The sequence below is a fragment of the Pomacea canaliculata genome, linkage group LG9 (assembly GCF_003073045.1).
Source record: "Pomacea canaliculata isolate SZHN2017 linkage group LG9, ASM307304v1, whole genome shotgun sequence".
NCBI classification, from domain to species: Eukaryota; Metazoa; Mollusca; class Gastropoda; order Architaenioglossa; family Ampullariidae; genus Pomacea; species Pomacea canaliculata.
The window spans coordinates 3870380-3985410 of record NC_037598.1 but is presented as its reverse complement, the minus strand read 5'-3'; the positions used below and the strand labels follow the sequence as shown (position 1 = coordinate 3985410).

The 115031-nt window shown below is 38.6% G+C and overlaps 7 protein-coding genes across 14 annotated transcripts in view; 5 read left to right on the top strand and 2 right to left on the bottom strand.

Moving 5' to 3' along the window:
- The first annotated feature begins 2214 nt into the window (after window positions 1-2214).
- Window positions 2215-10885, top strand: LOC112572905 (L-threonine dehydratase catabolic TdcB-like). Of its 3 annotated transcripts, XM_025252894.1 has the most exons (8): window positions 2215-3272; window positions 3847-3939; window positions 4407-4574; window positions 5394-5590; window positions 5948-6078; window positions 6982-7130; window positions 8586-8678; window positions 8826-10885. In XM_025252894.1, exons 3-8 carry the CDS (start codon window positions 4415-4417, stop codon window positions 9068-9070), a joined length of 975 nt encoding a protein of 324 aa, XP_025108679.1. In that variant the 5' UTR covers window positions 2215-3272; window positions 3847-3939; window positions 4407-4414; the 3' UTR covers window positions 9071-10885. The 3 variants fall into 3 exon arrangements, with proteins under 3 accessions (XP_025108679.1, XP_025108677.1, XP_025108678.1); XM_025252892.1 differs by lacking the exon at window positions 3847-3939 and having other exon boundaries at window positions 2216-3272; XM_025252893.1 differs by lacking the exons at window positions 2215-3272; window positions 3847-3939 and adding an exon at window positions 3276-3405.
- Window positions 10886-16227: 5342 nt separating this feature from the next.
- On the bottom strand, window positions 16228-34772 carry LOC112572903 (dual serine/threonine and tyrosine protein kinase-like). The gene is given in 15 exon segments (XM_025252886.1): window positions 16228-16552; window positions 16555-16617; window positions 17366-17581; window positions 17584-17614; window positions 17870-17960; window positions 18403-18558; window positions 19145-19301; window positions 19516-19724; window positions 20002-20099; window positions 20286-20369; window positions 23338-23423; window positions 25588-25734; window positions 25940-26657; window positions 33241-33767; window positions 34509-34772. Coding segments are annotated over 15 exon segments (2892 nt in total). The 5' UTR covers window positions 34633-34772; the 3' UTR covers window positions 16228-16367.
- Window positions 34773-36016: 1244 nt separating this feature from the next.
- On the top strand, window positions 36017-42014 carry LOC112572907 (ADP-ribosylation factor 1). Its single transcript, XM_025252895.1, has 6 exons — window positions 36017-36246; window positions 36704-36784; window positions 37239-37348; window positions 37595-37666; window positions 38749-38874; window positions 39320-42014. The coding sequence occupies exons 1-6, from the start codon at window positions 36180-36182 to the stop codon at window positions 39404-39406; spliced, it is 543 nt and encodes a 180-aa protein (XP_025108680.1). The 5' UTR covers window positions 36017-36179; the 3' UTR covers window positions 39407-42014.
- Window positions 42015-42719: 705 nt separating this feature from the next.
- LOC112572904 lies at window positions 42720-62305 on the top strand. 5 transcript variants are annotated; one of them, XM_025252888.1, is made up of 16 exons: window positions 42721-43128; window positions 43527-43606; window positions 44132-44332; window positions 44862-45004; window positions 45483-45612; window positions 46105-46254; window positions 46719-46921; window positions 47816-47918; window positions 48950-50009; window positions 50852-50965; window positions 51449-51568; window positions 51956-52033; window positions 52247-52368; window positions 53183-53385; window positions 54362-54579; window positions 55442-62305. In XM_025252888.1, exons 1-13 carry the CDS (start codon window positions 43017-43019, stop codon window positions 52357-52359), a joined length of 2607 nt encoding a protein of 868 aa, XP_025108673.1. In that variant the 5' UTR covers window positions 42721-43016; the 3' UTR covers window positions 52360-52368; window positions 53183-53385; window positions 54362-54579; window positions 55442-62305. The 5 variants fall into 5 exon arrangements, with proteins under 5 accessions (XP_025108676.1, XP_025108673.1, XP_025108674.1 ...); XM_025252889.1 differs by lacking the exon at window positions 52247-52368 and adding an exon at window positions 52470-52538 and having other exon boundaries at window positions 45471-45612; XM_025252890.1 differs by lacking the exon at window positions 52247-52368 and adding an exon at window positions 52437-52538 and having other exon boundaries at window positions 45471-45612.
- On the bottom strand, window positions 60249-70073 carry LOC112572095 (chorion peroxidase-like). Its single transcript, XM_025251625.1, has 13 exons — window positions 69914-70073; window positions 69529-69647; window positions 68730-68853; window positions 68356-68526; window positions 68056-68113; window positions 67778-67878; window positions 67226-67432; window positions 66255-66603; window positions 65723-65862; window positions 65298-65502; window positions 64151-64320; window positions 63118-63220; window positions 60249-62686 (listed from the first exon to the last, which is right to left on the bottom strand). The coding sequence occupies exons 1-13, from the start codon at window positions 69984-69986 to the stop codon at window positions 62620-62622; spliced, it is 1887 nt and encodes a 628-aa protein (XP_025107410.1). The 5' UTR covers window positions 69987-70073; the 3' UTR covers window positions 60249-62619.
- Window positions 70074-75748: 5675 nt separating this feature from the next.
- On the top strand, window positions 75749-84179 carry LOC112572628 (U3 small nucleolar RNA-interacting protein 2-like). 2 transcript variants are annotated; one of them, XM_025252389.1, is made up of 14 exons: window positions 75749-75899; window positions 76447-76553; window positions 77123-77247; window positions 77589-77656; window positions 79245-79286; window positions 79937-80063; window positions 80767-80891; window positions 81178-81270; window positions 81611-81711; window positions 82078-82212; window positions 82331-82393; window positions 82752-82903; window positions 83165-83244; window positions 83463-84179. In XM_025252389.1, exons 1-14 carry the CDS (start codon window positions 75846-75848, stop codon window positions 83616-83618), a joined length of 1428 nt encoding a protein of 475 aa, XP_025108174.1. In that variant the 5' UTR covers window positions 75749-75845; the 3' UTR covers window positions 83619-84179. The 2 variants fall into 2 exon arrangements, with proteins under 2 accessions (XP_025108174.1, XP_025108173.1); XM_025252388.1 differs by having other exon boundaries at window positions 83162-83244.
- Window positions 84180-107155: 22976 nt separating this feature from the next.
- Window positions 107156-115031, top strand: part of LOC112572432 (cell death abnormality protein 1-like) — an 8898-nt gene continuing 1022 nt past the window's right edge. The window contains exons 1-7 of the mRNA XM_025252109.1: window positions 107156-107421; window positions 107872-107982; window positions 109060-109182; window positions 110133-110261; window positions 111058-111213; window positions 112439-112591; window positions 112924-113076. Of these exons, the coding sequence (XP_025107894.1) occupies window positions 107370-107421; window positions 107872-107982; window positions 109060-109182; window positions 110133-110261; window positions 111058-111213; window positions 112439-112591; window positions 112924-113076 (877 nt within the window). The 5' untranslated portion in view covers window positions 107156-107369. The remainder of the gene's footprint in view (window positions 107422-107871; window positions 107983-109059; window positions 109183-110132; window positions 110262-111057; window positions 111214-112438; window positions 112592-112923; window positions 113077-115031) is intronic.

The following is a 115031-nucleotide window of genomic DNA, read 5'->3' as shown; positions in this document are numbered from 1 at the left end:
CTATTCCAAGAAATCCAATTCAGCGTGAAGTCTGTTGTCACGTGGTGTGAAAGTTACAGTGAAATCTTTTTTCATTGCCTACTCTCTCAGTGGGGTAGGAATCGGGGTGCAGGGGAGAGACTTGCAAGGGAAGCAGTCAACCCATCAAAAAGATACTGAGGAGGCAACAATGTTAAGGCCGTTCACTGTCAGCATGAAGTTTGCCACCCAAAAGCCAAGTATCTTCCTAAGCCACTGTCTCTTTCCCGACTTTCTCTCTCCATTTGTGAATGTGTATGATAGGATCTGGCATAGCCATAAGATAAGGCTCACTACCAAGTACAAGCTGTACAAATCCCTGGTAGTGCCGATCCCGCTCTAAGGATGTGACACGTGGAAAGGAGAATCCAGATATTCGAGAACAAGTGCCTGTGGACGATGTTCCGGATCTCATACAGAGAGCATAGAACCAACGACTTTGTACGAAACAAGATGGCTACACTCGATGGACAACAGGAACATCCACTTTCAACAGTCAAGCGAAGAAGTTGGTCTTCTTTGGTCATGTGACCCGGCACGACACCCTGTCGAAGACTGTACTTCAAGGTACCTTGAAGAGTGGCCGACACCGCGGTGGTCAGAGGAAGAACTGACTTACAAAGGTCAAAGACTGGAGGTCGTCCTGTACAGGACCTGCTGACTATCGCCCACGATAGACAAGTGTGGTGGACCGTCAGCTGCAGCGTCTATCCTTGTGATTCCCTCAACCACAGGTGTCAGTCAACTGACTGAGCTCCTTTACTCGTTTTTACTTTGTCCATTTTTTTCAGGACCAGTTAAAATAGACCTAAACAAAATGTTTCCAAAGACTTACCTGTTAAACAAAATTGCAAGGTGATAACCGTTGTTAGTAGTTAATGATTCATTTTCATTTCTAGCTCCTATTACCCTTGGTGTTGGCTTCAGGAAAATGGACTTGATGTCCACTTATCTACCTGTCTTCTTAGCAACAGAATAGATAAGTATATATCACGACCTCAGTGTATTTAAATACAACTTCCCTTTATGTCCTGTAGCTCATTATCAAACATTTTGATAAGCAGCAGGACTTAGCCGCTTACCAAACAAGTTCGCTCAAGCTAAATACTCCTCCGTCCAACCATTTTAACCACAATGGTTTTTCCTGAGGCTAGTAATTTTGTCATTTGTCCTTGTCAATTTGCTGCTTGTGCCCAAGGGAACCTACATGTACATGTTCATGGACTACCGATCAGAAGACAAAACAGATTTTTGAGACTGATCTACCAGTTAATTCGTGTGGCCATGTACAGTTAGCTACAGTTCAATTTCTCAGTAAATATTTTCAAAGAGTCTTGTGTTCTCACAAGTGGCAAATTATGGGCGCACCACATCGCTGCTTGTATATTTTATTACAAGAGGGTCAGACTTTATTACTGTGATGATCCTTCGAAGTATGCATGTCTGCAAGAAAGGGTTAATCTCAATTTGATGATGTTTGGTTATAATTATGTTAAAAATGATCATGCACTGTACTTTTAAACTGAGGTGGCGGTTTCTCCTAACGCGCTAGAGAAGAAAGGAGTCCACCTTAGTTAAATTAATAAGCAATTAAAAAAAACTAAGTTCATTAAGAAACTGTTTATTCGAGACACAGTAAACATATGTGAACGTATGAGGCTATAGCGATAATGGTGTAAATGACGTCATCACTTTATTTATTTTGACAACAATGTTGCATCACAACATCACCTGGACTCGTCACCACAATTCTGTAGTTGTAGCTGCACGCCTCAATATAAGATTCCTAAAATAACATATTTTAGTGCAAACTTTAAAAAATAAATTTTTATTCTTTTACTCTCTCAAGAGAAAGTGATTATTTCGAGTGGACATTATACCTTTGTATCGTTTACGTCAGGTCGTCGACCTTTATTTCTGATAAAGAAAGTCATGGTTACAGTGCCTCAGCAGATGCTAGTGATGTGAAAGACTTCCTCTCACGATTGTGTTTCTTCGCCTAGAGAGCTCTTACCGAGAGCTCAAGTTATCTCCCTTATGCCACATCAGACATGAGCACGTTACAAAAATTTTATACCTCCGTGGACATAATCTTCTTTGCTTGCAGACGACCAAAAAAAAAAAAAAAAAAAACAAAAAAAAAAAAAACAACAACAAAAACCCAACAAAACAAAAAATTGCGAACAACACGAAATGAGATCGATTTTTTGTTTGCTTTCTTTTAATTTCAAAAGATCTGTATTTTTTTTGGGTGGTGGGATCGATGGTACTGTATGGATGTCACGTTCAGTACGAGTTGGGAACTGTTATCTACAATTTTTTCTATTTTTAATTCTTATTTCAGGTTCAGATGGGTATAAAATATTCATTATCTCCGTCACGACAATATGAATTTTACTCGTAACCTTTTCAGGTCGTTGGGTGTTAGAGACCTCGCTTATCTCAGGGCCAGCTTTTAAATGGGGCGCCAAGAGGGGATTTTTATGTAAATTTTATATATATATACACAGCTATACAATGCATTTTATACTTATAGAATTCATTCTATAGCTATACAATTCATTCTACAAGTATATAATATTTTAATTCTATAAGCGTAGATAGAATTCATTTTATAGCATATACATTTCATTCTATAACTACATATAATGAATTATATATATACAATTCCATTCTATAAGCGTAGATAGAATTCATTCTATAGTTATTCATTTTGTTCTATACTTATATATACAATATATACAACAATCAAAATGACGTGGACCTTATGTTAAAATAACAATGCATGCGATTGTGTAGCCTATGGCCCAGTCGTTGCTTGTGAGGTTTGCGATAATCGTGAAAATTAGCCATGGCAGAGCTTATATGGTACTACTTATACACGCCTCCACTGCCATATTTGTTTCAAATCTTGTTACATATATATATATCCTGATACCTGACTTCTTTTATCACACATCCTATATATAATCATCACCACCATAAACCTTCACCTCCTCGACGACTGGTTTCTGATACAGTTTCGAGAAAGCTGTGTCCATTATTGCGACCAGCCAGCCAGACAGCGGGCAGGTGAGGACGGGGTAGGGGCGACGTTAGAGGATGGGGAAGGGGATGGTCGAGGGGCGAAATGTTTTTCTGCAAGTGTTTACAGAGGAAAAAAACTTCGGGCCTGTTCGGTACTGTCCGGCAGATTGCGGGCGCTGTATTCGTCCTACTTCTGCCAGCAAACAGTTGGGATTCACAAATGCAATGTATGTCGTTTTGGATCTTTTAGATGAATTTTATAAAAGCTTTATATACATTTTTATTTGATATACATGAAGTGTGTAAATTTCATGGAAGTGCAGAAAAAGAGAAACGGTGGGAACGTTTTAAGATTCAAAGGTTGGTCTGACCAATTTAACCGATATTTTGGTGTGCGTGTCAGGTAAACATCATGCCCGCAATCACGACATTATATATCATGACAGTAAATTTTGTATCAAAATCTAAGCAAAAGTCATATATAATAATCTCATGATGTCGCTTATTTTGAATGAAAGTCTTTCTTCAGTCCGTCTCACATAAAGTCAGCCTTTTCATTTAATTTCCCGTTAAATTATAATTTAATATTTTATGTCCACAACCAACCTGGAGCAATAAATCAGTTTAGTCCAATACAGAATTTGATATAGTCGTGTGTGTGTGTGTAACATGGTGGTCATCTGGTACAGTCGGAAAGTGTTTAATTCCACCTAGAGGTGATTTTGCACTATGAGGGGAGAGGTAGGGAGGAGGTAACTGAAGTAGCTGGAGAAAACCCTTAATGGCCAAACCTGCAAACAGGTGTGACATACAAATAATGCCCCAAGACCAGATCGGAATCCCGGACCTCTCACTGCAATGGTGACAAGCGAGTGTTTTAACACTACATAACAGGTGCCCCAAACTTCACCAATAATTTTTAATTTCTTTTTACTGTGGTAGGCTTTGAAGGGTAGTATAGTATGTGATGAGATTAGTTTAGGTTGAGTTAGGATAAGGATTAGTTTTAGCGATTACAAAGGGAAGGGAGCATGTTCGCAGACCTAAACAAATCTGTTTGCTGGTATTTGTAGGGAGGCCAGAAAACAGACTTTGGAGTTTTGGAACTAAATTGGGATGTCTCTGCAAATTTTCTAAATGATCTAAACTGAGACAGTGATTGATTTGATGGCATCATCATGACTATTATAATTGATATGGCAGTTGTAACCCTTAGCTTACAATCTTGTGAACCAATTTAATGGTCAATAGATATGAAACAGACATTTTTATATTTAATTTGTATTTGTTATAGAACTCCACTTTTGAAACCCATATGCTTGCTTGAAATTAAAGAAAATCTCTCCTAATAAATTTTCTAGATGAAAACATGGAGTTGGTGACACTGCGACAGATACAGGAAGCACAGAGATGTCTTCTTGACAGTGGATTGGTAATTCAAACTCCTCTTCTAAAAGATTCACAAGCAATGTTTCCAGGCCTTGGTCACCTTCATTTGCACCTGAAACTTGAAAATATGCAAACAACAGGTTGGCTGTATTGATGTCAGTATTGAGTTGTGTATTGAAAGTGTGGGCCTGGTTGTTTTAAATATGAGAGGAGGGGCTTGAGGGGAAGAGTAGGGGTCTCTGTTGCTGCGTACCTACTTCACCCAGTTGTGAAATGGATGGTTAGCAGTTTAATTGAGGCCCTCTTGGTATAGCGGTGGAAAACTCCATCTATACCTGCAGTAGCTTTCTGTCAGAACTGAGTACCTAATTTATTAGGGAAATCAAGGTAGAGAAGCCTTTGTCTTGGTTTTCTGGATAAGAAGAACCATTATATTCACTGCCCCTACATCAATGTGACAAATGACAAATCTTTATTGACAAGGGTAACAGAATTAGCAAAGTTATGCTTTTTTAGATCTAGCCCTCAACCTGAGAAAAGATTATTATAATTGATGTAGCAGTTGTAACCCTTAGCCCATGATCTTGTGAACCGATTTAGTGGTTGATAAATAACAATAGATAGTAATAATGTTGCATAAGATCTTTACCGTTTATCATTTTTAAAAATAGGTAAAAATAATAAAACAAAAAAGATAGATGTATTTATGTAATGTTTTATGGTGTATTAATCAGTCTGTTAATAATGCCTGGTAAATTAATGTAACCAAAGGAAGGGCCATGGTGGGGAAAAATAAAGGTAGGTAAAAAAAGCACATATGCAACAGATAAATGCCATTGCATTCTTGAAGTTGTTAGTTTGGCAAATATCTACCTTTAGAACCAATGATCAAATTGAAATGTTGAGCTCATGTTTACACTTTAGAATGCCTGTATATTTAGCACCTTGTTTCTTGGCAGGCTCATTTAAGATCCGTGGAGTGATTAACCAGCTTGAAAGCATCCTACACAGTGGAGAACTCAATCACAAACAGCTAGTCACCATTTCTGCAGGAAATTATGGAAAAGCCTTTGCATATTATTTGCAGAAAGCAGGGCTTGTTGGTACCTGCATTGTACCACTAACAGCAGCAGAAAGTAATGTTCTGCTGTTGAAGGTAGGTACACAGTTTAGACTGATCTTTATACTTGTGGTCTTTTTTCCCTTCATTGTTCTCCTCTGGTTTCTTTTCACTCTTTGGTATCTGAATATTCACAGCATGTTGGTATCATATTGTATCTTAAGAAAAGCTTCATGGTACAATTAATAGACTTGGAAAGTTCCTAGAGTTTACTATTTTTGTTATCTTGAAATTTAAAAAAATGGTTGCTGTTAAATTTTTATACTTAAATTTAAAACTTTGTTATGCATGTACAATCTTCACTCCCTTTTCCTCCAACAGACATGCATGCACACACAAATACCCCACTTCACCCACATACCTTCCATATTTTGTGTGTGTACATGTACATAGGATATGGGGATAAATGTGGAGCAGACTCCGACATGGGAAATGCAGGCAACATTGGATCATCACATTTTAGAAGAGGGAGATATTTTTTGCCACCCTTTTGATGATCTTCAGTTGATCGCCGGCTTTGGAACGTGGGTACAGCTTTATGTTTATCTTTCTATGCACCATTTTTATGTCCGTTTTTGTCATTTATTCATGTTGCATAGAATAACCAAATCCTGGGTATGCTTGCTAATGATATTATTTTGGGTTATATTTGTTAGAAAAATGTGTCACAAATACAAAATAAATATTCATAATTATATTTTTATTTCTTTTTGAAAAAAATAGTTTATAATAATAATGATAATAAGCATTTATATAGCACTTTTCCAATGATTTAATCAAAGCGCTTTACAGAAATGATATACAGAAATAACCTGAATCATCAACAATCATTTACCTACATTCAATATAACAGACATGCTCACTTCTGCTACACAAAATAAATACAGACACATATTAGGCATACTCATGTTGAGGATAGAGTCACAGTAAAGTTGCTGTTCTGAAAAGATGCATCTTAAGACTTAAAGGTGGTAAGAGAATCAGAACGACATTGAAAAACATTAGGACAAAATTAGTTGGCAGCTGGAACAAAACGATAGCTTAAAGTCCAAATGTAAATGGGGAAAAAAAGCTAGAGGCTGAGAAAAGGTAATCTCATTGCTAAAAGCATAATTGGCTATTGATTCTTTACTAGATGTATACACTTTTTAATTTTATAGAGTAGTTGTATACACAGTTACTATAAGTTATATCTTGTACCAATAAAATATATTTAGTGATAAACTACACATTTAAAATTAATAATTATAGATAAAGGTTAACCTGACTCCAACACTCTAGCCTTCAAGTCATATACAGAAATATGGAATTGTGGTGCTGGAACTCTTGGCAGAAAGGTCCGATTTTGCAAGGGCTGTGAGACCTCCATGATCAACATTTAATGACTGATCAGCTGATGTTTTTGGTTGTCTGTTTTGTTGCTGCAGGTGTGCACTGGAGGTTTTAGATGCTGGTATTGAGCCTGACGTGGTACTTGTGTCTTGTGGCAGTGGTGGACTGGTGGCAGGCGTGGCTGCTGCACTTCAGCTGGTTTCCCGAAAACCAGTATTGGTGTATGCAGTTGAGCCAGAAGGATGTAAGCACTAAGTGTCAAGACTAAACAAAAGTTCACACTAATATGAACTTTCTAGGGCAACACTTCAATCCAAAAAAAAAAAAAAAAAACCCCAAAAAACCCACCAAACAAAATGGTTATCAACAGGTAGAAATTTTACAGAACAGTAAGTGAATTAACATTGTCCACAGTGCCTTCACACATAAACTGCAAAGCAATGGACTTGTTTGCTGTCACAAACATGTTCCTAAAAAAATGCAGTGTAAAGAATGATTTACAGCAAAGATTGCAGAGAAAATAGTAGTTCAGAAAACTACTGCATTATTCTAGGCATTAGAGCAGGGATGGGGAACCTTTTTCACTCCAAGGAACCATTTTGATATTGATGACACCATTTATGGTCCATGCAAAATTATCTGCTTAAAATTAGCCTGCACTATTTGGTCAAGCTGTAGTTTCATTGCAATGTGTGCAATTCCAGCCTGTCGGACACTGCTGTTCTCTGTCACCACAATCTGCATTTTTGTAATTAGATGTGCAAAAACTATGGTCTGCCATTATAAAAAGCACAGCAGAACATCTAGCAGTTTGGAGTTTGTAAAATATATATTTTTACAATTTTAAGTTCCTAAAGGGGACAGAGTATACAGTAACATCCTTTTATCCTAATGCACAATTTTCTGTTTGTAGTCGTGCAATGAAAGTACATAAATAATAATGACTGTTATTTAGTACAAACATAACTTTTCCTTAAAGAGGAGTTCATGGCATTACGAGGTGTCTACATCACACAGACATGGCTTGCATATGCACAAATATAGCCAAACAAATTTTTACTAGCCAAAACTTTTTCGTTTGTTCATCCTTTGGAAATCCATGAAAGGATTATGTTAAAAACTTATAGGCCTGAACTGTACACTAAGGTACACAGCAATGTCAGTGATCAATTTTTTTATAAACAGCCAACATCAAACTGTAAATGTCTATCCTTGGCTTGGGGTGAAAGTCTCATGCATACATAATTCTCTAAAATCATCCACATACGCTGTGGCCAGCTAGTGAAAAGAATATGCATCCCGTCATGTATGTGTCCTGTCTATCCTAATTGACATTCCTTGCTTGTCCCTCAAAATTTGTTATTATTATCCAATTAATACACATTTACGCTGCTATGAAAAAATGCTTATACATTTACTGAAATCTACAATTGCCTTGGCAGGCTGGATCAAATGACATTCCCACCCCTGCAAAAGAGGGTGTCTTGATTAGTGATCAAACAAATTGTTACAAGTACCCAGGTTAGAGTGAGGCACTACACTCCTTATAACACCAGAAGACTTGATTTTGGTGGCTTTGCTTTACATTTTCACAAGTTTCAGTCACGTTAAGAGATGAATAGTAACATAGTAAGGCCATCATTAGCTGCATAATTACTTTTCCATATTGAAAAATCTTTCTTAAAAATTTAATTTTCAGCCAACACAATGTGGGAGAGCATGAGAGTAAGACATGCAGTGACAAAGCCATCTGTACAATCTGTAGCCAGTGCACTCTCACCACCTTGTACAGGTATGACATTTTATTTTAATCACATCGAACTCAAGCAAGAACATTTAACCAATGTTTTGAAATAGTCTAAAAACTGTTTTGAAATCCTAGCACACATCTAGAAATATTGTGCACATACAATCGTACATTTAGAAATTGTAATTACAGGTAAGCTGTGCTATGCTCACTGCAAGAGGTATGTGGAAGATGTCATCCTTGTCTCAGACAAGGAAATCATTGATTGCATGAAGATTCTTCTTGATCGAGGCATCAAAGCAGAACCCTCTGGATGTGCAGCCTTAGCGGCCATACTGAACCACAGAGTACCAGATGTGGAAGGAAAAGATGTGTTGGTTCTCATCTCAGGTGGCAATATTTCTGTGGAAGAGCTGCATTTCCTTATTCCCAAATGATCTGCATGGTTGCTGAGTTTCAAAGTGACTACCTGCCAGAAGCTCAAGCAGACAGCTGGCTGGTGAAACAGATAAAAAATTATCTCATCACCAGAGAAAAAGTAACTGCCGCTAAGAAAATATTTTTTTCTTTTAAACTGTAAATGTTTGATGCTGCTCACAGTAAACAATTTTGATAGTGTTACCCAAAAGTGTAAGGGAAGTGATTTATGAGAATAACAGCCTCCCGCCAAATTTCTTTTGCATTTTTTCATTGCTTAGAGCCCTCTGGTATAGAGGATTTTATTATCATGAATTGATGTCACATTTATTAATCATGAATTTTGTCATTTGTTGATTAAAATTCATAGATTTGTTCTAGTTTTATTGGTTTTTCCTTGTATTTTTAATGCCATATATTCATCACAGGTTTTTTTTTTGTTTTGTATATTTAATGTACTAATGACTATTGCAACTGATGTTTTGTGATACATCAATCAAAATATGTGATACATTTTTTTTTTCTTTTAAATGACGTTAAAGACAGAAGTTTTCTCTTAAATAACTTCCTGAAAGTCTTTAACAGGTATGGTCCAGCAGAAGTCCAAGAAATATGATATGTGCATATTTATTGTTTGTTATTATTTCCAAATTTTAACTATTGCTATAGTCAGTGGTCGGGTGGGGTGCATGGTTTCCTTCCTTTTGTTTGCACTGGCTATTTGATGACTGGTTGAAGGATACTGGGTGCGTATGTTTGTCTAATGGCATCCCAGGTTGTATGTCGTGTGTGTGTGAATGCACGAAGGGAACAAGAACTTATCGGGCATGATCTCAAGACGAACAGAACACTTGTTCAACTGACAACAGTCGACACGTCTCCGGCTTCAAGGCCACAAACGGGAACATTCTTTAAGACCGAGACATGAATCAGGAGAGCAATGTTTGGGAGAGTCGTGACACTTGGGTTAGAGACCATTGCTGTAAGGGGTCTGTGACAACGGAACGTCGATCGGTACTGCAAAGGATTACTCGACCTCATTTGGGGCTACCTGTGAGAAGTTCCAAGGCTGGCAGAAACTGCCTTTCTCAGAGATGAGGGCAGCTTCAAAGCATTGGGATGAGAAGGATTATATTGCAACATTGCGGTGTTCCTTCGGCGACTGTATATAGCATTTTGTTCATCCCAAAGTGTACTACTGTGTGCTGTAAACAGTGTAGTTGGGTAGTTAGCTGTTGTTGTCGTCAAAGAAGCTACAGGTACATCACTATAGCTGTGTCGTCAGTTGTTGCTCTCTGGGGTGGTTGGCAGACAAAGTGGAGAAGTGATGACGCGGACAGATGGGGCACTACAAGTGGAGTCACTGGCGTGCTGCGACAGTTGGCTTGGCCTGCAACTTATCACCCCAAGTACAAGTAAAGCTATGACAACTGCCAGAGCTAAGCTGTGCATATTTATGCAAGGGTGTGTAGTGGTTATAATGGGAGTCATTTACAGCACTCTAGATTATAAGTACAGATAGTGTTGCGACCCCTTTTAAATGAGCCCAATTGTCGCACGTATTTTGCATGGTTAATAAATCTTGTGATTTGGTTCACACATCATTAAGTCTGTTGTTCGAGGAAGAGCATCAGTGTGGCTCGTCAATTCTGTGATGAGATTTTAAGTTACTGACACCTTTGTGCCACTCCCAGGGGCCATTGTAAAGGCAGGAACATTGTAACCATATGGAGCTTCTTAAAAGCTATGCATCTATTTGTTTAAAATAAGGTCAGTAATAACTAAAGATGTGCCTGAATTGTAAGAACCTAATAATAAACATGGTACAGAAAGTCTAAACACATTTTTGAAGCTAGCTTTTATTACAGGACTCAAGCAAAATGATATGTTTAGAATAATGCATATTTTACAAGTGTGTGTGTTCTTGCCAGTAATGTTTGTGCATGTGTTCTTGTTTTGAAGCTAAACCTGTAGCTCTAATGTTTGACATCATGCAATAAGCCAAAGATATAAATAACTGAACTTGAAGTAGTTTTTCTCCTAAATGCATACCCACATGACTTGCACATATAGAACAGCTAATTACAGTGTCATAATCATCATTAACCATGTTTAATAAAATATAAACTGAGACTGCCTGTAGATGAACAATCACTGTATAAGAAATAGAGGTAATAGGGTATGTGTAGTAATCAACAGGAGTGTACCAGCAGGATAAGTACTACAACACTACCAAGAAAACAAACCATACACGATGATAGAGGAATAAAAAAACAAAAGCTATTCTGAAAACCAAGCAACTGCTGCAGAACTGTTACACCTGGCTGATGGTTATGAAAATTTGTGACACTTGGAAATTGTAAAATAAAGCAATTCACAACCCTATACCAAAACCATTAAAGCTGAGTACTGCTAAGCAAGTCTATTCCTAATGTATGACAATAGGGGTTGGCATTGGAACACTAACTGTGGGCTTTTATTGCAGAACTTAGTATCCCCTCTTGCTGCCAAGATAAGATACTGCACTACAACAGAGACTAAACAACTAAAATGAATTAATATTTCCAAGCTCTACTAAAACCTGCATTTCTGTGAATGTAGGTCTGTGCCTAAAACATTAATGTATCTGTACTACACTGTGCATCCATCATTAACTTGAATAAAATCCTGCTACATAATTTAGTTTCAGTGAAACAATTCATCATTGATTACATCCCGCATGACCTAACAGTAAGCTGCTGAAGACTTCTGAAAAACTGTTTTGTGACTTTAGACATTATTTGTTATCTACATTTTTATAAATTTACAAAACACATGCTGATATATTGCCTGTTTCTCCACATAGCATGTAGAGAAATATAAATATACCTACATGCTTCCCTAACTTGTGCTCAAGCACACACAGGCACAGCTATCACAGAAGCATACATATTTATAATATAAATATATTATGATACAAATGAACATCCACATCCTCTTGTGCATTCCCATGTAAGCATGATGTACACAATTGTCCAAAAGTCAAAATTTCCTTTCACCTACATTAACTATTTTACTTTTTTGTATTTTTAAATTTTATTTCTTCAACATATTGTCCATCTTTTTTCTCACTAACACTCTCTACCTGAGTTATAATTTAAATTCTTTCATTAAAAAGTGATCTGCAACCATCACACCCATTTAAAGAAGCTAAGCTTGGATAGTGAGTACAAGGTACTCTATGGCGAGTACAATGATCTGGGAGATAATCAGCAGAAATTTCTGGAAACAGAAGGAGCTATAATGCACCAACACAAATTTACTGGATACAAAACTAAAAGATGCTTGACATCTGTTACCTTGTTTGTTCAGTTCCTCCACGACAAAGTAAAGACATTTAGTCTGTTTTCAAAAACTAGCTTATAAATAAACACTAGCAAAAAATCCTCATGCTAAATATGTTAAAAATATCAAACACATTTCCAATCATCTCATTTAAAGTGGAACAGCATGCACATATGCACATGGTTATTGCACATAATCGTGATCTAGATTTTTTTATGGTCTTGTATCATGTGGTAAAAGGTACAGGTTATCTCCTTTTTTGGTCATTTGGGAGTGCACTTTTCTTGGGGCCAACATTTTGTGATGGTAAGCCAGTTTTCTAACCCTTTGATGAATCCACTTCCCCTTAATCACATGACTTCAAAACCAAATACATGCTCTTTGATACAACAGTATGGCTGATAGTGGATCTAGTGTTACCTTATTTACCTGCAAGTCTACAGGATCATAATTTGTCAAGAGAAAGTGTTCATCCACACATAATTCTCAACCAAAAAATATGATGCAGACTAATCACCCATGTAATATGTGCTTAATAGACACAGACCACCTACTGAGCTAGTCATGATTATGACCAAAGCAAAGAAATTGATTTTTTAAACTAAAATAACAGTAAACAATAAGACCAAAGCTTCCCTTTGTTTTCACACACATAAGGACAGATTCTGATCAAAGTAATTCATCAACAGGTCTGGACAATCTAACCTTGCCCATTATGCTTCAACAAGAGGCAGTAAGAGGCTTCTTTGTCACCTAATGTGATTAGGAAATTTACTGACTTTTACATAAGAATGATTTGTTTGGGGAGGTGGGGGGGGCAAACTTAAAATGTTAAAACTCTCTATAAATGAGAAATACCTCTAGTCAAATTTTTTTTTAAATGTACCCCCACTCCCAACACACAAAATGTTCATTTAGGAAGCTTTTGATTATTTATTTAACTGCTTGCATGTTGCCAGCAGAACACAAACTTTTTAACATCATTTCTTCTATTTAATTCCTAACATTTATTGGTAGATACTGAGGTACAATATAAAGTGCTTGTCACCAAGACCCTGAAAGGGGGAGGGGTGTTTTACATTAAGCCAGCAGGTAAGGCTAAATCATGGCAAAGAAGTCAGCCCAGTAAAAAGATGCCACATGCAGGGTATGAATGCGCTTGAGAGGAGATTTAATTGTTTATGTTTAATACCAGCAACTAGGGCTATATCATGGGCAAGCTCAAGAGGAAATCGAATCCAGGACACCAAGATCCTGAGGAATGGGAGTCATGGGTTCAGATCTCTCCTCATGCAAAATTTCTCTCTTAATCTGGCCATAGTGCTATAATACTTGGTGCAACAAAATCTTAGCTACTAAATCAGCTGAAATTACAATTACCCTAACAAATATGTTTCGAGCATGCTACCCTACTGAAGTTTGCTGATGTTGCCATTCTGTGACATCTAACAACCCCAAATAACCTGAGAGATTGACTTTTGCCAGTTGCATTTGCAGACTGTTCACGTACTCATTTTTTTTATTATTACAATGAGAAAAAAAATCCAAATGCTTGAGTAAAACGACATATTTTGAAAATAAAACTAGGTTACAACAAAATCAACAAATATCCTTCTAATATAATCAACAAATTTCTTTTCTAACATGATGAATATAGCATAAGGACTCAATATCAAGCTCCTCTGCTACACAGGGAAAATAGGAAATTATGTAGTAAAACATCTAGTAATGAAGACATGATATCTGATATGTCTGATGTCAGATACATAACAAAAGGACCACAATTTTCCCCAACACTTGAAAATATTTTGTTACCTAGTATCCATGCTGATTACCTAACCATCTAGCCTTAGCAGTTTTGTCAGTTTAGGTCTTTTCAACACTATGCAACTATTAGCATTTTTTATTCATGAGTGGCTCAGAACTGAGGTTTAAAGGTTTCACTAACCATGTATTTCATTTTAATGACCACTAAGGTAACTATATTTTTACATTAATTCATGAAAGCAAGTTATAATAACAGGCCCATCAACATAATTGTTTGAAAAATACACAAACTGTTTTTGTTCTTATAAGAAAATGGGGATGGATGATAAATTTAGTAGTTGGGGTCTATGAGCAAAGATTCGCTGTAAACAGGGGATTGGTGTTTGTATTCAATGGGAGAGTGGAATCATGCCTATACTACTTTCCACTCTTATTGTCTGTAACACTCTCTTTTTCACATACATGTTAATGATTTAACACCTATGTCACAATAAAACAAAGACCAAAAGATAGCAATATTGATATCCTCCCAGACTAAATCATTTTCCACTCAATGGAATGGTCTTCAAAAATAAATTGATATCCTGAACACTTCTGGCTGAAAATAACTTTGATTCAATAGCCATCAAGTTGCTTGACACCATACCCATTAGTTCAACAGCCATGACAGACCTGATTTCTGAAAAACATATGCCTCCAATCAGAGTAAAAGAAAAGCTGGAATAAAGTATATGAATTGATGAAATGGTTCAATGCAAACAGGGAATGGCTTCAAATGGAAAAGAATAAAAAAAAATGGCAGAGAAAATAGGAAAAATCTGGATTCTAAGTTTAAAATATAATAATCTTAAAGAGACAAGATCTTTATCAATCATAAGATACAAATGACAAAAGATGTCTAATTCAACTATATTCTGAGAAGCAGAATTCTGATTTCTGAGAAATATCCAGGTTTACACATTAAGAAATATCTCCACTTCGGGAAATGATGCAAAATACTTCAAAGTGGACAATCTCTTTAAATCCAAGCATTTCACAACAAAGAATATCCATGATGATCAGGAAAAAGCCCACGATTCATACCAAATATCAGTACTATAATTATGGCCTCAAGATCTGTTATAATATACCCTGTGCTGAAAGGATAGCTTTCAGCCTAGTGGACTTATTTTCAATCACCTTATCGTCACTTAAGCATGTAATATAAAATAATGAAAAAATTATAAATGGCACAAATGAATAACAAACTAAGCAGGGGAAAAAAATTCATTCACAAAAAACTCCCAAATAATCCAAAGTCAGTAGTAGAAATTAAAACATGATAACTTACAGCAATTAGCTGCACCGAGGTTTACTACATCTCGTGCATGACGTGTAATAGGCAAAACCCAATTTTTACCTTCAGATGCCATTTATCTTTTCTGATAAATCAAATACTGATCATTGCTGAGTAGGCCAATTACAGGACTGAGCTGGCACCAAACCAGCAACTAACTGTGGCAGAGCCAAGCCAGCTAACCATAAAGCTACAAAGCCCTCCCAATTAATATAACAAATTTTAAAATTTGTTAATCTGTTATCTATTTTTCGTGGTTCTTTTATTTAAAGAAACAAAAATAAAATCAGCTATTTATAGTTCAGTTGGTTATTCACTGTCAAAAAAGCTATATTATTCTAGGGTAGAACAAGAAACTGAACCTTAATGAGTTATGCTAATGGTTTTTGCTCTTAATTTATATATATAATTATATGCATATAACATATACAAACACCATATACATTAATATTCTATTGATTCCACCTCTCATGTTATGACTTTAGCAACATGAAAAAGCTGAAACTCAGTACATAAAAGACAATATCCTTTTAAACCCTTGTTAGCCTTCCCAATGTGGAATAGCATCACTAAAGAATCTTCAATTTGTTACAGGAACTAACATAAAGGTTTGCTTGAAAGGGAATCCTCTGATATGCTACTATTACATCTAATTTTTACTAAAAAAAAAAACGTTACAAAAAGGGAGGGTTAAACAAGAGACAGGTCAAAGGATGCTGCTAGTCAAACCCTGGCACAACCAATGTTAATTTGTTAATTAGATACAGATGCTTAATGCTGTAAATATACTGAAACAGTTACTAAGAAGTGGTTGCCATGACTTTAATGAATTCTCTATGAGTCTGCAAATTCTGTTGACAAGAACACTGGTGACAAGGAGGAGTTGTGCATTATCTGTTGTTGTGCCGATGAGAAATGTTCCTGGATGGTGAGGTCCGTGAGTTCTTTCCCTTGCCAGTAGCAGCAGTATTTCCCCCATTACCATTATCGCTCCCTTTCCTTTTGGTCTTTTCCAGGATGCTCTGGAGCTGTGCTTCAACATCTCCAAAGTATGGTCGTCTTGCTGGCTCACCTCCCAGCAGTTCTGCATCAGCTGCCAGCATGGTTCACTGAAGACAGGCAACTTTTCCGGTCGCAACCCTTGTCAACAGAATGTGCCACTTGTTTGATTAACTAAGCCATCTAGATTTAGAAAAGCAATTAATGACATCTTGCAAAGAGATCAAGAATTTTATAATGAATATGACATCTCAAGCCATGTAAAACAATATTACAAAACTATGACAAAATGACTCTTTCCTTTCTGCATTTCAACATCATTTTTACAACTGATTCAAGTGCTGAGTACTTAAGTCAAATGTAAAATGGAATGTGAAATTTGTATACTAAGTTGAAGGTATGCTAATTATATTTTTCCAGAAAAACAAAATTATAGAAATTATGGTAAAACAACCGATGCCTATGCCATATTCTGGGAATAAGATGGCCTGAACAGATCTCCAACAGCAGCCTGCATAAAAGAACCAACCAGAATGCCACTAGCCAAGACACCAAAAAGCGCAAATGGGGCAAATAGCACAAACCAGCGTACACCATTGCCAGGCAGGCACTTGACTGAGACCCTCAGGGGAAGAGAGTTGGAAGAACAAAGCAGACTTGGAAAAGAACAGTAGAGAGCAAGGCAAAGGACGTCAGAACCACATGGAAAAACAAACAATTAACATGCTAAAACACTGCATTGTTTTGAATAATAAAAAAAACAAAAACAAAAAAAAAAAAAAAACCCGAAAACCAGCAACTCAAGCAAGTTCATAGCACTAGTTCTGAACCAGTGTTTCAATAACAACCAAGGTGCAGGTATTTAGACACAAATGATGAGATCCCATACCTTTCTTTACTGACTGCCAGAGCTGATCTTTATTGGCACACTGCTCAAAGGCTGATGGCAGATGCACATGGCCTGAACACACATACCAGAACAGGATACCAAATGCATACACATCAACACTGTTGTCATAGCGGCCGGTGAACAGCTCTGGTGCCATGTGGATGGGTGTTCCTACAATGCTGCCGCTCATCATGGCTTCTGGCTTGCAGAATCCCAGTCTGTAATCTTGCCTCGATTGTCTTTGTCCAGCTTCAGGTAAATAATGGAGATTGTGAAGATAAAGGCAAAATATTATATAGTCTCTAGTTTTCAAATGGTTTCAAACAGGTAATATTCCAGAAAAAAATTCAAACATCATCCACTTCCCGTTCCTTTGTGTCTATGAAAAAAAAACAAAAACAACTCCTAGGACAATTCAAGTAAAGTAAGTAGCTTTCACTCTGATACTTTATTTGCAGAACTACACTTCCAAATCTTTACTCTGCTTGAAGAGTGGAGACTTACCAGCACATTTTTCAGCTTGACATCACGATGCACTAGTCCCTGACTATGCAGAAATCGAAGTCCATCTACCACATCAATTGCCACTTGCAATCTGCAATAAATACATCTGAGTGAACTTCCTATCGAGGAATGAAAGTTCTTATCTTTTAAATGCACTACGTTATTCATTAAAGAAAGTTTATTAAAAAGAGATAAACGAAAGTATAGCATGTGATAACACAAGAACAGTATAATAGAAACAAGTCTAATATAAAAAAAAAAAAAAATGCCAGGCACTATGTGTGAATATATTTGTACAGTCTGTAATATGAAGGTGAGAGTACACATTCACAAGCTAACTGGTACTTGCTAACAAAAGTTTTAAATATAAAATGGCATAGCTTACTAAGAAAATTCAAACATTACCATAAATTGACGAACTGAAACAGTGAAATATTTTGCCTTAACACCATCATCAATTGCTCTTAAAATCATCAGAACATTTGAAAACTGTTTCTGCATTACTCTCTTGAAGGTCAGGTGCCCTCTCTTACCTGTTATACCAGTCCAGACCCATTTTGATGGCTGTGTAAAGATCCTTCTGCAATCTATCCATTATGAGAAGCACAGCAGGAGAGATGCCCCCTCCATACATATAGTCAATCACTGATCCTCGGAGTGCCACAATCCGCTTATGCTCTGGTATGTTCCTGTTTATCACAAATAAAAGTAAAATGCAAGAAAAGTGCTCTTCCTGAATTACACAAAACTGATAAAGCATTAAAAAAAAGGTATTAAGACTATACTAGACCTGTTTACCCTTTATAGGTTTCCATCATTATTTTATGAAATCCTCAGAATAAAGAAGTTGTGGGAATCACAACTAGGGTCAAAAGGTTCTTTAATCTACGACTGACTGAAAACACTGAATCAAGATGACAAGTTTTTCGTTGGAATTGCATGCTTATTCTTGAAAAATTACAGGCTGGTCATCCAAAATAAACAGGTCTGTACAATGGATTTTTGCTGAATGTTGTCCAGCTTGCCAAATTGCTGTATTTTTGTTTTCTTAATGATTTGAAATGTTACATTCCTTATCCACAATTGTCAATTTACTTTTGATCTATACAAGCACTGTTAAGCGTATGGTAAGCACACTTGCATACACACTGTGATCCTTCATGCCTAACCTTAAATCATGATTTTTGAAACCACTTCCTTTCCTCTTCCCGAATAACAAAACTTTTAATGATGTCACAATAAAGAACATATAAGAAGAAACTCTCTTCTACATACTTGGTGTAAAAGAACTCCAATGCAAGATCATTCCAATGTTTTTCATCTGGTGGAACCACTGACTTGATAGCCACCGGAGAATATGTAGACCACTTATCACAAGAATACACCACTCCATACTGACCTCGTCCAATCTCCCGGCCCATTTGTGGCATACCTAAACAAAATTGAGCATAAAACTGTCCAGCACAAAATTCTACAGATTCTGATTCTGTTTCTTTTCAAACAAAAATGGACTATACTCCAAAACAATCTACAGAAAGAATGAAAACAAAATCAAATTTGTCAACTTTCCTCTTTCCTTTATAAATTGAAATGCTTGCCACATATTTTAACTGCTTTATTTTATAATGCGTCATCCTCTTCCATACCATATAAAATGGTATCTCGCAAAGATGTTGATTCCAATGCAAGTTTTGCAACTCTGGGGGCGTGCACCTTCCGCATCTTCAGCCTCTGCTCTTCAATGCGGTCTAACCTCCCAGTGTGTCGTGCTTCAAGCTGCTTTAATGCTGCAGCAAAAGCTTCATGGGAACGATTCAGTCTTTCTCTGATCTGACTGGCAATGCTTTTAGCAAGTCTGAAAACAAATTCATAGATAATATAGTCTTTAATTATAAAAATCAGATGTAATACCATAATGGTCAAACAAGGAAATAAAAATTGCAAACAACAGTCTTAGAAACAACTATCTACCATTGTGTTATCAGAGCGTATGATGGCATGCCAATTTCAACCATAATCCTTCATGCTGTTTCTTATTGGCAAAGATTCCAGAGTGAACAGGTACAATTATACAATTTATCCTTCGATGCAGGTGCAGTCCCTTTGATAATAAAGATATCTGAGTTACTTGCCTTGCTTCACTAAGACTGTTGAGCATTTCAGCTGCAACCCTCCTTTTCCATTCACTGTCTACCATGGGGGGACTCTTCCAGGGCATGGATTGCATTAGCTGTGAAAATACTGAATGCATTAGTCCCTTGAAGCTTTCACTTACAGAAGTTCAACTGTAGTCTTTAGTAGATGCGTCTTGCTGTGATTTTTTTTTTTACAATACTGAACTTGCATTGTGAGAAATGTTTTAAATTATCATTAATATTATTATTTTGCTGTTGTTGTACATTAGACCACAACATACCTGTTTCATTTTCTCTAAAAGGGATTTGAGGAAGGATGAACTGGAACGGACAGTGATCTCAACTTGGTAAGCAGCATTTAAGATCTGTGCAAGACATTTGAAACACATAAGTGCATGCACACACAGGCACATGCATATACACACACATACAAACATAAATAAGTGGCAAATTCCCCAATCTTTGCACAAATGTACTTTTACAAATGCTTGTAACTCTGTTAAAAAGATAATTTTGCAGTGATTCTACAATGAATCTACAATTTTATGCACATGTGTGTGTGTGTGTAAGATGGACACATGCATATGCACATGAATGTATGCAGGAGACAATAAGAGAGACAAAAAGTGATTCAGGTAGCAAAAAGTCCTCTGGGACTAGGCTATCCTCAGCTTGGTAGCCTGACAACCATTCCCAAAACAGCTCATCTCCAGATGGCAGATAGGAGAATGGTCCCCAGATATGGAGGGTAGCTGTGAAATAGGCCTGGTTCTTCCTGGACATATAGTAGCTGCAGACCAACTGGTGGTGCTCTTACCAGGATGAAGCACGGTAACAGGTGGTACTGCTGCCCAAAGTAGAAAATACCCCAAGTATTCAATGACAGGTCCTTCACGGGATAAAGAGCTAAGCTATAAACTCTGGCCCTGGAGCTGGATCCCAGCCAAAACTCCCTAGTGCTCTTAGGGCAGGCTGTACAGACCATGAGCTAAGGGTAATCCTGAAAAAAAACCTTGGGGTGCTGAAGTCAGAGGTGTTGGGCCACATGATTCCCTCTAATCAACCACAACACCATGCAACCACAGCCTAATGACACTTGGACACAGAATCAACAGACATAGTGCTCACCCTGTAAAGATCCTCCAGGCAGGCGCAGTGCTTGGCTCTGTGCCTCAAAGAAGCCTATCCTCAGCAACTGGAGGTCCCTTTAACCCAACCTTTGGAGCCAGATGATGGGGAAAGAGAGCAACTGGCCAACATATACTGGAATGCAGAAGGGGTTTCTAGTAAAAAAACTGAACTACAGCAGTATCTACAACAAAACAGCATAGCATCGGCTGCATCCAAGAAACATATCTGCATGAGGGAAAGTCATTCAAGATCAGAGGGTATCAGGCTTTGTGGAGTAATCAACAAGCCAGGTAGAAAGGTGGAGAGATGACCTTAGTCAGAAACAACCTGAATGTCCATGAAAATTGCAGACACATGAACGAAACAGAGTACATCAAAGTCAAGGTAATCATGCAACAGATGCCCTGTCTATCCTACAAGCCGTTCACAATAACCAGCTACCTAAGCTGACAGCAGCACTGAGAAAATTTCAGTTGCCTTAAAACAGCACTGTAGCAGATACCCTCACACTGTGGTACTGAAGGCCGACATACAGTGGTACCTCGACATACGAGTGCCCTAAGATACGAGTGTTTTGAGATACGAGCCGCCGAGCGAGCAATATTTTGCTTTGAGATGAGAGCAAGATTTGAGATACGAGGAATCGCACACTGCACCGCTGCACACAACCCCAACATGCGGGGTCTAACAGTTTCTCCCACCTCAGACTAGACCTCAGTCTGTGTGCTTGTTTCCCTCGTGGTCGAAGCATTTTTAAAAAGTTGGGTTCGCGTTTTTTGCTTTTTGTACATTTACAAAACATTATCGCGAAATATTAAATATTATCAATAAACATTAAAAATTATAGAAATGGAGGTTATCTCTACAAGAGATATAAAGGAGATCTTGGGAATGTGGAAAAAAGTTGTAGAGTTCGTAAATAAAAATCAGCCCGAAAAGTTGCAACTGGTCGTGCATCGGAGTTGTTCAACGAAACTTGCTTTATTTCCGCAATATCCTGAAAGGAAGAAACAAACCTCCTTGGACAGTTTTTTTTAAACAATCTGAAGGTGAAAATGAGCAAAGCGTGACGAAAAAAGCGAAGACCAGTGACGAAAATTAAGCGCTTCCGTAAGCACTTCACTTTTTCTTTTATTATGTTTTTATAGAATATGTATTTGTTATTGATAAATAAATGTTTCTTCTTGTAAATACATTTTTCTTATTCAAAAACACTTAACAAAAAAACAACTGAGGTGGTGTTTTGGGAGCTGGAACGGATTAATGGCCTTTCAATTAATTTCAATGGGGAAAATTGCTTTGAGATACGAGCAATTTGACATACGAGCAGGGTTACGGAACGAATTAAACTCGTATGTCGAGGTACCACTGTAATGGCAAAATAAGGAGCTGAAGCTAGGAAGAATGAAAACAAAGTCAGCCTGGCAGAGATGAAGACCATAATCAAGGCTTTGCACAGACTACCCAAACCATCAGACAGCTACCATTATCTGTCCAGATCAGACTAGGTGATAATTTTCCACCTCAAGACAGGGCAAAACAGACTAAAGGACCACCTTTACCGCAAGCTCTACCTGGTGCCATCCTTATGTGCTCCTCTGGAGATGCAGAACAAATCACAGAGCACATCATCCAGGATTGTAGGCCTCTCCAGGAACTGAGGGCAGAGATCTGGCCATCATCAATGCCTCTTTACACCAAGCTGTATGGACCTGTGGATGCTTTGCAGATGACTGCCAGTTTTATCTCAAAAGCTGGCCTCCCAAGTGTGATAGAAATAGGTGAACAAGAACAAAAAACAAAAACTTCTGGAGCTTAATATTGTCAAGGCTTCCTTATTATGTACATGTGTAGGTGTGTAAGTATGCACATGCGCATAAGAGATAAAACGAGAGTAAGAGACAGACACAGAGGAGGAGAGAAAGACAAAAAGTGATTTAGACAGCACAAAATCTGGGGAATGAGGCTATTCAATGTTTCCTCACATTTCACACTGCATATGACATTTACACTGTTCAAAAGGCCACTATATGAATCTGACAAAAGCCATATTGCTTTTGTCTATTGTTCTCTGGCACATCCATTAACTTGTAGACATGCCCATATGTACATTCACAATGCTCACCTTTAAATTTACCTCATTTACAAGTAAGATAACTTTTCAGAAATTTAGGCATACACTGAACAACTGGGACTACAAACCTGTTTCAATGCATCAGTGGTCTTAGAGTCTTCTAGACTGTCATGTGTTGATCCTTCTAAACTTTCCAAACATCTGGTTAGAGTACCTGTCACATACCCATAACATTCAATGGTACAGTGGAACCTCGGTTAACGAACTTAATCTGTTCTGGAAAGCTGTTCGTTATCCGAAACAATTTTTTCCATAACAAATAAAGGAAATAGATTTAATTGGTTCCCAGCCCCTGCTGACTCACTAATATTTGAAAGTTACAGGATATATAGGTAGGTTTTAATGAGAACAGTTATAATGCAATATAAATAAACATAAAAACATTAACAAAAGCATTTAAACATCAGAAAACTTGCCGTTTTGACGGCGTGGTTGGAAGCAGGTGTGGGGAGGAAGGGGTGGAATTACTGCTTTGATCCCCCCTCCATCAGCACACGCGACATTATAAAATCGGGGATAACTTCCTTTTTCTGAAGCTTTGAGGTTAAAGGAAAAAACTTGTCCAGTGTCTGTTGCTTCTGCCTTTTTTGTAAAACCCTTCGGTAATACGACATCACATATCCGACAGACGCATGCCAACTTCATACTTTGAAATAATTTCCTCTTTCAATTCAATTGTTGGCCGCTTCCTTGTCATTACCTCACTACTATTGCTCTTAATCTTCTTTGGAGCCATTATTGGGGATTATCTTATTAAAATAAAGCACAAAAATCACTAAATAAGAAGGATGTGCATAGATAAGGAACGACTGATCATAACTGTGTCTCAAGCGCGAATGATGACATGCTGGTCGGTCACGTGTGGTTCACGTGGCTGTTCGTTATCCGAAATTTTGTTCGCTATCCGAGACAAATTTTTGACGAAATTTTTGTTCGTTATCCGAAAAATTCGCTATCCGAGGCGTTCGCTAACCGAGGTTCCACTGTATTTCCAAACATATTACTTGCTCACCAAATTAGTATTTCATTCAGTTACTGTTGTCAAAGTGCTAATATACAAGCACCCATAAAGATCAAAATGCTAAGTGCACATGTTGACATGCATAAGAATACAAACACACAAAACACACACACAGACCGATGTACCTTCCAACTTTTATCTTTTATTTATGGTCTCCCACCCATGTACCACTTAATAAAAATTATAAATGCAAAATTTGTAAAGCGCATACTCACACTCCTAAGGAGTATACTCTTCCAGCCTAAGAACAAGAACGAGACATGGACAGTATACGAGGGACAGGAAAACAAATGAATAGCACATGAACTACGAAAGAATAAACAACAGGTGAATAATGATGAATAAAAACAAATACAAAAGGAAGACGAGCAGGGAAGGGTGTGAAAAAGGACTAGCATGATGGGAAATGTTATTAGGAGTAATGTTTACGGAAGAGGTGTGTTTATAATGCACGTTTTAAGGATTCAATAGCGGGTAGATGGTGGTATGGAAAGGGAGAGAGTTCCATGGTTTTGCTGCACAATAATCCTGTCACCAAATGTTGTTTTTCTGGTGACATGAAAAGTAAGGGTAAACAGGCATAGTCTCTCTCCAATCCACCACTAGCAGGTGAAACAGTTTGGAAATTATACATCATTAACAATGTATTGCAGTAATAGTAAGAATTTTAGTGAGCAGGAACTATTATCTAATTGTTCACACCTCCCTACCACCAAACCTCCAAATGTGATCGCATTGTCATGTCTGCCAAAAACAAAACTGCATGCAACTAAAGCAGTGTCAGAAGATGATGGACACAAATATTTCAACGAAGATTTAACACTGTAAAACACTCATTAACAAAAAATATTGTGCTCTGCTTGGAGAAAAACAGAAATTATTTACATTTATCTTAATTTTAATATTTATAGTAGTGCATATTTCATGTCTAGATTAGTGAATTATGTTTACTGTTTAAAGGGCAAAGACGTATTGGAGCACCATTCACCATTGCTCCAAAAGGTGTCAACTTCTTTGTATTTGTAGTGTGATTCCAAACAGTCAGATATGAAAGAAAAAGGTTTTAATTTTCTATAATAAACCCCAACATCGTTATTACTTACCTGAAATAAACACTACGATATACAATTTAAGAAGAAGAAATATATAATCTTTTACAAGATGAAATAATGTGATTGTTGTTAGCTGTCACAATTTTAGGTTTAACTAAGATGGTTGCTGGTGTTTTGAGGCCAAGTATGATTAAAGAAAGAAAACATTGATGATGCCGAATAAGAACTGAAATTATTACACTCACCAGTGTATGAATCCCTTAGAATGTTCACAGAACTCACAAGCTTGCCTGCAATGCTACTGTTCAATCGCATGAGAACCATTTCTCGGATCAACGTTGTGCAAAGTTTCAAATCTCGAGAAGTTATCTTGCCTTCATCAAACTGCACACCTGATGAGAGAGATGTGAAAAAACCCTAAATGTGTTGTGTCTAGCATAGAGATTATGAAAGTGAGGAAAAGGAATAACTGTGCAACTCCACATGGATGCATACTGTGTCTTAGAATATCTATTAACTGAGATTGTGTGAACACATGCTCACTAATGTTTATCAACTGTGTGTGTGACAGACAGAAAGACAGATAGCTACACCCACCTAAAGGCCCAAAGTCATATTTTGAGGCTGCATCTTTCAGGTCTTCTGAAATGTCAAGAATGGTCTCTGAGATAATCAATCGAATTTCATCAATTTTGGACACGGCAATAGACAGCAGGGATTTGTACAACTCATCCTCTTTCTCTCGTGCAAACTCTAGCTTCTTGGGCGTGATCAGCATGTCCCTTGCCATATCAAATGCAGATAGAATAAACATTTTTAGACAACGAGTGTGTGAATTATTAAGAACAGTAGCAGCATTCACTAGGTAGCTCTGAAAGTTTTGGCGTGTGAATCTAGAGAAAGTCACATGAAACTCATTGAAACGGGCCACAAACACACTCTCCACAGTGAAATAATCCTGGGCCAGAACTTTGCGAAGTTCTGCCTCATCCTCCGATCCTGGCAGGAAACCAAGGCGCCGGAGCTGCTGACAGAGATCTTGTGTTGGATGAACGTCAGTGGCCTTGGAAAATGACACAGAAACTGAGGAGCTGCTGTTGACGCCCACAGCTGATACCCTGGACTGTGCAGCATCCACACTTTTTGCTGGTCTTTGTGCGCCCTCTCCACAGATTCCAGGTGTGATAGCTAAGATTTCTGGGGCACCATCTGGAGGGTCAGTGTCAACTGTGTTGGACCCTGGTGGTGGCACACGGACAAAGCAGACAGATTGGAAAGCAGTAACTTTTCCAATCTCCCCCAAGTTCTGCACATCCTGCAAAGCAAAGCTTTTGCTTTAGAAAAGTGTTTAAATGAGATTTATCAAACATGTCTGTCACACAACTGGATAATAATCTACAAGTATCATGCCCAACAACAAAATAAAATGCTAACTATGGACTGGTGAGGAAGACGTTAAAAGATAAAACCAGTTTTTGGCTCAATGTTTGAAAAAGACTGAATAAAACTAACTCAGACAGCAAAGGTTAATCATGTTTCTTTAAAGTTGCCAAAAACAGACTGTTTAGTACATCCTATTTACATGCAAAGGTTTAGTGTATATATCTTGTTCATGAAATCAAATGCCAAACAACGCATTCCTCTTTGGTTTTCTTTTTAACATTTGCACCACTTAAATAATGATGTACTCTGAATACAGGCTTCAGCTATCAAAATGTTACCAGCAACAATTGTCTTTTTTCTCTTCATTCACAAACTTTTGATTAGTGTTGGTGTTGTATAATGAAACAATGAAGCTGTTAATTGAAGTTGCTCCTTCCACTTAAGAATTCTGTTACTGATTTTTTGTTGTTGTGACTTGTACTGACTAAGACATTCAAAGATATGAAGGTTAGGATACTTGAAAGATCAGAGAAACCACAGTTGATTGGAACAACTGACTCTGACAAAGTAAACAGAAGTAGTTCGATTTCTTTACATCCAACCTCCTCCTCTTTTTTCTCCTTTCCTCCAAGTGAATATCAATCAACTAAATGCTTTTTACAGACATTTTTTTAGAACCTATCAAGGTAATGTACTCATCATCATGATCATCATGATGATGATCATGATGATCATAAACACAGCAATAATAATAATAATGATGATGATCATCATGCAAAACAGACTCTCACAGACACACACATACATTTGAACAAGAAGGACAACACAAAACACTACTGGCAAAATCTGCCAATACAGTAAGAAAAGAAAGGGCACAGTCTGGAAGAAGAGAAATAGGGATGAAATTTCTAAAACAAATAAGTCTTCGGTGCATATTTTTTAAATGGCTGATGCAAGCCTGCTAAATGGTCATATTTTGACTAATAGTACTGCTATATTATTGCTTAGCTGAAATGTCAATACCAATGGTGTGTTGTACTTTATGGCATGTGGTTACACACTGTAATATGCTTTATAACACTGGTCAAAATTTTTTTTTTACAAAACTCATGTTACTGAAATAAAATTAGTCATTTCTTATACATTTTTATGTGCTCAACACAAATATGACAATCTAAATTAAAAATTGGCTCTAGTTTTTTTGTAATCTGCAATAATTATTGTGTACATCACAAAATAATAAAAACTGACCTATGGCTAAAACCTGTCAAAAATCAAGTCATAGACTAAGTCTTAGATGTCTTTGTCTGTCTCTTGTATAGCTGTTCTCGAGCATCTCTGGGGAGTGTCCAGCAATAGTCAGCCAGTATGGTATTTTACATGGTATCTATTTTCCACTTTTACAATATCTTGATGAAAAACTTGGCCATGTTCATCACTAATCATACCACAGTTGCCAGGAAAGAAATCCAGATGGGAACGAAGGAAGTTGATCTTTAGAGACATATTGCAGCCAAGTTTCTCATACTGCATCAGTTTCTAATACTGTCTTCTACTAGCTCCTTGTAGTTTTCTGCCCTAACATTCCTGAGAAAATTTGTAGACACTAGGTTGAAAAGCATTCCATATGAAGTAATTGTGACATATTCTAGAAGATTCTGTCATTGGAGTCTTGAGCCTAGCAATTCTGCCTTGTTCTTGGATAAGTACAAATCACAAATCAGGCTGATTAGTTCTTCCTGTGTTATTCTGTGTGGGGTTGATGATGTACCACAGTAAAAATCTGGATCACTGCATGCTGACTGACCAGGAGAAAAACAGGTAGGCTCACCCTTGTCCTCATCAGATGAATCAAAATAACATTCTATTGGAGGTTCTGGAATAGGATGTCTCTCACCATGTGGAACTGATCTCAATGCAGACTAAATATTGGGGTAGACTGTTCTCGACTTTTTTTGCTTCTTATCCTACTGGAAAGAGGAGGAACCAAGCAGAAGTAACAAGTTATTTGTGCGCTTGCTTGGCTCTCTCCACACCATGGGGACTGCAAACAGCATTGATGGTCTTTTGCCACTGACCCACTGTGAAAGCTGTGTTGTACACGCTGCACAGCATAGATGCGGGGCCCAAGGCTTGTCTTGATCACCAGTCTTGCATCCAAAGTAAAGATGATGTGCCTTCTTCACCTGAAAAGTGATACTTTTGTTCTGGTTGGCAAATATCACTTCAGGACAAATATAGCAAAAATTGTCCACGAAATTAACGCACTTTTGAGGCATTAGTGTTCTCTATTGTAACTAAATGAATAAAATAATAACAGTTTTATGTAACAATAAACTGTATTCCACGAAGTCTGAAATATTTTAAATGCTAAACCTTTCTGACTGGGCTTTATATAGTACACTGCTAACGTCAGCTTACTTCAGAAGCTGCCTGGCAGTAGTACTGCATTACATCAGAAAAGATGCAATAAACCCTTGATGACCAGAACCTGATGGTATGCAATATTACATCATTCTAGACTTATTTAAGATATTGTTACAGCCCTAATGGATAAATTTACACAGTGAAGCATAGAAAATGAACTATATCAAATATCTTCAAAAAGAGAGCCAATAACATTTTTTCATGTTCATATGTGTTCTGTGTTCAGAACACCAAGAAACTACAGATTAGGACCTTTTTAAGTCAGTAATTATTTCAGTGTTGACCAGTGTAATTGTTTAACGTGAATAAAAAATCAAAGCATTATCTGAACAACATATAGTCTGCAACAATGAGATTATTGTTTGTTTCTGTTTTCTCCATCACAAAGACACAAGTGGTGTAAGTAAGCTTGCATACTTTCACATTTAAACAGCCATATATACAATGAATAAATGTGCACAATCATGTGTATGCTCCACACACACACACACACACGCACTAATATTTTACCTCCCACCAAACAATAGGTAGATTTATCATTACATCTAGCAGCTTTACAAACTCTCCAAAGAAACAGTTTCTGAAGAAGAACATGTTTATATCGGTCTAGCAAAAGATTCCTAGTTTTTTTCCTGACATCTAACAGATGGTATAAGTTTCTTTGCAGTCAAATCTAGTCCATGTGCCCCTCCATCCTGCAGCCATTCAATACACATACACACACTTACACACGCTTGTTTGCTGCATTTGTATAACCTTGCCTTGATCCAATCTTATTTTCACTGGCAGTCTACCCATTTTTCTTCCATTTTTGTCCTGCTGTGCAAATTAACAATAACCCTATTCACTTCTTTAGTAAATGTTTAGCATGGTTTGGTACATGGCAGATGTTGTCAAAAGAAACAGCTTATAAAAGAAATAAAATTCACCAGGAACATATGCCTCTAGCACAAATGCTTCAAGATAGACATCTAGCTTCTATGTTCAAGCTCAAAAGACCTTTAAAAACTGCATCCTCATCAGGAAAGCCTTCTTTTCAGTGAAATGTCCAAACGACCACAGAACAGGTCATAAGTGCAGGCTCAGGTTAGGTGCCATGCAATAAACTACTCTTAAATAAGAAATAATAATGTTTTGAAATTAAAAAAATTAAATGTTTTAAATAGCATATTCAAAAATAGGTGTAGGATAACAATTGAATCATAAGACATTAAGCGTAGGTTTTTCAGGCCATTTTGTTTCATGAGTTTCTCAAAACATGAAATGACTGCATAAACAATTTGCCATCAGATGCTTTGCATTCATATTGATAATCAAACACATGCATGTAACACACACATACAAAATGCCTACTTGCTCACCTGACATTGAAAATGCAGGATTCTTACGAACTGCTTTTGAACTGACCAGGAACAGAAAAATTCAAGGAAACAAATAAGGATATCAAAATCCGATTTTCACTTATTGCTGTTTTAAATTACTACTTCCACTAAGGATGCCTCCACAATAATTTTACTCATGTTGTCCCCCTCAAAAAAAAAAAAACTTTTATTTTTCATGATCTGACCATATCTGCTCCTTTAACTTAAGTATTTTTATTCTTTAAAAGTGTTTCTTTTAAAAGTATTTGTTTACAAGCTTCTTCAGGATCTAATGCTGAATGCAAACTTATGATCATTTTCTTAAACCAGCATTATGAATTTTTACAAACATCATACAAGCATATTATTGCTCATAAACTGTCAGGATAAGAAAAATAAAGTTGTAATCTTATCAAAGTTATAACGCTCATAAATACATTAGTGTATTTTATAGTAATCATTACAAATACTCTACGACCTCAAACTAAACTTATTTTCTCTAAGAATGCATTTACATAAATAAGATGACGCAGTTTTTTGTTTAAGAGCTTCCTGATACACAGGCAAAATTATCAGTTAGAGGACATTACTTGTCAGCTGTTTTTGGTGTCACTGATATCAGGATACAACTAAGCAGAAATTATCATCTTAAAGGACTAGTGGTGTTTTTCTGATAATTGGAGAAAACTCAGTGCAAGATACTACAGTGCTGCACATGAAAAACCAGCTCCTTCCCCAAGGCCAGTGCAAACGTACACTTTAAACTCTGCACAACAACAATCTACTCACAAATGTTTGAAAGACCAATAGTACACACATTTTGCCTTGTCTGTCTGCATCATGTTTTGGAAAAATTATTCTGTAGGGCTTCATCTGGGGAATGTGCAACACACATTTAAAAGACGTGCAAAATGTATGCTTGTTATGAATGTTTATATGTCGACTTAACAAGACTTTTGGTCATTCATGCTGAATATTCATCATGACAGCAGGTGTAAGAACGGATAGGGCTTGATTCTCTTTCATGTTTGCAACTGATCGTGTTGTATGTTCACTTCTTCACCAAATCTTGTATGCTGGTAGTTTAACGTCAGGAAAATGTCCTGCATTTTCTTAATGGAACCAACACACACAGATATGCTTCTACTATTGCAACTTTTGTTGCAGATAATACAACTTTCAGAGCTCCTTCAAACACAGCTCTAGCCACTGCCTCATGTACTGACACGGGCTTTTGGGTAGTCTTCTAGACCATATGCGCTCATAGCATGCCATTGGTTTTTCATGTGTCACCCTGTATTTCCTAAAATCTGCTTAATGCCTCCCAACTTTCTGTTTTTGAGATATACATTTACAAATATCACGTGCATAGAAAAAGGTTTGCAATACAGATCTCAGGATTGTACACCATGGTTAAAATATGATGTAAAGGCTTCAGCCAATAAGTGAGCTGATTTATTAATTAGGCAAGTTGTGATGTCATGATTTTGATCTCTTTTTGTACATTGTGATGTTTGTAGGCATAGCTCTTAGGAATTAAAGATTAGTATTCACCCAGATTTGGGAAAATAGTATCTTGAACTGCATTTTACTCAAACATCAGAAAAATAAATTCACCCTACTAGTCCTTTAAAAAGTGTGTTGTTACTGACATACAATCTGTCTCTGACATGTCCAAAATTAAAACTTGATAAAACATTTTCCTGTTTATGAAAAGTTAATGTCAGTGCATTAATATCAGATGTCGTTTCTTTTTCTCCTTTGCTTTTGTTATTTTATAAGCCATAATACTGTAGCCAATTAAATCTTTGACACATTAATGTGATCCATCAAAAGTGATAAAATTTGCTTGTGTTAATTAGATATTCATAAAGTTCTCCATCTACACACCCCCTTCTCTTCTCCCTCCAAGACCAATGAAAAGTTACTGGGAAAAAATTCAGTTTAAGCCCTTTTGGCTTGTACCAAAAGTTCTTTCTGCATCAAATGTTCTGCTAATTGACAGTTATTTTATTGTGTCTTCATCAAGTCAACTGAGCTCATCCTCTGCAATTAAGATATCTATGTTTACTCACTATCCATATTTGATTTTATCACAGTGGTCAATTTGTGTAACACAATTGCTCATCATTTCTGTAAATAACTATCTGTATTTGAGTTCACATGCCTGGGTCTTATCAGGGCAAGCAGCTGTATGGCTGGTGACTCAGTACTATAGTGAGGCTTAAAAAAATCCTTTTAACTATCAGTCTGTTATGTCAAGAAATAAAAATCCAAAATCTGAGCTGTAACAAAAGCAACATCAAGCTGGTGGCTCTTCCAAACATTTACTGCCTTTTCTAAGGGACTAACTCTTCCATCTTTGTCCTTTTGTGGTGTTGTGTATTTATTTGTAAGTGTGTGTGCAAGTATGTGCAAGTACATAGTTGAGTATACAGGCATGTAACAATTTGAGTTTGTGTGTGTGTCCATCCATGTAAAAGGGAAGTATTTTGCTTATAAGCCCATAAAGCCTGCTGTGAAGTTGGTAGATGTGTTACACAAATGTAGCAATGGTAGTGATGGTAGCAGCAGTCTAAGTGTTGTGTAAAAAATGTATAGTGTTCTTCAACCAACCTAAAAAAAAACTGTCATAACCAATACAGTTTAACAAAATTAAAGAAAAAAAAAACAAATAAAAATACAAACTTACTGACCTAACCAAAGAAATGAAATATATATACAAACCCTGTCAAGAAGTTGGTCACAAGAAAAACCATAAATAAGAATGGCAGGTGTATGCTCTACACATTTTCTGACTACTTCTTCCGTAAGTCCATTGGGCATTGATGGTGCCACGACAACACTGGTGCCACACCGCAGCAGCGGATGGTTCTGCGTAACCTCAAGGTATGCCACACCCAATGCAGTGTCTACATTCTGACTCTGCTCAGTGTCTGCCACCAGTAGGTCTTTGTGGGGAACAGTGTGCCAAGGGCCACAGTCTGCTTCCAAAGTTTCAACAAGATCAAAGTCTTCTGGTAAGGTCAGAGAAACTGTAGGAGTTTCACCATGCTTGAAGCGCACCAACCGCAGACGACCCACCTCATCTTCATTTTCCAAGGATGGCAAGACATTTTTGCTAAATAGTTCATTCACAATACGATATCGTGCATATGGTGTCTGACCGAAAACCACAATTGTAGGTGGACTTGTGATTATTTGTTCAATCTCTGCTTCTTCTTCTTTCAACAGCTCAGCATGAACAATCTGGGCTGTAAAATAAAGAAAACTTAGGTAATGATAGCAAAAATGATGGAATAACTTAATTTACTTAAAAGTTGCATAGTCACAAAATACAGTATACTTATAAGCCCTTTTTCAGAACTTGTATTGTGAGAACTGTTACAAATTGTTGCACTTTCCATGTAAATCAGTGAGCAGTACAAGGAAAAGATCTCACTTGTCTCTCATTGTAAGAGCTATAACTGCTATTTTCTACTGGAAGGGAGGATGGAAGGTGGCACTCATCATACTAACAGCCTCACAGTAGGAATAACGTTTGATCTGAGGACCGGCCTAAACTATGAAACATTTGAAAATTATCTAAAATTATTGCTTTATTATTGGTGGTAGTGCCAAATTAATGGAAGAGTTTTAAGGAAGTTATGCTACATTTGGTATTCTGCTGTGCAAAATGAATGAAACGTTCAACAAATAAATAAAATAAGTTATATGCTGTACTTTCATTGCCCAATCACTGCTGTTTTCGGAAACGAGTACCTTGATGATGCGATATGATTCTGGAAAAAATCAATATGTTCTTTTTTGTTTGTTTGTTTGTTTTTTGTTCAAAACCCGGGTGTCCCAAACTTAATGTACCTTTTACGAGCATGTGTTTTTTAAATAAGGGATTCGTTTAATGCTCCATTAAGTATGTATGCTGATTACGCCTAGCTGCTGCATATGATTTTCACTGATGACCAATGACTGGAACAAAAATGTACGCAACTTACTTCCATCAAAGTTGCCCGACGCGTTTATGTCATCGAAACATTTTTTAGTATCCTCAAATATCTGACGCAGTCGCTGAGAATAGCTCCAGAATTTGTGTATGTCGCTTGTGAGGTTGACCGTCATGATCTAATTTGTTAACGACAGATAACAGTCTCATACTTCATGTACGACGAAAACAGCCACATCCAAAGTCGAAGTACGCTAGTCCTTTACACCTCTTAAGACTCCACAGGCTGTAGTGTTCAACGCGAGTTGTCCTGACATGCGCACTAATCGAAACGAGCAGACGATGTAACCGCGAATACACACGTCCTTTATATACCTTGGGTGGATGCGCATAAACTTTGGAGTCGGGAACACAGATTTAGATTAAATGAGCATGGCTTGCGATCTCAGCCTGTGGCCCTGGATTACTTGCTATGCACTTAAAAAAAGATCGATCATTGTTCTCACAGTGACCGAATTTATACATAATTGTTAATGTACTCGACACTCTCTCTTTCCATTTCCGCCAGCTACCCACTATTGAATCCTTCAAACGAGCACTGAAAATGCACCTCCTCCGTAAACATTACTCCTAACACCCTTTCCCGTAATGCAAGTCCTTTTGACTTTTTCACACCCTTTTGCAATATCATGCTACTCTCAGCTCTAGAGCTTTGGTTCCTGTTTGTGTTTTCTATATTTGATTTTATTCTTTGTTTAGTCAGAGACTTTAAATATTGGGAATTGGTGTTTTACGTTGCACCAGCTAAGGCTATATCACGGCAATAAGGCAGCGCCAGCCCTGTTAACAGACCCCACGCAGAGAAAGAACAGCGAACCCGAGACGAGAGCTGAACCTAGGACAGTCAACCTTCACTACGGTTGCTAGCTATAGAGGATGAACCAAAATTGCTTCAATTTACTTGCACTTTGCGTTTATATCGTACGCCTAAAAATTTAAAATGCATTGTACAATTCACGATGAGGGGTAATGTACAGAAGCGTATCGTCTGATTATCATTTGTGATATTTAAGTCGTCTCGTACACGTACTTATATGCAACATGCTTCTAAGTAAAAATTCTCAAAACCATTCGACTTGTAATTAATTTGCTTATATTTATATTTCTCTTTAAGTTCTGGAGTTCTTATTCCAGTTGTGATCACAGTATTAGTACATTTCAAAGACTAAATATCTACAACCGGAGATTTCTGAAAACAAATTGTGCAGCACGCGTGATCGAAATGCAGATTTGAGGGGTTGGTCCGTTGACGATCTCGAAAAAGCGCAGTACTGAAATGTTAAAAACAAGAAATGGCATTTAGACGGTGGAACTCCATTGTTTTTATAAGATAATGTTATACTTTTTTTACAAACTCTTCAAAGCAAAAAAGCATTTATTCTAATATGCATATTGTTCTTCTATGTTTGTTTAACTATAATATCTGTACCACTTTTGATTTATTTTATTTGTCTCTATTTATTAAAATCTATAATTTATAGCGAACAAGGATAGAGAGTTGCACGCGAGTTTGTTTCTGACGTCACGCAAAGCAGAAGCTGGCGAAACTGACGTGGCAGCTACACAAAAACCAGAAAATTGGTCTGAGATCGTCGGTATTCTCGAGCTGCACCTTGCTGTAACATTGTTAGACGTCTGTGATAACTTAATATTTGCATAAAGAATGGGCTTGACAATATCTAGCCTTTTTACTCGATTGTTCGGCAAAAAGCAGATGAGAATTCTTATGGGTAAGCACTACTTCCTGTCTGTTCGTTCTGTTTTTCAGTCCTGTTGTTTTCCGTTAACAACAATTGCTTTTACTTTGTTAATCATCACTGCACATTTTTTAACTGTTTTAACTGTTTGACATGTTTATTAAAGCATTGTCTAATTGTTACTAGATATGTTTCTCTCGGAAACGTATTTTAGGTGGTTTTCATTGTTGCTCTTGTGAATTGAGCCACTAGTCGCCAGTCAATAGCTCCAGATCACATAATCAAAACAAGAAAATGTGATATTTCATGCAATAAACTTATAAACCAAAAATAAATAATTTGTGTATGACGATCGTTTGAATTATATATAAATGATTTTAAGTTAGGTAAAAGTGCTTCTCTTAAATCTCACTTCTTCTCTTCTTCTAGCTAAAACATTGATCAATTTTACCATGTTATTATTTATTATTGTTATTATTATTTTTTCCAGTTGGGCTGGATGCTGCTGGAAAGACCACAATTTTATACAAACTTAAATTGGGAGAGATTGTTACAACCATTCCAACCATTGGTATGTTTGCATTTAAAGTAATACAGAAAAGAGAGCTTGGGATTTTGTAGAGGTCATTTATTATTGACAATGACAATTTCTATATTTGGCAGGCTCATGCCCATAACAGATGTTGGGGGAATTGGTGGGGGAATCAAGTACAATTTAAAATTGTAGAGAGAGCAGCATAATACCTTAGATTTTCTTTTTTACACCTGATGAGGCAATGGAGACTTTCTATCTATTATTTCTACAAGCTAAAAGTAAGTTACTGAAGATCACTTCCTCACCCCAACAAGGTGATTCAAAAAAGTATTTGTGTAAATGTGTCCATATGCCCAGTAGCATCAACCTTTAATTGGATTTACATAGAACAATTTCAAGGACACAGTTTTTCGTGACATGTAATTCATTGAAAACCCTAATGGGGCCAGTATTTAACCCATGATGAGGGTTTTTTGTATTTTCTGTGAAGGTTTCAATGTGGAGACTGTAGAGTACAAGAACATCAGTTTCACAGTGTGGGATGTTGGTGGACAAGATAAAATTCGCCCACTCTGGCGACACTATTTTCAAAATACACAAGTAAGTGATAATGTTCTATTCAAATTGTTAACACTCCTGTTTTGTGTTTGTTTTTGTTTTTGTTTTTTTTTTTTTAGTACTATTTGTTTACTACTATTTTTGCTTTTAATTTCCTTATAAAAAACTACAATGTTTTAATTTTTCATTAATATCTTACATGCATGAAGGTCAAATGATATTTTCATTAAGAATATGACCTTTGGTAAAAGAAATGTGTGATTAAATAGTAAATATATTTTTTTGTAGGGCCTGATTTTTGTTGTGGACAGCAATGATAGAGAAAGAGTTGGAGAGGCTCGTGAAGAACTACACAAAATGGTAAGATGCCAGCTAAGATCTGTCACTTACAGGAAACAGCTTTTTAAGTTTTAAGCAGCCTTAATGCATCTCAGTCTCTGCAGCTCTATGAAAAATTTAGAGAAGATTGATGCTGATAAGAAGCGGTGTGAAGAGTTTGGGGTTTTTTGTTTGTTTTTTTTTAACCTTAAATGTGAAAAGTTATACAAAAGTAGAGTAACTGCTGGTTTATGGTGCTGATAGCACATACTGTTTTTACAGCCATTGGTTTACTGAAGTGTGCAGATCTTGAACCTAGACAGACTAAGGAGAGCATGAGAACACCATTTTTGACATGTTTAATCATACTGAGAGGTGTTTAAGAGCACTAAATCTCATTATTAAGGTTAAGCATCTTGTCAGTGATCATTGTACTCCTGGAAAAGTTGATGAATAATAGAAACATTCATCATGAAGAAAACTGGTTTTTTAATATCTTATTGTCGGGACACGGATGAGTGCTTCAATAAGAAAAACAACAGAAATAAAATGCTAATATGACTTAGATGCATAGTGAAAGTTATTGCCCTTTATGGCTGACTGTTTATCTTTAGTTGCTTCAGCTTAATGTCATTGTCAGTGACTGTAATGCTGTCCGATATAGTCTGCTTTTCCTAGGAGACTTGTCGGTCAATAATGAAGCCTTTGATAGGATTAATATCTCTAACAATTGGATTTGTTGCTGGTCTTTTCTTAGAGCAGTAGTTCTTAACCGGGTTCAATCGAACCCTAGGGGTTTGGTGAGTCGGTCTCAGGGGTTCGGCGGAGCCTCCGCCATGGAGGTCAAGACACACCTGCAATTCGTGATGACACTAAAGAAGGGTTCAGTTAATGGGCATATATGAAACTTGTGGGTTCGGTACCTCAAACAAGGTTAAGAACCACTGTATTAGAGTTATATTGATTGTGACAGGATATGTCAAATATTTTCTTGGCCACAAATGATGTTTTTTTGGGTTTTTTCAGCCTGAATGGGTTTGTTATTGCCATAATAATCACATAAATTCTATTGGGCTGCAGTAGATCAATCCTTTTTAACAAAAATTTGAATTAAACCTATGCAGCTACAAGAAGATGAATTGCGAGATGCTGTGTTGCTGGTGTTTGCCAACAAACAAGACTTGCCAAATGCTATGTCTGCAGCAGAGATCACAGATAAACTTGGATTGCATAGCAGTGCCAGAAGACAGGTCAGTTCTTGTAAAAAAAAATTTTTTTTTTTATTGAATTATTAGTAACAGCTACTAAATATTAAGTAATGATGAAAACAGGAAATGCCAATTTTTAGAAAGATGATTTGTTTGCTATTTATATCAAGTTGTTTCTTTTTTAACAGTGGCTGTTCACCTTTTTGTGTGGTCTTCATATTGTTAATATTCTAAAAATTATCAAACACTTTTGCGCAAGTCACACTTAGTGAAATGAAAGCAATGGCATGGTGTAAATGTCTGGTACAGTGTGACCATTCTTGTAAGCCATATAGTCATTTGATATAAATGTTTTGTAGTTTTAGTTATCACTAATTTGTACATTTAAACAACATAGAGAAGTTTCTAAATCAGCCATTGCATAAGATATAATTTTGCGTGAGACAAAAGATTAGTATGGTAGTTATTTGTCTTGTGAATTTTACAGTGGTACATTCAGAGCACCTGTGCAACCCAGGGACAAGGGCTGTATGAAGGACTTGATTGGCTGTCCAATCAGCTGGCTAAATCTTGATGAGCTAATATCTTGACACATCCTGCAAATGAAAAGGAAAACATATTCACCCATCATCTGTTTGATTTGTTAAAAAAAAATTCTAAATTTAACAAGTTCCTTAGTAATTATTTTATGGGACTAAAGTTAAAAAAAAAACCTAAATGGCATTGGGAACAGTTTTAACATTTCCAAGAATGCAATGGCTTACTGATACATATAAGACAGACTGCTGCTTAAGTTGCATGGAACCTTATTTTCTAATATTTGTGTCTGCCGTACCAGTACATTAATATTTTGGACCAGCCAATAAGTGAACATTAAAATATAAGCACACGATAATCTCTTGGCGTTTGATGATTAATTTATTTTTGACTTTCAGTCATCAAATCTGTTGTGCAATGATGAGCACATGGGCGTATTGTATGTTAGTGTTACATTGGTTTGCCCTCTTTGCCTAGCATTCTTGAGACATAGATCAGCCAAGGACTCCAAAAGAAACGCTTTCAACTTAGCTTTTTTCTCATTAATTTAATTTCGTATGCAGCAGTGTTTTATTTTGATGTAAGAGAAATGCGAAAATGTTTTAAATCTTACGGCTCTAAGTGAGAGCATAAATGCTTATTTTTCATGATATAATTATATATCTGTGGTTGTAATTAATCAGTTTGAAGTGAAAGCAACCGTAGTGAGAACATTAAAGCAGTGTGGTGTAGTTCTGAATAGAAACTCTGCATCAATAAGGATTCCTTCCTCGTTTCTGTACATTGCTTTTTCTCTTTAAGGCAATTTTTGTTTGTGTTTTGAATGTTTGTCCTTACAGATACATGCATGTACATTGTCATTAGATGTCTGCACTACTGTTCTACTTCAATTCCTTTCAATTCTTTATCATAAGAAAAATGTTTTTCTGTGAATATGAAATGATCAATCATTCCATGAAAAATATTACTTCATCATGAATCATCTGGTCTTTGTTAAGGGAAATTTTGTATAGGATGCTTTTTATATAAAAATATTGTGTGTGTGTAGAAGTGTTAAGAGTGAATGCTTCACATTTAAATGTCCTTTGCTTAGTTTAAGGGCATTCTCAGATATATTAAAAAAACTGCATGTGAACTCAAAAGACACTGGCAATGAAATAAAATGAGGACTAGGAACCTGCAAGAAATCTCAAACTTTCACCAGTATTTTAAAAAAATTTAACAAACACTCTGATGTATGGAAAATTTTCGTTAAATTTAAGACCAGTGTGTTCACAGAGCAGTGGAAGGGAATAAATGATGTTACACAATTTGATTGAAAAGTAAATTTGTCTGAATACATGGCTTTTGACTTTTCTGATGATCTGTACCAGCTTGAGATGCCTTGAATGATCTGGGCAAAAAAATAGTTTAAACATGCATCTTTGGATAAAGCTGTTTAGATACCAGTGAATGTTATAAAGAATTTTATTTTTCTTGTTTGGTTTTCCACCCAAAGAAATTCATATCAGATGCTCTCAGAATATCATGATTGTATGTGAACAACCAATTACAAATTTATAAAAGATGCTGTCCTACATTTTCCTTTAAAACTACTGTGTACGAGCATTCCAAGGAGTTCAATGAACTCAGATGAATGCAGTCTTGTTGAGTTTTCAATAACTTTTGTCTTTCAATCAGATACGCAGTAAACTTATTGCCAGATCAGAAGTTGGATGAAAAGAGTTTAATGTACAATGAGACTGTTGAAAACAGTTTGTGGAGACAAGTAGTATGCTTTCTTTGGTATGTCATAAAATGCTGAGCATCACTTTATTATGAAAATGTGTGGAAATCCATCAGTTTGCTTTATGTGTGCATGAATGCTCTTAAATCACAAACCAGCAATCTGAAGCAAAAATTGTGGGTTTGACTCGACAAGTTGGTTGATGTATTGGTTTTTGTAAATAGCTTTTGTTAGGCTCAAGGTTCTTTTCTTGCTCTAGCTGGTGCATTCAGATTCATGCAGGTGCAAGCACACGTTTTAAATATTTAGTTAAGATCTTGAAAATTTGTGTGTGATGATAATAGCAGTTTTGGTTTGAGGTACATGCTAGGGGTTGTGTGTCCTACAGTAGTCTACATCAAAATGTAAGGTAAGAGGTGGGTCATGCCCGAACAGTAGAGAGCTTCCAAAGTTTTATTGAAAAATACTTGTTTGCATTTGTATGATTAATTATTCGCTTGCTTTTTGAGTGGACATACAATTGCCATTCCTTTTCAAAAAAAAAAAAGAAACATGATCATTAAATGTACTCGAAAAGAGTATTCCTAATTGGATTTAGAATATCACCAGAAAAGCTGAGTTATTACCTGTTAGTAGTGTCGTAAGAACAGTTTAAATTGTTTTAGTATACAGTTAGACAACAAACACCATTTTCTTGCTTTTTTCTTAACTTTTTCCCTTTGTAAAGTGCTTAGTGCATTAAATGTTGTTGGCATGCATGCGGGATCAGATTCAGGATTGCATTGTGTATATCCAGCTCACCTGTCATTTACTCTCTCAGGTCAAGTGCAGTGAAGGCATTTGTTGGCACCATGATATCTGTAGAGAGATGTACAAATAAAGCAACAATACCCAAGTGGGTTATGCATGTACTTATTAACTAATCTTTTTTTGTGTCATGCTAGGATGTGTGTTCAGAATCTGCCAGTATTCTTGATGCAGTGACATTTCCCATCTTAGAGCACTCCATCCCACTTGGAGCGTTAAAATTAGTAATTTATGTGGTGCTTAGAGGAATAAGCTGGCAAGACTTCGGTGATGAGAAAATATACATAAACACCATGAGCGATATCAGAAAATGTGTTCCGCTAATGCTCACAAAGGAATGGTCAGGAAGAAGTTTTAAGCTTATTTGATTTCTGCATGCATGGAGGTATTGTAATTTATTGAATATTTAGAATATGTCAGTGGAATAGTTCTGACTTGCCTTTATTTTATTTTTAAATCCTTAAGCAAAGTACAGGGCATCAACAGCTTTCATTAGGACACCAGTGAGCTGCCTTTTTTTAATTTGTAAACTATAATAAATTGATTTGATGGTGAAGCACTTACCTATTCACGTATGTAGTTATAACCATATGTAAAAATGCTGAAAAGAAAATAGTATTACAGTATTGGTAATATTGTAATACTATATCTTGCTCTAAATTTAGTTCACAACTAGGTGCTTTGAAAGACTTGGCGTACTGCACAGGAAAACCGTTGTCTTTACACCCCCGACCAGCTCGGCTTGGTGACAGAGCAAACGTCTGAGTTACCTCCCTTTGCATTGAATCTTGTGCGCGCGTTCTTTAAGTTTCTGACGTCACTGAAATACGTCATCACAAGATGGTGACTGGCTGGATACGGCTGTGTAGCCAGCGGTCACCACAGCGCTTCTCGCTATCGACTGCACTGATTTCTAGCCAACTCTCCAGGGTAACGACATTTTCTGCTGCACATGGTCGGTAGCCATAGGACTGCTGGGTGTTCAGGAGAATGGACGTTTCCTGGCGGGAGAAATGTTGTGATAACGTGAGGCGGACGCTGGGTAGGCATATGCTTAGCGCGGGAGGAAGGGAAACGCCAAGCGACTTCGTGAGGTGAAGTAGAGTGCACCACAATGCCTGGGAAAACGAGAGGCCTTCCAGACAGTTTCTCGTGTCCATGTTCCGTAAAGGACCAATGCATGGATATTCCAGAACCCTGGATGGAAAGGCTTTTGCCTTATACAGGTGTTGAGATCTTGCTCGCGGTCTCTCTCTCTCTCTTTCTGTCATTTATAAATATATTGCTCTTACACATGCACACAAAACATCTGCTTTTGAAGTCCTCATGGATATAATTCACCGTGGTCGTAAGGACCCCTAAGAAACCAAAGTTTTCCATTAACACCTCTGACATTTATCTTTAGTGTGCTCACTGTATAAAATAATAAAATCAACACCTACTGCACTACCAACCACTCCGTACCCGTTTCATGTTTTACCTGTAATCCCCGCTCCCCACAGTGGAAATACTTTTCCTCCAAACAGAAAATTTCTTTACCTCTGCACATTCATACCAGGACCTGCACTTACAGGACACGATACTGTCCTGGCGTAAGAACTGTGACGATCATTTTCTCCTGCAGACTTGCTTAAAGGCGTCGAGTGGCAAGATTCCAATGGCCGTGTTTTCTTCCTGGATGACCACGGCGTGTTTAGGCCTTTTGTAAGTAATATTTTAGCCATAGAATAATTTGGCAGCATCATCTGGTGGTGTGTACTTAATGAAAAGAACCTTCTTATCCTGACAGGTATTGTCAAAGCTTGACAATGAGTTTGTTATATGTATATACATTTTTTGTTTTTGCATGACGGCCATAGAAATAATTGAAACATGCATAACTTTAAATGAGTGTCATATAAATAATTTATCATGGTCACCTATCCCACCAAATCCAGTAAAAAAAAAAGCCGCTTTATTTATTCGGGTTTTCTTTGCCTCATATATTTAGCTTTTATTGTTTGAAAAAGTGCGTCCCCTAAAGAGATATTTATTATATGTGAACGTCACAATGAAAAATGCGAAATATTGTTTATGAGTAAACTCCAAAATGAAAAGTCTTTTTTTTTTTTGCGTAGACGCATATTTTTTGTTGGCTCGTGCAATTTTTCCAAGGACCAATAAAATAAAGTCATTGTCATTTTTCGATTAACTTACCCTTCTTGTTCCCTTTTTTTTTTTTACATCTAGAGCTGGGACAGGCTGGCTAGTGGAGAGATGTGCGATTGGAGAGAGCTGGAAGGGTTGCCCTACAATATTGGGGAGATCCTGCAGCAGTTCACATCCATGCCCCTGGACCGCATTCACCATTATGCTTACATGGGGGAGTACCTGCGAGTCCTATACGATGAGAAGAAGCTTTTGGATGTGCTTATTCATGTTGGCAACAAGGTCTTATTTTATTTCTGTGCATCAATGCAATGCTCAGCAATGTTAGTAAAAAGCTTCACTTTCTTTCCTTGAAGCAATGTCCGATCTCTTGCAAAAGGTCATCTAGCAGAGGAGTGGAACATTCTCAGGTGCCACTGTAAAATGACTTCCTTGGCCTCTTTGTGACAGCAGGTAGTCTAAGACTGTTGGTTGTCTAAACCCTCGTCCCTGATGATTTAATGATTTGGCGATTCCCGTAACATGTGGCTACGAAAAGAGCTTCTAAGTGAATATATTTCATGGAGATCTGTCACTGTTTTTAGTTTCCCGTGATCATGTATGTGGTTGCTGGGGTAGGAACATGGGTTGTTACTTGTCGTGATCTTCTTTGTTTGTCTCTTCAATGTTTGTGAGAGAGAGAGTGCAAAATTATCCGCATGAGAGTTAAAAGTCCCGAAGAATGATTCACTGAGTACAAGTCAACGCAGGCGAAGAGATGCGTGCAAAAGGCGACTTCAAAGCTTTGTTGTTTTTCTTTTTCGCTCCATAGGTATTTGCCGCACATCGAATCGCCTTAGCGTGTCACAGCATATACTTTTCACGAGCCTTCATACTGACCCACCACCACGACAACAAACTCTCTGAAGTGATTCTTAACGGAATTGACCCTGCTGCCTTTCAGACAATTCTAAGGTTTGCAGTTGGCATTAATCGTACTGAGCTAAGGTGCTTTACTTTTGAACAAGAGTCTAAAATAGCGATCCCTTTGACAACATTCATACCTCCTTTTTTTTGACACGTTGGACCTACTTCTGTTACAGCTCTTTTTCCATATTCCGTTGCAATTTCTAGCTATTCTGATTTCTTGAACCTTATTTTTCTATGTTTTCTGATGCATTACTGTTTCACATACCTTTTAATTAATATGGACTGCCATGTCGACACCTGCTATATGCCTACTGCTATATTTTTAATGTATAATTACATAATCTTTTTGTGATGCACATCTTTTATCCTCTGCTTACCGCGGTTTGTTATCATCTGCTTAGCACAGTCTGTTATTTTGCGTTCGCTGATCATTCTGCATTTGTAGTTCATTTGTAGTTGCATTTGTAGCTCAATGAATGCATTCTGTAACAGCATGCACACACATACCCAGTTTTGTTCCTAGGTTTATCTACTCGGGTATTCTTTACGTCAACGACTGCAATGTCCAAAGCCTCTTGGCGGTGGCAGGGACGCTACAGATCCCGGCAGTGTATTTTCGATGCCGAGATTTTCTTGGCACACTAACTTTGGAGGTAGGTCAGCACGGGCAACTACTCTTCCCTTCTTCTGGTACAATTTAAGTGGGAGATAACCATCTTTATTGTCGCTGAAAAATGTGCTACGTAGACATGAATGGCATTAGCTGCATGTTTAACATTTCTTTTTCGTCTGCGGAAGAATATAAGTCATGACATTGTCTACTTTCTTTCTTTCTTACATTCTTCATTGATCTGATTTGCTTACTTGCATTCTTTCTTGTTTCCTTTCCTATAATTTGAGGACACAAAGTACACAAACAAGAACAGCATCGCGCTTGTGGAAAAAAAAATGACCATAAAATATTTAGAGAAAAGTTAAAGCAGTTATTCCTCGAGTAACTATGCACGCACGAGAGCGCGCGCGCGCACACACACGCACACACAGACACACGCGCGCGCACACGCACGCACACACTCGCGCGCGCGCGCGCGCCTTTTAGCTGAGAAGACATGACAACCTGACATTGAGCATGTCGAGCTCAACAGCCCAGTCCCCTGAGGGAAGTAAACCCCAACGCCATACGAATGAAGTACAGTCATATAATCGACAACTTCGGGTACGCTGCCACCATGGATGTCTTTTATGCCCTTCCGGTGGATACTGTGGAGGTCATCCTTGGGGATGATAACATAAAGGTCAGTTGCTATCCGCATTTCGTCATATGATGATGTAATTGGTCACGTGACTTGGCATGCTTATGTTGCTGGTCCCCATGTTTTCCCTCCATAAGTAGTGTAGCTGACCACGCTTTTAAGTTAGGGACTTTACTATTTTCGAGCAAGACAACTAAAACAATGTAAGTCATCAAGCAAATAAAAAAACAGACATCAATAAAGCTCGCATAAAGCTGCCAGTACTTGTCCAGCAGGAATGATTTCACACCGAAAAGTTTACTGATTTTCGCACAACACATAAGTAAATATAGGGGAGGACCAAACTGTCGCGGCACATCTGCAGCTTTTCAGACCTCCACAAAGAGAACACACGTTCGGGCTGGCGCGAATGACAGTGGGAAACTTCCATAGATGGGGTTATGGTGCAAAGACTAGGGCATCACAATTGGTAGCAGGTTTGATAAAAAGCTTGCCTGATGCTGAAGGTGTCCAGCGAGATGGAGGTGTTTGATGCGGTGATGAACTGGATCGGCTATGAGCCGGGGCTGCGACGCAGGCACATGGACCGCCTGATGCAGAAAGTGCGCTTCCCTTGCATGTCGTGCGAAGAGGTCATCCAGTGCTCCCAGGCCAACGATCAGGTCTCCTACTCCCCTGCACTTAAGAACAAGATAATGGAAGCTACCTGGTGAGTTGCCCACGTCTTTGTGTGTGTATATATATATATCTGTGTGTTAGAGAGGGTGTGTATTACTAGTGCTTACTAATAATAAAGCATTGGTTTGGCAAATGATAATTACCAATAATATAAAAAAGTTAGAGGATTACAATAACCATCTACACGTTATAATGACAAGTAAGCTTAATTTATGAGACTTGCAGAACGGACTGAACAATTGAAATAGTTCAAGACCCTATGGAGTTGCTGAAAGTCATTCAATAGGTTCTGCGTAAAAAAAAAAACATCAAAAAAAAAACAACCATAAACAAACAAACAACAACAAACAAACAAACTTGGTAACTAAAAGTAACCAAATTGGTTGCAAGGATTAAAATTGAGTGCTTAATTATTCCTACATCGTATTTGACTGTAGAATTTAGTTCATTATTAAATAATATATATATTTTTAATCTCTACGAATGTGTTCCCTTCCTTCCCAGCTCAGACCATTAATTTATATTAAAAAAATCCTTGATTACTGAGATCTTTTGACAGAGAATACATCATCATTTCTGTTTGATCGATAAGATTTACATGAAAGTCTTGGATTGTACTTGGGTTCTACCTCACCTGTGTGGTTATAAGTCTAGGTCACACCACTGCAACTTATCGCTAGCGGGAGATAGAACCTATTAAAATAGACAAGAGTACATTTTCGTGGCAAAATAACAACCTTTCCAACGCTACCAGTGATTTTGCTTTCGAGCTTCTTGTTTGGTGGGTGTGCACAAAAAAAGAAAGAATAAAACACAAAAAAGTGTATGACACGTCATGGATTGTCTGATGTATTACCTTACCGATGTCTCTTTCATCGTCATCGCCATCACCTTGCCATGCTGATCGCCAATGATTGTCACTTAGGATCCTCACTCTCAGGAAGGTCAACTCTTACGATCCTTTTCATCTTCCATGTCCTCATCCTCGAAAATGCTTCAGCGAAGGGCTGTACTCTTCGTCAAGCAAAGTAAGAGAGCGGTTGATTAATTAACTAACTATAGTAAACTAGCTAATTACTTAATATAATTATTGTAGTTAATCTAACCCACCTTTTATAAACTGTATTTGGTGTCTTTTTTAAAATTATTTTGTCCTTGTCATTAGGCTGCGTATTTGTTAGCGAGTCACTCTAATCTGGAAAGGGTTGGTTGGCCTAGAATACGGGGGAAATCCTGCCTACACGGGGGAGTACCTTCGAACCCTATACGATGAGAAGAAACTTGTGGGTGTGCTACGCCAGGGTTCAACAAGGTCACATTCCCCTCGTGCGCATGGAAATCAAACAATTTCGAAAAATCATAAAAAAACAACTATAAGAGATAGAAAGAATTTAAACTGATAATAAGAGATCAAACTATGTGAAACAAAAATGTTTCTATCTGAATCCTGCATGAACAGTCACTTATTAGGTAATCCAAAGCAAATCAGGTTGGTGTAATTGAATTTATAAAAAAATTCACACAGGGTTGCACAGGATATATCATGCTGGCACAGCTTACACCTCTAGGAATCACACTTTAATAACTGCATATAAACTTGAAATGAATTAACATTGTTCGTGTAGGAAAAAAAATCAGATTGATGCATTTAATAATATTTTTATCGGTTCACTACGAAGGTACAGAGCCGCGCGAAACCATTCACTACGAAGCACTGAGTGCTTACGAAGCAAATTTTCACCGGTGTTTAAAAAAATTATATCTGTTAACCTACAATAAAGACAACTATTGTGATACACCGTTTAAAAGAGCATTTAAAAACATTTGCATGGTGTTAATTTTAAGAATTGTAGGTTCTGATTTCTTGTAGTAAGCTCACATCAAAGATTGTAACTGTATGTGGCAGAGAATTCAGAAATCGAGCCAAAGGTCAAAAGTCAGAAATTAAGATTTTTTTTTATACATAATATATACAAACATAAAGTACCAAACAAGATCAAATTTTATAAGAATATAAATATTACTTACTGTTTTCTTCTCATTTCTTCTCATTCCTAAGATTGTCATCTCCGCTGTCAAATCCCAGTACAGTGTTGGGGGCATGCACGCCGAATGTACTCTCTTTAGCAAGGCGGACGAAGAAAACATCGTGTTCGCACCTCCTCTCTGTTCAACCTTTCGCGAGCCTTCTGGTCGCGACTTTACCGTTCCATCTACACCTGTTACTGGCCCCAGTCTATACCACCCCCCGCAGAGTCCTGTCAAGTCCGCACCCGAGATAGTCGGGAACTATGTAGAGAATTCCGTAGCCCCACCGCTCTTGCAGAAGTCCTCCAGCAGTGGTGCACCGGCATATTTACAGTTTAAGGCTTCAGAACTCGTCTTAGAAACTCAACAGCAGGAGACACTTACTCCCAGCAGCAGTACTCCCAGCGTCATGTCTGTTGCCAATGAGGGAAAAAGTCGCAGAGATAAAAGTCGCACAAAAGGCCAAACATCCAAAGCTTCCGGCATCTTTTCAAGAGCCGAGAGTAACCCCGAGATTACAGTGGAACTACAGATACAGGGAGAGAACAGCAAACTTCAGGGGATTTCAGCCGGACTGACGATCAGTCCCCCCGACAAAAGCATTAACCGCGACAAGAAGAAGACGGATTCCACACTGATGCCTGGGGGCAGCTTGGACAACCGAAGAAGCCCTGGGCACTCGCCGGCAGGAGGCGAGACTTCGTCCAAATCACCCCTGAACAAGACTGAGAGAGCGAGTTCTAGGAGTCGTGCCAAGGCCAAGAAAACCTCTACCAACTCGGGGTCACAGTCTCGGTTCCCAGGGCCGATGTCCAAAGAAGGCGCCACCTCGCAGATTTCCGAGAAGTTTTCCTCTGAGGTCTTTCAATTTTCACAAGCCTCGAAGACTGACTCTGTGTTGCGAGGTTCTTCATCTACGAGCTCTTCGCAAGACTTTCACCCAAATCTCTTGCCACTAACTGTGGAGTCATCTTCATCTTCCACCCTGCCTCCCACTTCCCCTTTTTCTACCCCGTCGCCAACAGTGATCCAGTTAAAGGAAGTGCCGCAGCCTTACTTGAAGTTCTACATCAACGACGAGCAGGGTGAAGGTGAGAAGTTATATCATCTGACTCTCAATGTCTATTTGCAGTCTCCAACTCGAGAACTTATTCTGTGATGTTACCGTCGTATCACTATATCGTTGAGCGCAAAGACAGGTGCACCTGTTCGAAGATTGGATTGTTGTGTCACTGTACCGCTGTGATATGCGCAATTTTTGAGTGAAAAGTTATGCTTCCTCTTATCCTTGCTCTGATTTCTCTGGGTCTCTATAATTATAAACAGTCTTTTTATGTATGTAAGTAATAAATTCCATACTCATTCTTTGACAAAATTTATAAATTATTTGCATCTCAGTCTTTTTTCTAGTTAATTAATCTATGTAACCCCGTTCGTTCTGTTTTTTTTGGTCACCCATATTTTTGTCTTTTTCCTTCATTCTCTTTTCTTTCTTAGTATTTCGTTAATTCATTCGTTCATTCATCCAGTTATTCCTCACTTTTAAGACATTGCATTGTGATTTTACACCTTGTCAGAATTATTCAGTATACTGTTGGCATCAACAAACAAAAGAATTGTGAAAACTTGTCATAATATCTTTCTTTATGCATTTAAAGCCAAAAATAATCTTGTTGATATAGACTGATTTAATATTTGATTAAAAATGTATAACTGCACTTATACTTCCCTGCTCAGTCATATTTCCGTTACTTTTGATTATAACATTGCTTTATCCCTTTTTTGGACAATGACATTGGAATACATTGATAAATCAATCATTTATTCTCTTCTTGTTTAGTTTTCAATACTTCATTTCTTTTATGATCTCGTTTTTATTTCTTTCTTTTGTAGTAAATTTCCTTGTAAGTGTAATTTTTAACCATGTTCACAGGACGAATAACTGTAGTCAAAAGTAATTCGAGTAGTACGTCTACGGTCAGCCTCCCTCCTGGGGTAGGAGACATACTGGCAGTCGGCGGCTTCATGGAAACAGATGATAATGAGAGTGAGTTCACCTCTTCATCCAGGCATGCCCTGCGCAGGTTTTCTCTTAGACGTTTTTGCTTCCACGAACCGTTTCTTGGACTAAATAGATTTCAGATATTAAATTCCTATGTTGATATATCCCAAGGGGCATTTTTTTGTTTTTGTTTATTTATTTGTTTGCATATTTATTTCGCACTATTCGTCATCGACTGTTTCTCAATATCAGCTATGGGCAAGGTTCAATGAATGTTTGTAATGGATAAAATCATAGTATAAGGAATTGTTGACATTTTTTGGAAACTGTTGCAGTAATAGCTGTACCTTGATGGCTCCGGCCCAACACAAGTTCACGTATCGGACTTATTATTCCCTCTACGCGTACTCAAATCTCTTATTGCAACTACGATGCTGTCCACATCTTCATTTCTGTCTCCTGCAGTTCTTTTCGTACAGATTTAGTTCTGTGTCCTGCACATGATTAGTTCTCTGATTTTGTCGACAGGCGCAAGCCAGACTAGTCTATACAATGGAGACAATCGAAATTGGCATAGGTTTTCCAACATGCCCGAGACCAGAATCAACTTCGCAGCTGCCTTTCTCAACGACGTGCTTTACGTCATTGGTACGTTATTAGTACGTTACCAGAGGAAACCGTGGAATTTTCTTCCCGGGGAAAGACAGTTTTTTTTCTTGTCAGTTTATGAAAATCTTTGCGTAACTGTGAAATGCTTTGGAACTCACCCTCTTCTCAGGATAAGGACGTGCACTCTGTTTGGCTTATTGCGTGAACTAATGGGGTGTATAATTAGGTTTCTACTTTACTGTACTTTATTACGACGATGTACGAAATACTTGGGATGTTCCTGACTCGCCCTCTTTCCGATGAGAGGCAACGAGCTTTCTGCATTAGGTGAGGAAGGGGATCAGCAGGGTTCTAGAAATCTGAGGACTTGTCGCATTAATGTTGTAGAGAAGGAGGTTGGAATTTTCATTGTTTTTAATTCTGCAGGCGGCTACGACCCGCATGACATGGACTGCATGTGCCGTGCTGCTAGAGATGTGTTCACTTTGACCTTAAGACTCAGAGGTAAGGTCAGCTGCACCTCATATTCCTCTCACCACTCATTCTCCCCTTTCTTCCTATGTAATGAGCAAGTACTCGCACAGATTCTTTTGCTTTCTTTGACGCTTGCGTGTTTGTATTCTTGAAGAAGTATTTATGAAACGCTTTCAAGGGCTGAAGGCGGTTGTAGGTAGGTTCAAAGGGAGAAAGATACTGATATTTTGGAGTGTTTGGCAGTTTCAGCAAGCCCGGCTAACCTAAAACAACAAAGAACATTTGGAGAACTACGATTCTATGGTACAGAATGTGAAAGACTACCGACAACAGCTTTCGTATTTCGCTCTATATAATGCTAGGCCGTAAGTGAATAGTCAGAATAATGGCTAATTTAATTTTTTTTTCTTAATATAACCATGTTTACGTAAAGGTGGGATAAAGTCGGAGATTTGAACCATCCTAGATCCTTTCTGGCGGCGTGTGCGTTAAACGGCAAACTGTACGCCATGGGAGGGCAGGACGACCGCGAAAAGTGAGTAGCTAGGCTCATCATCTTCTTGATCCTCTCCTCTATGTGATCATTTATGTTGTATCTTGAAATCTGGCCGCCTTCGCTGTCTGATAAAAGCTTTAAATCATCGAATCTCACGTTGTTGGTAGGAATACCAGACGCTTTGAAGAAGCCAGACTATGGCTGTTGTTTATTTTTTAATCATGACGTGTTACATTAGCAAAGTGACTGATTAATATAATATTTGTCGTTAGACAACAGCACCGTCGCTATAAACTGGTAAATGATTAAAATTTCAAGTTGAAAGGGAACTGAGCTGTACCGAGAGAGAACTGTTACACCGAAAGGGTGCAACTACAATTCAATACAATGGCTCCGAGAAAGAATTGTTTGCTTCCGGTACCAAAGTGGAAGGTGTTGATTGTCCTTCAGTAAACTTTTGATTTAAGCTGAATTGGGGCATTGAAGATTGAGAGGCATGTCCAATATTCCTTTATGTAATAGGGGCGAGAGAGGGAGAGGTGACACATTCACACAGATATCTTCGTGACTTAAAGAACTGAAGAGTTTACCTGTGCGATAGAAACCAAGCACTTACCTTTGTGATAAGGAGAGCTGACGGTTGCTTGTGTGATAGAGAGTTCAAGGCGGTTTTTCCATTGCAGTGTGCTGGAGACTGCCGAGGTGTACGACCGGCTACAGGAAAGTGGTCCTTCATCGCCCCTATGACCTGCGCCAGGGTCAGCGCCTGTGCCGTGGGGTACGAGGGCAAGGTCATAGTGGTCGGAGGGTATGGAAGGGCGGACAACGATTCGACTCCCTGCCCCGTGTTGGCGTCAACAGAGTTCTACGATCCAAAGACCAATTTGTATGTCATTTTTAGACTGTGGTTAGTGGGAAATGTGCAACTGTTGGCTATAAAGTATGAATCTTGGGTTGAAAGGAATACGGTGTATAAAGCGGAAGATGCAGTGGTGGGGGATGTATAGCAGGTACTTGGTAATGTAGGGTATGGGACACAGAAAAGGTAGGAACATGTGATAAATTGTCTTCTTGTCTCTATTGAATGGGTGTTGATGCATGGATAATTTGGGGATTTTAGAACTATTTTTCTAGACTTTAATTGCTGCCTTCTCCGTGTGCAAATGTAAGTGATCAATTTGTAAGTGTAAGTGATCAATTTGTAGTGAGTTGTGATCAGTCCTACATTTTTATAACGCGTGCACTGAGCTTTTTACCTGCTCACTATTTAGTTTCAGCTAACTTCAGCTGAGCTTTTTCTTGTTTGTTTCGTTTCGCTTTGCGCCTTTGTTGCGGAAGCACGCTACTGTAAAACTAAGCAGCAATGTTTTAAGGGTAGGGACCACTACATTTATCTTAAAAAAAAATATGATAGAAATAGTTATTATAACTGAAAACAGCAGTAATTTAAGGCAACGAGCAGCTACAGTAAAGCTAACTACAGATTTCAAGAACAGAAACCAGTTTTGTCATACCCAAACATAAGTTTTGCAAATTTCCCTGCGTGCTCAAGAGCAAAGTGCATTGTCAAAACTTTTATGTGTTGTCTTCGAGACAGAATATAGTGGATGAGTACTTTTTGAAAAGATTTCAGATGATGCTTGGAGATTCTTCGGTTCAAAACATGGTACACTACGCCTGTATGTGTCAGACCCTAAAGCACTCTCACTATGGGGAGAATGTGTGTTACAAACCACAATTGTGAGACTTCATGTTGCAGAAAATAGTCGACGAGACTGCATGTTGCAGACCGTTATGACGATGCGTGTTGCAAGATTGTAGGGGTAGAGGGGCGGGGTATGTGATATACGTTGAATATGCAGGTGGCAGAGTATGGGCCCCCTGCGGATGCCGCGGGCCCAAGCGAGCATGGTGCAGATGAACCGGAAGCTCTTCCTGTGTGGTGGGGCGGCGCACGATCCGTCCACTGGCAAGCTCAGCAGCATTAAATCCGTCGACATCTACGACCCCGCTTCCGGCGTCTGGTCGCACCTGTCCGACCTCAAAACTGCGCGACATAACGCCGGGGCAACGGTGATAGGTAAGCTATCCGTGAGTGGCTGATAAATGTGACGTGCGTTTATTTGTTGTCTTTGTAAAGCACTTACAGCTAGCCGTATACTTCCAGTTATCTTTAGTATTACCACCGTCCTAAGATAGCCGTTTTATGTGAAGAGAAAGCTTCACTCCTGTAGTATGCTGCTGTGTTTCAGTGTTGCTGTGTGTAACAATTCAGCCAGTAGTTACTTCATAACTTATTTCTAACTGCCCACTATTAAAGAGACCGCTCACGGCAAAATATCACATTTGAAAGAACATTGTTAAACATTACCTAACAGATATTATTAGTACAGTAAATTACAAAGCACGTTAAAAACGGCGTTTTTGCCCTATTTTAAGGTCTAGTACTGTGCAAGCTTTTTTTCCCCTTAAATCACTGGGTTGAACCCAGCACAATTTCCCAAAGCGTGAGGGAATAACTCTCCACTGTTTTAGAGATATATATGTAAAAATATTGGCATGCTCAGAAAGATGTCAAATTCTACGTCCCGACTTTTCCCATTATTTTAAAAAGACTTAAAAGGAATACTAACTCTGTCCAGTCATTACAATAATATTTTGTACTGAAGTAGACCTTTAAGTATCAAGTCTTTCACTCCACTTTCACTGTATGTTTGATGTGGTAATGCAAGGACAGCAAGTAATTAGAATACATGCTTAACGGGTTTATTGTGTGTTTTTTAAAAAAAATACTTTCAGACTATCAACATGCTTTTCAACGGTCACAAAGAATCAGTTTCTTTCTATGTTAATTAAGCAGACAATATACAACTGAAAAAATATTTATTTCTTTAAGAACGATTAAAATTAATCTTTGTTTATCATACACCTATATTTTGTAGGTCACAAGATTTACGTGGTGGGGGGTATATCTGCCCACAACAATGAAATCCTCCGTTCAGTCGAGTGCTTTGATACGGAAACAAATACTTGGATTACGTCAGTTCCAGACCTGCCATTGGGAGCGAAATCTTTGTCCTGCATCGTGGTACCAGAAATGATGAATTATGCACATTAATTTAGCTCCAAGAATGAAATGTTCGTCCAACCAAGAATTAATGACATTATCTTTCTGGTGTAGTATGCACTTTTATTTGTGCTCTTGTTTACTTCTCTTTCATAACAAATAATCTATCGCCTGATGCATAGGACGTATGTGATGGTTAATGTCTAGAAGTCATTTCGTTTGAGTATGAAATACTGGCATTTTACCTGACTGCTTGGCGTTAAAGCTCTAGTGGGGGAAGTGAGGTGCGCTACACGGGTGTCGAACCAGTAACCATCTGTTCGGACACCAGTGCTCTAAGCGCTCGGCTATCCACTTCCGCACTATCAGCCAAGGTTTGCAGTAGCTGACGAGACATTCTGTAACTAACAGCACATCATGTAACTGGTAACACTTTCTGTAACGTATACTATGTCCTGTAATTAATATGACTTACTGTAAATGACAAGACGTTCATTAACTGAAAACTCACGTCAGTAATTAACAACTCTGCCTTCCCCTCCTCCTGCCCATAGCCCCCACACTTTCTCCGCTCTCTAGTACGTGTGTGTAAGTGTGCGCGTACGTACAGGTAGCCTCATATATCGTTCACCTGGCAGTCTTGAGGACACCGGGTGCACCAAACCATCGATCAGGCAGGGGAGGGGTTGCGACACTCGTATACATACTCCTCCGTCGTAGAAGCAACTTTGCGTGTTTGTCGTCTGCTCTGGGCCCGTTGTCGTTGTCACCATGCACTGTCTGCCAGGCAATCAAGTGGTACCCGGAGCGAGGGTGTGCGCAAAGCTCCCGCGAGCTGTCTGGGTCACGTGACCATACCCACGCGACTAACTGGATTGGGACAGTTAACCTCCCACAGAGCTGCCTAGGCCGTGTCGTCAGTACTCGTTGTAACTCCAATCTGGCTCTAAGTCCGGTTTTTTTTTTTTTTTCATTTTTGTTTTTCCCTTTTAAGACTCATTGATTTGTAGAAACCGTTTGCTTGCTATGAATAGCACGGCTATAAATATATGTAATAATTTGTTATTGCCTCTACAACGTCCTTTCTGGCGGTTGTTTCATTATTCAAGCTGACATAATACCCAAATCTCTCTATAATCACATTGCATAATCGTTTTTTCATGTTCCAGGAAAACATTACAAATATATATATATTATTCACCTTCGAAATTTCTTCCAGAGGCTATGAAGGATTGTGGCAATGCTGCCTCAAGAAATGCTTTTCTTGTATCAAATGAGCTCTGAATATAAAAACAGTCGGTGCTGAAGACACGATCGGTAATTCAAACCTACGATGCCCCCACCCCACCACATTGTCCTCGTCCTGCTTCAGTGAGTGATTGAATAAAAGGAGCGACTTGTATTAGGGGCTTATGATCTCAGGTGGCGCACACAATGTACTAAGCGCAATGCTTCGTTTCCTATTCTCTGTCTGACCTGGTGTTTCTTCATACCTCTCTTCTTTATAGTCAGGCAGTCCGCCTTAATGGATTTTCGACAATGTGTAGAGCTGCAGGCTTACAAGCACCGGTAATCTGTCGGTCGAAGATTTCACACTACGGAGTCGCTTGACAACATGTCACCCACGGTCTTCAAAAACATTTCTTCAGACGAATGTTTAAGGCAGTATCTAACTTAATTGTCAAGACAATACTAAAAAATAAAAATTGGAAGCTATTTAAGCAACTGTAGGGAACAATAATTAAGATAACTTCTAATTCTGCTTTGCAGTGTTTTGACACGCTATTTTATCCATACTTTATTGGCAACCATAAGGTGTTGCCTCTGTCCAGTTGTTCCCCCATCCGCTTTATCAGAAGCCATAATCAATGGTAAAAGGAATAAACAAGATTTTTTTGAATTATTACATACAGAAGTGTGCAAAAATATAATTAATTAGTAAATGATTAATAGACAGTCCGAATGTATTGCATACGCATGATGAGTATGTTTGTTGCACAGATGTAAACTTGATGACTGCGTAGTTCTGCTGGCAACAAGGCGCATCATCGGTAAACAAAAACTGCATGAGAACTGCTGTAATCTAAGTATGATGCTGCCTCTTTGCTCTTAGCAACACCTCACGACGTACCTGCAGTTACAACGCCGTAGTGTGCCAACCGTTCGATTAGTTCTGACCACGTTAACGGCGCTGCTGCTGTCTTTCGGCAAAGCAGGTGACCTAGAGTAAAGTGGGAGATACCTAGCCAGCTGGGGGGATATGGGAGGACAAGAGAGGGGTACAAGTGTGCGTGCCTAGGAACACCTCTGTCGGCGTCTTCAGGTGTGGGCTAGCGTGCACGCGTTCCTTGAAGATCCTCGTTGGCGCGCGCAGTCTAGATGACATGTTGTAGTCACTAGTATCTTTGCTACTATCCTGTTCCAACACCCTCCTTCAGCTACCAACAACTGCACCGTCGTCAAAGCTGTAGGAACAGTTTTCTAGAGAATTGAAACAAGTCCTGCCGCGGAAAGGGATGGGGGAGAGCCGTTCCGCCATTCGTGTGTACCTTGATCGTTATCTGCAGCGTCGCAAGGCTGAACAAAATGGAAAATCGAAGCAGCGATTTATGTCGAGGTGTGGATATTCTGTTTACTCTCCTTGTAACACCTTGATATGCTGAGGAATGACTGAATGGGTCACTGTGACTCGGCGACATGTTTATGCAAACACGGACAATCACTTTAGTTCTTTATTGGCGTTTTCTGTTTAAACTGTTTTTTGAGGATCTACTGATCAAAAAGAAAAGTATTAGTAGACCTGTTCTGCGGGTGGTTACTTCAGACGTTCCGAGCCAAAGGTGAGCGAGAAACCTTGACGTCAGGTGAGAAACCTCAGTTCTACGCAAACAAGAGAATACCATCCGGACTATTCACCTGTCGCCCCACAGGGATCCGCTACGTGTTCAATCGACAATAGAACGCGTTAGTCATAGAAGGCTGGCTAGAGTGTGCCTACAGTTGTGCCTGACAGTCTTTCATTGCTCTGTGAACAGTCTTCTGGGTGACATTAAAGTACAAAATGAAAGGATTTCCAACACAAAAATGAAGACGTCTTCAAAGAAAATGACAGAGTTTTGTTGATGATTTGTTTAATGATGGCGTAGCAGAACTTGTACCAAAATCAAAGTGAGTGCGGAATCGTGTTAGCAGACCTGAGTCTCCCCATCTCTAAAGCACAAACTGTTTTGATCTTCAAAACGGCAGTAATGGGGCTGAAGGATGTGCTTGAAACAGCAAAGCCGTCTGTTTCACAAAGACTAGAATCTCCAAAGCAGGCGCAAAGAAAATCACCTCCTTCACGAAGGAGGCAAGGAACAGCAACTTTGTTGAGGGACGTGGTCAATGGCGAGCACGTAGAAGAGTGGGAGGAGGGGATCAACAGTCCCCAGATGCGGGGTGATAGCCGCTCTGCTCCAGGAGGCGGCGTTTCTGTGACGGTCTTAACCCTGGACGGCAATTTCTCTCTTCCAGCCCCCGGTGACCACGACAGCCATCAGAATAGGAACCTGGACCATGAAGAAGATCTTGTCGAGCTGAAACTGGTGAAGGATTTTTACACCCGTCGAAAGTACGGGCGCCGTTACGGTCTGACGGACAGGTCCACGGAGAACAAGACTGTCCTAAGCCTAAGTCTGTTTGGCACGAAGTATTTCAACAGCAACGACTCACCTTTTGAGGGCGTTCCCGGCAACAAAACCGCGTCCACGATGAAAGCTGCTAACAAAGATTCGATCGGCAATGCCTCTTCACATCCTGGTCTGAAACAATCGCTTCTCAAAACAGTCGACTGCGGCGTGTCAGGAGAGTCCAAGTTCAGCAGTTATCTGTCTACGTCACTTCCTGGACTTACTTCCTTGCCTCGCAGTGGACGGATACGGTCCGATGATCTGCTCCAGTTGACGCGGTTTGCTGGTTCACCCTCCCTCTTGCTGGGTGACTTTGGTTTTAACACGGCGCGCACGGACCATCTCTCCGGCTACAAGCGGCTTACAGGGTCTTTGGAGAAAGAAGGGGTCGGGGACTTGCAGCTGCTGAAGGTCCTCCAACAGCATGCTCAGCGTCAGATCGTGGCCTGTCAAAACACTGGGTACTTCCACCGAGGAAGTCGCGCCGCTCAAAACGTGCTCAATCTTCGCCAGACTTTCTTCCCCCGGGCTGACTCCTACCTCACGCGTTTCCTCCCCATCGAAGGGAAGGGAGGTTGCCGAGAGAGGATGGGAACCCCACCTGTGGTAGTTCTTGGCGAGGAAGAGCGGCGAAGACGATTGGTTCATCCTGGGCCCGGAGCGAGGCTGAGCGCGCCGAAGATACCCGACAGGCAGCAGCAGGCTTCCCATAGAGCTGCACTTCCGGCCATCAGCGGAAGTTCATTGACAGTCATGCTTGCAGAAGGTCATGGCGAATGAGAGACTTGACAACTTCTCTGTGGTGGAAAAGTTTGAGGTTTATCACACAGGAACTCCATATTGAGGGACTGTAACTCCAGGCGGTATTGAGGAAACGATGCTCTGACCGACGAAGACAGAGCTTTCGTGAAAAAAGAAGTGAACTGAAATAAATATTGAGTGAAGAAAAGTGTAATACTGCGGGACAGAAAGTGACTGCGTTTTTTGTGCTTGTTTTTTTTTTTTTTTTTTTTAACCGTGAAAATAAGTCAAAATCATGACAGAGTGTTGAAGGTATGTTTCAAGAATCTTTGAACCGCGAACATGCAGCATGCTTTCGAGTTGCCGATATCACACATCGGCAGGTAAGGTAAAAGAAATCATGCTATTGTTTTAAACAGTTTAATTTATTGTAGACTTTTGATATTTATCGTAATTACTGAACATATTGAAAGACATGAAATGAACAGGTTCAACAAGCTTAATACTTAGCAAACTGTAGACAAACGAGCTCTTCAGTTGTCATGGAAATCTCAGTGTTTTACATCAAGCTCTGTGTCTTACTTGGATTCAGCTGCTCTGAACACAGATACCTTCAAATGTTGTAATGCCAATTGTCTCACCCTTTCTATCACTTTTTTGCCTATTGATTTGTTGTTAATAGTTGTGATAATACTTGTTCACCTGTTTGTCTTCCTTTGCAGACTTATGACATTCTCCATCCGTCCTCTTTGTTCCCCGATTCCTCTTTGCGCCTTCTATGTTTATTGCTATTACTTGTCTGCAAGGCTGTTTCTCCTTCCGTCAATTGTATTCTGTCCATGTCTCCTTGTCTCAAGCAATAAAAGCCTTCTCCTTCGTGAATAAATCACATGTTTATTATTTATTATTGTAATAAAACGTAAGTCTTGATGCTCTCTTGGAAGGTTTTTATCATTCTCATAACTGTAATGTTTATTTCTACCACATGGAGTACACGTTTTGTAAAGATTTCCTAATCATTTCGAAAAGACTCATTATGTGTGGCTTTAAATGGCTTGCAGCATGAAATATCGGTTTCTAAAGTCATGTTTGTAAAGCTTCTGATTATGTGTCAGTTTATGTGGACTTTGTCCCTTATTTGATGGGTGTTTGATGGTAGTGGTGGTGGTGGGGTGTAGTGTGTGCAGCTATCTGTAATTCCAAATGCCTTTCATAGACTTTGATGCTGTGCTCCGTTCTGTATAACTATAGCGTGTGTCTGTAAATAAAAGAAAATATTCAAATAGGATTTCAAGAGTTTTTTTTTCATATTTGTTCCAAAAATAGACTAACATAGTTTGAGAAAGTATATGTATCTTTAGGTTATGGCTTCTTTCTGTTTCTTAATCTGTCTGTGTAGATCATTCACTGTCTTGTTTTTCCGATGTCCACAGGGCTAGCAATTCAAAATGTGGAAATGCTTTTCACGCCACAGTTATATAAAATCTTTTACATCACGGGTGTATACTATGTTTGCCTCATTTGCTCAAATGTCGACCCATAGTTGTACAAAAAAGGCCTACAGTTAATCTACAGACACATAACACTTGATTACCCCAAAGCACACCTGGTTTGCACCTCGCGAAAAACTTGCTAACGGGTCATAGTATGTTATGTAATGATCTGATGTTCAGGTGTCACCGACATGTTTCGTTAACAACAAAAGAGATTTTACTATTTGTGTTCCAACAGCGACTAAAGGGGACTAAACTTTCTCAGCAATGTTACGATGTTGGAATAGAGGTATCGTGTACAATCCCATAATATGAGTACAGTAAACACGATGGGGTGTAAAGGTGTGTTCTGTTGAGAAAATACTGTAATGAACCGGTTAAAATTATGTCTGGCAGGTAAGGCTGTTGGCTTCGCGTGCTAACCAGCACCTATCAACGGACATGTTCGTAGAACGTTTCTATTACCACTTACGAATAAAAATGGTTCTCTGTTTTAAAGTGTACATCCAAGTGCTTTGCTGTGTGTGTGTGTGTTTTATTCTTGCTCCGGGCGGTCCGGTGGCGCAACGTCATCAGCGCCTGTCATCAATACAGTCGAGGTTGGCTGTCCTGGGTTCAGCTCTCGTCTAAGGCACGCGGTTATTTCTCTGCATGTGGCATCCGTTTACAGGGCTGGCCGTCTTGTCGTGATTTAGCTTTACTTGCTGGCTTGACATAAAACACCAGTTCCCCTCCCCTTACACTCGAATGATGTGTTACTGAGCGGCCATTTAATTGGATGAGAGAAAGACATGGGAAACAACTCTCGAGAAAACTAAAGCGTAGCGTAACTTCCCCGCCCCCCAACACACACACAAAACAAAAACAAACGGCATGCGCTCAAGCAAGAGGGTGCTGGGGAAAGACGAAAAGAGAGAAAGTATATGCACACTTCCCTAATATGAATAAGCATGCGATTCTTACTTTCAAATCACATTTTTATCAGTGTTTGAAAAATAATTTCCTTAACAATGTGACAAAATAGAATGTACACGTAGGCAGGCAAAATTTCCTTACAGATTCTATATATCAAAATACCCATGTGAAAATATTTCCTTCTCCTATAATTGTAAGCTTTGAAAGCCACCATGTGCCGGCGAAAGTGATAGTTGTTACTTGAAGAGCCTCAGGTCAATGAAGCTATGCCTCAGTTCAGAACAATCCACTTCCGGGTTCGTTCTGAAAATAAAGACAAGAATAGTATAAAAACAACAAAATAACGAGGATATCAACTAATCTTGTGACTAGACACTGGGATGCTATTTACAATGACTAGAGTACTTCAAAACATGGACAGCAGAACTACAAAGGGTTGGTGTATAAATAATTTAATTATTTCTACGAAATTAAAAAGATCATTTTGAGTGAAGATGGGAGTGAGTAACCATCACCCCCTACACCAATCCTATCATCCTATCAGGGTCAGGACACACTCACACACACAATTATGGAATTTACATCGTGGAGAATTTGCAGAAGAGTACGTAAAAAAAATTTTATACATCACAATTAGTTTTAAGGTCATGGATGTAAACACAAAGAATAAAAATAGGAAAAGAGGGATTAGATATTGTTATCGTATAACGGGGCACGAGGATGGTAATACTCACATTTCGTTAAAAACTTCGAAAGCTTTTAGCTGGACACTGTTCACTCGCCTGGACATGCAGATCACATGGGCCAGAGTAACATATCGGATAGCTCTCAGCTGGTCTGGAAATTAAGTAACAGTTATGACAGTGAATTGTAGACAATAATAATTATGTGTGTGTGTTATCAGTGATGACTGAAATGAAGTAAACAGCGATGTGTAAAATGATGTTCAGTTATGTCACAGAAATAACATTTTGCTTCACATGAGTATGTCATTGTCTTGAAATAAATGGGTTTATTTCATCAAAGCATTTCTTTTCTTTGTCGTCAAATTTTAAAGCTTGATACGGTTAGTATTTTTTTTTTCTTGACATGAGCATCAGTAGTTTACAGTTATTCGGTCTAATGTCATACATTTTCGGAAGGAAACTTTTTGTTATAACTACAAGACATGGACAATATAATATAAAATGAAACTCATCCTGCTGCATCGCTGTTACATATAAACCACGTCTTTCTTCTATTATTGTCAGAATATCTTAAGGCATGTGACAATGTCTGAAATTCCAAATCGAAGTAGCACCACTGCACTTCTAGTGAATCTATTAATATCTAAATTGAAATACATCTCCCTGTGTGTAACAGATCATAATTACATATGAAACTAAATCTCTAACTGCTATTGATGATATAATTCCATTCTTACCTATGACAATCATTTATCATTCGTTTAAAACATTTAACATCAAATTAAATGAAAAAACAGTTAAAATAGAATGTGTGTGCATATGATTGTATTATATTGCAAGATATTGTAATTTCTATTTCATGTATCTGTGAGACAAAATAAATGTTATATATAAAAAAAAAAAAAAAAAAAAAAAAAAAAGAATGTGTGTGTGTGTCGCTCTTGCGATTTATATGTTATGTATAAAATATTATTATTATTTATTATAATACTTTCGACTTGTTTTTATCAGACGAGTAGAATAAGGTGTGATATAAATCTCTGTGGAAATTTTCGTGACATAAAAGACCGTTTGAACTCACCATTGGTAAATCCCTCGAGCTCACTGACGGTCTCGAAGTAGAAGCGGTCGCCAAATTTGAGACTGTGGAACTGGATGCCAAGCAGACACCCAAGGGTGGGGCCGACGAGTCCACCTGCCAGAGGTTTCTCGGACATGAGTCCAGTGAAAAGGTCTATGTCGTCAACGTTGCTGTAGGCAGAAACGACGATAAAATATTTAAGGCATCAGCAAGTAAAGAAAAGATTTAAAAGAAACACAATGACGATGATAAAGGTTTTAAAGGAAGCGGGGGGGGGGAGAGTGGTATTGCACTGAGCCAGCAACAAAGGCAGCCAGCCCTGTACACAGATGCCACATACAGAGAAAGCATAGCTTGCCCGAGACGAGAGCTGAACCCAGGACAACCAACCTTCGCTGTATTGGTGACAGGCGCTAACCGTTGCACCAACGGACCGGGTTTTTAAAGGGATGTTGACATAGTTTACACATATAATAAAATACAAGGATGCTGTAGTTTTTTGAAAGAAAGACTTGTGCTGTAACTAATTTATGAAAACTTTGTTTTGCCCCAGAATAGGCTGGTTTCGTCGTAACATGCAATTCTTCTGGGTAAAAGTTTTCGTCTGTTGTGTGGTGTCTCGAAAAATCTCACATACATGCGCAGTAGTTGATGACAAAAAGGTAGGTCAGCCAGGCAGAGTTCATGATGGAGTAGAAGACGATAGAGATGACAGCTTAACAAATATCTGGATCATGTAATTTTTACCACTAATTTTCAAAATTAGACCTAATTCCACTAATTAATGAGTTTCAACGAGAGATCAAAAGAAATCGTGTAAAGGGTATACTGTACACCTTTTTTTTTCTTCTTGAAGAGCATGAATTCTTTCTAAATGTCTAATTCTTTACAGTGTAGCATTTTTCAATTAACATTCTTGGCAGGTAAAGGAAAACATTTTGCCTAAAATACAAAGTGATATAGTGCTCCTGAACAGATTCACAGAAAATAACTAAATAAATATGAATAGAAGCAGACAAATGGTTTACCTGGTACTGAAAAATGTAAACCTTTCAGAACTTTAAGAAACGAGAACTAGTGATTGCAATTAAGGATTTTAAAAAGGTTCAGCTTGAGAAGGGGAGGTAGTTTGTACATAGGTGCTTACTCATAAACAGTTGCCAGCTTGAGGCCCACTGCCGAAGGGACGAACTGTGAGAACGATGTCAACTTTTTCAAGCCGCAAATTTCTCGGTAGTTGTTGTACGAGGGCAAACCATGGTCTCGACCTCGCTGAAGATTCAACGCAATCAGGTCCAGACCGCGGCTGCGCGCAGGTGCTGGTGGCTGGGTTCTAGGTTCAAAAAGGTGACCTGGGAAATTGGAGAAGAATAGTACGGTCTCCAAAATGTTCACTAGAAAATGAACATCGGTGTTACAGGACGTTAGAATCAACTATCGAATGTTTAGGGAGAAAAATATCCCACAGAACAAGCTTAAACACCGTTGTGTAAAAGAAATGTCTCACAGCTCAGAGGACTTACTCAAAGATGATGATTGATGATTGATGATGATTAATAGTAGTAGTGGTACCTGTAATTTCTTCTGTAAAAAATCTGTCAAATGCACGAGCGCCGTTGGTAAACAGCGGGCTAACAAGAGACAAAAGCACGCCTTTGAAATCCTCGAAGATAATGTCGGGCTTGTTAAACAGCTGCCGAAGCGGAATTACCCTGAAAAAAAAGACAACTCGAGATAAAGCTGAGGTTTGTTCTGGCAACGATAGAAATAAGGGAAAAAAATCAGTCTGTAATGGACCTCTTCACCTGCTATGTCAACCGAATGTAAACGGTATTTTAAAAAGGTGTGCAAAACTGAGTTAAAGGACCTTGGTTAATGAGATGTTAGAGACCCACACTTATCTCTCTAGGCCAGCCTTTTGGTGAGGGATGCCCACATTTCGTCTAGTCGCTCCTTAATCTTCCTCAACTCTCTAAGCTTCGAGGTGCCTTGTTTATAGCTAGTCAGCTGGGATGCTCCGCCACCCGGGTATCGAAGCACTAGAGTCCTCCTCCGATCCCGAACGCCTGTCTAACTACTCTGCCTTATTAATAACACATCTTACCTGCCACTGACATTGAAGAAGGCAGGGATCAAAGTGTGACCCATTCGAAAGACGGCAGTTGCAAAGGCGTTGTAGATGGAGGGATCGACTGTCGGCAGGTACCTGGTCCTGCTGCCAGTGAGCAGGCTGAACTGTGAGAGGATGCTTTTCGGAAGGAAGATAGGCAACCACTCGCTGTACTGGATGTTCTGCACGATGGCGCCGACAATCTTGCGAGTGAGCTGGAAGATCTCCTCGTGCGAGTCGTAAGGGCGGAGAGTGGCGAGGTCTCGTGCGATCTTGTTGTGCAGCTGCAGGAAGAGCGTGTGCACGACAGTCAATCCCGGCTGTTCGCTCACACGATCGTCTCCTGCAACATACCCATTGGTTAAAGCACTCGTGGGGTGCATTTTTTCCCAAGTATTGGATAAAGCGGGGATAAACTAATTCCTCAAGTCTTGGTGATTACCTCCCTTACGTGTTTTTGATACACACCTATAAACATAATCATGCACAGAAAGGTCAATAACACATGTCATTGTACATGAATACTCTAAGTTGTCGAGCTCTTAGCCAATAGGAGAACCGGTACCATAAGCTAATAAGGCTTATTTAGAGTGTTCTAAACAACACGTGATTGGAGGGAAGGAGAGGAAGCACATCTGTACGATAAAAGAAGGGAAAGTGAATTGTGCGAAAAGGTACTGAGCTCCACTGGTCATTGGTCAGTTTGATAAGAGAGCTGAGGAAAGGCATGTGAATCTCTTTGTGGCATTGTCATTCATTGATTCCCTCTTACCCTAGTTTCTTTTTCTGTAATTTTCACTGGACTGTTTAACTTTCCTGTCCACTGATTGTGAATGTTATGTCTGTAAAGTAATCCGACTATAAAATTCTTCCATTGCCAGTGACAAGCGAGAGCGACACACTAATTACTCTTTATTTTGTTCTTAGTTCGACAGAACTCAGTCATTGGTTTATCAGTTGCCCACCTGCCAAAAAGCAAAATCGGCCTGGACTGTGAATACAGTTGTCTTGTGGTCTGCGAGGAAGTAACTCTCCAGACTCCGAGCGTAGCAGATGACTAGGTTCTCCTGAAGAAAGCTTCTCTCTAAGGTTAAGCTGAACCTCCTGACTGCTACCGTACACCATCGACGCATCAATAAAAGAGGTGGCTGTGTTTATTTGCTGTCTCGGGCCTGCAACGACAAACAACAATAATAGTAATAAACGATGACATCATCATCATTGTCGTCGTCATGTCATAGTCATTAATGACAACAGTAGCAGTAGATGCATAGTCATTGTCCCTGTCTTTTTTGGTTTTGCTGTTTACAGGCGCCGAGAAATACAAGAAATAAGAGGATGAGGTTTGGCGATAATGGCTAGACTTTCAAATATATTGGCATAACTATACAAGTATTTTTAATGTGAAAAGGCCAGTTAACGATTAAAAAAAAAAAACACTCCCAACTGAAACAAAGTAAAAGACTGGACTTTCTGCTTGATATGTAAGTGAAACCAGAAGAGATGTCGTACTTAGCCTGGTGCCATTTTCGTCCGTGCCGCGAGGGAGCGCGAGAACTCCAAGCAGGACGATTCAAAGCGCGGATCATTATCTGACTTGATCATCGGGAAGCAGTCACTGCGGAGTAATTGTTTGATTACTAAATTACTGATACACAAATCCCTTGTTCAGATTGTAATGTTCACATTTTAGCTAACTGTCCTGACTATAATAAACAAAAATGCATGTAATAATTAAAGTGGCTGGTAGTATAAGCCTGGTCTGATGCGAAAAAAGGCTGCAAGTATAACTTACGGATTGGGAACTGGATTCACCGTGCCGTTGACACAACAGGCAATGGAACCATTTTGTCCTGAGCAAAAGAAATAATACGTCGTACAACAGAATACGACAAGTTAAGGCGATACAGAAAAGAAACGGCCATAAAGGGGTGGGGAAAAATAAAAGAGAGAAGAAATTAGTGAACGAAAGAAAAGCTTAGACAAAACGACATAAAGGAGGAAGGAAGGAAACATCAAAATCAAGCAAGAAAGAAACGAAAGGAAGATTGAAGAAAGAAAAAAATATATAGTCCAAGGGAAGAAAGTAACTTACTGGAGGATAAAATAAAGGCCGCGAGGTCGTGATCCATAAACTGTCCCCAGGCCATCAGCATGACTGTGAAGTTCTGAAAGTCCACCACGTCTGTGTGGATGAACCGACTGACGTCCAAGGCCGCAGGGAGGGGCCTGCCGCGCACCCCCAGCGTGCGTGGGGAGTCGACACCTAGCGGGAACAGCCATAAACATGAGCTTCATCTTCTTTGTTTACTAGCGTGAGTGCGTGCATGAGTGCGTGTGTGTGTTGACAATCTCCGACTTACCTAAAAATACCCTTCCGAGCTAGGAAAGCTATTCACAAAAGAATGGATAGAAGAATAAAATGTGTGTGTGTTGTTGAAAAAGGGACATTGATCAGATAAACCTTACCGTTCTCGTAGTCAGGGGGAAGTATCCTAGAAGGGGGGGTGTTGGCCATGCCCAGGTTAAACACATGGTTGCCACTACCGTCTGCCGTGCGATATCTTGCAAATCGGGAATGTTTGGGATGAACCTGTTAACAGATTTACTTGCAAGGTATTTTTCTAGCAATAAGAACATAATAAAAATCATAAATGGTTCTTGCTTTTCGAACAACCAGAATGACGATAAATGAAATTAGCAAAGTATTTTTTTCTAGCGAGGTCTATAGTACAAATAATAACGATGATTTATTTATTGAGGAATGCCTTGTTCTAGACATTAGTTTTCTGAAGTTTAAAAAAATGTATTAAGCGAATAACCCTAGTTAAAATTCGTTATTTTATATTTTTACGAAGCGACGAAAGGACTAACAGTTTAAATAACATGTTAAAAGTGACTTTAAACACAATCTAATTTGGATGAACTTCCTAATAAACGATAATAGTATTCATTTTTTTAAATTTAGGTCTAAAGTCGAATAATATTTATCACCTGAAAAAATATTTTTTCTATTTAGCTACCAATGAATTATTTATCAATAAATAGCACCCTCAAAGCAGAAAGAAAAAAATAATTAAAATCAAGAAAGTAGTCGGGATGTAAAATGGAGCGAGGAATTGTTGCCAAGCGAGAAAATATGCAAACACTGTTGTCAGTCTTGACAACCTGGCTTCAGGTGAAGGTGAAGAATTTAAGAGCTAGACAAAAAGTCAGAGAAGAAAAGGTTTTGTATAGGCATCACGAAAACAGCACTGAGTTTAGTTACCTTGGTGTGATCCTGATACGCTATCCATGGCTCCACATAGATTGAACCAGTGGAGACAGCGTTACCCAGATGTGGCATCAGACAATAGTCGGGTGGAGATTGACTCCTGCTCGGCAACTCTGTCAAATGTTGAAACAAATATAGACACTCGAAAATTTAATATTTTCCACACTATTTACTTTGAGTGCTTGAGATGTAGCCAACCGATTTTTTAATATTTATGTATGACGGGTCTTACTATTTACAAATTATCCCTAAAGCTTTATTGACATTTACAGTCGCTAAACAAACTTTAAAATAGAGAAAATAGAAAAAGGAAAAATAATAACAAAAAATTAAACTGCCATGAAAGAGGATAAATGCAATAAATAAATATATCGGTTACCTCGAACATCAGAGGTTGCCACAGAAGAGATGAAGGCTGCCGTAAGAAACACGACGGACAGTTTAAAGTTCATTTCTGTCTGGTTTCAAGTCCGAAATTTATCGCTGATTGACTGTTTGACTGTATGTTCAATGACAACGACTTTATCAAACGCTGAAGTGTGGGGTCTTTTATATAGATACTGAAAACCTCCCCGGGCGAAGATGAGATGGCGCAAGAAGTAAGCATCCTGATAGAAAAATCATCCGAAGTTATATTTATATATGGGCAACATTTTCATCAGAAAGGTAGTAATAATAGAAAGAAAAAGGGAGGAGCACACAAACACAATCACAGACGAACCATCGACTCGAGAAGCTGAGAAAATCTAGGAGACAAAAACATAAACGTTTGCTAAAGAAGAAGCATTCTGTTTAAGCAAATCCTCATTTTTTACCATTCCATGGTTAATTATCGCCTTAAATCCTTTGTGGACAAATTACAACACTCTCCAAATATCTTACTTTTATATTGGAAAACAAGAATCGAACAATATCAAAGGATTAGTTTTATACGAGGCCCTCAACAAAGTCACCACCATCAGTATTTTAGAATCAGTGGATGTTAAGTTTGACGAGGCAGGTAGGGGTAGGAGTTGAAATGTAGTAAGATATCATATTTTTCTCGAACAGTGTTATCAAAACATGACCCATAGTAAAAGACTTTCTAGCCCCTAGAAATTAGACACAATGAATAAAAAGGTACTTTAGTAATCTTCACAAATAATGTGCAAACCCGCTGTCTGCTGATCGAATGGGACGGTGACGAACCCGGATTTTCCTGCTGAGTCTCTGATGCAGGTCGCGTGAACTAAAACTTACTGATTTACCGGAAACTAAACACCCGGGAACCATAGGGGTGGGGACGAGATAGAAAGAGAGACAGACCAAAAAAAAAAAAAAAAAAAAAAAAAACAAAGAAATGAAGCAATGAAACCCAGAAAGACAAAAGAAAACAAGAGAAGAAAGAAATGAAAGAGAAAAAGTGAGACAGACAAACGACATTTTTATTTATTTCGAGGTTTATAGAGTAGACAAAACTGCTGGATGCCCAACATCTAGACCAGAAACGAAGACAGCTAATCAGGGAGTATTTAAAATGCAGTAAACCCACGGCTAATCAACCAGACAGAGAGAAAGGAAAACAAAAACTCCAGAAGGAACGAAGAAAAGTACGAAAAGTATCATATGTATTGTAGCAGATGTGCATTATGTGGCTTATTATTCAACAAGCTCTCGCACTAATTTTATGGTGGTGGTCTATCCACGATGGGAGGTAGTGACACAAAATAACAATGGGGAACTCTTTTGAGTCTCCGTAATCAGAATGAGTTTAAACGGAATAATGGCGTATGAAGTTGGAACTTATATCTAGTCTGTTTGAGCACGAGATTATGACAGGTTGTACCTTGAGAAACAGAACTTCAACATCAAAGAGGATGTCGTTGAAACCATCGAAACGTTATATAAAAGTTTACGGAGTGCAGTTCTACTCAACAATCAGATAGGAGACTAGGAGACAGCAGATAGTGTTTGGCAATAGGAACCCTGTCGCCGACGCTGTTCAACATCTTCCTGGAATACCTCATGGAAAAGACACTTCACAATCTCCTCATCTCCGTTTCCATTGGTGGGAATCCCCTGTGTAACCTGCGCTTTGTAGACGACGTTGACCTGAAGGCATGCAGCAACATCAAAGTTTCAGGACCTCACAAACAGTCGGAGGGACAGGGCAAGTGCATGCGGGATTGAGATCAGAACCGACAAGTCCTGATACGAGGTCAGCACCAACGGGCATGGCAAAGTAGAAATGTACATGAGCGGAGTACTGCTTGAAGAGACAAACAACCTTTAATTACTTGTGTGTCATACTTTCTAAAAATGGCAGCAGCATCAGATATTCCATCAATATTGCATCATCAACAGCAGCAATGGTCAGGACAGGATCTGACGCAGAAACAACAAAGATTTGCCCTTAGTACAGGCTGCATATGTCCTTCATAATTCACATCCTTCTGTACGATTTTGCTGTCTTTTCACTGTTACTGAATTGCGAATCTAAGCAGTCGAGACCAAACGGATAAGAAAACTGCTCTGAATTTTCTATAAAAGAACAAAAGGCCAACGAGTTTAGTGACCGAGCGCTGTCGCAACCCTCGTGGGACACCATGAAATCCTCCCCAGAGTTAAAAGATGCAAAGCTAGTTTGGTGTGCCACCCGGCTGCTTCAATAATATACTATAATAACAATATTACTTTCCTGTGATGTTTTCTAACGACTTGCTGTAAGCATGCGCGAACAGCAATGAGAAGATGACAAACCTTAATCTAGAGAAAGCGAAAGAAACGCTAGCTGAGACCGAAACTCTCATTCAAGACAATATAGATGTATAAGTAACAAATGGTGAGATGAGTGTGTTAATTAAAAAAAAAAGAACATTTTACAAGGTAAGCTTATTGAATATACAAAGGAAGAGAAGATAGTAGTATCGAGAGATTTCTGGTTTTGTTGTTTTCGTGAAGGCAGCATGCACTGGTGGTTGTCGCGGAATACCATATGTACCTTGGTAGGGTGCTCCAAACGATGTGGATCTTTCGATCTGCATCTAAAATATCAGAATAAGCATCCATCCTAAAAAAATATATAAATAGATAAATGAACTAATGAATTACCATAAAAAGTAAGGAAAAAAAACTGATGATGATTGATGCAATGTAAATGCAAAAAAATGTGGGTACGTCGTTTATATGCTTTGGAGTGATTCCTGCGGTTTTTAGCCTGAGGTCTGTTGTTATTAGAACAAGAATTTGTCCATGGATGATTAAAACCAGACAGCCGTAGTTATTATCTTTGCAAGTATTCTTATGATTACTTAGCTATGTGCAGTCCGCAAGGAACATCTTAAATGCGTAAATTATTTAGGAGCTCGCTTTCTTTTTGGAATAAAATCTTCAGCAAGGGTAGTGATGTTATCATTAATATTTACTTATAGCTTGTCGAACCTACAAGTCGGTCAAACAAGTCCTTTTTCTAATTTTATTTTTTATTGGATGATTGCTATAACAGGAAGAAAATAGCTCACCGATAGTCAAGCATAACAAAAACCTTCAAGCTAAAAAAGTGAAGTAATATTTTTTATGTCCGGCAGGTTATCTCTTAGATTGAAAAAAAAAAAAAGTCGAAAACGAAGCAACCTCACTGATGTTTTGTAGATAACCGCCCAGGCTCTACCATTAGGTGAACTAGATAATCGCCTAGAGCGCAAACACTGAGAGGGTCGCAGGGATGGTCCGGGTTTTACTTTCTTTCTTTCTTTTTTTTTAAGTGATGAATGATGTTAGGGAAAAATATTACACTTGCTCGTCCGTTGACTTTACAACTCAAGCTTTTTGTGCCATCGTGTGCGGGAGCCAAGACATGTTATGTTAAGGTGCCATATTTCAGGTGACCAGAGTCCATGTCTATCTAACCAGCGACAATGGGAAAGGTAGAAGGAGGGTAGGAAGCGAACGGAGGTGGAGGTGGGAGCGAGGGCAACCGGGAACAGACTTTTATTCTGAGGGTAGTCTGCCTGCCTCACCTTTGGTATCTCTTTCCTCAAGTCGAGATAAAGCCAGGAACAATGTAGCTTAATTCAGGGATAAAAACATTCACTCAGTTTTGTTACAGGTGTTTCTACTTGATTATCCCAACTGATTTATGCTCATTTTTTTACTTATGAATTTTGGTCCAGTGTTAATTATAACACTGAGTGTTATGATCGTTATTAAGACTGGCAGACGTGTGTGTATGTGTGTGAGAGAGCTTGAACAGAAACACACACTAAAATGTGAATATTCTAAGGATGAATTTTTAAACAGATTTCCTGTAGCTAATAAAGCTTGTCTGAACAATCCCCTCATAATTACTCCACATTCTCAAAAAAAAAAAAAAAAAAAGTTAAAAAAAGAGGTTGACCGCAGGATAACATTCTCTGACAGTATCTTTTTTCTGTCATTGCGCACATCTTCCCCGCGTCGACCAACTTTATGAGACACTGTCGCTACAGGTGGACCAATGTAGTACAACAGGCTCCGCATTCTTTGCTACTCCGCACCAATCCCGTGCTGAGGACATTACAAGCGTAAAAACTATTATCATTTCCTTTTCCTTAATCGTCACAAAGGTTCTTGGTTCTGATTGCTCATATAACAGCAAGTAAGGATTGAAAAAAAAAAAAAGAAAGAATAAAACCAAAACAGAGAGATGTTAAATACTGACTACCCATTTATGATTAATATCTGCTAAAGACTACGGAAACAAAGATTCGAGGGCGCAGATAGGTGACGAAGTGAGATGATGATTGGTTGCGGTAAAGTTAACCTCAGGGCGAACAATTCCGAGAAACAGATTGGGGACTAAGGGATGTTCCTGCTGGGGTTAATGTGACTATTTTTACTTTTGTTACCGTGTAGAGAATGACTTCTTGTAGATTCAATTTTTTTGTTAATTCATTAAAAAAATTAAATAAACTTTCGCTTGTGTTCATCTTTGAGCTCGCTAACACTCTTGAAGGACAGTCAGAGAGTCAGCTAGATCATAAAATTTCAGAACACAGATAAACACTTCTCCATATTTGTGTGTATATATGTGTATATGTATGTGCGCATGACTCGCGTGTTTGCTTGAGTGTGTGTCTGTGTTAACGTGCGCGGTTGTGTGCAGCTGTGCGTTTGAGTGTGCGTCAATATGTTCGTAAGCGTCCCACTAATTGAAACACCTCTATGCATATATTACAAACACAATACAAAAACAAAATCATACTATCTTTATTTATCTTTTTCGGAAAATGTTTTGTCTGCCAACGATAACACGAGACTGTAATTGCCAACGTAAATGAATTGAATGTATTCATTTTTCAAACTGCTTGTATTATTATTTTATCTAGAGGGATGTTCTCGTATGACAAAATATTTTCCTGAAAAAAATTAAACAGGTATTTTGTATTGTATTTATATTTGATTTACTCTCTGCCGGGCTAGGTAAAGACAATACTTCGCCCCTTCTCTCCACCTAAAAAAGTGAAGGCAGTCTGGTGGCGCAACGGTTAGCGCCCATCACTAATACAGTGAAGTTTGGATATCCTGGGTTCAGCTCTCGTCTCGGGCACGCTATTCTTTCTCTGCATGTGGCATCGGTTTACAGGGCTTGCTGCCTTACCATGATATATAGCCTTGGTTGTTGGCTCGGCGTAAAACACTAATCCTCCCACTTCCTAAAAAAATGTGAACCCCTCATCAACAAAAGTATTGGAAGGATTATAGTATTAGGCTTACCTCTTATTTTTTAAACTTAAAATCTAAACAATAAACCTAGGCTTGCATTGAATTCAATATTATTTTAACTTAAGGTTCACGTCATTCTGACTCTTGTTTATACATATAAAACAGGGGTGCATAATGTTATGAATTTTTCAGTGAATTTTATTTTCCTTCAGGCTCGAGCCTGATCGATCGATCTTTGGTGATTTTCTTAAAATATCAAACTGAAGAGGACAATTTTTACATTATTTTATCTTGAAAAAAGAGAGAAAAAAGGAAGCGCGTTACAAGTATAGAAATTTTATTAATCCGTTTAATGTACACTTCTCAGCCAAGATTAAGAATTAAACGTAGAAATATTGTAGATAATAATAGATCTTTTGAAACAAAAAAGCAAACAAACAAAACAACGATCTCACTTTCGTGTTGAATTTTTTTCTTTTGTCGTCTGCAAGCAACGCTTCCGGCCGATGTGGCACAAGGGAAGTAACTCTAGCTCTCTGCGAGAGCTCTCTAGGCGAAGAAACATTCTAATGATAGGAAGTCCCTCAGATCCACATGGGCTTGTGAACGTTTGATGAGGAATTGTAACCATGCCTTTCTTTATCAGAAATAAAGGTCGAGGATCTGACAGAAACGATACAAAGGTATAATTTACTCTCGAAATAATTTCTTTTTCTCGAGAGAGTGAAATAATGTTAAATTATAGTATTTAAAATTTGTACTAAAATGTTATTTTAGCGGTCTTATAGTAGCCGTGCAGCTGCGACTACTAATGTAATTGCAGTAACTATTCCTGGTGATGTTGTGAGCTACCATTTCTGTCAAAATAAAAAGTAAAGTAATGACATCATTTACGCCAGTGTCGTTATATGCTCATATGTTCGCTTACTGTTTCTTACATTGTCAATGGTCGTGAGTCTGCTTACCAGAGTGCGCTAATTTGATCAGTCAGTACAACATAGTAATATGATTATCATAGAAATTTTTCAGGTATTACAATAGAAAGGATGAGACTTGCTTCTCTTAAGTAATGAATTTTTTGAGGAAACGAAACATATTATTTTTCGTCAGTCATGACAACATGTGAATAAAATAACGATTGCTTTCCTTCATGTTTTAAAAAAATGTTTTTACTATGTGTCTCATAGAGCATTATAAACATTACTTTTGTTTATGTTGCTCTGAAAACAGAAATTTGGAAAACGACCAAAAGACAAATCCAATGATAAAATTAGCAACTTCAAGAGAAAGCGAAGCCATCTGGATGAAGAGATTGAGAGCGAGTCTGAAGAAGAAAGGTGATAAGTAGGAGTTAGTGTTTTAAAGCAAGACATTATCAGCTTTCAGTCTTTGAGCTGTTGTCTGTGTACGTAAAACTGTTATGTATCTATTTCAGATGACTTTAATTTTAGGCTTGAATAAGTTAAAAAATCTATAGGTCTGTAATTGTTTCTACTGATGTAGCTAGGTTGCTAGCTTATTCCTTATTGCTCATTAGAGGAGCATAGGGCCTTAACAACACCTCGCCAGCGAACCCAGTTTTGGGCAGCCACCTTCAGTTGGGCCCATGTGGTTCCGATGTCCTTAGCCTCACTTTCTACTATTCTTAGTTAGGTTGTTAGATAAGCCAAATTTTTAAATAGTTTAAGCTTGTATGCGGGGGGAGGGAAAGGAACAAGTTATCTGTGCCGTACTTAAAATTTGGTATTAAATTTCGCAAAAAATTTTAAGCTAGGTAGTCCATATTTAAGCATATTTCTGAAGCTTTTCTGCTATTTACTGTCTCATTCTGCAGAAAGCTGCTTGCATAGTTTCCTTTTTTCTTAAGAATCAACAATGTTATTTTCCTTATTATATATGTGATTAGGGAGGTGATTGAGAGACGTGGAAAACCAGATTTTGATGATTCAGAAGATGAGAAGGAACGGGAAACAGCCACAGATAAAAAGATACGTCTCACAAAGCAGTACCTAGCAGCACTAAAAAATGAAGGTAACATATTCAGTATGAGTCAGTGAGATAGAGTAATAAGACATTTACTCATTATTTTTGAATGTTGTATAATTTTTGTTTTTAAAAGATTTCAAGTGTTGTAACATGCTGTGGGAGAAATTTTAATTTATGGCACTCAGAGACACAAAGTTAAGCAAATTACTACTTTTACACTTAGTGCAGTGAACTATTTTTTTAGAATCTCTTTTGCATAATTTTGCACTTTCATGAGTTTGATTTTTATGTTGAATTATTGTGGGTTTGTTATTGGGACATTCTATATTCTTTATTGAGGTGATAGTACAGAATTGTTTCAGTTTGCATTGACTGCATTATTTCAGAGGCAGAGAGAGGGGATGCTGACGTAGAATTGCACGAGGTTGTCTCAGAACGGCTTCAGCATGATGCTGTAGGTATCTCTTGCGCTAGTCAGGTAGTCCTGCATTAAGGAACTTGGTGCTCTAGTTATAATGAATGCAGGAGATATTTTTTAAAAGACTTTTTCCAATCATTTCTTGCTGCCACAAATAAAGTAATATTTAGAAGTAGTATATTTGCTTTATCATTATTTGTTAATTCCGGTAACAAATTATTTACTTAATCTTGGGGTATTATATGCAGCATTCAAGGTCATCAGAGAAATCTTTAGCAATTTAAACTATATGTTTCTTTCTCATGATGATCTCTAGTTCATAAGTTAAAAAAGGGAGATGACTAAGTTTAGCCATTGGTTATCAGAAAAAAGCTTACACCCATCTGAAAATGGCAATTGAGTAATTCATGAACTCATTCTCATCATTTATTTTCCATGTCATATTGACTTCGGGGCCGTTTGTATATGGTTTTCAAAAGTACATAGCTATTACCAAAGAGAAACATAATCAATTTGAAAGGACAGCTTTTAAACTATGCAACAGTTCTAGGAGAATAGGAGACCCTTTTTTCATATAGTAAATTTCTATCTCTCTCTCTCTTTTTTTATTTATTTATTTTTTTGCATGAGAGGGCAAGCAGTTTTCAAAGCAATGTTTCCACAGAATTAAAATGCTAATGCACACAACTACTAATAACCATATAATAAAAGTTTTCAAATACATTCAAATTTATGTACATCAGTGTTGTCCTTTCTATATTGCAACAACAGCTGTTCAAATAATGCTGTATCCCTGAAACCATGCTCAAAGCACACACAAACCCAGTATAGAAAACACCACCAATCAGACCCACATACCAACACAGCATTCAGGAGCCATATGGCAAATCACAACCTCCTGCCATCTACCATTTGGTGATCTGAAAGGCATTAACATAACTTTACTGACAATTATAATAACTTTTGATAGTGCCCACTGATTACAAAAATCTACTCAAGCCGTTGATAATAAACAGACATAAAAACCATTTGCTTTATATGATTTATTATGGTTCTACAAGAATTATCATTCCTTTCAGTCCAAGATGGTTCAAGATTTTGAGATGTAGCAAGCATTTATCTGTCTTGCATTTTAATAGGGCAGATGTGAGCTGTGGCTTATTTTGATCTTGGGCTATGAAAAGCCTAAAAATAAAAACCATGTCATTCTATTTACAGCACTAATCAGCCACAAGATTTGTGTTTCATTTTTGTAAGTAGCAGCAACCTTTGGACTGGGTTAGGTAAAGAACCACCTCAGGTCTTTGGGGCCAGTTTTACCTGTGCCAGTGAGGGCAGTACCCACCTCCTCTCCCTTGCTACCTTACCTTCCCCAGCCCTCTAGGCATTTATGTGCTTATTCAAACAGTTGGGTTGACTAGGGGGAGTTTGCTCTAGTGGCTGACATGCCCTTTTGACAGAGGCCTTTGCTCTAACCACTCGGCTATCCACTTCCCCAATGGATTGGGTACCATGCTATAAAGCTAATTTCTTCTTCTTACTATTAGTTAGACTAGCTGTAGAGAAAGCCATGTACTTATCTTTATAGCTACATTCTTTCACTGTTTGTTTATATATATTGCAGTTGGAGCAAGCTGGCAGACTTCACAAAATTGTGTCGGATAAGGTATTTATTTTGAATATCCATATGCACACGCTCTTCCCCACAAACTTTACAATAATTTTCATGTCAATTTTCTTTGTGTCGTAAGATGCTACCACTGTCTCCAGATGAAACATACTCAGAATAAATTGTCATATGCATAACATACAGAGGGAATTGCAATATATATATAGCAGGACAAATAGCAGAATTTTGGAGAGTAACCCATGAAAGCAAATGACAGAGAAGTTGGGTGTCAGCAGGAATGTGGGGAAGAAGAAGGGGCCGGAGCAAAGCTGCAGAGGAATGGGGGATCGATCCTGGCAACACCGCATTTATCTCCCCTTTTAAAAAAAAAAACAACTTGCATTTTCCATTATGAACTGTCAGCTTGTCGTGGTGGGGGACATTCAGAGTACATGAGCATCATTTTTAAACTAAACTGTTGCCATGCATAAGTATTCCTGGCTGAAATAAAGTGATAGATTAAAAGTTGACGATAAAGAAAGATGAAAAACATTAACCTTTGAGTCAAATACCCCTAAATTAAAATATTCTTTTTACTGTTGGATTATTCAGTTGTAATAACTTACATGGTTCCATTTACTGTGTAATTATGGAACAGATTATTAAGAGAAACTTCATAAAATTTCCTGTAAATTTTCTTGTTCTAGTTTCTCCCACCTGACCTTTCAAGGATCAAGGTAATGCGTGGTCACCAGTTGTCTCTCACCTGTGCTGTTGTGTCCCCAGATGGCAGATCAGCTTTCAGCGCATCCAAAGATGGCACCATAATCAAGTGTAAGAGGAACAGTACCTGTCTGAGCTGGTGGGGTGATACAAAAAGGGTTTAGATGAGTGGAGGTGGGTTGGGCCGTTCTTTTTATATCTTATGCTGTCGACACAGTGAGTCACATTGACTGACCCTAGGACCACTAAGCATCCAGAAGGCTGGCACATGTTATGCAGCAAAATCAAAATTTTGTAATTGCTTAATTAGAAGCAAATGCAAGGTTGATTACCATGCAATTTTCAGGCTTTATTTAGATCAAACCAGGATTTCTAAATATGTTGGTAAGTTTTAAATCTGATCTATGTTTCATGAATATTGCTAAAGTGTGGTCATTTTGCTTGGAGTGACTTGTCTGCTGCTTGAGAATTTAGTTCCCAGTTCTCTCAGTGACTTCTGAAATCACAGTTAAAGAAAATATTTGCATTTCTTTGCCTTTAAAGACTTTCTTTGTTGTTTTGACATCTGTAATAAAGTTTGCATTAGACCATATGCATGTAAACAGTGAATGCCCTTTCTGATCTAGTCCACCTTTTTCACTTTTTGTGTATTGTAAACGAGTGAAAACTATTATGGTTTATGCTTTGTCATTGTATACTATGCAAGTATTAGAATCAATGTGGGTTTTTTTCCCCCTTATTTGTCTGATTTTATATGACTTTATTGCCTATTTTGAAATGCTTACATTCACAACTGTCATATTCTTCCATACAGGGTGTTTAGAAACATACAAAAAAGTTCATGTTATTCCTGGAGGGCGGAAAGGAACGGAGAATAAGCATGTGGGGCACACGTCTTGTATTCTTGCTATGGCCATTACATCCGACTCAAAGTTTTTGGTATGTTGAGCTGTACTAGGCAAAAGACTGGTGTTGATGCCAATATTTTGCTTTTGAAAGTTTTTAGGAATATAAATGCAATTAAGAAAAATACATCTGTTTTTTCTCAGAATTTCATGTGCATATATTGTGAAAGAGCATGTGTGTGCATATGTTTCTTCAATTACGAAAAATTGTTTAGAAACCTTTGTGTGTTTGCATACCGTGAAACCAACTTTTTCCTTGTCTCACAGGGAGTAAATAAATGTTAAGTATTATAATTTCTTGCACACTGTCTTTGCTTTAGGCCACTGGTGATGCAAACAGCCTGATCCATATATGGGACCCATCTTCCTGTCAGTTATTGAATACTTTCGAAGGTCACAGGAAAGCAATATCGGTTGGTGGAGACTGATTGTAATTTGTGCAATTAGGTTATATTCTCTAGAGTATAATAGTAATACTGTTGGATTTAAGATATCAATTTTGAAACCTTGCACAAAGTACAAAAGGAAGAAGCATGTTATGCCTGCACAAATCTTGTTTACATTTTACAATTATTTTTAAAGTTTTAGATCATTTCTGAATTGCGTATGATTTGCATATTCCTAAAATTGCATGGAAGCTGTTATTTAACTATAAGGCAAAAACAGTTGTCAATGTGTCTGTAGGTCTATAGGCTTATTTATACTTGTGTATCCTGTTTGATTGATGGATTTATTTAAAAAAAATTTTTACAGGGTTTAGCATTCCGCAAGAATTCACACCAACTATTCAGTGCAGGTCATGACAGAATGGTAAAGATTTGGAACCTGGATGAAATGGCCTATGTTGAGACACTGTGAGTCAAAATTTCCTTACTCTTCCTGTTTTTAGGTCTTTCTAGATATTCCAAAATTAAGTATTGGCAGCTGCTTTTGTACTCCATAATCACTTTGCAACAGAGAAAAAATAGTAATTATAATAATTATTGTGATAATAACATTTTGTTGTCCATTAGAATGAGCAAATTTTGCAACGGAAAGTTTCCTTAAAGCACAAAACCTTTATCGCATCACACTTCAACAAAGAGAAGAATACAATTGCAAAACAAGTATAATGCAAGTGTGTGTATGTGTATAAGTCATATAGATATTTTTGTATTTTCTTGTTTGGTAAAACGTAGTGTGCAAGTGGTTGACAGTTACTTTTGTTGGGTGATCTTTAGGTTAGGTCATGAGGATAAAATAACAGCAATTGATAGTTTAACCCGAGAACGTGCTGTGACCTGTGGAGGCAGAGATCGAAGCGTCCGTATCTGGAAGGTACTGGAAGAATCACAGCTTGTTTTTCATGGACACATGTAAGTAGCTCTCTGCTTCACCTTTAGGGCTAGAAATGTTTTAAATTGATAAGAGAATGATTTTTTTTTTTTCTTGAGGTTTAAAGTTTTCTTTACTAAGCTTGTATTAATGTTTCAGGAATTCCATCGACTGTGTTTCTCTCATCAATGAGACAAATTTTGTTACTGGTGGAGAAGACAAGTAAGCAATGTATTTTTTTGAAAGAGAGTATATATATATATACAAGATATTAAACATGAGTGCAACATTGTTTCTTTATAATCGGGTTAGAACTTCCTGTTTTCTCGACAAATCCAAGTGTGATTAAGAGAAAAACTTTAGTGGTCATGAAATACCACTGGAATATGCTTTTATGATACTTTATGCTCTATTTCCAGGCTTTTCGTTGAGTGCTCAGGTTGTCCTTTAACATATTTGCTTTACATCCTTCTTTTATGATATGAATATGTATGGTCTTGTATACATAAAATACAAAATCTGAATTTACTGTTAATATGCTTAATCTAACTAATAGGAACCATTTCATTTATCCCTCTAGCTGCATTTGCTTATGGAGTGTTATGAAAAAGCGTCCCCTCTTCACCTACAAAAATGCACATAACTCTTCAGGAGAGGGAAGCGGTCAAACAGTTGAGGAAAATTGGGTCACTGCTGTTGCCTCCCTTCAGTACACTGATTTGATAGCATCTGGTGAGGCAAAGCAGGAGAAATCATACATATTATGTGGATGCTTATTTTACCTGATTTGAGATCTTGTTAATTCATTTTTGTTTTCAAAAGGCTTTTGAGTGTTCTCCTCACCAGTCACATTTTGTTGAATATGGGACTACAGCACATTTCTTTTATATATTAGATATTTGTTAAACATGTGAATGGTTGAGAAGGATTGTGTTAGTGTATGGAAGTGGAGTTTTTGCATGATCATATTGTCTCATGTCTTCCTGTCAGCAGGTTCAAAGGATGGCAATATACGCCTGTGGAAATGTTCAGCAGACTTCCGTTCACTCACACCCCTGTTCTCGATACCTTTGGTAAGTTTGTAAAGTCTGGTTGTAAGCACTTACCATAAGCTGTCTATTTTTGAGATGAATTACTTTTAAATATTAGATTCTTCTGCAAGCAATGTTTTTGCATTTGCAAGGATGTTCAACATCAATGAAGTCAGCAAATGCAAATCTCTATTTTTTTTTAGTCTGTATGATCACCTTATAAGCTGTCATATTGAATTGTTATGCCTTGGTCTTTTCAGGTGGGTTTTGTCAACAGCTTGCAATTTTCCCCCGAAGGAGATTTCCTTCTGGTATCTGTGGGTCAAGAACACCGCCTAGGTCGTTGGTGGCGTATCAAGCAGGCAAAGAATGCCTTGTACCTCATACCTCTTCCTAGGAAGGACAAGGATAGCTGATTAAGAGATGTGCTGGACTGTATGAGTAGCTGTGATTGTGCTCAGGAAAATATAACATCTTGAGAAATGAATGTGGTATTTGAAGTTTAAAATAAATGGACTGCATATATATATGGGCAATTCGTTTTTAAATGTCCTTAAATTTCTTTGGTTAGCTAAAGACAAGACATTTATTATGAAATTACAATCACTGCTATGTAAATAACAATATTAGAAATTTGTGCACAACTCAGTGTTAAGTCACTGACACTAAATGGTTGTGCTCACTCATGACTCATTATACTTGTCAGGCAATATGGGTCTGTCCAAAATTATGAGCAGTGCTCTCAGCAGTACAGGCATAAGTATGGTATGCAAGTCTTTTTCTTTACAATGTTGTATGTTGTATTACAACATATAATTATCTAAATGGTAATTTGTGAGAGTGACTTCAAGTAGCCATAAACAAAAAGTGTAGAGGGAGATCTGCCATATTCACTTTTTGTTACAAGATTGTTGCACACATATGAGCAACTGTATTGCTATTTATGTCATTAAATCACAAAATCATGGCCAGTAACATGTTTTTCAGTTTCCTGAAATATGTATGGCACAGTTTCCAAAACCCTTTTAAATTGGTATCAACAAAATAGTCAAAGTAATCAGGTAGTTTCCTTGAAGTTACACTGATAGGGAACTGAAAAGCGAGACAAAAAATGTGCTTAATGTTAATTTTTATATATAAAATTAAAGCTAAAAAGCAGAACAAATCAATGGCACACATCATATTTCTTGCCTGGCAAAACATTGGGACTTCATATGTAATACCTATGACAGAGAAGACCAGGAGAGTGAGCACATTTTGGACAAGACAGGGTGCAGCCTTGAATTCCAACTAATATGCGCCATCTTCAGTCAATAAAGTGCAGATAATAACAAAACAAAAAGTATTCATTAAATTTTATATAACCTAGGGACAAGCATTTGGGACTTGAGAAGTTCAGTTGAGGCGTTCATCAATGTCTTAAGTTATTTGGGCAAATTTTAATCCAGTTGGATGAGTTTACCTTAGGAAGATAGCATTCACAGAAGTGGTGATGCCATTGTTATTGTTTAGTGTTCCGACTGACTGTAACCTAAAGCGCACAGAGGACCCTGATAAAGATATGTAAGAAACAGCTTTGCTAGAAACTGATTCAATTGTAGGATAATAGACTACCAGCCGATTCGACCACAACCTTTGGTCAATTCATCCTCAACATAAAGTCGATTCGGCCACTGAGTACAGAATTTACTATTTAGTATAATGACACATTCATTGCTCGTAATATATAAATAAAACGAAGCATTTTTTCCCTACACAAATCCTATCTTAATTTAGTCACATTATATATCTAGGTCAGCCGACATTTTTAATTGAATGAAAAGGGCCTATGTATATGTGAGAAAAACATTTTCTTATTTGATATAAAAGCAATCAGCTTGGCATAGCTGTGCAACTCATGGCCACACTTTTTTAAATAAAAGCATTAAAAATGGAAGATGTTGGACTATATAGAAAACTGATTTATATTGGCTTGGACACAGAGCAAGACCGACATACGTTAACCAAGGATGAGAAAGGAGAGTACATCAAATTTCTCTTATTTGGTGGTCAAATTATTGCACAGATAATGCTTTGGTCGAGTCAACCTGCCCCCAAATAGAGTGTAGGTAAATAATAATAATAAATTGCACAGAATGCATGTTTAAAGTTTTTGAGGAAGGAATGGTAAATATATTCACAATGTTCTCTGAATGCAGTCTTCTCGTCTGGTGATTTTTTTTTTTTTTTTTTTTAATCTCCCCAGAGTATTTTTTAAGAGGACATCAGTTATATTCACTTTCTTTGTCTTCAACAGAGTAACTTTAGCCAAAACGTTTTGAACAGTAGCAGACGGAAAACAGCAATAGATCTGTAGATGGACCCTAAAAGCCACATTTTTTCGGCAACTTTGTCATCAAAAGCGGGGTGACCCCGTGGCGCAACTGTTATCGCCTCTCACCAACACGGCGAAGATTGGCTGTCCTGGGTTCAAGTCTCGTCTTGGGCGCGCTGTTCTTTTTCTGCATGTGACATCTGTTCTGTCTGCCTTGCCATGATATAGCTTAAGTTGCTGGCTGGCCATAACCAGGCCTGACGAGAGGGGGGACAGGGGGGTCTGGTGTACCCGGGCCCGCGGCTGTCAAGGGGGCCCGGCCTTGGTCAGTGGATTTTTTTTCTTCTTCTCCTTTTCTTTTTCTTTTAAAGAAAGGTCTAAGGACATAACACCCAAGCATTACACATGCAGAAGTTGAGTTTGAGTGTAGATATTGAGATTCGAATTGTAAACATACATTATATACTGGGAAAACAATTTACGATTACAAGTACAAGGGGCCCGGAGAGGTCTGTCCCGGGGCCCGGGCTGGCTCTCGGCGGCCCTGGCCATAACACACCCCTCCTCATGCATACTCAACCGAAGTGTTACAGAATGCCCCCAAGAAATCAGAGCATTAATTGCAAGAAATCAGAGCATGTGACTGGAGGGTTGATGTTTGGCAGTGTACTCAGTTAAACTGGCCATTTAAACTGTTGGGGACGGCACACGACTCGCACACAACACACTCCGTCCTTTCTGACAACAGATCACAATGAGTTGTACGTGGGCTTATACTACTATATCATGCGGGAGCTTTTATTTATGTTGAGGTAGGGCAACAAAGTTTAGGTAACTCAAATCAACACATGTAAATGACTGCAAACTATAAATCGCACATAAATGCCTTAGACGCCTCTCAACTACTCAGTCGTTCAATCTTTATAAACAAATATTTCAATAGATCCTAAAATTCTCACTTACGGTGAGCGATGTGTAGGGACGTTCACAATAACACACATCTACACTTCTTGAATAATCTTACTTGAAAAACTCTCCTACGGTGGGGTTGACGGGTTCAACCTGTCAGGCGGACGACAGTACCGTGTCCGTACCCCACTGTCCACGCTCAGGCAGGGCGTGTAACGGAACAGGGGAGGGAAGCGCCTTGTAAAAGTACTGTACACAGTGGTAGCAGAGTAGCGACCCTTTTAACCTCGCACATGAAGTAGTATAGCCAGAGAGCTGCCACCCGGTTCGCATTGCTATTACCGGTTCTGCAGCGAGTCAAAACGATGTCAGGGACTCATTGTATAGCACCTCCTCGTCTTTCCCATTGCGACTTTTCTTTTCCCTTTTTCTGCTGTTTACTCTTCATACACCCCAGCTTTCCCGCTCAACAGGGTATGTTCTAAAAACTTATATAGCCTATAATGGGAAGCTCTTTAGTCTGGTGGCTACTGATCAGAAGTCGCAGAATCAAGACCTGCAAAGGGAAAACTCTGCCCGCCCAACGGTCGCAGATATGAAGAGAGAGTCAGAGCAAAAGGGGGAACTCAAGGAAAAGCTTCTTGTTTCCGAAATCATACAGCGGTGACCAGAACTAGCAGATGTTTTTACCTCTAGATCCGAGGTTATAAAGTAGTGGCAAATATGTCCTGGGATAAAGAAATATGAAGGAGTATCCACGGTGTCTGGACACTGCTTTTTAACTTTGGAAACAATATGCTTTTCCTTGAGAGTAGTATAGGCATGTTGTTTTCACCCCCTATTTGGGGAGCCGTTTTGGGGAGCCGTGACGTCACACCCGCCGGAAGTCGCACGGGGGCGGCCATCTTGCCGGAAGTGGCATGGAGACGGCCATTTTGATGAGGTCATATCCGTGGCGGCCATCCTGTCGACCATCTTGCCGGAAGTCGCATGGGTGCGTCCATCTTGATGAGGTCATATCCGTGGCGGCCATCTTGTCGGCCATCTTGCCGGAAGTGGCATGGAGGTGGCCATCTTGATGAGGTCACGAGCGTGGCGGCCATTTTGTCATACCCCCTCATCTTGTCATACCCGAGTGATGGTTGTTTTTGTATTTGTGGAAAATGTATTGAAAGAGCCCATTTCGTCAAAGCTTAGAAAAGTATAAACTTTAATAAACTTTGTCCACCAGTCGCCACGAGGAGGCAGGGCTTTTGTTTGACTGGCAAAAATGTGTTTGACGCACAAAGAACAAGAAAAACTTTTATCACAGCTTTGAAGATATCGCAGTCTAAACGGGAGCAGCAGTCTCAAATATCCAACGGTACGGTAGTCACCCCATCGGCAAGGACCTTTCGCTTGATGTACAGATAGGACAAGGAGTTGCGGTGTTGTTGGTAGGTAAACATAGATTTACCATCTGTTTTGAAACCGGTGTTGCATCCACCGCTGGCTTGCTGTGTCTGTAAAACCTGTTTGAAATGGCTGTGGTCAAGTTGATTTTGGTATTTGTTTAGCCCCTTGGTGCTGAGTTTTTGCGTGTCACCGAAACAAATGTAAGTTTTGCTGCAGAGAGCCACGATGCCATCGCCTGTGTACTCTGTTTTAAACAAGCCCGGTGTGCGTTTGTCGTCGCGAGCGCGTTGGAGACAGGCAGGACAGGCAGAGGGGTCCCAGGGTTTGTGGTTTGTTTTGCTGTGCACAAAGTCTCGGTGATGTTGGTCGCATGCTTGTCCCGGGAACCATTGCGTGTATTCTTGAAAAAACTGTTGTTGCAATTCAGGACGGACGGCATCTTCGAAGCGAGGTGCCGCCAAAGCCATGTACAGCGAGTCCGTGTCCATCTCGCACAGCTGAAAGTTGCTGCGGTCTACGTACTTGTCCACGCAGTCGTAATAAACTGAAGCATTCTCAGTTTGGCGTACTGGTAGACGAAATAGCCAATTTGCAAGGGGAGGCCCCAGTTGATGTTCTTTTTGGCCATCTCTACCTCGTACAAGTCTTCCGTCAGTTCCGTCAGTTTTTGAAAGCGACTGTCGTTTATCAGTTTTTCACAGTCAGAGTCACCGACGTAGTAAATGTCGCAGTGCCTGGCGATGTTGGTGAGCGTCTTGCCGTAAGCACTGTTGCCTAGCAGTTTGAACGTTTCGCTCAGAATGTTTTTGGACGGATCGCTGTCTCCTTGGCGTCGCGCGCTGGTGACCATGTCGCCAAAGGCCTTAAAGCAAGGTTTGGGTTGGTATTCTATCACCAGGTAAACGGCAGTGACTATGAGACCATTTTCAAGATACCATTTTAACAAAGGAGTCGCTAGTAAAACTTTGTTGCCGACATAGCTGCCGATGAGCGTTTTTGTGGAACCGGTCAACAGTTTATATTTTTCCGCGTACGCTCGCATGAAAGGACCAATGTCGGAGCGCGTGACATGAATGTTTTTGAAGATGGGCGTCATCTCGCTAAACCGTTCGCGCAACGCCTCGGGGACGTGAAGATCGCACTGCACCAGGCCGAACAACGTTTCGTCTTTCACGGCGGCTAAAATGTCGTTTTCGGTGGGATATCGTTTGGAACTGTAGGAGGGGAGCTTTTTACAGCGTATAACGGTGGAGATTTGGGGGTTGGTCTTTTTTTGTCTTTCCCATTTGCACTCCCACATTTCCTGCACAGCAACACCGACGACGTTTTGTAAGTACGCGGTGATCTCGCGCGTTTTTTCCCGCAACTCGACGAGTGGCTTTTTGTTAAACGGGTTGATGACGCGACCGCGCGTGAGGGAGCAGTTTTCGTGTCCGTGAAAAAGACAGCCGTGAAACTGATAGACGGTCTGCGTTTCCGAATGCCACCCATCGACGCGAATTCGCCTTTTTCCTAACTGTTTTTCTTTTGAATTAAATTTATGTCGAATGTGAATGTTTTTAGAAAACATGACCCACTCTAACCACTCGCGACTCTTTTGACCGTACACGTCTCTTTTTTCCCCCTTGAAATTATTTTCTTTTTTACGGATGATCGGGTGTTCCGTCGGCATGTTTTGACATAAGGCCCAGAGATACAAGGCGTTGGCATCGAAACCCTCTATGCTTTGTACGGGTTTGCTGATGTCGTTGCGAATAAACGTGTGAGATTTTTCGTGATGGCGGTGAAAAATGATGGAGGGACCGCCTGTGATGTTGTCGCGAAGCAGCGAGTGGATGTCTTTCGTTTTGTCATCGAAAAGAGAAAAGTAGACGTCGGAAGGCAGAGTTTTGAAGAGATAGCGCAGTGTGATGCCGGGGGCCGAAATAGCGTCTTTCACCATGTCTACACCGAGAGTAGCGTAGAACGTGATCTGGTTGTCGAGCGCTTGCAGAAAAGGCACAACGTCGAGGTTGTTGTACCACATCAGAAAATCTCGCAGCGACGTCATGTTGCGAGTCTCCCAGACCTGTTGACAGTAGGCGTACTGCTCGTCTGTGATGTTGCTCTGTTTGAGTGTCGAATAAAACGCGGCGTGGGGAGGGAGTTGCTGTTCTTGTAGTGTGTCGAGAGAGGTGACGTATTCGTAGGGGAAGAAACCTTTTTGCTCTGTGACGTTGTAGGCAGCCAAGTACTTTGCGTAACTAAATCCCGGCGCGAGAAAGTTGACGACGTCTAGAAATTTCAGCTTTGGGTGCAAATGCACAAAAATGCGTTGTGGCGCTTCACACAAACTTAAAAGGGTTTTTTGTCTCGTCAACATCGTCATCGTCTGCTTCTTTTCGCAAAGGACAAACCGGCGAACGAGGTAGGGTTTTGATGACGTTGATGTCATATTTTCCCGAGTTAAACCCTATGACCGGTAGTTGACGCAAGTAGTCGTCGAATCGGGCTCTGAGGGCGGGCGGTGGAATTGAATACTATCAGGGGAGTTGTTTTGTTGTTGATCGACAGCATCTAGCTCTGTAAGCACGTCACTAAATCGCTCACATAATAAAAGATAAGACCGGTCCGAAATTTTTTTCTAGATGATCGACCATGCGATCGATCAAGTTTTGAGAGTCGCCGTCGCTGACGAAAACAAACCGGCGATTCAAATCAGGAACGTTACTGCTACCGACACGGACAAGGGAACGTGTTGGGCTGTGTACCGCGTGTTGTTGCTGTGGGGTTGGGGAAGATAGAGCGATCAAAATAAACTTCAAAATCAAAGGTGGCCCTATACGGAAAACAAACGACGTATCGACTGAAAACCCGTGCGATTGTAAACTTTCCAGGAACGGAGGGTGTACCCTGATAGACCCCGCCTTGATACGTCTTTTTACCTTATCACCCTGACATGTCTTTCGTGTCGCTCCATCATCCAATTTTTTTTCCAAGTTTTCCGCACTTGGGAACATTGAACGCGTGTGTGTGAGCTTGTCGATGTCGATGATGTGCATGAAATGTTGCTTGTAATGTAAAGACGGAGAACGTCTGTTACTTGTACGCGCTCGCTGGGGGGACGAGAATGGGAGGAGACTGGACTCTCATCAAACTGAAAACATCGATATTTACTTAAATTTATCTTCTAACTCGGCAGATCTAGCAGGGTCACTCCTGGAAGTCAGAAAAGAAGCAGACGCGGACCATTGGTTGAACAGTTCTCGCGCAGGGATCTGTAACGAGTGTGCGTTGGCGCCACGGTGTAATGCGAGGGCTCTAAAAAAAAAAAACAAAGATTGTCACGTGTACGCCTGTCTGTTGTGTTCGTCTGTTTGAAGTGTATGCAGGCTTTTGTTATTTTGTATGTATTCGGGTAAAGCATCATCTGTACAACAACCGATAGGAAAGTCGGCGATGGGGTTGACATAAAAGGAGGTGGACATGATGGCCTCCACCGCCACCTTACTGTCGGGACGTTCGTTTTGGGCGTGCTCCAACGCGTCGTGGTCTTGAACTTGATTTACAAAGTCCAAAAAATCTTGTTTGTTAGAAATCAGACGTGGGCTTTTTAGTGCTCTGTGGTTGTTGGCCGAGGCATGAAAAAACGATAACTCATTTGAAGTTTTATTTTTTAACAAAAAGGAGTGGGAAAATTAATTTAAAACGCTTTCTCTGAGAATCAAAAAAGATCCACGAGACGTTGTCTCCATAGGGAGTGGCATTGGAGCCCAAAAAAAAAAAAAGAAAAAAAAACGTAAACACCGACTGATGTTTTCCCGTACCGTTTATGGTTTTGACTGCGCTCCAGTTTTTGCGATATACTTCTTCAACATCAGGTGATAACTGTGATAAAAGCTCATCTTCTTCTAACCGACCCTGCGCCTGGGTTTTTTGCTTTTTAGGTGGTGGAGGCGGAGGAGGAGGAGCCGTCAAAGTAGCCGAAGGTGCCACTGGTTGAGGTAGATGATCCTTTCGCACATGGCGGCCAAGATGTTCTTTGCGTGAAAAGGTTCGATAACACAAAGAACAAGGAAAACCTTTTACTTTTCGTGTATCGCTTTGACATGACGATTCAGGTTCTGACCACCGTAAATTTTAAACGCACATACGGCAAATCTGAAAACAAACAAACAACAAACAACGAAAAATCCGTGATGCATGACTCATTTTTTTTTAGAAAAAAAAAACATTGTTAGGTCGTCAAGAACTTACGAGTTTTCATGGTGCTGAGAGCAGAGAGAGACAGGTGGTTAATGAACGTGCTTTGCTCTCGAATGAAGTGGATCGAGACGTTCTAAGGGACTTAAAGGATGCCGTGAAGGCGCCGCTGATGGCTGGTTCGCCAAAGCAGCCTTTATATGCGTTTTGACTGACAGTTTGTGTAAAAAGCTGAATGACAATGGTGCCAGAGGTGACATTCGTTACAGCCTCCATCACAGTTGATCCTACAGTGCAGGTAATACGCGTGTATCTGGGTAGCGTAGCGGTCTGTCACACCGTCATGGGACCACCATTAAATTTTCCAGAGTGAACGTCCGCTAAGTGCCAGGCGTGTGTACCATCCTACCCCAACACTCTCGTTTACACACACACACGTGTATTTCCCAGAGAGTTGTGAGACGCTTTTAGTTTAGACTGTCTTGTTTTTACTCATTAGTTGCAAACTTGTTATATACCCCGACCACCCTGTTTTTTTTTATGGGCTCACTCGAACCAACACTAGTCCTCACAACCTCTTGGGAAATACACGTGTGTAGTGTGTAAAACGAGGAGTTTGGGGGTGAGGAATGGTACCACGCTGGCACTAGCGGACGTTCACCTCTGTAAAATTAATGATAGGTCAGTGACGGTGACAGGACCGCTGATGCTACCCAGATGACACGTTATTTACCGCCACTAGATCAACTGTGATGAGCTGTGTTGATGTCCCCTCTGGCACTCATCTGTCATTCAGCTTTTTACCATGTCAGTCACAACGCATATAAAGCTGCCTTTGGCGAACCACCAATCAGCGCGCCTTCGCATCCCTTTAGTCCCTTAGACTGTCTCGATCCATTCATTCGAGAAGCAAAGCACGTTTATTTAACACTGTCCTCTCCTCTCTCGCCACCATGAAAATCGTAAGTTGACGACTAAATGTTTTTTTTCTAAATATTTAAAAAATGAGTATGCATCACGGCTTTTTGTTGTTTGTTTGTTTGTTTGTTTTCAGATTTGCCGTATGTGCGGTTAAAATTACGCGGTCAAGAACCTGAATCGTCATGTCAAAGCGATACACGAAAAGGTAAAAGGTTTTCCTTGTTCTTGTGTTATCGAACTTTTCACGCAAAGGACATCTTGGCCGCCATGTGCGTAAGGATCTCTTACCTCAACCAGTGGCACGCTTTCGGTACTTTGACGGCTCCTCCTCTCCGCTCCACCACCTAAAAGCAAAAAACGCAAGGCGCAGGGTCGGTTAGAGAAGATGAGCTTTATCACAGTTATCACCTGATGTTGAAGAAGTATATCGCAAAACTGGAGCGCAGTCAAAACCCATAAACGGTACGGAAAACATCAGTCGTGTTTACGTTTTTTTTGGCTCCCATGCCACTCCCCTATGAGACAACGTCTCGTGGATCTTTTTGATTTCAGAAGAAGCGTTTTAAAATTAATTTTTCCACTCCTTTTTGGTTAAAAAAATAAACTTCAATGAGTTATCGTTTTTTCATGCCTCGCGCCACAACCACAGAGCACTAAAAGCCCACGTCTGATTTCTAACAAACAAGATTTTTTGGACTTTGTACAATCAAGTTCAGACCACGGACGCGTTGGAGCACGCCCAAAACGAACGTCCCGACAGTAAGGTGTCGGTGGAGGCCATCATGTCCACCTCCTTTTATGTCAACCCATCGCCGACTTGTCTATCGGTTGTTGTACAGATGATGCTTTACCCGAATACATACAAAATAACAAAGCCTGCATACACTTCAAACAGACGAACACAACAGACAGGCGTACCGTGACAATCTTTGTTTTTTTAGAGCCCTCGCATTACACCGTGGCGCAAACGCACACTCGTTACAGATCCCTGCGCGAGAACTGTTCAACCAATGGTTCCGCGTCTGCTTTTTTTCTGACTTTCCAGAGTGAGCCCTGCTAGATCTGCCGAGTTTAGAAGATACAATTTAAAGTAAATATCGATGTTTTTCAGTTTGATGAGAGTCAGTCTCCTCCATTCTCGTCCCCCTCAGCGGAGCGCGTACAAGTATTACAGACGTTCTCCGTCTTTTAATTACAAGCAACATTTCATGCACATCATCGACATCGACAAGCTCACACACGCGTTTCAATGTCCAAGTGCGGAAACTTTGGAAAAAAAATTGGATGATGGAGCGACACGAAAAGACATGTCAGGTGATAAGGTAAAAGAGACGTATCAAGGCGGGGTCTATCAGGGTACACCCTCCGTCCTGGAAAAGTTTACAATCGCACGGGTTTCGGTCGATACGTCGTTTGTTTTTCCGTATAGGCCACCTTTGATTTTGAAGTTTATTTTGATCGCTCTAGTCTTCCCAACCCCACAGCAACAACACGCGTACACAGCCCAACACGTTCCCTTGTCCGTGTCGTAGCAGTAACGTTCCTGATTTAATCGCCGGTTTGTTTCGTCAGCGACGGCGACTCTCAAAACTTGATCGATCGCATGGTCGATCATCTAAAAAAATTTCGGACCGGTCTTATCTTTTATTATGTGAGCGATTTAGTGACGTGCTTACAGAGCTAGATGCTGTCGATCAACAACAAAACAACTCCCCTGATAGTATTCAAATTCCCACCGCCCTCAGAGCCCGATTACGACGACTACTTGCGTCAACTACCGGTCATAGGGTTTAACTCGGGAAATATGACATCAACGTCATCAAACCCTACCTCGTTCGCCGGTTTGTCCTTGCGAAAAGAGAGCAGACGATGACGATGTTGACGAGACAAAAAACCCTTTAAGTTTGTGGTGAAGCGCCACAACGCATTTTTGTGCATTTGCACCCAAAAGCTGAAATTTCTAGACGTCGGTCAACTTTCTCGCGCCGGGATTTAGTTACGCAAAGATTTACTTGGCTGCCTACAACGTCACAGAAACAAAAAGGTTTCTTCCTACGAATACGTCACCTCTCTCGACACACTACAAGAACAGCAACTCCCTACCCCACGCCGCGTTTTATTCGACACTCAAACAGAGCAACATCACAGACGAGCAGTACGCCTACTGTCACAGGTCTGGGAGACTCGCAACATGACGTCGCTGCGAGATTTTCGATGTGGCTTACAAAAACCTCGACGTTGTGCCTTTTTCTGCAAGCGCTCGACAACCAGATCACGTTCTACGCTACTCTCGGTGTAGACATGGTGAAGACGCTATTTCGGCCCCCGGCATCACACCTGCGCTATCTCTTCAAAACTCTGCCTTCCGACGTCTACTTTTCTCTTTTCGATGACAAAACGAAAGACATCCACTCGCTGCTTCGCGACAATCACAGGCGGTCCCTCCATCATTTTTCACCGCCATCACGAAAAATCTCACACGTTATTCGCAACGACATCAGCAAACCCGTACAAAGCATAGAGGGTTTCGATGCCAACGCCTTGTATCTCTGGCCTTATGTCAAAACATGCCGACGAACACCCGATCATTCCGTAAAAAAGAAAATAATTTCAAGGGGGAAAAAGAGACGTGTACGGTCAAAAGAGTCGCGAGTGGTTAGAGTGGGTCATGCTTTTCTAAAAACATTCACATTCGACATAAATTTAATTCAAGAAAAACAGTATAGGAAAAAGGCGAATTCGCGTCGATGGGTGGCATTCGGAAACGCAGACCGTCTATCAGTTTCACGGCTGTCTTTTTCACGACACGAAAACTGCTCCCTCACGCGCGGTCGCGTCATCACCGTTTAACAAAAAGCACTCGTCGAGTTGCGGGAAAAACGCGCGAGATCACCGCGTACTTACAAAACGTCGTCGGTGTTTGCTGTGCAGGAAATGTGGGAGTGCAAATGGGAAAGACAAAAAAGACACCCCAATCTCCACCGTTATACGCTGTAAAAAGCTCCCCTCCTACAGTTCCAACGATATCCCACCGAAAACGACATTTTAGCCGCCGTGAAAGACGAAACGTTGTTCGGCCTGGTGCAGTGCGATCTTCCACGTCCCGAGGCGTTGCGCGAACGGTTTTAGCGAGATGACGCCATCTTCAAAAACATTCATGTCACGCGCTCCGACATTGGTCCTTTCATGCGAGCGTACGCGGAAAAAATAACTAAGCGGTGGTGACCGGTTCCAGCAAAAACGCTCATCGCAGCTATGTCGGCAACAAGTTTTACTAGCGACTCCTTGTTAAAATGGTATCTTGACAATGGTCTCATAGTCACGTGCCGTTTACCTGGTGATAGAATACCAACCCAAACTTGCTTAAGGCCTTTGCGACATGGTCACCAGCGCGCGACGCCAAGGAGACAGCGAGTCCGTCCAAAACATTCTGAGCGACGTTCAAACTGTAGGCAACAGTGCTTACGGAAGACGCTCACCAACATCGCCAGGCACTGCGACATTTACTACGTCGGTGACTCTGACTGTGAAAAACTGATAAACGACAGTCGCTTTCAAAAACTGACGGAACTGACCGAAGACTTGTACGAGGTAGAGATGGCCAAAAAGAACATCAACTGGGGCCTCCCCTTGCAATTGGCTATTTCGTCTACCAGTACGCCAAACTGAGAATGCTTCAGTTTTATTACGACTGCGTGGACAAGTACGGTAGACCGCAGCAACTTTCAGCTGTGCGAGATGGACACGGACTCGCTGTACATGGCTTTGGCGCACCTCGCTCGAAGATGCCCGTCCGTCCTGAATTGCAACAACAGTTTTTTCAAGAAACACGCAATGGTTCCCGGGACAAGCATGCGACCAACATCACCGAGACTTTGTGCACAGCAAAACAAACCACAACCTGGGACCCCTCTGCCTGTCCTGCCTGTCTCCAACGCGCTCGCGGAGACAACGCACACCGGGCTTTGTTTAAACAGAGTACACAGGCGATGGCATCGTGGCTCTCTGCAGCAAAACTTACATTTGTTTCGGTGACACGCAAAAACTCAGCACCAAGGGCTAAACAAATACCAAAATCAACTTGACCACAGCCATTTCAAACAGGTTTTACAGACACAGCAAGCCAGCGGTGGATGCAACACCGGGTTTCAAACAGATGGTAAATCTATGTTTACCTACCAACAACACCGCAACTCCTTGTCCTATCTGTACATCAAGCGAAGGTCCTTGCCGATGGGGTGACTACCGTACCGTTGGATATTTGAGACTGCTGCTCCCGTTTAGACTGCGATATTTCAAAGCTGTGATAAAGTTTTTTCTTGTTCTTTGTGCGTCAAACACATTTTTGCCAGTCAAACAAAAGCCCTGCCTCCTCGTGGCGACTGTCGTGGACAAAGTTTATTAAAGTTTATACTTTTCTAGCTTTGACGAAATGGGCTCTTTCAATACTTTCCACAAAATACAAAAAACAACCATCACTCGGGTATGACAAGATGAGGGGGTATGACAAAATGGCCGCCACGCTCGTGACCTCATCATAGATGGCACCTCCATGCCACTTCCGGCAAGATGGCCGACAAGATGGCCGCCACGGATTGACCTCATCAAGATGGACGCACCCATGCGACTTCCGGCAAGATGGTCGACAGATGGCCGCCACGGATATGACCTCATCAAAATGGCCGTCTCCATGCCACTTCCGGCAAGATGGCCGCCCCCGTGCGACTTCCGGCGGGTGTGACGTCACGGCTCCCCAAAACGGCTCCCCAAATAGGGGGTGAAAACAACATGCCTATACTACTCTTGAGATTTTTATTTTGCCCTGGGGGAAACGACTTCCTGTCGCTTGACAACTACGGTCCCAGAAGAAGTTATCCTATATATTAGGGAAGGTAACAGTAGAAGGAGAACATTGGGCTCCGCTTTATAACACGTCATACTTTAGAAATAGTGAACCACTTACTAAGTTATGGGCTACTAATTAAGTCTTCACCTTTACCTACCTATGTGATGGTCACTTTAGGCTTTAGGGGTGAGTAAAGAGAGAGAGAGGAACTGACTTAAAGAGCACGGAGTTGTTGAAGTATCAAACTGTGATATATACATTCCTCGACACTGATCTTGTGGAACTCTATTATTGTTAGTTGGAGAAGCTAGTACAGCAGACTATCGAAGTAATAAGAAAGAGGTTATATTTGTGTCAATATATATTCAAACATTATATTAACACAACAAATCTAATGAGTAATTTAATCTAATGAGGTGGCTACTGAAAAGCATGCGAATTCGTAAAAGTTCCTGCTCTTTCAAGGGGGGTTAGAAAATAAAAATCAAAGAAAATTTACACGAAGCTAATACTGCGCAAAATGCATAATAACCAGGGTACTTTGCGTTGTCTGGTTGATGACACTTCGCCTGCTAGGCTGACACCGCTCACTGTTTGTAGGGATGACATATAAGGGTACAGGGAAGTGAAAGAGATAAACATGGCAGTGTTGCCGGCTGCCATGCATCGCTTGTCTGTCTACGTGTCTTTCTGGGTGTGTGTCTGTGTGAGATGGAGAAATAAAGATAGACGATCATGTTGTCAAAATTTGTTGTACGTGATTTATTTTATGGAGCACAGAGCGGTGGATCCAGACCTATGAGTGTATGACCTTCCCGTACATGGAAAACTTCTACAAATTTTGTCAAATTGCACAGCTTACAACAAAGCTCGCGCGCGCACACACACACTCACACGCGCGCGCGCATCAACGCATTCAGTTTTGATTAAAAGATTCTAGGGATAAAATGCAGTTTTATGAGAAGTACGAAACTAGTGATTATCGTTAATGAGTTTCAGGTATGCCTGTTTTTGTCAGTTAACCACCACATAGTGCAGTTAGCTGTAAAATTCCAAACAATAGAATCGAAAAGGGTTGGATTTCAGTCTTGGCTGCTCTCATCTGTTCTCCAAAAGCTCAATAAAAAGTGAAATGTTGCACCTGCAGCTTAGATATGTTGTGTGAGAGTGTTTATGAGGAGAGATATATGGATCACCTGTGTCTAGCAACCACCAACGAAGTGTCCTTCTAGGAAATCTTAGTGTTCCCTCCGACTCCCCGTCACTTAGAAACTGATCGATGGGTGTAGCAAGGGCTATCACAAGCGATGACATAAACTTATTGTAAGATCTTGAAGTGAAATAATACCATAATCTTACCGACAGGACCCTTCAGATAGTTGTTTTGCGTCTTTCCTGTCTGACTACAGTTTCAGCAGAGTGGTTAGCACTTTAGTCGGGAGAAAGCGGACTCAACACATATTCGCTCTTAAACGAATTCTCTCTCAAATATACTTTTAATGTATTTGAAATAAATATCTACATCCTTTAAAATTTGCGTGCATGTGTTTGTCGGGGGGTGGGTGGTGGGGTGGTGGAGGAGAGTCGATAAAGAGACAAAGAGAGAGCAGGAGGAAAAGAAGAATATAACTAAAACTCTGAAGTCAATCTACTTCGTCTCTATGATGTCAAGGAAATGTCATTGATTGTCATTAACCAGGGACTTGACGAACCATTCCACTTGTTTTACAAGCTTAGATTGTATCCTCATGTCACTTTTATTATTCTTTGTGGCTTTACTCTAAGGCCAAACGATCTGTTTCTACACTACCAGTAGGTAAAGTCAGGATAAATAAAGAGTAGTTGACAGAGTAGGTACCACACTCACAGCACACTTAAGTGCTGAATGTTGGGGGTCTCCATGTTCTTTCCAGTACTTACTGAGCAGATTAAGAGTGTTTTACCTACGCGAAAGTTGAACTTCCTTGAACTGCTATACTAGAGAGATTTGTAATGTAACCTTTAGAAAGTAATAATCTCAAGAAACATAAATATTGAATTGAAATATCACTCGATGAAGCCTCTACAATGTATTCTCGAGTTTTCTTCATGCGTGCATGCCACTTGTCCATCCCGTTTTACAGTATCTTTGCTTGGAAAAAAGTTGCTGCTAATCATACTGAAGTAACTGCAAGATTTTTTTGGGTGCTTCTGTCTCTGTGACCATTCATTCACACATTTTGTCTATTCATAAATAAGTTTATCTTATTTATAAATGAATCACATTTTATCTGAGTAATAAACTTCATTCATCTGTACTACAGACAAGGCTGTGATGCCCCGGCTGGTAACATTGTTGTTTTAGTACTTGAGACCTCGTCATAAAACATTAAAAAAAGACTTTAATTGTTGAAATCTGAAGGTGAAACGGGGTAAATTCCAAAATATTCAGTGATGAAAACACACATGTTGATGTTTTACATGAGTAGGTCCATGAAATTTGTAATCAAGATAGGCCATCTTAAAGTGTTGTATTGCTTTCAACATAGGTTTTGCTTGATTGAAGAAAAACAAAAAACGAAAGAAGAAACAATGAATAAATTCTGATTAAAATGGCATCAAGTGTGGAGACGTCGTGCCTGACGCCACGTGTAGATTATACAGAGAAAATTCTAATTACATAGATGGTCAAGAATTCCTCTATTGACAAATGACAGCAAATAGAATTGGCAGGGTTGTCCATGGGACATATTTTTCTATCCCGTCCCATCCCATCCCATGGCAATTTATGCCTGTCCCATCCCGTCCCATCCCACGGGATGTTTCCCATGGGATTCCCATGGTATTAACAATCCTATGGACAACACTGAAAACCACTTTTCGGCTTTTGTTCTATAATTCCTGCTACTTCACATACACAATAGATGATTCAGAGGAAAGATTTAAATCCTTGATGAATGAAATAACAGTAAATTTATTTTGCAATATCAAGTATCGACTACCATGGAAAATACAAATGTGTGCTGTCCCATCCCATCCCATCCCATGGGACGTTTCCCATGGGATTCCCATGGGATTCCCATTCCTATGGACAACACTGAGAATTGGTCACACTAAGGCATCGAAGGCGGACAGATTTCCAAGTCAAAACGTTGAAGAGGCGCAAGGAGAAAAAAGTTATCGTGTTTGTGTTTGGAGATAGAGAACAGCTAAATAGAAGCAAAATGACTACAACTGTTTTGTTATGTAGAGATTTATAGCTGAAATACAACTACGTGATGCAAGTTTTGATTTTTTTTACACAGTTTCAAACCTCATATCAACTAAGTTTTTAGAGATTTTTTTTTTGTCGAAGGGAAGTAATTCATTAACATACCATCGAGTTTAGTTTGGAGAAGTCACTTCCCCTGGAGCAGACTTTCAGTCCTAAAATCCAGGTAAGGTTCAATATATTCAGTTGTCCTTGCGTTAAATCTACAAGAAAGATGTGAAAATCTTCAAGGTCTAATTACCTGGTTATTTTACCTAGACTTCCTGTTCGTGACCTTTCTTCAAAATAAATGAATTATGATCGTCTAAAGAGCGACTTTGACTATTAGAAATAAATTTAAATCATCTAATTAAGAGAAATGTAGTATAAGAATTGTAAGGTAATAGTTTTATCTCCTTTCATTCCTTATTTGTTTGAAACTTTTAAGTGATTATTCAATTCTGTATCAGCTATACTGATTTTAATTGTAGCTGGCAACATGCAACATTTTCAAATCTATCTTTAAAATAATTGTTTAGACTTCATTATTATTGTATAATTATAATTTTCACTACCTAGCATTTTAGGACTTTGGATAATAAAAAAAAAATATTTTGTCTATAGCTTTTTTTTGAAATGTGGTAAAAATGTATAAATTCCACACAATCTAGAAAAAAAGCTTCTGCAAAATAGTTTATGAAGAACTTCTGTTTAGCCAAAGAACAAGAAACAATAACTGAGATAGGACTTTCTGATAAGGCAATAAACGGTTTAAAAGGAAATTGGTTGTGATTATTAGACAGCAACAACTGCAGCTTATTTTTCTAAACTATTTTTTCATGAAATGTGTATAAAGTCACCTGCAGAAAAATGAGGTCGTAATATAAAAGGGAGATCACTACAAGTACAAGTGAGAAGGAGTATTTTCCGTCCCGCGAATATCGGCAGGTTTGGAACTAATTATTTGATTGTTTATTTTTCTTCGATTATGGATCTAACTTTTAAAGGTAAGCAAAGTGTGAAAGTGTATGGAATGTAATTATATCTTGCCTTATAATTTCTCTTCTTGGTCGCTAACTTCGTCCACTTATCTTACATTTCCTATTTCAAAAAATGGAGCAAAACGTTATGTCTTCTTGGAAAATGTATCCAAACTTTTGCTACTATTTGTAATAAACACAATAGTCAAGATCTTCAAGAGTATAGGGGAGTATAAAACCTTATACTATGTAGGTTAATGTGTTTAAAATTCACCTTACTGACCTTACTGGTACAAACTACTGCACAATGAACAGACTTTTAGCACAGCTTTGTCGGAGGTTACTTAATTAGTGAAACCTTGGTATCGCTATGGTTTAATCTTATAAAAATAAAGTCTGCTACGCAGACTTGTTCAGTTGTCAAAGTGAACTTGTTACATTTACTTCGAATATAAAATAATTCGTTGACAAAGCATTTTTTTCAAATATAGTTTACACTGCTTAATACAGATGGTTAAAGTGGCCGTGAAGCACAAGCTGAGACATTCAAAATAAAGTGAAATTAAGACAGATGTGTTTAAGAAACGATGATTTATATCATTTATTTAATGCATTTAAATTTGCACGGAAAAAATTTGAATTGATAAAAATAACAAAGTAGGAAAAGAAGCACAAGAAGAGAGGAAAAACACCGCTTTCTCACACTCCAACAAATAACTGGTTTTACGCTTAGAGGTTACAATGTATTTGTATACAACACTGTGGCATACTTAGCTGTAAAATTTCATGAGACTAGGTTCTACATCGCAGCATTCTAGGGCAGACGAAGTTTTTCCAAGATTTACGAAAGTTTAAAGTGTTGACTGAACTATCGCTTTTGCACTTCAGAAAATAAGGCTGCCTCTCCACAAGCCGCGATTTCTATTGTTTGACTATTGTAAGAGATATCCAGATTTTCTGTAGGCAGCAAGAAGTGTACTCTTAGCAGTTTCATTGTATAGGTACTTATGCCTGACACACGCTCAATGCTATAAATATCATTGTCATCGTCCTCGTATTTCTCACTGTCATACTTATAGGGGTCGCGTGTAGCACAAGTATAAAATACATTCTACCTGCTTTAATAAGAGGTTTGTTAACATACTTAGCTAGCACATTATTATTAGGTGAAAATTAGAACATAGCAAATATTTAAATATAAATATTTACTGATGCAAATTTTACAGCAATTAGAACATCTGCTAACGATATATTTATTAAAATAAAAACTAAAAAACTAAATTATTTAATTTTATGAATTTTTAAAATACTTTACACTAATATATGTATGTCTGCTTTTGTATAGGTGTGTATGTTGATTTGTTTCAGAGCGCATTAATCTTGACGCAAGCAGGAATATGCGAATAATAATAATAATAATAATAATATAATAATAAGAAGAAGAAGAAGAACAACAATAATAATAAGAACAACAATAATAATAAGAACAACATAATAATAATTATTATTTTCTGGTCAAGTTGCAAAATTTGAATGAAAAGAATATACTTGTCCAAATGACATTATTAAAATAATATAAACTTCTTGACTTTTCGATAATAACTTTTTATTTATAATATTTTTGGATAACAATATTCATCAATATACATTTTTTCTGAAAATGATTCATGATAAAGTTTAATTTTTTTTTAAAAGAGATTTTCTATTACTATACTTTTATAATATGCAAAATGTCTATATTACTACTGACAGTTAGATCAATGCATTCATAAGGACTCTTGCTTTAAATGTAATTCGACATTTTTTGTTGTTTCGTCGCATTACGTGTTTTTTCGCTACGGTCAGTAAAAGCAAACAAGAGCGACGGGTTTGAAGCTGATGCATTTAAGAAAGCCATAGGCAGTTATTTAGGTGACAAGGGTAAATAAAGGCTGGGGAGCGGCTATAATACTGGCGCTAGAAAGTTGCTACTCTTCGGGATTATCAACGAGTCTGTCTTTAGCCATAAAGTAAAGGTTTTACACTCCAACGTTTTTGTCATTGGATCAGTCCATACCTTTGCTCAACGGAATTGGCAAAAATAAATAAATAAAATGAGTATGTGGTGAAATGAGGGGAGTGTGAATTGGGGTGGGTGGTCACTATTTGGATTGGTATACTGATAAGAAAAGATGGCATTTTAAAGACATTTCAAAGTGATTTGCAGTATCTGAAGCAAAACAAAAACCTTCCTTTGTAAATTAAACATACAAATATCTGAGCGCGCGCGCACACACACGCACACACAACCTCTCTACACCTCTGTTCCGACAATATAGTTCCTTTCTTGATAATTCTGACGATATTTCCGTTATTTTAACTACATCTACATTGGAACGTTTGAAATTTCTGTCCCTTCGCCTAACAGGATGGTCTCTCCTTGATTTTGTTTTGTCGTCGTGCTTCGATTTGAATTGTTGGACCTTCATGTGTACGTGTGCTTTTGCTGCGTTTTCTTCCTCATCTGGTCTGCAACAGGACGGTATATAATGCATATAATGTACACAATGTATACAATGTATATAATGTATATAATGTATACAATGTATATCATGTTATTTTGAAGTGCGAACTGTTTGATATGTTGGCTGGATTTCATTCCGCCCTCTTCACTCGCTTTGCCAGCGACCCTGAGCTGCAGTGAATAAACTGAAGTGATTATCACCCTCTAGCAGTTTCATAAAATAACATTTCTTCATATTCTCAAGATTACTCAATATCGTCCCAATATTTTCCTGATGTCACTAAACTTATTTTCTGGAGTCGTTACCGTGACATCTACAGTGATCACACTTTACTGCCGGAACGTAGCGAGTCTCGCGTTGTTCTTCTACATCTTTTTTATTATTTATTAACTTGTTCTACATCTTTGTTACGTTATTGTTTTGTGATTTTGTTCTACATCTTTGTTACTGTTTTGTGATTTTGTTCTACATCTTTGTTACTGTTTTGTGATTTTGTTCTACATCTTTGTTACTGTTTTGTGATTTTGTTCTACATCTTTGTTACTGTTTTGTGATTTTGTTCTACATCTTTGTTACGTTATTGTTTTGTGATTTTGTTCTACACCTTTGTTACTATTTTGTGATTTTGTTCTACATCTTTGTTACTATTTTGTATTTTGTTCTACACCTTTGTTACTGTTTTGGGATTTTGTTCTACATCTTTGTTACTGTTTTGTGATTTTGTTCTACATCTTTGTTACGTTACTGTTTTGTGATTTTGTTCTACACCTTTGTTACTATTTTGTGATTTTGTTCTACATCTTTGTTACTATTTTGTATTTTGTTCTACACCTTTGTTACTGTTTTGGGATTTTGTTCTACATCTTTGGCTGACATACTGCGCTTTATAAATTCCCACTTACTACTACCACTGATAATAATAAATCTTCAAAATCAAATTTCAAACCTAGAACACTTATCAAAAGATTTTGGATTAGAAATTAACATACAGAGAAAAAAATCATGTCTTTAAAAAAAAATGAAGGCATCTACAAGGAATCGAAAACAATTATAAAAAGATGGAAATGAAAAAGTAGCGCAGCTATTAAAACAATGTGTAAGTTCGGTAACGAGAATCCTTGTACATTCTGTGCTACCCATGCTCTAAGTATTCTGTTACATTCTTCTGCAAACTGGGACTTTCAGAACTTTCAGGGACAGAAAAGTTGACATATTTTCCATGAAAAAATTTATGTGTGTAGACACTAGAACTCTCAATCATATGAGATCGTTCGGTACCCACAACACATAACACAGTAAGGATTGTAAAATACTGGCTAAACTTGACAAGTATAGATTTCCAAACCAGGTATAAAAGATGCAGTTATATTTGTGACTGCCAATAACAAAAGCAACCTACAGTACCACGGACTTAGACACGTGTGTGAACACGCTGCTATATACTACAGGTAGTATAGCATTGCTAGCCTGCGATGTTATCAGCACTTGTAAGCCATCAGCTACATGTGACTTTATTGACGAAGGTTTAGTTTTACATTATATAATTTTTACACATTCTACCTCTTTTTCCCTCCTGGATGACATTAATAATTGTGACTAAAATTAGGTGGTGACCCCAAAGAAATGAGATGTACCGAACTGGATCTGACATCACGACCTCACATATTTGCATTCTTGTTGCCATAAAACTCTCCTCTACTTGTCCTAATCCTCCTGCTATCATAAACTGTTAATCTCCTTCACTACAACTGTCAAGTTCTACCTCACGTATCCAGTGAACGCCTTGTGTACTTCCGCCCCAAGAGTATTGCAGCCTGGGGGAGAATGTCGTGCGATTATTTATTACAGTTCTACACTAATGTCTGAAATTTTCCTGATGGTACTACCAGCAATACTGGCAAATAGTTTGGTGTTGTTTTTGAGTTTTCATTGTTAATATGGTACTTCTACCCGTGGTCTCAACCATATACGAGGAAGTTTTGATAAACTCTTTGTTTAGCCGTCTTTTAAGAGTTTTATGATAATATATTATAATACTATACTTTGTCCACTCAATCTCAATCAGTCTTCATTTTTTGCGAAAATAAAGTTAGGAACACACGAAATACTATTTTAAAATTAAAACATGGGATATATATATATAAATATATATCTAAAGACAGATACCGTAATAGATAATGTAACTTTTATTTTCTAGATCTCTTTTAGGTGCCTGGGAGTTATGGTGATAATCTTCACCTGACAGCTAACGCTCGTCGGTTTCCTGTTGCCCATTTCCATCCAGGATATATGTACCTGGTTTATTAAGAAAGGTCAGAGACAGAGAAAGACAGTTGTTGAACTCTGTCTTCCAAATGCATTTTCTTAGATACATAGAGTATGGTGTCTCTTTAGGGTACCCAAAAAGAGATCCTTTTTAGTAATTTCGCTAATTCTTATTATTTCTTTGTAACGATTAGCGAGAAAGGGAACTCTAGTCAATTGTGAAAACAACTACTTGACCAAGGTGACTCAGTTTAAGAGCAAGTGCTTTTTTAACTAGTAAATCACTAAAATGGGCTTTGCTCCAAGTTACCTTTAGCAGAAACAAAGGCAGAAATGGAAAGTCACAAAACTTCATTATTATCCTCAGGAAGAACTACGTGGCTAAAATGATTGGGTGGAGGAGGAGTCTTTAGTTTGAGCTTGTTTAAGGTAAGTGTTTAACCCCACAGCTTATCAAAATGCTCGATAGTGAACTACTGTGTCCAATGGGAAGAGGTGTATTCCAAGACAGGGAGACCATGTATACTGGGCGGTTCTGTTGCTAAGAAGACAGGTATATAAGAGGGGCCCACGCCCAACGTTGAGAGGCCGACAACAAGGGTAATCGGAGCTAAAAGTGAAAATGAACTTCTTGGTACTAACAACGATTATTACCTTGCAAACCTTTGTGACAGGTGGGTCTCTTGCAAATTTGTTTATTTTGTTTATTGTTCTATGAGTTAGTACCTGATTGTTTGTACTAAGAAAAATAAAGTAGAAGCCCCGTTCTTGATAAATAGAATCCCTATAAAGAGATATAGAGACAAATTTTCGGGAACACAAAGCTTAAGAATTTTAGTTTTACTGATGTCACAGTAAAGTGGTTGTATGGAAACTCTGAACTACTGATCTAACCATTACCTTTTGACAGCTTGAAAAGATACTTCATACTCCACGTGCCACGTTACCTCCCAAGTGACATTTTATCTTTCTATTCATCTTTGCTTGGTTTTTCTGCTTTTTTTCTTTCTTTCGTTCTTTTCCTCTTTTTTTGTTCTCGTTCAGTTATGTGCTACCGCGAGGATGCTTGTACATATACACGTACATATATGACCCTGATGTATTACATATTTTTAATCACGCAGCACAAGGAGCAGAAAAACTTTTGAATGAAGCCTGTGACAGTACAGATACCTGTGTTGACATCTCGGGGACAAATATAGAGCTGACCTGTGATGTTATTGCTAAAAGATGCTGTAAGTTACTGTTACTAAATTTCTTGCTAGTGCATCGTATTTCATCTCAAAGAGGGATAACATATAGATGAATATTAGCATATCGGAATCAGACAATTTGCATTCATTTTTCTTGCTATCATTGTAATTGCTTGTACAATATGACATTCGATGCACCACATATATCTTGAATGAGTAATCATTGATCTTTAGCCTCGTCAAACACCAAAAATAGAAAGGTCAAAAGATGTGTTTGAGAAAGTCTCTTACCGCATATAACCGTTTTATAAGCATAGACATGTAACCATATCAAGAAGTCTTTCATAGCAAAATTCAGGAGCATTTTCTGGCAATTTTAAATAGTTTCTCTTCTTAGCAACTTTAAATTTTGTAAAGAAACAAATACATTTCTGAACAGCAGGTTTTGAATGTTCCGAGTTTGGTTTGATGCACGGATTATTTATCAGCAGTATATTTGTAGAATAATCTTCTATTTCCACGATCGTGAGGTCCGGTAAATTTAGGCCTTCTTTAAGTTTCTATACTTGTGCTGTCTTCTTTGATTTGTAATAAATCCCAGTGATTGATCAATTTGTTTATGAAACAAACAAACAAACAAACAAACAAACAAACAAACAAAAAAAAACCCCCAAAAAACAAAAAATTAGTTGGACCGAACATACTTGAAAGTACATTTTTATAAATCTCACGCATGTTTCATATCAAGGATATACTGTTATTACATTTATTCCTGGAATAAACCATATTTAAATAATGAGGATTAAACGTGTTCTGGGAAGTCTGTACTATCTCGCGAATTTCTTAGTGGGCCATAAGAAAGTAGAGAAATACAGATCTTCTTTGAGAAGAAGGCTTTTAAGAAAATCAAATCAGGACATTTTAGGTTATGTTAGAAAAAAGTGCATAATAAGTTACTAGTTTCACTTCTGAACAGACGGAAGTTTAGACAGTTCTTATCAAACAGAGATCTTGGTGTGCTTCTCAAATTTAAATTTATAAACTACAAAATTACTTAATTTGTTCGCGACAGCTTATATGGTATGTCAAAAATTATATTTTTCTATTTTTTCCAAACAGTAATTAAGGTCGGAAAAACTTGTGATGGGACACAGAATTTGTGCGTGAACGGTGCCTTTTGTCAAGGTAGTCCTAAAGTATGCTCTTGTGGTACAGATTACACCGCTGCAAGTGGTCTCTGTGGTATGCATAGTTTTTATTTTACGCTTATAAAATATTTTACATCAAATATTTTGAAACATAATTTTATTGCATTCAAAGAGGGATTCATCTGATACTCTTTTCTATAGTGAAATATTTATGTTCAAACAATGTTTCACAATGCCAATTAATTTTATTTAAGACAACCATGGCTCAAAGCACAATTTCACTATAAGTAGGTTCCATGTGATGTGCAGAAATTTAACAAAAACAAAACAAATCAAAGCAAAAACAAAAACAAACCCACTCGATTGCTTAGTTTGAAAATACTTCAACTAATTTTTTATTGGCTTTTTATAAATCATTCAAACTGATTATTATTTGATTCTCCCCATGTTTTAATTATCGAGCAACTCTTTTACTTTTAAATATTATTCTGTGTAATAATCGCAATCGACATCGTCGTCTTTCTCCTCATCGTCATCATCGACCTCGAGACAAGACAACAGAGTATGTTCTCCAATGGCGTGGTCTTCACTTATCTTTCATAACACAATGCTGCTGTTTGATGCACATTTCACAAGTTTGTTACTCAGTAATTGATATCAACGTGAATATTTAAATATATTTGCCGCTAAGAAAGAATTTCTCTAGCGACTTAAGAACAGCAAGAAGATCGCCTTTCAAGCTTCTGGAAAATACTTGGCGGCTCTTAATTGTTTAAGACCTTCACCCCTCCTTTGACATGATGTCCTTGATGACATCTACACATCTCTTTGTCTGTTTGACTGTGTGGTTGCTCTTTAAAATCCCTGAATGTTGGAAATGAATGTGTCCAACAGTTTGATAAAAATGATTGCAAGCATTCCTTTAAAGAGATCATAAAGATTTAATATAAATAGTGTGTATATTAAGCATGAAGAGAGCACATTAAATCACTGAATGAATAAAGACCATGTCAAGAATAATCAAATACTTGAATGATATTTCAGGGCCAACCGGTAGACAGCCTGGGGCAGACTGCAAGTCAGGAACAACTACATGCATCGCCAATGCCGCTTGTACTGAAGGGGTGTGTGCTTGTAACGACGGCCACAACCTTGTTGAAGCAGGAACATGCGGTATGAAATTGAAAGCTTACTATTTTCATGCTTACGTATACCATTACACAGGTGACCCTGCCACTATCAATTTTGCTCACTTAATGATAGAAAGAAATACAGCTGTATTTAATTTTATTGTTTCGTTACATAGATACTGTAATAAGAGTATATTTAGATGCATACACAGAAAACTTGATCGTAACCTGTTATACGAAAACTGCGTAAATGCTACTACCTGTGGGATGTCTTCAAATAAAAAATAATTGCTTGATTTTTCTATAATCGTTTTAATATTCACTGTAATCTGCATCGAATATGTGTATACGAAACAAATTTCGAGTTGAATTGGAAAACTTAGTGTTCTGTCTACTTCATCCTTTCAATCTTTTCGTCCTCTCTTTACACACTCTGTTCTTTCTATTTTACTCTGATTAATGCTATTGCTCATTAATATTCTTTTCTCTTTTAGCACTAAGGCCACAAAGATAAAGTAGCACCCACTGGGTCTAGATAACAAACGACTACGACAGTAGGAAGTTAGCTTTTGGTTTCTCCTGTTATAGTCGGACCTGGATAAGTCGACCTTTCCTAACTTGAAAACCTCCCTATATCGTATTAATTATAAGTTCCCGGCCAAATACCAGCGCCTATTACTCCATTTTCCCTAACTCGAAAACTCCGTAAGTCGAATTTTTTTTCGGGTCCCATTGAGTTCGACTTATCGAGGTCTGACTGTACCACAAAAGAGACTTTCCTTGTAATTATGTTATGGCCTGAGGAAAGAAGGAGGTTTTACGCAAATTTAATGTTTCAGATGCGGCTGGTGCAAATACAATTGGAGGATCTTGTACAGCTACCTCAGAGAACACCAAAGGAAGCTGCACAGATACAAACGCAGTGTGCTCTGCAACCAGCAGTGGCAAGTGTGTTTGTAAAGATGGCTACGTCGGCATTGTAGGTGGAGGCTGCAGTGAGTTGATGTTTAACATTCCGTTTTACAGGTGTTCGTATAACAAGCTTCGAAGTAAATTTTTGTGGATTTAAGAGCGCATTGAATTTTTAACTCGAAGCTGCGTGAAAAATGATAAACTAAAAAAGGTTCGTTGCGATTGCTGGATGAGCACAGGCCACGCTTGGTCCTTCAGCGTTGATCGGAAACCTGTTTAATTTTGATATTTATTTTCTACTCTTTACGACGTGTCTTATAACTCAAGATCAAACAGTACTATGAAAAAAAATTCCAACATGAGTCACGTACGTAAGCAAATGTTGACAGCGTAGTTTGAGAGAACATGAATAGAAAATATGAAAATTAAATCCAAACGACAGAAACACAAGCGCGAACACATGCACATATGCAGGAAGAGGATGGAGCGACAAAGATTAAAAGAGAGATTATTGCGAAATGAGACAGTCCTATAAAAACTGCCAACTGTTGTCTCCCTCTTGACGTAATGTGTCTCCCTTGCTGTTGTCAATTGTGTCTTCGTTGCTAAACATAAGTGGGGAGGAGTACAAGGAAAAGAAAATGGTAGACATCAGCATTAAAAATGTTTATATGTACTCACAATATGAATAAATATATCGAAAATTAGTGAACGTACAAAAGTTTTATAAATGTTTTAAAATCAAGAACACGATTTTTAAAACTATGTGAAAGGACAATTAGACAATGTTTGTCTTTGTGGTGATGGGTGGAGGAGGCTGGTCTCGCTTATGTCTAGTGTCTTGATCAGTCAATTTATTTTGTGGCGCCAAGAGGGAACGTGACCCTATTTAAAGCCAAATAATTAAACACACGAAACAGCAAATAGTTAATAAAATAATGCACAGCAAGCCAAATATAAAATAGAGAATAGAAAATAAAAAGAAAATAAAGTTAGGTTACACATTTTGTTACAAAGTTCTAAGCCGTTAGCTCATACATAAGAAATCCGTTGTTATACAACCAATGATGTAGCCTTGTCTTGATGACTTAAAGGGTGTAAAATAGTAGTTGATGACTTGAACTCGTTAAAAGTTATTGTGACAGATTCCCCTTCATCGCGCTCCATAATTTCTTGATAGCATCAGATCAAAATGTTCATGTAATATGTGTATATATCTATATGTGAATAAACATGCAAACCTGATGCTTTGAATGTGAATATCTTAGAGCTTGCGCTTGCTGATACTTGTGTGATACTTGTGTACAGGCATCATGCCAAACAGAGTCGGTGGTCTCTGTAAGACAGACACAGCAGGCAACAAGGGTACTTGTGGAGACAAGGCCGTGTGTAGCACTACAACAAATGGAGTCTGTCAATGTCCTCGAGGACATAAGGGCAATGACGGCGACACTGGATGTAGTAAGCTGACAAATTTTATTTACCTTGATCTTAATATGTACAATTTGTTACAGCGGGTGCCTTGTAGATTGTTTATCTAGAATCAAAATTCAAATATGCAGGTTTAAATACAGATAAGAGCTCTTGAGTCTAAAACAAACACACACACACGCACGCACGCACGCACGCACGCACGCACGCACGCACGCACGCACGCACGCACGCACTTGCATTTCTTATGCAGAGACTATTTACACACAGATATGTACGCACATCCAACTTTTTATGTTGGCTATAGCGGCCTTATAATGTATTTGTTTGTCAACAGACCCTCGTCTGATATTTGTTTACAGATGTAATGCCAAATAAATTAGGCGGCAGCTGCACCACAAACACCGCAGCCAGTAGAGGATCGTGTGACGGCGATGGTCTGTGTAGCGCCACACCTAATGGAGTCTGTGAATGTCCTCAAGGTTACCAGGGCCAAGATGGAGACACTGTGTGCAGTTAAGTCGTTAAGATTGACTTATAATTCATGTTTAAAATTGTTAATGTTTAGAAAAATCGATATACTTCGACTCAATAACGATAAATTGTACATTTTCTGAGCTGAACCTTTATTTTCCCTTACTTATTAACTGATCTAAGAGAAAAATGGCATAAGTAATATAAACTATTATCTTGATAATAATTTCTCATTAATAATGCTAGGAATTCGTTAAAAATTATAGAAAAAAATCTTCTTTTCTGACCATGCATACAAGTACAAACGAACTTCATCCCTTTTCCCTTTCTGTGTTAACGACAGGCACTTTAGCTAAAACTATTTCTGCTCTTTTGCCTTGTTTCTTGATCTTAACAATCTATGTAACTTATTTCAAAATGCTTTCTCCCGCTTCTTACAATTTAATGACCTTGATCGTAATATGTACGAAGTCTTTCAGTGGGGTGGCTTTCATATTATCGATCTAGAATCATACTTGAAATACACAGTTCAACAATTTTTACGCATTACATACAATCCAATCTAGACAATGACCCATGAGCCAGGAAACAAATAAACAGATAAACATATAAACAAGCAAAAACACACATACAAGTAGAATACACGTGATAGGGAATAAGACAGATAGGACAATCAAAACAGGAGGGAAATAAATAAATTATCCCATATTATACAAAGAAATTTTGTTTACGAAAAAATCGTAAATTTCTTTGCAGACTACTTTTTTCACCAGAATTTAGAGTGCTTGGAATTCACACCTTTTTATTACCACATTTAGAAAAAGTTATGAAAGACAAGCATATCTCATCTAGAGTTTTAAAGTTCTAGGTGCTAACACTTATCAAGTTTACAATAATTCTGGTTTAAATAATAATTATTTTTGAAAATTTAGCATGTTGATGCCTTGAAAATTCGAAGGTACAGCTAGCATCTGATTTTAAACCACTTAAATGTTATATCTATTAAAGACTGAAAGACTAAAAGGATACATATCAACAACCATATATTCTTTTCGGCACTGTTTTCTAAAAACAACTTTATTTTGTTCCTAGCAATCAAATTCAAGTTAATAGTCTCTTTAAAAAAAACGAGCATTTAAATGCATACTTACAAATTTTATGATCTTATTTATGCGTTTTAATACTCGTGAAATGTTTTTATAATTGGATTAACACTATTTCGTATCTTTGTACTAAGTTGTTTATGAATAAAGTATTTGATAAGTGGCTCAGCATGTGCTAGAAGCTTTAAAAAGAAGGTTATATCTCCGTTCAAGTAAAATTGTATTTAATCATTTTAATGATGTCATGTTAAAGGGGAGTTAACTCGTAATAGTAGATTCTATAAGAGTACTATAACGCATACGAAAAGTAAATCATTTATTAACATTACATTTTATTTAAATATATTCTGCGTTCAGTTTAACAAAAACCTCACAGACGTTCTGTTGGATTTTCTAGGACTTATAAGTCATTATGACCGTAGATAATCTAGGAGGTGGTTTCTCTGGAACTGCTGCAGAAATATGAGCAAATGTCTATCATTACACGCTAATAAAAGATGTACTAAGGGATCAGTACTCATCAGATCGTTCAAAAAAGGATTCATAAAGCACAGACAACGCAGCAAAAACTTTATTATTATAAATCTTTTGTTTGACAGAAGCCAGTATTGGCACTGAATGTGATACAAGTGTCAGCTGCGTATACATCCGTTTGGGTGCCTGCTTCTGACTTTTTGTCTGTCCTTACACCTCTTATATCTATAGAGACAAAACCTACTTGCTAATTTTAATTTTATTTGGGTATTACTGACAGAATTTATCCTTTATCTACTTTAATTTGTTAATATTCTTCGTTTGAATTATTATCACAAATTTGAAATAAATTCACATTTACCTGCCGGCTAAAAGATTTTTAACAGGTGCACAATTGTTGGTGAACTAGTAAAGCATTG

Coding starts and splice junctions, on each gene's coding strand:
- LOC112572905 (XM_025252892.1), top strand. CDS start 3,149: ATGTTTTTCTGCAAGTGTTTACAGAGGAAAAAAACTTCGGGCCTGTTC. Junction 4,575..5,393: donor TGAAAATATGCAAACAACAG/GTTGGCTGTATT, acceptor GTTTCTTGGCAG/GCTCATTTAAGATCCGTGGA. Junction 5,591..5,947: donor GTAATGTTCTGCTGTTGAAG/GTAGGTACACAG, acceptor ACATGTACATAG/GATATGGGGATAAATGTGGA.
- LOC112572628 (XM_025252388.1), top strand. CDS start 75,846: ATGCCTTTCTTTATCAGAAATAAAGGTCGAGGATCTGACAGAAACGAT. Junction 79,287..79,936: donor ACAAAATTGTGTCGGATAAG/GTATTTATTTTG, acceptor TTCTTGTTCTAG/TTTCTCCCACCTGACCTTTC. Junction 81,712..82,077: donor ATGGCCTATGTTGAGACACT/GTGAGTCAAAAT, acceptor GGTGATCTTTAG/GTTAGGTCATGAGGATAAAA.
- LOC112572904 (XM_025252887.1), top strand. CDS start 43,017: ATGCCTGGGAAAACGAGAGGCCTTCCAGACAGTTTCTCGTGTCCATGT. Junction 45,613..46,104: donor TTGGCACACTAACTTTGGAG/GTAGGTCAGCAC, acceptor CGAGCTCAACAG/CCCAGTCCCCTGAGGGAAGT. Junction 47,919..48,949: donor TGTACTCTTCGTCAAGCAAA/GTAAGAGAGCGG, acceptor CTCATTCCTAAG/ATTGTCATCTCCGCTGTCAA.
- LOC112572095 (XM_025251625.1), bottom strand. CDS start 69,986: ATGAACTTTAAACTGTCCGTCGTGTTTCTTACGGCAGCCTTCATCTCT. Junction 66,604..67,225: donor CCGATTTTGCTTTTTGGCAG/GTGGGCAACTGA, acceptor GGTATGTTGCAG/GAGACGATCGTGTGAGCGAA. Junction 63,221..64,150: donor GCTCGAGGGATTTACCAATG/GTGAGTTCAAAC, acceptor CTTAATTTCCAG/ACCAGCTGAGAGCTATCCGA.
- LOC112572907 (XM_025252895.1), top strand. CDS start 36,180: ATGGGCTTGACAATATCTAGCCTTTTTACTCGATTGTTCGGCAAAAAG. Junction 36,247..36,703: donor GCAGATGAGAATTCTTATGG/GTAAGCACTACT, acceptor TATTTTTTCCAG/TTGGGCTGGATGCTGCTGGA. Junction 36,785..37,238: donor TACAACCATTCCAACCATTG/GTATGTTTGCAT, acceptor TTTTCTGTGAAG/GTTTCAATGTGGAGACTGTA.